This window comes from Phacochoerus africanus, chromosome 8 (assembly GCF_016906955.1).
Source record: "Phacochoerus africanus isolate WHEZ1 chromosome 8, ROS_Pafr_v1, whole genome shotgun sequence".
NCBI lineage: Eukaryota > Metazoa > Chordata > Mammalia > Artiodactyla > Suidae > Phacochoerus > Phacochoerus africanus.
In genome coordinates this window covers 12,533,380-12,677,558 of record NC_062551.1, presented here as the reverse complement: position 1 = coordinate 12,677,558, position 144,179 = coordinate 12,533,380, and the positions used below count along the sequence as shown (strand labels likewise).

The following is a 144,179-nucleotide window of genomic DNA, read 5'->3' as shown; positions in this document are numbered from 1 at the left end:
GCCCACAGCGAGTCAGCACCTTGAATCTCCTGCTAATCTCTGGAGAGTGCAATTCAGACACCACCTCCTCCAGGAAGGCCTCCCTGATGCCCTGGACACAGCTCTCCTTCCCCTGTACTCCTGTGGTACGAGGCACATTCCTTTCTTCATGGCCTGGTTCAGAGCAGATATTCAATACATTGGTTAAATGTAAACCTAATAAAATACGTTTTACAGAAAACAATGTAAGCCATAAATGCAAGCCACCAATGGAAACTTACATTCTCTGGTAGCCACGCTTAAAAAGATAAAAAGAAATAGCTCCTGAAGTTAATTTCTTTCTTCTTCTTTTTTTTTTATTTTCCCACTGTACAGTAAGGGGGTCAGGTTATCCTTACATGTATACGTTACAATTACATTTTTCCCCCAGCCTTTCTTCTGTTGCAACATGAGTATCTAGACAAAGTTCTCAATGCTATTCAGCAGGATCTCCTTGTACATCTATTCTAAATTGTGTCTGATAAGCCCAAGCTCCCGATCCCTCCCACTCCCTCCCCCTCCCATCAGGCAGCCACAAGTCTCTTCTCCAAGTCCATGATTTTCTTTTCTAAGGAGATGTTCATTTGTGCTGGATATTAGATTCCAGTTATGAGTGATATCATATGGTATTTGTCTTTGTCTTTCTGGCTCATTTCACTCAGTATGAGAGTCTCTAGCTCCATCCATGTTGCTGCAAATGGCATGATGTCATTCTTTTTTATGGCTGAGTAGTATTCCATTGTGTATATATACCACTTCTTCCGAATCCAATCATCTGTCGATGGACATTTGGGTTGTTTCCATGTCTTGGCTATTGTGACTAGTGCTGAAATGAACATGCGGGTGCACGTGTCTCTTTTAAGTAGAGTTTTGTCCGGATAGATGCCCAAGAGTGGGATTGTGGGGTCATATGGAAGTTCTATGTATAGATTTCTAAGGTATCTCCAAACTGTTCTCCATAGTGGCTGTACCAGTTTACATTCCCACCAACAGTGCAGGAGGGTTCCCTTTTCTCCACAGACCATCCAGCACTTGTTATTTGTGGATTTATTAATGATGGCCATTCTGACTGGTGTGAGGTGATATCTCATGGTAGTTTTGATTTGCATTTCTCTTATAACCAGTGATGTTGAGCATTTTTTCATGTGTTTGTTGGCCATCTGTATATCTTCTTTGGAGAAATGTCTATTCAGGTCTTTTGCCCATTTTTCCATTGATTGATTGGCTTTTTTGCTGTTGGGTTGTATAAGTTGTTTATATATTCTAGAGATTAAGCCCTTGTCGGTTGCATCATTTGAAACTGTTTTCTCCCATTCTGTAAGTTGTCTTTTTGTTTTCTTTTTGGTTTCCTTTGCTGTGCAAAAGCTTTTCAGTTTGATGAGGTCCCATGGGTTTATTTTTGCTCTAATTTCTATTGTTTTGGGAGACTGACCTGAGAAAATATTCATGATGTTGATGTCAGAGAGTGTTTTGCCTATGTTTTCTTCTAGGAGTTTGATGGTGTCCTGTCGTATATTTAAGTCTTTCAGCCATTTGGAGTTTATTTTTGTGCATGGTGTGAGGGTGTGTTCCAGTCCCATTGCTTTGCATGCAGCTGTCCAGGTTTCCCAGCAATGCTTGCTGAATAGACTTTCTTTTTCCCATTTTATGTTCTTGCCTCCCTTGTCAAAGACTAATTGACCATAGGTGTCAGGGTTTATTTCCGGATTCTCCACTCTGTTCCATTGGTCTGTCTGTCTGTTTTGATACCAGTACCACACTGTTTTGATGACTGTGGCTTTGTAGTATTTCTTGAAGTCTGGGAGAGTTATGCCTCCTGCTTGGCTTTTGTTTCTCAGGATTGCTTTGGCGATTCTGGGTCTTTTGTTGTTCCATATACATGTTTGGATTGTTTGTTCTACTTCCTGAAGTTAATTTTAATAATGTATTTTATTTAACTCAATAAACCCCAAATATTTTCAAGGAAACATGCCATCACTACAGAAAACTTTAATATTTCATTCTTTTAAAAAAATGTATTAGAAGTTCCCATTGTGGTACAGTAGAAACGAATCCGACTAGTGTCCATGAGTGCTTGGGTTCAATCCCTGGCCTTGCTCAGTGGGTTAAGGATCTGGCGTTGCTGCAAGCTGTGGTGTAAGTTGCAGATGTGGCCTGGATCTGACATTGTTGTGGCTGTGGTATAGGCCAGCACCTATAGCTCTGATTCGACCCCTAGCCTGGGAACTTCTATATGCCATGGGTGTGGCCTTAAAAAGCAAAAAATAGGAATTCCCATCGTGGCTTAGTGGTTAACGAATCCGACTAGGAACCATGAGGTTGCAGGTTTGATCCCTGGCCTTGCTCAGTGGGTTGGGGATCCGGCGTTGCCGTGAGCTGTGGTGTAGGTTGCAGACGCGGTTCGGATCCCTTGTCGCTGTGGCTCTGGCGTAGGCCAGTGGCTGTGGCTCCGATTCGACCCCTGGCCTGGGAACCTCCATATGCCGCAGGAGCAGCCCAAGAAATGGCAAAAAAAAAAAAAAGCAAAATAAAATGAAATAAAAAATTTAAATTAAAAATAATAAAAATTATTAAACTTTACATTAAAGTTTAATTAAACATGTATTAAACAAGTTCCCTAGTGGCTCAGTGTGTTAAGGATCTGGCGGTGTCACTGCTATGGCTCCAGTTGCTGCCGTGGTATGGGTTTGAGCTCTGAACTAGGAACTTCTGCGGGCTGCAGGCATGGCCAAAAAAAAAAAAAAAATGCATTAAGTCTCTGAAATCCAGCACATCTCACGACAGACTAGCCGAATATCTTTTTTTTATTATTATTATTTTCTTTTTATAGCCACACTTGCAGCATATGGAAGTTCCTGGGCTAGGGCTATAGCTGCCGGCCTACGCCACAGCCACGGCAATGCCAGATCTGAGCCACATCTGCGGCTACACTGAGGCTTGCGGCCATGCCAGGTCCCTAACCCACTTGAGCAAGGCTGGGGATTGAACCCACATCCTCACAGACACCATGTCCAGTTCTTAACCCACTGAGCCACAACAAGAACTCCCAGATCAGCTGAACTGTAATGCTCAGGAGACACATGTGGCTAGGAGCTACCGTACTGGGTGGCACAGACTAGGGGCATCTGCAAACAGCAGCCTCCACGCTGAGCACTTTATCCCACAACAGTTATAATCAGCCTGGGCTGTGTGCCTCAGACTAACCCCACGCCAGGCAGTCTTTCTGCTCAGGGCTTCACTTGGATTATTGCATTCATCTTCGCAGCATGCCTGTGAATATACACCATCAGGAGGCTCCCTCATCCATGGGAGGGAAGTGAGGATTAGACACGTTAATAAACTAACCCAAAGCTGCGCAGCTACTGTGCGAAAAAGCCTGGCCAAGAAGCCTTAGCAGGAGCTGCCCTCGTGAATAGCTCCCGCCTGGTCTCCCCAGATCCCCACATCCACCTTGCAAAGCAGGTTCTTGTGTTTTTTTGAAAAATAAGTCTACCCGAACATTCTTTCAGGCTGAGTTGGTAAAGATTGAGCTCTAGCTATGCGTTCATTTCAGCCCAATGGAATCCTCCTCATCATGACCCCATTCACCGCTTCATACATTATTCAGAGACAAGGTGTGACTTTCATTGCATCCATCTGTCTGCCTGTAGTTCAGAAGTAAAAGACTGTAAATTATTTCCCTATTGATTTGACTGATGATTTTCAGTTATGCAGGTTGTTAATTTTCACACAGAGATCAGAAGAGGAAACGGCTCTTTTTGCTTCTCTCCATGTTTGGCAATGGGATTGAAGTGGTTCTTACAAAGGCTAAGATTCTTCGAAACATGTCGTCAACGTTCTCCAGCTGCACACAGGCCACTGCAAAAATAGCTCCTTTAAGGAAAGCAAGGACATGAAGCTCTTGCGGCAATTTCTCTACCATTTGGACGTGGGATTCCCTTAGATCGGGGGGTTTGCCCTACTCCTAATCCCCACGGTAGCCTTGAACACAAGGGCCTGAAAGGAGGTCTGGCAGCCAGCAGAGGGGGTGGGTTGGAGCTCCTTAGAAGCTTCCTTCCTGGAGAATCATGGTTCCACCTGTCTGCTGGCTCCCGAGAAAACCGCTTGCAAGGCTCTCTTCATCTCACCTGACTTGAAGCAAACCCAGGGAAAAGTCTTTTCCCCGGGTTGTTTGTCAAAAAAGAGTTTACAAGGACAACCTGGGTTATGAGATCTTCCTAGAGCTCTGACACACTCTGATACAATCTTGGAACTCGTGAGAGCCACAGGAGAGAAGGGTTGTGCGCGTGCACAACAACGACGCGTGCAAAAAAAGCCCTGAGTTCTCCCCTCTGGCTGACCTTGAGGCTCTGCCCACGCAGGAAGTGAAGGAGAAGGTGGAATTATCAACTGCCAACTGAGTGTTAAAAGCCAGCCCCAACATGCACACACAGCCCCTCGGCAAAGACATTGGTTCCAAGGGCTTAAGGAAATCTCTCCAATCACGAGCCGACACTAAGCAAACCAAGCAGAGATGCCAGTGGTCAACATGACCAAGGTTACAGACTTGACGGAATTTTTTCCAAAAGGTTACTAAACAAGAAGGCAGTAGCAACAAACAGGAGAAACCACAGACACTGGCGGGAGAGTGTAAAAGGATCTGATTTCCAGATTTACCAGATTATAGTTCTTAAGACAGCCAGCTTTCAATCAAAAAATTGTGAGACATATATGGGAGTTCCTGGTGTGGCTCCGTGGTAATGAACCGGACTAGTATCCATGAGAATGCAGGTTTGATCCCTGGCCTCCATCAGTGGGGTAAGGATCCGGCATTGCCGTGAACTGTGGTGAAGGTTGCAGATGTGGCTCAGATACTATGCTGTTGTGGCTGTGGTGGCAGCTGCAGTTCTGATTCAACCCCTAGCCTAGGAACTTCCGCAGGTGCAGCCCTAAAAACAAAGCAAAAAGAAAAAACAAAAAAGAAGGAAAAAAAATTATGAGACATATAAAGAAACAAGAAAGTACAGAAACTACAGAGGAAAAAAGCAATCAATAGAAACTGTTTTTGAAGAAGCCCAGACACTGGACTTCCCAGACAAGGATTTGATTATATTATTATTTTTTTGGCCGCGTCCATGCCATGCAAAAGTTCCTAGGCCAGGGATGGAACCTGCCCCACAGTAATGACTCAAGCCACAGCTGTGACAATGCCAGATCCTTCAACTGCTGGCTACCAGGAAACTCCCAGACAAAGATTTTAAATCAGCAATTTTCTATATGTCCAAAGAACTAAATGAAACATTTATATAAAGAACCCAACAAAAGGCTTTAGAATGATATTTCACCAAACAGAAAATACCAAGAGATAAGTTTTTGTTTTGGTTTTTTCTTTGGCTGCACCCATGGCATATGGAAGTTTCTGGGCCAAGGATTGAATCTGAGCTGCAACTTTGACCTAAACCATAGCTGAGGCAATACAGGATCCTTAACCCACTGCACCAAGCCAGGGATCAAACCTGCACCACTCAGAGACGACACCGGATCCTAACCCAGTGCTTCACAGTGCGAATTCCATGAAGACAGGTTCTTTATAAAAGAGAATCACATACATACACATTCTAGAGTCGAAAAACACAACAGCTGAAATTAAAAATTCACTGAGGTTGGAGTTCCCATCATGGCTCAGTGGTTAACAAACCCGACAAGTATCCATGAGATTGCGGGTTTGATCCCTGGCTTCGCTCAGTGGGTTAAAGATCTGGTGTTGCTGTGAGCTGTGGTGTAGGTCACAGACACAGCTTGGATCTGGCGTTGCTGTGGCTCTGGTGTAGGACAGCAGCTACAGCTCCAATGGGACCCCTAGCCTGGGAACCTCCATATGCCGTGGGTGCAGCCCTAAAATGACTAAAAAGACAAAAAGAATTCACTGAGGGGATCAACAACATATGTGAAGAGGCCGAAGACAAAAATCAGAGCACTTGAAGGTAGGTCAACTAAGATTACCCAGTTTGAGGAAGAAAAAGAAAACTGAATGGACAAAAATGAACAGAGTGTCAGAGACCTTCAGGACACTATTAAGTATACCAGTGCACAGAGGGAGTCCCAGAAGGAGTAAAATGAGCAAAAAGAATACTTGAAGAATAATGATTGACCATTCCTCAAATCTGATTTAAAAAATTAGGAGTTCCTACTGTGGCTCAGCGGGTTAAGAATGCAACTGCAGGAGTTCCCGTCATGGCACAGTGGTTAACGAATCCGACTAGGAACTATGAGGTGGCGGGTTCGATCCCTGGCCTTGCTCAGTGGGTTAAGGATCCATCGCTGCCATGATCTGTGGTGTAGGTCGAAGATGTGGCTCAGGTCCAGCTCCAATTAGACCCCTGGGTCTGGGAATCTTCATATGCCACGGGAGCGGCCCTAGAAAAGGCAAAAAAAAAAAAAAAAACAAAAACAAAAACAAACAAGGAATGCAACTGCAGTCGGTCAGGTTGCTGTGGAGGTGTGAGTATGATCTCTTGCCTGGCACAGTGGGTCAAAAGATCCAGCAACATAGGTCACAGCTGTGGCTTGGATTCAATTCCTGGCCTGGAAACCTGGAAACATCCATATGCCTTGGGTGCGACTGTTAAAAAAAAAAAAAAATCAACCTGCACTTCCAAGAAGCACAACAAACTCCAAGGAAAGAGAAGGATACCCGCAACAAGACATACTGTGATCAAACTTTTGAAAGACAAAAAGAGAATTTCAAAAGCAACAAGAGAGAAGCACTTCATCATGTTCAAGGAAGCCCCAATAAAAGTAATAGTTGATACTCATGAGAAACCACGGAGGCCAGAAGGCAACAGGATGACACATTCAAAGTGCTCAGAGAAAAAGACTGTCAATCAAGAATTTTTTTGGCAAAGGCCATATATGACAAACCCACAGCAATATCATTCTCAATGGTGAAAAGCTGAAAGCATTTCTGCCAAGATCAGGAACAAAACAAGGATGTCCACTCTCACCACTTCCACTTCACATAGTTTTGGAAGTCCCAGCCACGACCATCAGGGAATAGAAAGAAATATAAGGAATCCAAGGAGTTCCTCCTGTGAAGTAACAGGGTGGGTGGTGCCTCGGGACCACCAGGACGCACGTTCGATCCCTGGTGCACAGTGGGTTAAGGATCCAGAGTCGCTGCAGCTGTGGCTTAGGTCACAACTGCAGCTCGGATCTCATCCCTGGCCTGGGAATTCCATATACCACAGGGTGACCAAAAATAAAGCGGGGGTGGGGGGGCCAAATTGGAAAAGAAGAGGTAAAAAGGTCACTGTTTGCAGATGCTATGACACTATACACAGAAATCCCTTTATTTCTATACAGTAACATCGAAAGATCAGAAACAGAAATTAAGGGGAAAAAAAAGAGTTCCCATCATGGTACAGCGGAAATGAACTCAACTAGGAACGATGAGGTCACAGGTTCAATTCCTTGCCTCCCTCAGTGGGTTAAGGATCCAGCATTGCTGTTAGCTGTGGTATAGATCCCAGACAGGGATCCTGCATTGCTGTGGCTGTGGAGTAGGCCAGCAGCTGGAGCTCTGATTTGATCCCTGACCTGGGAACCTCCATATGCTGCAGGTGTGGCCCTAAAAAGCAAAAAAAAAAAAAAAAAAAAAAAAAAAAAATAGAAATTAAGGAAACAATCCCATTTACCACCACATAAAAAGTAATAAAATACCTAGGGATAAACCTACCTAAAGAGGCAAAAGATCTGTACTTCAAAAGCTATAAGACACTGTATGAAAGAAATAAAAGGTGACACAAACAGATGGAAAGATATACCATGCTCTTGGACTGGAAAAATCAATATTGTTAAAATGACTACAATACCCAAGGCAATCTACAGATTCAATGCAATCCCTACCAAACTACCAAGGAAATTCTTCACAGAACCAAAACAAAAAAATTTATTTTATTTAATTTATTTTTTTGTTTCTTTAGGGCTGCACCTGCAGCATATGGAGGTTCCTAGCCTAGGGGTCAAATGAGAGCTATAGCTGCCGGCCTATGCCACAGCCACAGAAGTGCCAGATCCAAGTGGCATCTGGGACCTATACCACAGGTCAGAGCAATGCCAGATCATTAACCCACTGAGTGAGGCCAGGGATCGAACCTGTGTCCTCATGGAAGCATGTGTCCTCAGTGGAATTCATTTCCACTGAGCCATGATGGGAACACCCCCCAAATTTTAAATTTATAGTCAAAGCACTCCTGAAGAACAAAAATGGAACTGGAGGAATCAGGCTCCCAGACTTCAGACTATACCACAAAGCTACAGTCATCAAAACAGTACGTTACTGGCACAAAAATATAGATGAGTAGAAGAGGATAGAAAGCCCAGAGATAAACCCACACACCTATAGTCAACTAATCTATGACAAAGGAGGCAAAACTATACAATGGAGAAAAAACAGTCTCTTAAGTAAGTGGTGCTAGGAAAACTGGACAGCTGCATGTAAAATGATAAAATTAGAACATTCTCTAACACCATACACAAAAATAAACTGAAAAATTGGAATTCCTGTTATGGCTCAGCAGGTTAAGAACCTGACTAGTATCCATGAGGATGCAGGTTTGATCCCTGGCCTTGCTCATTGGGTTAAGGATCCAGTGTTGCAGCAAGCTTCGGTCCAGGTCACAGATGCAGCTTATATCCAGCATTGCTGTGGCACAGGGTGGCAGCTGTAGTTCCAATTCGACCCCTAACCTGGGAACTTCCATATACTGCAGGTACAGCCCTAAAAAATAAAGAAAAAAAAAAGAATTAAAAACCTAAACTTAAGGCTGGATAAAAACCTAAACTTAAGGCCGGATACTATAAAACTCCTAGAGGAGCTTCCATCGTGGCTCGGGGTAATGAAAACAACTACGAACCATGAGGACGAGGTTTTGATCCCTACCCTTGCTCAGTGATTTAAGGATTCCTCGTTGTCGTGAACTGTGGTATAGGTCACAGGCACAGCTCAGACCCTGCGTTGCTGTGGCTGTGGTGTAGGCTGGCAGCTACAGCTCTGATTCATCCCCTGGCCTGGGGACTTCCATATGCCATAGGTGCGGCCCTAAAAAGACCGAAAAAAACCAAACCAAAACAAAAAACTCCTAGAGGAAAACATAGGCAGGACACCCTCTGACATAAATCACAGCAATATCTTTTTGAATCCACCTCCTAGAGTAGTAAAAATAAAAGCAAAAATAAACAAATGAAACCTAATTAAACTTAAAAGCTTTTGAATGGCAAAGGAAACCATTAAAAAAAAGAAAAGACAACCCACAGAATAAGAGAAAATCTTTGCAAAGTGAGACTGACAAGGGATTAATCTCCAGAACATACAACTTCTGCAGCTTTATATCAAAAAAATGAACAACCCAGTCAAAAAATGGTCAGAAGATCTAAATAGACATTTCTACAAAGAAGACAGACAGATGCCCAAAAAGTACATGAAAAGATGCTCAACATCACTAATTATGAGAGAAAGGCAAATCAAAACTACCCTGAGGTGTATCACCTCACACCAGTCAGAATATCCATCATCAGAAAGTCTACAAATGGGAGTTTCCATGGTGGCCCAGAGGAAATGAATCTGACTAGTATCCGTGAGGAAACAGGCTCGATCCCTGGCCTTGCTCATTGGGTTAAGGATTCAGCATTGCCATGAGCTGTGGTATAGGTCGAACATGCAGCTCAGATCCCACATTGCTGTGGCTGTGGTGTAGGTCAGCGGCTATAGCTCCAATTCGACCCCTAGCCTGGGAACCTCCACTTGCCGCAAATGTGGCCCTAAAAAAAAAAAAAAATCTGCAAACAATGAATGCTAGAGAGGGTGTGTGGAGAAAAGAAAACCCTTCTACAATGTTTGTGGGAATGTAAATTGGTGCAGTTCCGACGTTGAATAGTATGGAGATTCCTTTAAAAACTAGGAGTCTCGTCGTAGCGCAGTGGTTAACAAATCCAACTAGGAACCAGGAAGGTTGCAGGTTCAATCCCTGGCCTTGCTCAGTGGGTTAAGGATCCGGTGTTGCTGTGAGCTGTGGTGTAGATGGCAGACGCAGCTCGGATCCTGTGCTGTGGCTCTAGTGTAGGCTGGCAGCTACAGCTCCGACTAGACCCCTAGCTCAGCCTGAAATGGCAAAAAAAAAAAAAAGACAAAAAAAAAGAACAAAACACACACACACACAAACTAAAAAACTACCATATGATCCAGCAATCCCACTCCTGGGCATTTATCCAGATAACACCAAAATTTGAAAAGATACATACATGCACGCCACTGTTCATTATAGCACTGTTTACAATAGCCAAGGCATGGACACAACCTAAATGTCCATTGACAGAGGAATGGATAAATAAGATGTGGTACATACATACAATGGAATACTACTCAGTCATAAAAAAGAACAAAATAATGCCATTTGCAGCAACATGGATGGGTCTAGAGATTATCATACTAAGTGAAATAAGTCAAAGATATACATCATATGATATCACTTACATATGGGCTCTAATAAAAAATGATACAAAAATTATTTTGGCAAAATCATCCTACAAAAATGAGGAAAAAATTAAAATATTCTCAGATAAATAAAAAACTGATAGAATTCATTACTAGCAAAACTGCCATGCAAGATATGCTAAAGCAAGTCCATCAAGCTGAAATGAGACAGTAATATGAATTGACAGGAAGAAATCAAGAAAGTAAAGGTAACTACCTAGGTAGATTTACAGACATTATTTATGTAGTTTTGTTTGTAAATCTCTTTTTTCTGCTGATTTAAAAGACCACTGCTTAAATCGATTAGTATCAATCCGTGCTGATGTGCACATAATCTATAAAGATGTCACTCGTATGATAATAACAGTATAGGAGTTCCCGCTGTGGCGCAGTGGTTAATAAATCCGACTAGGAACCAAGAGGTTGCGGGTTTGATCCCTGGCCTTGCTTAGTGGGTTAAGGATCCGGCGTCGCTGTGAGCTGTGGTGAAGTTTGCAGATGCGGTTCGGATCCCTCATTGCTGTGGCTCTGGCGTAGGCCAGTAGCTACAGCTCTGATTCGACTCCTAGCCTCCAATTCGACCCCTAGCCTGGGAACCTCCATATGCCGTGGGAGTGGCCCAAGAAAAGGCAAAAAATAAATAAATAAATAAATAAATAAATAAATAAATAACAGTACAAAGGAGGGGGAGAGAATGAAGCCATGGAGGAATAAAGATTGTGTGTGTTACTGAAATTAAGTTATATCCGTCAGAACTAGATTCTTTCAGGGTCAGATGTTAATTGTAATTCCCAGGGAAACTACTAAAAAAAAAAAACCCACAAAACCTCAAAAGTATAGTAAAAGGAATGACAAAGGAATTAAAATGGCACCCTAGCAAAGAACGATTTAACACAAACAAAGGCAGTAACAGAGGCGTGTTTGAGGAAGAGTTCGAAGAGCAGGATGAGAAGGTAGAAATCAGGGATACGGGCAGGACCCTAGGGTCATGCAAAGCCTGATAAGCCGAGTTCGGAGTTTATTCAAAGGGTAGGAGTACAGTGGGTTCTGATGTCTCTCCGTCTGTCTGTCTGTCTCTAATAGAAAGAAAGAGCAGGCAGAATCTTGAGTGTACCTCCTGTCTCTTGGGTACCCCCTGACCCACACAAGGGTAAACAGTGTGTATCACAGAGACAGACCTGTGGTTGATGGGGGGTGTGTGTGGGTGGAGTGGGATGGACGGGGAGTTTGGGGTTCGTGGGTGCAAACTGTTACATTTAGAATGGGTAAGCAGTGAGGTCCTGCTGTACAGCACAGGGAACTGTATCCAGTCTCTTGGGATGGATCATAATGGAAGGTGAGATGGAAAGGCAAGTGTATATATGTACAGATGACTGGATCACATTGCTGTGCAGCAGAAATTGGCAGAACAATTTAAAGCAACTACACTTTAATAAAAAACAAACAGTGCGTAGAACCAAACTAAGAAAGTCCAGCTAGGAGGAGTTCCTGTCCTGGCGCAGCAGAAACAAATCCCACTAGGAACCATGAGGTTTTGGGTTTGATCCCTGGCCTCTCTCAGTGGGTTAAGGATCTGGCGTTGCTAGGAGCTGTGGTGTAGGTCGCAGACACGGCTTGGACCCTGCATTGCTGTGGCTGTGGCAGCTGTAGCTCCAATTAGACCCCTAGCCTGGAACACTCCATATGCCACAGGTGCAGCCTAAAAAGCAAAAAAAAAAAAAAAGGAACTAGGTCCATGTAGGTATAGGCCATCAAATAATTATTCAAGGGAAGAGCAACTTCTTTGAACACTTAAGAGTGTACCTAAGATGTATACTTAACTGCTTTGATGTACTGCTCTAGAGTGAACATTTTCCTATACAAAGTTTTAACAAGTTTCCTGCATTCTAGCTCATTTATTCAATTGCATTTTATGCAAAGTCGTATGTCTCTTTGGATGCCCTCTGGAGTATCATAGCGCTGATTAGTGAGGCTTAATTGTATAAAGTATTTTCTTGATGAATGTCTGAACCATATCCATTCTAACTCTTTCCTAATGTCCTGGTGTGACTGGCGCAAGGTGAAGTCACACTAATCCTTGCTCTCTATCAAAGCTGCAGGAAACAGAACAGGACAATTTCCTACAAGCACGTTACCATGTGAGCTGAGAAACTGGAGACCTAGAGGGGCTCAGGGTTACTGCTGTTAAAGAGACAGACTCATAGCGGAATTTATAGGAAGTTACAGAGGAAGCTGAAGGCCCGAACCTCAGATTTAAGCAGAGGGATTTTATTCTCTAATTGTACTTTTAATAATTAAAAAAAAATTTTTTTAATTAGGAGTTCCCTTCGTGGCTCAGTGGTTAACAGTTCAGTGGTTACCTGTCTAGGATCCATGAGGTTGCAGGTTCGATCACTGGCCTCAGCGGGTTGAGGATGCGGTGTTGCCATCTGCTGTGGTGTAGGTCACAGATGCAGCTCGGATCTGGTGTTGCTGTGGCTGTGGCGGAGGCCAGCGGCTGTAGCTCTGATTCAACCCTTCGCCTGGGAACTTCCAATGCCATGGGTGCAGCCAAATAAAATACAGAGTTTAAAAAATATTTTAAATTAAAAAATTTTAAAACTGGGAGATACCATTGTGGCTCAGTGGTAACAAACCCGACTAGTATCCATGAGGATGCAGGTTTGATCCCTGACCTCACTCAGTGGGTTAAAGATCTGGCATTGCCGTGAGCTATGGTATAGATCACAGACACGGCTTGGATCCTGTGTTGCTGTGGCTGTGGTGTAGGCCAGCAGCTGTAGCTCCAATTCGACCCCTAGCCTGGGAACTTCCATGTGCTGTGGGCACGACCCTAAAAAAGAAAAAAAAAAATTTATCTTTTAAATTAAAAAATTGGGGGAATGACAATTTTAAAAATTTTTTAATTAAAATTTTTTTTAATTTTTAGAATGACACTTGTCTCATGCCTTGTCTTTGTTAGCTTCCACATTTAGCAAGGACATCTGGCAAGTTAAAAGGAGAATGTAAATGGAAAACTATTCCTCCCCACCTCACTTTCTGCAATTCTTTCTTTTTTTTTCTTTTTTTTTTGTCTTTTTGTCTTTTTAGGGCTGCACCTAAAGGCTAGAGGTGCTAGAGGTCTAATTAGGCTAGAGGTCTAATTGGAGCTGTTGCTGCTGGCCTACACTACAGCCACAGCAACGCCAGATCTGAGCTGTGCCTGCAATCCACACCACAGCTCACAGCAACGCTGGATCCTTAACCCACTGAGCGAGGCCAAGGATTGAACCCGAGTTCTCATGGATACTAGTCGGATTCATTTCCGCCGAGCCACGAGGGGCACTCCAATTTCTGCAATTCTTATAACATGCTCATTCTTAGCCTCCTCCCCTCTTCCAGCCCATCCTTCTATAAGGTCTGTTGACAGCTTATGCGATTTCATTGATTCATTCAACAAACACCATCTAAAACGCTACCCCCATCCTTTGGTTGTGGGAAGATGGCCGTGTTAGTCATGATTCTTGGTTGCTAGAAGCAGAAACCAACTCTACATGTACACACAGAATATTCTAGAAGAAATAGATGGGACAGAGGAAAACCGGGCTTGGAAAATGGACAGGAAGTAAGGCAGCTGTGGAAGGCCAGCAAGCAGGGAGACAAGAACCATTTTCTAGCAGACACCACTTGGTTGGGATGCTACCACCACAGGCCACAGCAGGACGCCGTCACTGAACAAGACCTATCCCTCTCACTGTCTGAGATTCTGTGTCCCAGGCAGGAGCAGGGACTGGCCACACCAGGACCTCGGTCCAGGCCCTAATGGCTGGAGACACGGAAAGAGAGTTTCTTATCCTTTTACGCTTTCCCGCGGGAAGTAAACTATACAGTTTCACCCAAACCGAGGAAAGGCTGTGGCGGGAAAAGCACCTACACATTCAGTAAGGAAAGCACCGGCCTGGGCCTTAAGGGGCTCCAAGTCTGAAAGGAGAGACACCCAATGAACAGATGAAACTCCACCCAATAATAAACACAGTAGCAGAGACGTGCTCAAGCCAAAGGGGCTTAACCTCTCACTGCCTCCTCACCCGCAAAGAAAAGCTATGCTTAGTAATCGCTTCGGAGGATACGGATTATATAAAGAAGGCAAAGCAACGATCACAGTGCCTGGTACCCAGTTACCCCTCAACGAATGTCAGCAGGGATTATTACGAGAAAGGGCCAGGGAGCTCTGCCAGAGGCGGGGAGCAGCTCATTGCTCACTCCCACGAGACTCTCATCTCCGGGCTCTACCTATGCACATCTTTCCAGAAAACAGATTCATTCTAACTTTTGTCTTGGGAAGTGGGTCAGTGACTCTCCCTAAAGCAGGGACATAAATTATGATCCTATCTTACAATCTTTTCTCCAGTCCTTCATTTAATTCATAGAAAAATGGGCTGGGTGGGGTGGAGACAGGTCATGACACTTGCATCGGATTCTTAGGTTTAGCAACCTCAGAAACAAAGTCGGGAGTCCCGGCATGAGAAGGAGGCTCTGCAGAAGGAGTTTTTTATTGTTGTTGTTGTTGTTGTTGTTGTTTTTGTCTTTTTGCAATTTCTTGGGCCGCTCCCGCAGGGGTCTAATCGGAGCTGTAGCCACCGGCCTATGCCAGAGCCACAGCAACGCAGGATCTGAGCCACGTCTGCAACCTACACCACAGCTCATGGCAACGCCAGATCTTAACCCAATGAGCGAGGCCAGGGATCGAACCTGCAACCTCATGGTTCCTAGTCGGATTCGTTAACCACTGAGCCACCACAGGAACTCCAGAAGGAGCTTTTAAGAATTGTCATGTTGGGGAAGGAACTGGAATTGCAGGCACAGACCCAAAGCTGGATGTCCCAAGAGGCTAGCGGACGTTTGAAGGACATTAACCCCCTTCCCTGGCCTTCCATCAATCATCCTGCCATGAGCTGATACTCTCGGAAGGCTTCAGAGCGTGTCTCTTGATGGTTCCACAGCCTTGTCCTTTCATCTCTGTCGAGCAGAGAATTTTTGCCTATCTTGGTTTCACCCTCCAAAGCAGTGCTGTCCACTAGAACTTTCTGTGATGACAGAAATGTTCTCCATCTGCACCGTCCAACCTGCGGCCCCTGGCGAGTGAGCATCTGAACATGGCTAGTGTGACCGCGACACTGAATTTTTCATTTCACTTGATTTAAATTTCCATAGACCCATGTAGCTGATGGTTACCAGGTGGGACGGTCCATTCCCTGTGTCAACCGGACTGGGCTAAGGGAGGCCCAGAGGGCTGGTAAAACATGATTTCTGAGTGTGTCTGGAAGAGTGTTGCTGGAAGAGATGAGCTTCTGAATCGGCGCCCTGAGGAAAGGAGATGGCCCTTAGCAACGTGCGAGACGAGCAAGCGAAACAGACAGACGGGAGGCGGGCAAAGCACAGCACCGCCTGCAGGGCTTTAGAGCAAGACCCTGCCATCGCCCACAGGTAACTCCTGCCCCTCTGAGAAACCGCTCTTGGCTGCTACTGGACCTTCGTAGAAACTGACCACTTGACTAGGGGCCGCCAAGTTCCCCTGTGACCTGAGCGGCTCATCATGAACTGGGTTCTCTGACCACAGTGTTGAGATACACAGCAACACTCCATCGTCGCCCAGCGGAGGTGGTATGTATATATTCGGGCCCAAGCAGGCTCTCAAGGCACGAGTAAGTTCCATGATGAAGTGGCCCAAACGCCTGCGGTCCCAGCCCTGCTACACTGTCTTGCTTTTCCCAGGCTGGATTTATGGCTTCATGGGGACTTCCCTATGGCCAACTGATAGAGGAGAAGTAAAGACTCAGACCAGGGAGTTCCCATCGTGGCTCAGCAGAAATGAATCTGTGAGGACGCGGGTTCGATCCCTGGCCTCGTTCAGTGGGTTAAGGATCCGACATCGCCGTAAGCCATGGTGTAGGTCAAAGATGCAGCTTGGATCTGGCCCTCCTGTGGCTACAGCTCCAATTCAACCCCTAGCCTGAGAACCTCCATATGCCGCAGGTGTGGCCCTAAAAAAAAAAAAAAAAAATTTAAAGACAATAAATAAATAAATAAAAGACTAAAAGACTCAGCCCAGACTGAGAGTTGGCTCCGTAGATACGTAGGTGCCACCTGAGAGTGGATGGCTGCAGCCCTAGAGCCCCTCTCTGGGACACACCTGACAGGGCACATTTTTATCAGTAGGAAATTTGTTCTGAACTGCAATTTTCCTTTTACTTATTTATCTTTCTTTTCAGCCACACCTGTGGCATATGGAAGTTCCCAGGCCAGGGATCAAATCTGAGCCTCAGCTGTGACCTACACCACCGCTGTGGTAATGCCAGATCCTTAACCCACTGTGCCACAGTGGGAACACCTCATTTATTTTAAGGGGTAAATATTTGGTTGCTTTATACTCACTCCATAACTTTACCACCAAATTTTGTAAGTGATGCTGTTTTGTTTAATGGAAGATTAAATATTAATGATCTATTTTCTTCTTTTCAAATTCTAAAATTGAGATATAATTGACATATAATGTTCCATTGGTTTGGGGTGTACGAATAATGACTTGATAGACGTTTAAGTTATGAAATGATAACTGCAATAAGTTTAACATCCATCACCTCACATAGCTACAATTTTTTTTCTTGTGATGAGAAGTTTAAAAAAAGGGGGGGAAATTTTTGTTTTGTTTCTCCCATTTTAAAAAATTTTATTGAAGTATATAGTTGATTTACAAGTTGTGATTATTTCTGCTGTACAACAAAGTGATTCAGTTACACATATATACACATCCATCCTTTTCCAGATTCTTTTCCCATATGGATGATCACAGAATATTGATTGCGTAGAGTTCCCTGTGCTGTACAGCAGGTCCCCACCAGCCAGGCATTCAATATACAGTGGGCATGTGCCAATCTCCAATCCCCAGTTCCCCCCTCCCCCCACCCCACCTGTCTCCTTTGGTAACCATAAGTTTGTTTAAAGTCTGTGAGTCTGTTTCTGTTCTGCAAGAAGTTCATTTGTATCTCTTTTTTTTTAGATTCCACATATAAGTGATATCATGTGATGTTTTCACTGTCTAACTTCACTTAGTATCTCTAGGTCCCATCCATGTTGCTGCAAATGGTATTACTTCATTCCTTTTTATGGCTGAGTAATATTCCATTGTGTGTGTGTGTGTGTGTGTGTGTGTGTGTGTGTGTGTGTGTATACACACACACCACATCTTCTTTATACAGCATATATATGGGTCTTGTTTTTGCATCCATTCAGCGAGTCTATGTCTTTCGGTTGGAGCATTTAGTTCATTTACATTTAAGGTAATTATTGATATGTATGTTCTTATTGCCCTTTTGTTAACTGTTTTGGATTGGTTTTTGTTGATTTTCTCTGGCCCTTTTGGAGCTCCCTGGTGGCCTAGTGGTTAAGGATTCGGCGTTGTCAGTGCTGGGTCACTGCTGTGGCACTGGTTCAGTCCTTGGTATGGGGAATTTTAAAAACAAAACAAATCAGCAACAACAACAACAAAATAATAAATAAATAAATAAAATCCTCCTCTGCTGAGCTCACTCTTTAGCAAGCATGCGCATGAGCCACAGATAGCTTCACATTTTTTGTCCATTCAGAAAGGCCTATCCATATACCTCTTTCCTCACCTTTCTTTGTCCCAAATTTTCTAATCATGTCTCTTCCAAGTCCCTGGCCATCTAGCCAAACCTTTGGCTACAGCCCAGGAATTGGTACAGAATCGCAACCAGGTCCGCTGCCTAAAGATCTGACCCCTGGAGGTCAGAAGTCAAAACATGCGAGTTTGCCTGGGGGCTCAGCGAGTTAAGGATCTGGCACTGTCACTGCTTTGGCTCTGGTTCGATCTCTGGCCCAGGACCTTCCACATGCCATCGGTGCAGCCAAAGGGAAAAAGAGAAAGGAAAAAAAAAAAAAATAGGGGCAAGAGTTATGGAAACTGTTGAGGAAGACACATCCTCTGGGAAATGCAAATGACATAATGATTCACCTGGCAGCTAATGAATTTGTTTTGGGCCAAAATCAAACTTCTGGAGTTCCCGTCGTGGCGCAGTGGTTAACGAATCCGACTAGGAACCATGAGGTTGTGGGTTCGGTCCCTGCCCTTGCTCAGTGGGTTAACGATCCGGCGTTGCCGTGAGCTGTGGTGTAGGTCGCAGACGCGGCTCGGATCCCGCGTTGCTGTTGCTCTGGTGTAGGCCGGTGGCTACAGCTCCGATTAGACCCCTAGCCTGGGAACCTCCATATGCCGCGGGAGCGGCCCAAGAAATAGCAAAAAGACCAAAAAAAAAAAAAATCAAACTTCTACAACAGCAATAGAAATCCTTGTTGACGACACGTTTCATTTTCATTATCCAGTCCAAAAATGGGTCTCTGGGGCTAAACTCAATGTTTGCCAAAGCTCTGTTTCCTCCAGAGAGCCTAGGGAAGAATCTGCTTCCTTGACTTTTTCACTTTCTTGGCTTGTGGCCCCCTCCTCTGTCTGCAAAGCACATCACTCCCACATCTGACTCCATCTTCAGGTCTCCTCTCTGCTCTGACTCTCCTGCCTCCCTAAGGACGCCTGTGATTACACTGGGCCCACCTGGTTCATCCAGGCTACTCTCTCCACCTAAAGGTCCTTAATTTGGAGACATCTCCAAAGTCTCTTTCACCATGTGCTATAGATTGAATGTGTCTCCCGGCTCCCGCAAAATTCACGTGTTGAAACCTAATCCTCATGGAGTTCCCGTCGTGGCGCAGCAGAAACAAATCCAACTAGGAACCATGAGGCTGTGGGTTCCAGCCCTGGCCTCGCTCAGGATCCAGCATTGTGGTGAGCTGTGGTGTAGGATCCCGAGTGGCTGTGGCTGTGGCCGGCAGCTGCAGCCCTGAATGGACCCCTGGCCTGGGACTCTCCATATGCTGCGGGTGCGCCCCCCACCACCACCAAAAAAGGGAAAAGAAACCTAATCGCCAATGGGACGCTATGAGGAGATGGGTGTTTGGAAGGTGACTAGGTGATTTAGGGTGGTGTCCTCAGGCTGAGGACGGGATTATGAAAGACACTCCAAAGCCCCCCCGCCCCGACCCCTTCAGCCCTGTGAGGACACAGCAAAAAGCCTGTCATCTATGCATCAGAAAATGAGTTCCGAGCAGACACTGAATCTGCCAGTGCGAAATAAATGTCTACTGTTTACAGGCGCCTCAAGTCTATGGCATTGTGTTACAGCAGCCCAAACAGACTGAGATACCACCTGAGAGAAATTCACAGGTTCCTGGGATCAGGATGTGTCACTTTGAGGGGAGGGTCTAGCCTTCAGGCTAACAAAGGAAGATTTTAAACTATATGCTGCCTGCAACAATAATGTTTTGACAAATGAATAGAAAATGGAATTTTAGTTCTGGCCTTTTTTTTAGGGCCGCACCTGCGGCACATGGAAGTTCCCAGGCTAGGGGCTGAATCCTAAGGTCGATTTGTTAACAGGCACAGCAACTCAGGATCTGAGCCTCATAGCTGACCTACACCACAGTTCATGGCAACGCCAGATCCTCCAACCTGCTGAGCGAGGCCAGGGATCAAACCTATGTCCTCATGGATACTAGTTGGGTTCGTCACTGCTGAGACACAACAGGAACTCCTGGTTCCAGTCTTGATTGTATCAGTTTAGCTCTTGTTGCCCAACTTAGAAGTAGCCAGAGCTAATGAGCCATGGGAACCTCTGAGAGTTTTCAAAATCCCTTCAAGGTTGAGGTGTGGAACTATCACCTGATAAGGCTGGAGGTGTTGGGTGCTTGCGACCCCTCTCTCTAGGAGCTAACCAAGCCATGGCTGGGTCACTCCTTTGGGATATTTCCATCCACCCTCTCAAGGTCACACAATGCTAATAACGACTGTCTTTACAAAAAAAAAAAAAAAAAATCAGAGCCCTAGATAAACTCCGCCTTTCATTCTGCTTTTAAAGAAGTACACTGAATTTTTGGAGCTCCCGTTGTGGCGCAGAGGAAACAAAACCAACTAGGAACCATGAGGTTTGGGGTTCGATCCCTGGCCTTGCTCAGGGGGTTAGGATCCGGTGTTGCTGTGAGCTATGGTGTAGGTCGCAGACACAGTTCAGGTCTGATGTGGCTGTGGCTGTGGTGTAGGCCAGCGGCTACACCTCCTAGTCCACCCCTAGCCTGGGAAACTCCATATGCCTCAGGTGCAGCCCTAAAAAGCAAAAACAAACAAAAAGAAGTACATGGAATTTTTTAAGCTAATACAAAATTAGGCAAGTATATAAGATTTTTTTTTTAACACTTAGGAGTTTCCAGAATAGATTTTTATTCTAAGTGCAATAGAACTGCAAATGTTTCTATACAACAAGGACAAACCAACAACAGAAAAGGGACAGGTGAGCTGAGCAATAGCAACCTCCATCTTTAGATTGGAAATTTGTTATTTAAGAGTTAAAAAAAAAAAGGAGTTCCTGTCGTGGCGCAGAGAAAATGAATCCGACTAGGAACCATGAGGTTGCCGGTTCCATATCTGGCCTCTCCCACTGGGTTAAGGATCCGGCGTTGCCGTGGGCTGTGGTGTAGGTCACAGATGCGGCTCGGATCCCACGCTGCTGTGGCTGTGGCGTAGGCTGGCAGCAACAGCTCAGATTTGACCCCTAGCCTGGCAACCTCATGGGCAGGTGCGGCCCTCAAAAGACACACACACACACACATACACAAAAAGTAAAAAAAAAGTAATGCAGGTTACTTTAAATGATACCTTTACCTGAAAGCCTCAAAGCCCATTCCAACACGTTCATGGACATCAGCACTTTGTATACCGAAGCGGACAATAACTATAAAGATAATTTTGCGTTCAAGGTATGCGGATGTCACAGTCAATCTGCTGCACCCGTGTACCTTTGTAAAGCAGTTTATGTGTCGTCAGTGCTCTCGCCCCCACAGATGTGAAGAAACGGCAGAATGGAGGGTGCGAAGCTGAAGGGCAGACAGGGCCTCTGCCATGAGGCAATGGGATGAACACGCAACAAGAGCATCCAGGGCACAGACCGCCTTCTCCTCACCTAGGGATGTGGCAACATTCTCCTCAATTACATCCTGGCTTCTCAACTGAAAACCCGTATGAGAGACACCTGCTTAATTTCTCAGCGGCTATCTCTTGACCTAAAAACTATCAACGAAAATGAGAAACTTGACGAGGAGACACTTTCCACATGTTATCTGGAGTCCTAAGGTCGATTTGTTAACACTGTGCAATGGGGGCTGATGGGTGAATATGGAAGCATAACAGAGAGAGAGAGAGAGAGAGAGAGAGCGCAGAATCCAATGAGCTCTTTTTCTGTTTGTTTTGTTTTTTGCTTTTTAGGGCTGCACTTGCGACCCAGACTAGGGGTCTAATTGGAGCTGTAGCCGCTGGCCTACACCACAGCCACAGCAATGCCAGATCCAAGCCACATCTGTGACCTACATCACAGCTCACGGCAACGCCGGATCGTCAACCCACTGAGCAAGGCCAGGGACCGAACCCGCAACCTCATGGTTCCTAGTCGGATTCGTTAACCACTGAGACACGACGGGAACTGCTTCATTGTAATACTTAGGATGATTTAATGACTTAAGTGTGCTGTCAACATTTAAGTGCTGAACAGTTCTGATTTTCTAAATGTATAAGTTTGATTTTTAACATACAGAGATGTTTAAAAATGTTTACCTTTCTGAATGTATATTTTGATTTATCGGATTTATAAGAATCATCTAAATCCCAAGCAAGATGTTACTGTTAGGTTCGTAAGGCTCTCTCTTAGATGCTTGCAAGATTCGGACTTAAGGAAAGAGCTTAACTTTTCTGCATAACCTGTACAGAAGAGTAAGTTCTTTATGGAAGAACACCAGCTAATAAACGCAGGAGGAATGACAGGCTTAGCAGAATGTTATCCTGCAAAAGCTAATAAGGTTCTGGGCAAAGACCATCTACGGCCAAAGTCATCAGCTGAAAAGCTGAGGGGCTGAATTGATGATGGATGCAGCCAGCTGACAAAATACGACCCCCCTGGATCACTGTTCACTCCACAAAAAAGAGAAACGACCAGACCTTAGGTGTCTCCTGACAGAAGTACACAACACCAAACTGAATGTATTCTTGCCAAAAACCCAAGCCTGAATATGAGCAACTCTCTAGAATTATGGTTGTCAAACTTAACAAAAATACAAGATGACCAAATACTGCACTACTGAGCACTCTTACACTAAAAAATATTCGTTGTTAAGTTGAAATTCAAATTTAATTGGGTGTCCTGTAGTCATCAAAAATCCTACTCTTGGAGTTCCCATTGTGGCACAGCAGAAACAAATTCAACTAGGAGGAGTTCCCGTCGTGGCGCAGTGGTTAACGAATCCGACTAGGAACCATGAGGTTGCGGGTTCGGTCCCTGGCCTTACTCAGTGGGTTAACGATCCGGCGTTGCCGTGAGCTGTGGTGTAGGTTGCAGATGCGGCTCGGATCCCGCGTTGCTGTGGCTCTGGCGTAGGCCGGTGGCTACAGCTCGGATTCAACCCCTAGCCTGGGAACCTCCATATGCCGCGGGAGCGGCCCAAGAAATAGCAAAAAGACCAAAACAAAAAACAAAAAAAAACAAATCCAACTAGGAACCATGAGATTTCGGGTTCGATCCCTGGCCTCAATCGGTGGGTTAAGGATCCAGCGTTGCTGTGAGCTGTGGTGTAGGTCCTAGATGTGGCTTGGATCTGGTGTTGCTGTGGCTCTGGCATAGGCTGGTGGCTACAGCTCCGATTTGACCCCTAGCCTGGGAACCTCTGTATGCCGAGGGTGCAGCCCTAAAAAGCAAAAAAAAAAAAAAAAAATCCTACTTTACATCTAACTTCCATTTCATAGGAAATGGAATGAAATCAGCAAAATCTAGAATGTAGAAAACTCTCTGGGACGTGTGTCCTTTGCAAGTAACTTGGGAAGAAACAATAGCTTATTTGCTAATTGGAAGAAAAAACAAGTTTGTCCTTTGCAGATGAATTGCAAGGATGAAAAGAGAGGAAATCTATAGATCCTTTAGATTAAAAGAGATCCAAGAGGCACGATAATAAACTGAATGTTTAGATTAAAAGACATCCGAGAGGCATGATAATAAACTGAATGTGTGGACTTTGGCTCCTGATTTGAATAAACATTCGTGACAGTAACATAGGAAATGTGAAAACTAACTGAATAAGTGGGGATTAGTGTTAAAAGTTTTAAGGATCATGGCTGTGTTTCACAAGACAAGTTTTGTTTTGTTTTTTTGTCTTTTTGCTTTTTCTAGGGCCACTCCCGAGGCATATGAAGGTTCCCAGGCTAGGGGTCCAATTGGAGCTGTAGCCACCGGCCTACACCACAGCCACAGCAACTCCGGATCTGAGCCGCATCTTCGACCTACACCACAGCTCACGGCAACGCTGGATCCTTAACCCACCAATTGAGGCCAGGGATCGAACCCGAAACCTCATGGTTCCTAGTCGGATTCGTTAACCACTGTGCCACGACGGGAATTCCGTCAAGTTTTATCTTTTAAGTATGCATACTGAAGGTACTGATGTAATGATATGATGTCTGAGATTGGCTTCAAAACCATCCCCTGATGGAGTTCCTGTCATGGCTCAGCAGAAACGAATCAGACTACGAGCCATGAGGTTGCAGGTTCAATCCCTGGGTGCGGCCCTAAAAAGCTAACCCCCCCCCCAAAAAAATAATCCCCTGGCTAGATGGGAGGGGAAGGGTGTCAGGAAGAGACAAAAGTGAAATGAGCAGGTGTTAACATTTGTTGACACTGATGAGCAGAATGTGAGGGTTCATTTTAGTCTCCCACCTTTGTAAAACTCTAAAAAGGTTTTTAAAAGGGGGATGTTTAAGAAAAACTTGAGGTGTAAATGTGTAAACAGGATATGAATTAAGACCCAATCAAATATACATTTTCATGCCTTCAAAATAGCTGAAAAGAACGATAAATTTATGGAGTTCCTGTTGTGGCTAATTTAAATTATAGTTCAGTAAATATAAATACGCTATTTTTCCTCTTGGGGAGGAATGGGACTGAGAAGCTCATGGGAAGGGCCAGTTGAAAGACGGGAGACTAAGACACATGGAAACAGAAAAATTTATGCCCCACTGTCCTCAGTTTCACAATGGCTAGAAAACATGCCTGAAGTAAGAAGCCTCGAGATCCAATTAGCACTTTGTGAGAAAACATGAAAATAATAAGGGCATTATCGGTGCACCACCATGCCTGGCTAAAGACCAATTTGGCAAATATTTGCAAACCATTCCTCACACTATGGAAGTTATATAACACCGTAACTTAGGTATATCCAGCAGGATGGATACAAGTTATTATCCTTTTTGTCCAAACCCAGAGAATGTACAACAGGCAGAGTGAACCCTGGACTGGAGGTGATGATGATGTGTCCGTCTAGGTTCATGGTAATAAAATGAGTCCCTCTGGGGAGGGAATGTTGGTAAGGAGGTGAGCTGTGTTTGTGTAAAGGGAGAGGGGTAGATGGAACTTTCGGTATCTCTCACTCAACTCTGCTGCGAGCCAGCAAATAAAAAATGAAGCTTCAAAAAAAAAGCGACATTCTCTTTGATCATCGCTGCCAATAGCAGTCTCCCTGATGCTTCAAGGGAACTATAGTTATTGGTTAACCCGTGTCCTTCCAGAATGTTCTCTATGCATTTATAGATGTATATATATGGACCACAGAACCTGCATAGCATCATAGTGTTTTTTTCTGTTTGTTTGAGTTCCTGCCTCGCTGTCATCTGTTAAATAACCCTTGATTGAAGGTTAAAGGATCAAAATACTGATATCACTTTGCTCTGTGGCCTTTTTATATACCACTTTGTTTTTAAATGATGCTTGAGAAAAACAAATGCTACCAAGGTAGATTTAAAACTTGGTTTGTTATTTTGTTTGGTTTTTGACGCTTGCGCGTGGCTTAGGCAAGTTCCCAGGCCAGGGATCGAACCCAAGCCACAGTAGCAACCCAAGCTGCTGCAGTGAAAATGCCGGTCCTTAATCTGTGACACCGCAACAGAACGCCCAGGTTTGTTGCTTTGAAAGAGGCATTCATCTGACAAAATAGTAACCGTGGGTAAAACGGCGAAAAACAGTTCCTGACGGCCAAAGGTCTGGCTCCCTCGGCGAGGTCGTGCTGTTCTCCGGGTGAACACAGCAACTTCACATCCACGAGGGACAGAGCTACGCGGAGACCACGTGGGACAAAATGAAAGCACGACCACCCGGGAATCGCGTCTGAACAGATAAAACCTGAACACCGTGCTGTCCCCAAAATAGCAACCATCCCCTGTGCCAGCCAACATAAGCGATGCCTTATACGTGCTCCCTGGCTGAGTACCACGGTAGCCTCACTCGGTCGCCCCTTCCTCTCACCATGTGTTATTCATGTACCTGTTCCGCAGTCTCTCCAGCCCAGGCAGGTTCAACCGGGAGTCAGGCAACCGAAAGAGCCGAAGCGCTGTGGGCCCTTTCCTGGCCTCACTGGCCTTAAGAGGGCCGGCGGCGGCATGGACGCCCCATCCGCCGTTTCCACTGGCACTTTGTCCGCATGTTACATGAGCGGCGGTCGCGACCACGTTCTACGGCGCATGCACAAGCATGGACCTGATTACCCCGCAGTTGCTGCGTCATCCCGCACCGGAGCGACGTGGCGGCTGGGCGGCACGTGCCTGAGTTAGTCCATTTCCCCCGCAGTATCCGAGCACGGAACGTCCGGGCTCCCGACCGGAGCAGGCCGCCACGTCACCAGACTCACATAAGAATCACCCAGCACAAGTGCACATCCTGTAAGAAGGGCCCGAGAGCCCCGTCCCACCAAGACGGCCCAGGGCGAGTGGTCTCCCTCCCTGCGAGTGGCAATAAACCGGACTTGCTCACCTGTCGGTGTGGTCCTGGTGACCTTCCGCTGTACGTTGTATGTGAAAGTTAAGAGTAAATGCTGGAGTTCTCATCACAAGGGAAAATATTTTTTTCTATTTCCTTGATTTTGCAGCTATAGACGATGGATGATCCCTAAAATTATTGTGATGATCATTTCACAGTGTGAAGTCATTATGCTGGACTTCAACATGTATATCAATTATATCAATAAAACTAGAAGGAAAAAAAACCTTTGCAAACACTGGATCCTGCCTCCAAATACAGAGGCATAGGTCAAGCCTCCTTGATGACTGCTTCCCGCAGAGAGTGGATTTAGTGATCATCTTCCCAGCCGCCACGTCCCATTTCTCGCGATAACCACCGCTAATTTTTCTTTGCCGTAGCACCGCCCCCTCCCCGACGCTCAGCTTGGCCTGTCATTCCTTGGCTTCCCCAGGCCCTGGGGATTGAGGTCCTCTGTATGAGGCCAGTGTAGACCTCCTCCCATGGAGCCCAGGAAGCTTCCAGGCCCACCCAGCAGGGCCCCCCAGGCTCCCTGGCATGCACTCCCCCCGCACTGGGTGGGCCCAAGTCCCCACTACATCCAGCAGCCCACAGGCAGAAGGACTGGAGTTGGAAATGGGTGGGGGTGGAGTCGGGGGGTGGGGAATGGTGGTATTATTCCAAGATGTAAAATGGGTGGGTGTGTAGATTTTTGTTTTACGGAATTAGAACACTCATCTAAATGTAAGTTTTTTAGTCTCTTTTTGCTATTTAATATATTATTGTTATTTGTTCCAAATTGCTCCGAACTTCCTGAATTCAAATTCCTTGGAACGGAATTTAGCTAGCCTGTTTGAGATAAAATCTCTTTTCTTTTACACTTTATAATCACCTTTTGAGACTATTTTGGAAGAAGAGTTGCGTTTTCTCAGGTAGCGTTATTCTTCCAAGGATTGTAATATGCATAATGCCAAAACTCTTTAGGGAAGGACTTTTAAGATCTGGCTTTAATTGTAATTACCTAATATCTACACTATTAACCTTAAGTTAATTACTTCAGGCCAGTTACTTCAGATCAAACAGATGTAGCATCAGAAACATACAAACACCCATAAAATTTACCTAGTAATAAATCCATTCAATAAAACTTTCAATATAAGTGATAAACACATGTTATTTGGGTGTATGCTTTTTTTTTTTTTTTTGGCCATGCCCAGAGCATGTGGAAGTTCCCAGGCCAGGAATTGAACCCGTGCCACAGCATTGACCATGTCATATCCTTAACCTGTTATGCCACAAAGGAACTGGGGTTGTGTGCCTTTTGACCTAGGTAAACATTTTGCCCCAGGTACAGAAATACCCTGTTTAAAACAAAATTGAGAAATTAGAGTGGTTTGTTCCCAGCTGCCTCTAATACACAAAATTTTTCTCAGTCAAGCACTGAGAAGCCAAAAAAAACTTTTTATATTTAAAAAAAGTTGTTTGTTTTTGACCAGGAAGCCTTATGATATTTAACTTTTTTTTTACATTAAAATGTCAAAGTAACATTAAAAAAATAAAATGGTGTAGGAGTTCCCACTGTGGTTCAGTGCAGATCAAGTTGCTGCAGAGGCAGGATTTCGATCCCCCTCCTGGGAACTTCCATATGCCTTGGTTGCAGCCATTAAAAATATATATATATATATATCAAATAGTACAAAAAATTAAAGATGAAGTTATTTTCTACCCCAAACCCTTCCAGGCCTATTCTCCAGAGAATATTCCTTTTAATAGCATATCCTTCCAGAAATTTTCTGTGCATTTATAAATATGTATGTACATATCACTAAAAAAACAGAAATAGGACCACACGTGAGACATGGTTTGTCAGTATGTTCTTTCACGTAACAATGTATATCGCAGCACATAATCCGCATCCATGTTTTTCCAATGGTGGTGTAATATTCCAGTGTATGAACACATCACAATTTAATTATTCCCCTAATGGTGAGCATCATGTTGTCTCTCATTGTGTGTGTGTGTGTGTGTCTTTTTAGGGCTGCACTCACAGCATATGGAGGGTCCCAGGCTAGGGGTCCAATTGGAGCTGCAGCTGCCGGCCTACACCACAGCCAGAGCCACGCAGGGTCTTTAACCCACTGAGCGAGGCCAGGGATCAAACCTGAATCGTCATGGATGCTGGTTGGGTTGGGTAACCACTGAGCCACAACGGGAACACCTCATTTTTTTCTACTATAAAAAACAATGTGAAACTAAACATTCTCATATAAGCATTTTCACACGTGTAACTGCGTTTGTGAAATAAATTCCTAAAAATAACACTGAGTCTGAGGGTTGGGGCGTAAATAGAGAGCTACTGTCAAACTGTTTCTAAAAAGGCTGCAGCAATGACCACTCCCACCCGCAGTGGATAACACTGCGCACATCCCCACACACTAGCCAATACCGTGTTTTTTCAGCGTTTTTTTATCTTTACCAGTCTGATACGTGGAAAAATTATATTTCCTGGGTGTGTGCTTTTAGCCAGTCTACCGTGAGGGCAATGTTGCTGCCATTTCTGAATATGGTGACCCAACTAAATGAAATCAAGGTAATAACAGGGATGGCTGCTCTTTCAAAAGTTTATCCTGGAGTTCCCAACATGGCTGAGTGGAAATGAATCTGACTAGAATCCAAGAGGACGCAGGTTCGATCCCCGGCCTTGCTCAATGGATTAAGGATCCAATGGGTCTGTGATCTGTGGTGTAGTTTGCAAACACGGCTCAGATCTGATGTTGCTGTGGCTGTGGTTTAGGCCAGCAGCTATAGCTCTCATTCGACCCCTAGCCTGGGAATCTTGATATGCTGTGGGTGGGGCCCTAAAATTGAAAAAAAAAGACCAAAAAAAAGTTTATCCTTATTTCTAAGAGTGACTAATTGACTTTGCAGCCTAAATTGGAAAGTTTAACTGTGTATTGACTTGTGCTTTGGGGTCACCTACTATTTATTGCTTGATCTTAAAATGTCAAGCTAAGAATTGAGGGAATGATGCAGATTATATAGGGAATGATTGCAATTTTGATTCAATTCTTCAGAAATATCAGCACATGTCATTTGAAATTGTGATACCGTTGGCAATGCATATTGTATGTGTACGTGAAACACGAAGTCTTAAGAACAGGTAGGAAGAGAGTTCCCTTTGTGACTCAGCGGGTTACAAACCCAACTAGGAACCATGAGGGTGCGGGTTCATATCCCTGGCCTCACTCAGTGGGTTGAGGATCCGGCATTGCTGGGAGCTGCAGGATAGGTTGCAGGCACGGCTCAGATCTGGCATTGCTGTGGCTGTGGTGTAAGCCAGCAGCTGCAACTCCGAATCAACCTCTAGCCCAAGCACTTCCGTAGGCCGCAGGTGTGGGCCCTTTTAAAAAAAAAAAAAAGAAGAAAGAATGGGGTAATAGAAAAAGGTAATTCAGTACCTCTTTAAACGTTGCTTTTTCTCATATGAATGGTTTTGGAAGAAAGTTATTACTGCCGCTAGGAGAAATCTAAAATCCCTTACTGGAATACATCTAAGTAAGCTTTTTCGTTTTGAAGAGTTTGAGACGTACAGAAAAATTGCCAAGATACTACAGTACTCACATTCCCCCATCTAGTTTCTGCATTAACAGCATACATTAATATGCTCCATTTGTCACAATTAATCAACATTGTTAGTAACCGAAGTTCATATTTGACTCAGCTCTCCTTAGTTTTCCCTGACTTTTTTCTGTTCCAGGACCCCGTTCAGGATCACACAATGACTTTCAGTCATCACATCTCCTTTGGCTCCTCTTGGCTGTGAGGTTTTCAGTTTTTCCTTGTTTTTGATGATCTTGCCAGTTTTGGGGGAGCACTGGCCAGGTATCTTGTGGAAGGTCCCTCCGTTGGGACCTCTCTGGTATTTTTCTCATGATTTCGATTGAGATTATGGACTTGGGAGAGGATGACCAGAGAGGTAAAATGCCCTATTCATCACATCCTACAAACCATCACGCTGTGAATATGACGAATCCGTGGCCGCTGACCTTGAGCACCTGGCCGGGTGAAGTGCATTTATTAACTGCTGGCATAAGCAAGGGCACAGGACATGGCGAGCTGAGTCCTGAGGGTCTGCAAGGTAAGTTGTGGTGGTGAGGCTGACTATTAGGGGGTCTGGAGACCCATGATTCTCTAGGAGACCTGGCTGCAGGAGTGGGAAGAACTCTATCCCAGAGCGCAATGAACTTTGAAGCAATACTGGAAATTTAGAAATCCATTGTCTAAAATCACCCCATTGGGGCGAGAACTGTTACACGTTACAGAGGAGGAGACGGGCACAGTGCCAAGGATACAGGCAGGCTGAGATGCAACCCACGCTGTCTGGCCACAGGCTCTTAGCACTGTGCACACACTGCCTTACCAATGCTATCTTTTGTCATAACTTGCATTTCCCAGATTACTAGTGAGATTGGACATCTTTCCATTCATGCATTGGCTATTGGACTTTTTTTTTTTTTCCTTTAAAAAATGTTATTGTATTGAAATATAGTTGATTTACTGGACTTCTTTTCAAGACCTGGCTTTGAAAAGGTATTATTGGAGTTCCCATCGTGGCGCAGTGGTTAACGAATCCGACTAGGAACCATGAGGTTGCGGGTTCGATCCCTGCCCTTGCTCAGTGGGTTAACGATCCGGCGTTGCCGTGAGCTGTGGTGTAGGTTGCAGACGCGGCTCGGATCCCGCGTTGCTGTGGCTCTGGCGTAGGCCGGTGGCTACAGCTCTGATTCAACCCCTAGCCTGGGAACCTCCATATGCCGCGGGAGCGGCCCAAGAAATAGCAACAACAACAACAAAAAAAAAAAAAAAAAAAAAAAAGAAAGAAAAGAAAAGGTATTATTAAGGAGGAGCTGTGAGGAACAGATTCAGGATGAGACCCCAGAGTCAGAGCTGGCAGAGACCTGGAGGGGTAGCATCCCGCCCAGAGTGGGGGCCCTGCTGGTGCCCGCAGCCAGAATCATCTCAGCGTATAATTTAAGCAGCCCCTTGGCAAAGATCACCAGATTTAGCAAATAAAAGTACAAGATCCCCACTGAAATTTGAGCCTCAGATTAACAACACATATGGTCCAACTGAAATCCAGCTTTGCTGGGGCATCCCATATTTTAACACTCCCCTGCCTGCAGGGCCCACCTGATTTCCAGCCCGCCTAGATTTTGAGAGCTGCTTCTCCTTCACCAATCTCTTTCCTGCTTAGACTAGCTGTGCTGGAGTCTGCTGTGGCGACACCACAGCAATGGGACTCTGCCAACCCTGGAAGGTAAATGGAAGCTCTTGAAGGCTGCATGTTTCAAGACAAACTGGGAAAGAAGACGATTCTTGGTGTGAGAGATCAGTCCAGTGTGCTTCGTGTGCCAACTGTCCCTCTAGAGAATCCCACCTAAAGTGTCTTTATGAAACAAATCATGACATCTTTTGCTTCATGTATTTGCTACGTGCCTGATTCCCACAAGCTCTGGAATTTGCAACACCTGCAATGGTCATGCACCCTTACCTGATAGCTGGGTGACTAGAGATTTACTTACAGAAGCCCTGTGCCTGCTCTACAGTCACACAGCAAAGCTGGGGTGGGGACAAAGGTCTTCAGGTTCACAGCCACTGTCCCCACTACTCCAAATTCCTAACCCAGAAAGCCTTCATTAAAACAAGCATGGTGCATGCTAACATTTAAGGTCATGAAACAGCAAGAATTGCGTCTAATAAGCAAGTGTGTCTCTACAAAGGGCAGCATGGTGCTTGAAACCGAATAGATACTTGTTAAGTGGGTGGATGGAGTAGCAGAGTCAGGTCTTTATAAAAAAAAAATGTTATTTAAGCATTAATGTATTGGGGCGCATTCAATTTTTGCCAACCCAAAGTTGACCTCAGAATGAAAGGGCATAATGGGGCAGGTAGGGGTAAGACGGTGGGTTTCTTTCATCAGGATTCTTAGCGCTCAGGGGTGCAGCCTCCTAAACAGTGAAGGAAATCCCTCTAGAGCACCCTAGGGATTTCCTTCATTGGAATCCGTCCAGTGACGGGGAGCTCACTACCTCTTGTCGGACAATTTTAAGTTTCCCCTAGTGTGATCCGGGCACCTTTGATCCTATACCTTCAATATCTATGTTAAAGATATGAACATATCTGGGCCACCTCCCCCGACATTCTCACGGATTTCCCAGAAACCAGTATTGACCCGAGCGATCCAAGCCACAACCTGCTCACACCTCAGCGTCCACGTTCTTGGTCCTCTCTCACTGGTCACTTGATTCCATCCTGAACCTTACTCCTCTTCCGTCATCCCACCCCCACCCCCACCCCCACCCCCCCCCGCCAATCCCGGAGACACCAAGTCTCTGTGTGTGGCCGACTTTTACTGAAGGGCTAGTAGCAGTTGAGGGCCGCTGTGGCCCAGAACAGGAAATGATTTCAAGGTGAATGTCAAGCAGCCCTGCTCTGAGGAATCACTGGGCCATGCCCCACGTGAGCACCTGTACGTGTCCCTCCAGGGGGCTGGACCTCTGCACCCCCCGTTCACCTTCTCCCCATAGCTCCTGGGGAATGTGGAAACTCCTCTCACCTAATTTCATGGGAAACCTGAACTCTATTTTTTTTGTATCTTCTCCCCGACCACACCAGCAGCAGCTCACCTTTCAGACACAAAGAAGCTCCTCGAGATTATTTCCCTAAGAAGAAATACTCCAAGTTACGTTATACCCACACCATGTGAAAACCATTAGAATCATTTTATTCCCCCCCCCCCTCCGCTACGCTATACTGAGCTGAACTCTACTTCCTTGAAACTTGTTTCCATTAATCCTGCTTTTTGACTGTCAGTTACAGAATAAATCTAATTTATTTTCAGCCACTGACATCTGTGGTCCATGTCTTGCCTTTGTTTTTTTTTTTTTTTTTCTTAAACGGCCACATCCATGGCATATGGAAGTTCCCAGGCCAGGGATTCAGAGACACACCTGCAACCTACGCAGCCACTGTGACAACTCTAAATCCTTTAGCCCACTGCACCGGGCCAGGGATTAAACCCATGCCTCTACAGCAACCCGAGGCACTGCATTTGGATTCTTAACCCACTATGCCACAGTGGGAACTCCCCCATGTCTTTCCTTTCTTTCTTCTTTTTTTTTCTTTTTTTCTTTTTAGGGCCACACCCACAGCATATGGAAGTTCCCAGGCTAGGGGTTGAATCAGAGCTGCAGCCGCCAGCCTACACCACAGCCACAGCCACCTGGTATCTGAGCCTCCTCTGCGACCTATACCACAGCTCATGGCAACACTGGATCCTTAACCCACTGAGCCACGCCAGGGATCGAACCCGCATCCTCACGGATACTCATCAGGATCATAACCTGCTGCGCCACAGTGGGAACTCCTTATTTCACACAGTTTCTAAAATTTTTCACCACTTTGTTTATTCTTTGCATATCATTCTGGAGTTCCCGTTGTGGCACAAAAGAAATGAATCCAACAAGGAACCATGAGGTTGCGGGTTCGATCCCTGGCCTTGCTCAGTGGGTTAAGGATCTGGCGTTGCCATGAGCTGTGGTGTGGGTCACAGACGAGGCTCAGATCTGTCATTGTTGTGGCTCTGAAATAGGCCAGCAGCTATAGCTCTGATTCGACCCCCTAGCCTGGGAACCTCCATATGCCTCAGGTGCAGCCCTAAAAAGCAAAATAAATAAATAAATAAATAACAATATACGTACGGTTCTTTAAAAAATGCCCCTGAGGAGTTCCAACTTGATCCCTAGCAGGGGAACGTCCATATGCTGCAAATGTGGCCTAGAAAAGCAAAAAAAAACAAAACAAGCAAACAAAATTCCCTGAATTAAACAGAATGATCCCCACGTGGACTGATAAAGTGGCACAAACAGGGCTGTCACTTCTCTGCATTCTAACAATGACGTGTGAGATGTCGCCGACTTTGGGGCCATAAATGCACATTGTTGGCCCGCTCAGGAGTACACAGGGAGCTAAACTCTCTAGGTCTTTTTCGTGTGAACTCTCTCATCCTACACACCTACAGTTAATTGTTTCAAAACAACTGAAGACGTTTTAGTCACCCTGCATAAAACGTATCTTTTTAGTTTTCCTCTGTGACCATAATTTGTTTTTTAATCTCGATTTGATGCAGTTATCCAACACGTAAATTGTACATCTCAGCTCTGTTTCACTGACCAATGTTGTATGAATACGCTTTCCCGCGAGCCATCCACTAGGGATCGCCACAGTTCCCCCAGGTAAAGCAACAAGATAGAAGGAAGGAAGTCAGGCTGAAGTAGAGGAAACCTTGGCTTTGAGCCCAGCTTTGTCCTTTCTGTGACCACAATGTCTCTGAGTCTCAGTCTCACTGATTATAAAACATACTATGTCCCTGATCAAGTCGGTGTGAAGGTCAATGGTGAAAGTACGTAAAAAGATGCACACCTGCCTTCAGGTTAACGTTTTAAATTATTTCACTTTCTCCCTGCTTCAGCTTCTGCCTTTTTTATTTGCTTCTAGATTCGCTGTTGGTAAACTCTTCTGAACCACCCGAGACCAGGCTCCTTGATTTGGTTTGAACACATCGATCTCTATTTATAACCGTTTTTAAACATGCATTTTAAATGTGCATTTTAAAATGCACTTCAGGAGTTCCCGTCGTGGCGCAGTGGTTAACGAATCCGACTAGGAACCATGAGGTTGCGGGTTCGGTCCCTGCCCTTGCTCAGTGGGTTAACGATCCGGCGTTGCCGTGAGCTGTGGTGTAGGTCGCAGACGCGGCTCGGATCCTGCGTTGCTGTGGCTCTGGCATAGGCCGGTGGCTACAGCTCTGATTCAACCCCTAGCCTGGGAACCTCCATATGCCGCGGGATCGGCCCAAGAAATAGCAACAACAACAACAAAAAAGAGAAAAATAAATAAATAAATAAAATAGAATGCACTTCAAAATTATTAAGGAGTTCCCGTTTGGGCTCAGTAGTTAACAAACCGTCCAAGCATCCATGAGGACTCAGGTTCGATTCCTGGCCTCGCTCAGTGAGTTAAAGATCTGGTGTTGCCATGAGCTCTGGTGTAGGTTGCAGACACAGCTCAGATCCCACGTTGCTGTGGCTGTGGTGTAGTCTGGTGGCTACAGCTCCAACTGGACCCCTGGACTTCCATATGCCTCAGGTGTGGCCCTAAAAAGACCAAAAAAATACGTATATATTATTGTTAAAAGCTTAGGTGTTAGGAGTTCCTGTTGTGGCTCAGTGGGTTATGAACCTGACTAGTATCCATGAGAATGCAGGTTCGATCCCTGGCCTCTGGAGCTGTGGTGTAGGTTGCAGACATGGCTCAGATCTGGCTGTGGTGTAGGCAAGCAGCTGCAGCTCCGATTTGACCCCTAGCCTGGGAACTTCCATACACCATATGCGTGGCCCTAAAAAACAAAACGAAACAAACAAAAGGCTCAGGTTTATCAGCAGTAAGTAAAAAATATTCATAACAAGGTGACGAGCAGGATTTCAAATGACTTTTCTCTTTTGATGTTATATGTCCGTTCAATCATTAGATCGACAGATCTAGATGAATTGTACAGGTGAGCAGATATTTCATTTCACAACTGGAGAAACAGGTATAGACTAGACTGGATTAACCTTTATCCTCAACCCCATTCATGTTTCAGGGCGCTATCAGACTCATCAACTCTAGATCTCTGCTGCCACCTAATGTTCATAAATTCCTCAGCTTTAAAAAGGTAAAAATTCAGGAAGCTCTGTGCTCTGAAAAAATAACACCTGGAGCTCCTTCAACCATTTCTAGTTCAGTATTTCCAACTCCAAAAAACCCTTTTGTGGGGAAAACAAGAAAGAATGTATCCTTTATTGGTACTGCACAAATATTTAAACCCCATCATACAAAATATTTCCAAAACCCTTACAAAAGGAAAAAAAAATTTAAGATACAGATTGGCTCAGGCTGTTGAAAGCCAGCAAGATTTTTCTGGGAAAACTGAAACATTTTCCTAATGGGAAAGAAAATACTCTTTTTTTTTGGGGGGGGGGTGGCCACACCCATGGTATGCAGAAATTCCCAGCACCACAGAAGTGATAATGCCAGATCCCTAAGCCACTGAGACACATGGGAACCCCCCAAAATCCACCTATTTTGGGTACCAATGTTGATTTTTTTTTTCTCTCTTTCTTCCATTTCTGGTCTCTATTAGGTAAAGAAGAAAAAACACAGAGACAGTTGGGAGTGTTCTCAGTCAATGATTCTAAATGAAGAGAGTGGCAGAAGAAGGTCATATCTGGTCTGGCCCCAGGCCTTTAAACCAGAGTTACTCCCAGTTTAGACACAAAGGCATCTAGCAGTGTGGGCCAGTGTGTGGCAGCCAAACTTTTAATCTTCTGAAAGCACTGGGGGTGAGGGAGAAAGCTTTCCTGCATGGCAATCCAGAGCTGTGACAGCAGAGCTGAGCGCAGAGAGAAAGAAGATGCCATCTCCATCCAATCTCCTTATTCTTGATTGTATCTCAGCTTAATTTAGTAAGATAAAGGTAGTAACAAGAAAGAAAAGAGGAGTTCCCACCATGGCTCAGTGGATAACAAACCCAACTGGTATCCATGATGACAAGTTCAATCTCTGGTCTCCCTCGGTGGGTGAACAATCTGGCCTTGCCCTGAGCTGTGGCGTAGGCTGGCAGCTGCAGCTCCGATTCAACCCCACGCCTGGAAACCTCCATATGACTCGGGTGCGGCCCTAAAAGACAAAAGATACAAAAAAAGGAAAAAGAGGAGTTCCCGTTGTGGCGCAGTGGTTAACGAATCCGACTAGGAACCATGAGGTTGCGGGTTCAGCCCCTGGCCTTGCTCAGTAGGTTAAGGATCCGGCATTGCCGTGAGCTGTGGTGTAGGTCGCAGACGCGGCTTGGATCTCGAGTTGCAGTGGCTTTGGTGTAGGCCGGCGGCTGCAGCTCTGATTCGACCCTTAGCCTGGGAACCTCCATATACCACAGGAGCGGCCCTAGAAAAGGCAAAAGGACAAAAAAAAAAAAAAAAGGAAAAAGAAAGGAGTTTCTATTGTGATGCAGCGGAAATCTGACTAGTATTCATGAGGAGAGAATGGAGGTTCAATCCCTGGCTCGCTAGGTGGGTTAAGGATGTGGCATTGCTGTGGTATAGGTCGCAGATGTGGTTCAGATCCCAGCATTGTTGTGGCTGTGGTGTAGCTCTGATTCGACCCCTAGCCTGGGAATTTCATATACCTCGGTGCGGCCCTAAAAACAAAGGAGGGAGGGAAGGAAGGAAGGGAGGGAGGGAAAAAGAAAAGACAGTCTCTTCAAAAGTGGTGCTGGGAAAACTGGAATGCTACATGTAAAAGAATGAAATCAGAACACTCTCTTATACACACAAAAATAAACTCAAAATATATTAAAGATCTAAACATGAAGCCAGATACTATAAAACTCCTAGAGGAAAACATAGGCAGAATACTCTCTGACATAACCTGCAACAGTATCTTTTTAATCCACCTCCTACAGTAATGAAAATAAAAACAAAAATAAACAAATGAGGAGTTCCCGTCGTGGCTCAGTGGTTAACGAATCTGACTAGGAACCACGAGGTTGGGGGTTCGATCCCTGGCCTCACTCAGTGGGTTAAGGATCTGGCGTTGCTGTGGCTCTGGTGTAGGCCGGTGGCAGTAGCTCCAATTTGACCCCTAGCCTGGGAACCTCCATATGCCACAGGAGCAGCCCTAGAAAAGGCAAAAAGACAAAAAAAAAATAAACAAATAACACCTAACTAAAAGCTTCTGAACAACAAAGGAAAGCATAAAAAAATCAAAAGACAACCCATGGAATGAGAAAATATTTGCAAGTGAAGTGACTGACAAGGGATTAATCTCCAAAATACATAAACAGTATTGCTTTTTAGGGCTGCACCCGCAGCATGTGGAGCTTCCCAGGCTAGGAGTCGAATTAGAGCTACAGCTGCTGGCCTATGTCACAGCCACAGCAATGCAGCATCGGAGCCGCCTCTGCGAACTACACCACAGCTCACACCAACGCCAGATCCCTGACCTACTGCGCAAGGCCAGGGATTGACCCCGCATCCTCATGGATACTAGTCACAGTCATATTCATTTCTGCTACGCCACCAAAGGAAGTCCTAAAATTCTATTTTAAAAGGCGGTAATAAGAGATTGTTAGGAGAGTTATGTTACTGTTAAGAACCATATTTTTATGAAAGAAGGGAGAGCGGGATACTTGTCTCTGTGTTTTTCTTACCTTCCTTCTGCTAGTCCTGTCTGGAAGGTTTATCCACGGCCCTTCCCAAACACGAACAGGCGTCCTCCCCGGAGGCAGCACTGGGGATTTCTGACAGCTGGTTCGGGAGGTAATTACCAGACTCCCAGGTTTAGTTGTGTATTTTCTTATTTTTTTAATTAACCAATGAATTTTATTACTTTTATAGCTGTACAACAATCATCACAACCAAATTTTATAGCATTTCCATCCCAAACCCTCAGCGCATCCCCCTACTCCAGTGGTGTATTTTCAAAGTGATGGCCAACTTCACATCTGTCATCTATTCCTGAAAGTTTTTCAACCCAAGAATTACTGGAACAGAAGGACAACCACCAGAAGGGAGCAGAGTCAAAGGACTAAAATTGGAGCGACTAGAAAGGCTTATTAATATGTGCCGCTCCCTCGAATGGGGGCAAACCCAGGCTGACCTCAGACATGCCGAGTGCCAGACCCTCCCACCCTCTCCAAAAAGTTCCCACCACTTATGAAAGCACGATGGGTGCTCCTGAGGCAGGCAGCCTGGCCTCACATCTGATCCTGCACATTTACGGAAAGCCTCGGGCAAGTCCCTTTAACGGCTCCAAGCCTCAACTCTAAACATATCCCACCACCATTAAAGGAAAGACAAAATTCACACACCCGTGGGTGGCATACCAGGGGCTGACAAGGCTAATGAAGGATTTAATCTTGCTCCTTTGTGAAGGAAACTGGAAAATGTCCCTCCAAAATATCCCTCTTTGACATAAGAATCATTTTGAGCTAAAGGCAATGAAGCAGCAAAGGTAGGAAGCGCTCTCTGCCCTCCCTCCGTTTGCTTAAAAAGCAAGACATAAATTTACAAAGGTGTCCCTCCCCCCATCTCTACCAAGAAGGATAAAATTAATTACCATTTGTCTCCCTTTAGACCCTTGTGGAGGCATCTACATAACAAACTTTACTAACCAGCCTCTACTACCTTTAGTTTCCCATATATTTGCCTCCCAAAATTTGCTGCCTCGAGGTTCTTCTCCTGTGACTTGCCGCATCTCTAAAAATGGACTGTGCTTTGTGCAGATGCCCCATAAGCCTGAATGCTAAGCCACCTCTTTGAGTTACTCGTCTCTGGGTGCTTGCATGTGTCACATGTGCAGTGATACACAGAAGAAACTTCTGTTTCTCCTGTTCATCTTGTCAGCCTGATTTACAGTCTGCTTACTCCAGTTGGAGAACCTAATTTGTTCCCTCCCCTCCACCGGGTAGGATAGAAAAAGTCCATAAGCCCTTGTGCGAATGGTTGAAACAAGTCCTATGAGCATGAGTCAAGAAAGACTTCAGTTAGGTCCAGGGTGGGACTAGCATGCCCAGGTTGGTGCCCAAAGGTCATAGCCATTTATCAGAACCAATTGTGGTGAATCACGGAATCCGGACTTTTTTTTTTTAATAAACTTTTTTTGGAAATTATTATAGATTCACATACATTTTAAGAAATAAAATGGAGAATGTGAATGAAACAACGGCATTTGCAGCAACATGGACAGACCTAGAGATGATCACATTAACTGAAGTTCGACAGTGAGACGGGCGTCAGGTGAAGCCACTTACATGGAGAGTTGGAAAAAAGGATATCAAAGTACTTATTTGCAGAACAGACAACAGACTCAGACTTTGAAAAACTTATGGTTACCAAAGGGGACATGGGAAGAGAGGGGTGGACTGGGGGTTTGGGATGAAAATGTTCTAAAATTAAGTTGTAATGATGGTTGCACAACTATAAATAAAAAATTTTTTAAAAGAAATAATATGTAGAAAAATAAATTCAAGCTAATTAAAATAAATTCGGAGGAGTTCCCACAGAGATGGTGGCATCTCTGGAGCATCGGGACGCAGGTGTAATGCCCAACCTGGCATAGTGGGCTAGGGGCCTGGCATTGCTGCAGTTGTGACTGAGGCTTGGATCCCTGACCTGGAAACTCCATATGCCGAGGGTGGTGGGGCGTGGGGGCAGCCAAAAAAGAAAAAAATAATAAAATTTTCAGAAAAAAAAAGAGAGAAGTTCCCATCATGGCTCAGTGGTTAGCGAACCTGACTAGCATCCTTGAGGACTTGGGTTCGATCCCTGGCCTCCATCAGTGGGTTAAGGATCTGGTGTTGCCGTGAGCTGTGGTGTAGGTCACAGACGTGGCTCTGATCCAGCACTGCTGTGGCTGTGGCATAGGCCAGCGGCTACAGCTCCCATAGGACCCCAAGCCTGGGAACCTCCATAGGCCACAGCTGCGGCCCTCAAAGACAAAAAGACCAAAAAAAAAAAAAAAAGAAAAAGAAAGAAAGAAAAAGAAAAATAGAGATACTTTGTGTACCTTTTATCCAGTTTCCGCCAATGGTAACATCTTTTAGTTTCAGAAGTTAATTATGACGTGTCTTGGAGTTCCCGTTGTGGCACAGTGGAAACGAATCTGACTAGTATCCATGAGCATGAGGGTTCGATCCCTGGCCTGGCTTAGTGGGTTGAAGACCAAGCATTGCTGTGAGCTGTGGTGTAGGTCACACACATGGCTTGGATCCCACGTTGCCATGAACTGTGATGCAGGTTGCAGACATGGCTTGGATCTGGTGTGGCTGTGGCTATGGCGTAGGCCGGCAGCTTCAGCTCCAATTCGACCCCGAGTCTGGGAACCTTCTATGCTGTGGGTGTGGCCCTAAAAAGCAAAAAAAGAAAAAGAAGTTAATTATGATGTGTCTTGATGGGGATTTCTTTGGAAATCCTATTTGGATAATTAATAAATTTAAGAATTTAAAACAAATCTCAGCTCTCAACTAATTAAATCAGTAAGTTTGTGCTTTTCAATAAATATTTGGCAAGTGTGGCCCCTAGTTCTTGGAATGCTATTTTCAGCCCCTATCTTTTTGTGTTTCCTTCTGGAACTAGGATGGTAGAAACCTATCTTTTGTTACTGTCCCTGAGGCTCCGACCTTTTTTTTTTCAGTGAAAGTTTTCTGTTCAGCTTGGGGAAGTACATTCTATCCTCAAGTTCATCCATTCTATCCTCTGTCATGTCCACTCTACTTTTGACTCAGTTTTATAATTTCCATTCCGTTATTTTTTTATAACGTTCTTTGCTGAGATTTTCTACACCTCTGTTTCAATAGTTTGTAATCGGTTGTAGAAGCTGTGACGGCTGCTTTAAAATCCTCGTCAACTAACTTTAACATCTGCTCATCTCAGTGTTGATCCGATCGCTATCTTTTCTCATTCAAGTGCAATCGTCCTGGTTCAGAGTATGACAGGCCATTTTCGGCTGTATCCTGGACATTTTTGCAGTTGTGAGGAGGCGCTCTATTGGAATCTTGTATTTTTAGCAGACAATCACCCTGCTTAGGTTTAACTTTCGTAAGTGGGACTGGCCTACTTTTGTGGGCCGTGGTTCCAACGACAATTTAATTCTCAGCGCCTCTGTCGTATTATTTTGGTATGCTTAATTTATCTGGTGCCACTGGGCCTCCCCTGGTCCCTGCTGGTGCTGCCTGTAGGGCTGAAGAAGTTTTCCAGGTGGTAGCCTGCTGCCTGCAGGCAAGTGGGGACAGAGAGGACAAGAGAAAAAGGCTAAGTGCAGGGTAAACCGTGTCACATAACATTTTTTTTTTCTGTATTTGTTTGCATTTTTGTGTGAGAGAAAAGTGTGTGAGCATAGGCCTAAAGCTGTTAACACTGGCTGCTGGGGAAGACGGAGGAAGAGCATTTCTTTCCGTGTGTCGTTTCGCCGACTGCAAGGAAAACATTTATTATTATTATTTTTGCTTTTTAGGGCCAGACCTGCAGCAGATGGAGGTCCCCAGGCTAGGGGTCCAATTGGAGCTACGGCTGCTGGCCTGTGTCACAGCCACGGCAACACCAGATCTGAGCCGCGTCGCGACCTACACCACAGCTCACGGCAACACCGGACCCTTAACCCACTAAGTGAGGCCAGGGGTTGAACCCATGTCCTCATGGATCCTAGTCAGGTTTGCTAACCACTGAGGCATGACAGGAACTCCTAGAAACTGTTTTTTTAATGCTGAGGGTGAAGTATCGGAGGTCACAGAGGGGCTGTGTTGTAAGTGGCTCGACGGACAAGTATTCGGGTCTCCCCCAAACCTGTGATTTTCTTTACTAGTTAAAGAAAGGAACAGATGACATTATTAGTGGGCGTATCTTTCAAAGCACAGCCAAAGGCTACAACAGGACAAAAAAGGGGACTGAGGACCCAGTTATGGCTGCAGCTTCTGAGAAATACACTCGTTTGCCCACTGGACAAAATGCTGAATGAAGTCTTTAGGGGAAACTCTCTCCATAATTTATCATCCATGTTTGATTCTAAAATATCAAGAATTTTATAACATCAAAATATCAAAAGTATCAAGAAACTATACACAGAGACACTAATTATTGTTTGACAGCCACCAAAAGCCTGTGTTCTCAATGACCTGTAATAATGAGTTTTGGATTTTCTTATTTAAGGGAGGAGGGAGAAAGAGTAAAAATTAAAAATTAAAATAGGAGTTCCCGTCGTGGTTCAGTGGTTAACAAACCCCATTAGTATCCATGAGGATGAGGGCTCAATGCTGGGCTTCACTCAATGGGTTAAGGATCCAGCGCTGCCAGGAAATGTGGTGTAGGTCACAGACGTGGCTCGGATCCCGCATTGCTGTGGCTGTGGTGTAGGCCAGCGGCTACAGCTCTGATTCGCTCCCTAGCCTGGGAACCTCCACATGCCACAAGTGAGGCCCTCAAAAGACAAAAGGGAAAAAAATAAGCAATAAAAAAACTAAAATTAAAATAGACCAGGTATGGAACCTCACCTACAGTTTATGTTATACGTCATTAAGCCAAATATAAGAAAACTGATGAAAGATAGGGGCCTTTGATGATATGATTCATTTAAACACTTCCGTTGGTAATTTTTTAAAAATTAAAACTGCTGCTCTATATTTGTGCCAAATATCTACAATGCAGTCAGTACATTAACAAAGACCAAGGACAGAGTTCCCACTGTGGTGCAGTGGGTTAAGAATCTGACTGTAGCGGCTCGGGTCGCTGCAGAGGGGCAGGTTTGGTCCCCAGCCTGGCTCAGTGGGTTAAAGATTGCTGGAGCTGTGGTGTAGGTCAGAGCAGTGGCTTGGATTCCGTTCCTGGCCTGGGAACTTCCATAAGCCACAGAAGAAGAAAGAAAGAGAGAGAGAAAAGAAGAAAGGAAGGAAAGAAGGAAGGAAGGGAGGGCAGGAGGGAGAGGAAGAGAGAGAAAGAAAGAAAGAGAAAGAGGGAGAATGGAAGAGAGAGAGAGAGGGAGGGAGGAAAGGGAGACGGGGGAGTGCTGGCTTACTTACCACTAAGCCCAGACCCCCTGGCAGAGCTCGGGACCCATGCGGCTCTGATTCCTGCCCTGGTCCCAAACTCCTTTCTCAGCCCAGGTCCACTTTCCACCTGCAAGAAACCATGTTCGGTGCCCCCAAGTGCGATGCCTGCCTCTCCATCTCCGGAGTAGCGCTTCCCTGCTCTTCACCACCCGAAGAACACTCCCGCATCCTTAAACTCGCCAAGGCCTCCTTCTCCGCAAGTCTCTGCCCTCAGCCGGGTGGCTCCTCTCCCCGCCCCGTGCCCACCCCACCTCAGGCCACCAGCTCTACGTGGTGTAATCATTTACATAAACACTTAAACTCCTACTAAACTCTGAGCTTCAGGAGGATGGAGACCACATTCCACACAGCTCATCTTTGTTCAAGTGCTCATCTGTGCTAAATACTTGGTGCATTAAATCAGACCTTCCTGGGTTGAAGAAAAAAATATCCAATGAGTGACGATGGGGGGAAATCCATGTGCCAGGATTACAGAGGCCAGTGTGATAGACTTAGGACAGCAGGTTCTAAGGAGAATGAGGAAACCAAGATGGGGGTTATCCTCTGGACTCTCCCGTGGAGTGTGTATGAGACCCTAACGCCAGCTCCAATGTGGAGGAAGCTATGAAACGCTGGAACCCCATTTTCTGAACTGTTTTTCCGCAACCAGCAAAAGCAATCCTCTAAGAAATTGTTCTGTTGCACAGAGACCACCAATGGTTCCTCCTTCCCTTCTGCACAAGGGTGGCTAGAGCATCAGTCTTCTGACAAAATGCACAACTCCTGGGAGTTCCTGTCGTGGCACAGTGGTTAACGAGTCCGACTAGGAACCATGAGGTTGCAGGTTTGATCTCTGGCCTCGTTCAGTGGGTTAAGGATCCAGCGTTGCCATGAGCTGTGGTGTAGGTCGCAGACGCGGCTCGAATCTGGCATTGTTGTGGCTGTGGTGTAGGCCGGCGGCTACAGCTCTGATTAGACCCCTAGCCTGGGAACCTCCATATGCCATGGGAGTGGCCCTAGAAAAGACAAAAAGACAAAAAAATAAAAATAAAAATGCACAACTCCTGCTATTTCCCCAATTTTCTGCTGCCTGAAGCCACCAAGAAGAAGCCAGCTCTCTCCTCAATCCTACCAGCCACCAGGGAAATCAGTGAATAAGTGAAGGGGCATGTGAACTCAGCATCTTCAGACTAAATGCATTTTTTTTTTTTTTTGGTGCTTTTCGGGGGCGCACTTGCAGCATATGGAGCTTCCCAGGCCAGGGGTCCAATTGGAGCTGTAGCCACCAGCCTACGTCAGAGCCACAGCGACGCCAGATCTCACCCATGTCTGCAACCTACACCACAGCTCATGGCCTCAGTGGATCCTTAACCCACTGAGCGAGGCCAGAGATTGAACCTGTAACCTCATGGTTCCTAGTTGGATTCGTTTCTGCTGTGCCATGACGGGAAGTCCTAAATGCGTTTTTATATTAGATGAACAATGTTTTAATAATGAGAGCAGGATTGATTCTATGTGGCGTGACGCCATCTGAGTTTGAAAGAACAGTGAGGACAGGGGCACAAAATCAAGCTGGTGGCCCAGAAGGTTCACCCTTTCCCTCATTCCTTCCAGCAGGCCCCTAAGAAATTTTCCGTTTCTGATGCACAAAGAAGGCTGCTAGCCCCTGCTTTCCTTGCCAGGCTCAAAGGTACTTTGGAACACAGCTTGTATTATTTTTAAAAACAACCAGAAAAGGATTTAAGTGTTTGTAACAATCTATTCGGAAGTCGAAAGAATATTGACCATGGCCAGCATCCAGACTAAAATATTTCTAAACATGAATATTTTTAAAATATTAGACTTTTGTTCCAGTAACTTGGAATTTTTTTTAAAAAGCACGTATTGGGAGTTCCCGTCGTGGCGCAGTGGTTAACGAATCCGACTAGGAACCATGAGGTTGCGGGTTCGATCCCTGCCCTTGCTCAGTGGGTTAACGATCCGGCGTTGCCGTGAGCTGTGGTGTAGGTTGCAGATGCGGCTCAGGTCCCGCGTTGCTGTGGCTCTGGCATAGGCCGGTGGCTACAGCTCCGATTCAACCCCTAGCCTGGGAACCTCCATATGCCGCGGGAGCGGCCCAAGAAATAGCTAAAAAAAAAAAAAAAAAAAGCACATATTGAATGAAGACAGTATGCAGTGTCTTAAGCATTCAATTTCTTAATGCCCATTATTAAGGGGCTTTAGAAGACAAAGTTCCTATAACACAAAACATCTACTTCTTGTTGGGGACAGACAAGGGCAGATTTTGACATCAGCTTGAGCAGTGGGGGAACAGGCAAAGATTGTTCTCTGCAAATGGTGTGATTGCACTGAGAGACACAACAGACCCTTCAGCTCAGGGTAAATTCGTCAAGCTCTTCTGTGGGGTCAACACAAACAAGGGAACAAGAGACAGTGAACAAACTGGGGTTTCCTTGGCCCCCTCCTTTATCAGCCTCCCATGTACATACCACACGGAGTTACTCAGCCCACTTGGCAGACAGGCTGGCACCTTACCTCGGATCACAGCCCAGGGTTCAACCTTTGCTCCACTGCACGGGATCCAGGCTTTTCTCACGTAATGGTGTTTTGCGCCCTATAACACAAGGATGATGTTCATATGAGCATCATTCGGAACAGGACTTTTTGGTTTTGCTTTTGTTTTTTTTACCACTTTTCATGTTCACATTAAACATATTGAGCATATTTCTGCCAAGCTACGCCGTCTTCCTAGTTAGCTTTTTGTCTTTTTTGGTAGATGCAAACTATTACATTTATTGTTTTTATAGCACTTTTTATTACTCAATTATATTTATAGTTGTACAACGATCATTATAACCCGATTTTATAGCATTTCCATCCCAAACCCATAGCACATCCCCCCAGCCCCCAACCTGTCTCATCTGTTCTGCAGAGAAGTTCACTGTGTCCTTCTTTTAGATTCCATGTGTAAGTGAAAGCATTTGATATTGGTGTCTCCTTGTCTGACTGACTTCACTTAGCATGCTAATTTCTACGTCCATCCATGTTGCTGCAAATGCCGTTATTTCTTTCCTTTTAGTGGCTGAGTAATATTCCATTGTGTATATGTACCAGAACAGGACTTCAAAAACGTTCTGACCACAACCTTCTGTAAGAAATCAATTTACCTTGTGATCCATTAGACATGTGCAGGTGTGTGCATGTACCCTTCAAACAAGTTACACAAAACAATGTTTATCCTTACCGGTAAGTTCTGATATTTTTTTTCTTCTCTATTTCATTTTCTTCTTCCTTTTTTTTTTTTTGGCAATGCCCATGACACATGGATGTTCCTGGGCTAGGTAACAAACCCATGCCTCAGCGGTGACTGAAGCCACAGCAGTGAAAATGCTGTAGATCCTTAACTTGCTGAGTCACCAAGGAACCTCCTCTATTACACCTCTTAAAAATTCTGTAGAAAATACAAAAAAATAAAAATAAAATAAAATGGAGTCCCCGTTGTGGCTCAGTGGTTAACGAATCTGACTAGGAACCATGAGGTTGCGGGTTCGATCCCTGGCCTTGCTCAGTGGGTTAAGGATCCGGCGTTGCCGTGAGCTGTGGTGTAGGTTGCAGACGCAGCTCAGATCCCGTGTTGCTGTGGCTCTGGCCTAGGCCAGCGGCTACAGCTCTGATTCGACCCCTAGCCTGGGAACCTCCATATGCCGTGGGAGCGGCCCTAGAAAAGACAAAAAAAAGAAAAAAGAAAAAAGAAAATTCTGGGCTTTATCCACTAGGTTGATTTCACCATCTACTAATGGGTCCAGCCCTGTAGTTTAAACACAGTTGATGTACACTTTCGTATTTTGAGAAATGGAGTTCTATTTCTTAAGCTAATCATTTTGGAAGTATAAAATTCTAAGAAAGAAATATAATTTCAGTCGAAATAACAAAAAGAAGACTTCTCTTTCCTGGCACATACAAAGTGGGAAGCTTTGAGAATCACTCTGAAGAACTCGTGAACAGATAAATACGGGTCGAACCCCCAAGGAAGGAGCCCAAGGAAGAATGAAGACGTGTCCCGGAGCCCAGCCAAGCTAAGCAGCAGCAACGGGGCCCTCTCACAGCAGTGCTGCCGTGTAATCTCATTTCCCGTTTGCTAAAATAAATTATCTTTAAAAACTCTCAGGGTTGGGAAGAACCTTAAATGTTCAATTCTATTTTCCCCTGTCAGATGACAAAAGCAAAGCACCATTTCCTTTGCGGGGAAAAAAATCTGAACACTGACTTGGGTCCCATCCCAAAGAGTTAATTTCAATTAGAAGTAGAATTAAAAAAAAAAAAAAAAAAGAAGAAGATTCTTTAAAATGTCGTTCAACTTCCTCATTCCTTGTTTTTTCAAATGATTATTAGAATTTTATTCTCCAAGGGGGAGCAGCTAGAAGTAACAAACAAACAAACAAAAATACATCTTAAGGATCCTTAAGTACATATTTATAATTTGTTTCATATTTTAAAAGGCCACATTCCATCCGTTTATTAAATGCACCAACTTATGTCATAGGCCCATTTGTCAACTCAATTAGTCCACTGTCCTTTGGTTCAGGAGACTGTCCTTTGCAGCCGACCTTGGTCTCTGTGATGACAACAGAAAGGATGCTGTTTCGTGGTTTAAAGTTAATATCATAAAGGTAAACACAGCTCTGGAGGCAGGTGCTTTTCTCCAAGGAAACTTCCAGCTGTCTGCGCAGTGCTGCACATCTGCCTGTGTCCTCCTCCACCGCCACCCACCCCACCGCCACCCACAGAGGAGAAGGCAAAGGCTCATGAGCAGCTGGCGCCGTGTCACCAGAGGGGGACATGTCCTGGTCTAGCTGGAGGTGGCTTCTGGAGCCTCTCTCCTGGCAGAGCTGTCACGGCAGTGACGGGGTCCTCTGGGATTTCCAACAACTCCCCAGGGCCAGAAGCTCAGAAAGTGCTTTCAAGCAGGCAGTGGCACCCACACCCGGTGGGACACACCTCCTGGGTCCGAAACCATTCCATCATATGGCTGGTGTGTCCCCCATGCCCGCAGGTCAGGCAGAAATTGGACGAGCCCCGCACGGCCACGTGGCAGATGGCACACTGGAAGGTGAAGCCTTTGCAGATGGCACACTGCGTGCCCCGGACCTCACTCCGGCAGTGGCTGCAGTAGACGCCGAACTCTGGAGGGGGGGAAATGGCCAAAAAGAGAGACACGATGAGTTTCCTTCTGCAAAAGAGAACTGCACTTTGTAAGCTAAGAAAAATGCACTCACTTTGGGATTCTGGAGGATCCTACCAGACCGTTTTGTTTCAATGGCAGAACCCCTTCTACAGTCTCACTCAGTCTTATTTATACAGAGGAGCTTCTGCACCGCAGGGGCAGGGAGCAGGCAGAGGGTGTGGCAGGCGCCTGGCCCTCTGAGGCCCTGGGTCGGAACCCCGGAGCTTGCAATCGTGGCGGCTGCATCTTGTTCTCTTCCCACCCCAACAGCTACGGGGCCTGGTGCAGCTAGGGGGCCGTTAACAAACGTCTGCTCAAAGTACTGATGGACTCAGTCCACACCCAGAGGGAGCTGGCCAGTCTTACAGTCTCTTCCCTACCTGCCTGCCAGTGACCCAGATGGACAGAGTCAGGACACGGCAGTGCAGGGGAAAGCGGTCAGGATCGCCCAGCTCCACTGGTCCCCAGCTTCCTCTGCATGTTCCAGTCTGCATCGGCCACAGCCCTGAGTCCAGGCAGCCCACGCTGACTGCCCAGTCCCGGGATCATCCCCTGCTGTCCTGGAGGCCCTCCCCTCCCTGCCCACCTTCCACGACGCCACCCTCCCACGTGCTTCCGAGATCTTCCGGGAACGGTGCCCTAACCAAACCCCACTGCCTCTCAGCCTCCAAAGGAAAGCCTGTTTCTGTCTTAAGTTCTAAGGATGGAGGAGCAGGAGCCGAATTACTGCATATTATGAAAGCCTTTGGTTTATGTTCCCATTAAAAACTGATTCGTTTATATTCCTTTTTTTTTGTCTTTTTTGTCTTTTTTGTTGTTGTTGTTGTTGTTGCTATTTCTTGGGCCGTTCCCTCGGCATATGGAGGTTCCCAGGCTAGGGGTTGAATCGGAGCTGTAGCCACCAGCCTACGCCAGAGCCATAGCAACACAGGATCCGAGCCGCGTCTGCAACCTACACCACAGCTCACGGCAACGCCAGATCCTTAACCCACTGAGCAAGGGCAGGGATCGAACCCGCAACCTCATGGTTCCTAGTCGGATTCGTTAACCACTGCGCCACGACGGGAACTCCTTGTTTATATTCCTTAAATTTCCTGTACTAGCTTTATTGGTTTGGTAAGATTCAACATTTAAAACTGTAGAAGTGTAAAAAGAGTGTGTTCAAGGAATTTGAATTATAGTAATGTGTCTTTTTAAAAGGGTTGTTCTTTGGCACTTGAGATAACTGTAAATGTAAACTTAATTATTCTTAATTTCTATGAGTAAAATGATTAAAATATCATCTCTCTGAAAAACTGAATCTATCATTAGTAATCGTGTTTGTTTTTAGTGTGTCACTTAAACATAATTTTAGTATCCTTATTAACTCTAAGACCTTGAACTAATATTTAATTTAACTAATGAATTATTTTTGGGGTTGTGGACAATTTCTAAATGGATATAAATTTACAAAGATACAAAATACAATAAAACACTAAGTCACTGTGCATGATCTTAATGTTTCTCTCTGGCCTCATACTGCTACACATAATGAAATGACCACTAGTTAATAGTTAGGAAGAATGTGTGATCACTCTGTGCCTTGCTGGGGAACACGCTAACTTTTCCCACTCTCAGAAGTACCAAGGGGTGCGAAATGTGTTCACAATCACTTAGATGTGTACAGTCTCCAGAGACTGAACCAAGAAGAAAGAGAAATATCAAAAAGGCCAATTACCAGTAATGAAATCAAAGTAGTAATTTTAAAACTCCCAACCAACCAAAGTGCAGGACTAGAGGGCTTCACAGATGAATTCTACCAAACATTCAGGGGAGAGGTAACACTTACCCTTTTCAAACGATTACCAAAAATTACAAAGGACTCAACACTCTGTAATTTACAATACCCTGGTACCAAAATCAGACAAAGATATCACAGAAACAGAAAATTACAGGTCAATATCACAGAGGAACGTAGATGCAAACATCTTCAACAAAATATTTGCAAACTAATCCAACAATACATTAAAAGGATCATACAACATGATCAAGTGGAATTTATCCCAGGGACTCAAGGATTTCCAAATATCCGGAAATCAATAACATGATACAACACATTATCACACAGAAGAATAAAAACCATATGACCAGAGTTCCCATTATGGCTCAGCGGAGACAGATCTGACTAGCACCCATGAGAACACAGGTTCGATCCCTGGCCTCGCTCAGTGGGTTAAGACTTCAGCATTGCCATAAGCTGTGGTGTAGGTCATAGACTCGGCTCAGATCTGGCTTTGCTGTGGCTCTGGTGTAGGCCGGCGGCTACAGCTCTAATTAGACCCCTAGTCTGGGAACCTCTATATGCTATGGGTGCGGCCCTAAAAAGACAAAAAAAAAAAAAAAGAAAGAAAAAGAAAACCATGTGACTATATCAACAGATGCAGATCAAGAGCAAGATAAGGATGCCCACTCCCGTGACTTTTGTTCAAAATAGTACTGTAAATCCTAGCCACAGCAATCAGACATGAAAAAGAAATAAAAGGAATCCAAACTGGGAAGGAAGAAGCAAAAATGTCACTATCTGCAGATGACATGGCACCATTCACAGAAAATCCTAAAGACACCATCCGAAAACGACTAGAGCTCATCAAAGAATTCAGTAAAGTTGCAGGATATAAAACTAAAATACAGAAATCTCTTGCACTGCTATATACTAATAACAAACTATCAGAAAAAGAAATTAAGGAAACAATTCCACTTACGTCACATCAAAAAGAATAAAATATCTAGGAATAGACCAACCTAAGGAGGTAAAAGATCAGTACTAAGAAAACTAAGGCATGGATGAAAATCACCAAGCTGTCAAGTGCCTTTCATAGGAACACTGACAAACTTGGGGATCTTGGGGAAGGAAGCAGACAACCACAGGCATAGCCTCTGAAGGCGAAATCTGGTAGAGGCAAAATGGATCATTCTTGGTTCCTAAAAGAAAAACTAATAAGGACAATAAAAATAGTGCTGGTACATGGAACAATCAAATTACGATTCCCAAGGCTTTAGGAAACCTCCAAGCAGAAGAGAACTCCAAAGGCTTAGCATCACATAGTCCTAGTTATGTTAACCATGTAGAAGAGCTGTGTGTGTCAACTAACATTATATGGACAGTGAGACACTAACATCACATGCTGTCACTTACATGTGGAATCTAAAAAAAGGATACAATGAACTTCTATGCAGAACAGATACTGACTCACAGACTTTGAAAAACTTATGGTTTCCAAGGAGACAGGTTGGAGGGTGGGGAGAAGGGCTGGGGGTCTGGGATGGAAATGCCATAAAATTGGGTTGTGATGACTGTTGTACAACTATAAATGTAATAAAATCCATTGAGTAAAAAAATAATAATAATAAACTAACATCACATCACATGCATGTAAATAAAACCAGCCAGGTAAAGAAGACATTAAATTAATAAACCCAAACAGAAAATGGCTGGGTAAAATTTTGGTGAGCAGTTCTGCACCCCTGGGGCAGGAACTGGGGGTGAGGCTGCAACATTCTCGGCCACCATTTTGACCTGGCAGATGACTGAATATCATTTAATTCTTCATATCTTATGTTTCATCTCTCTGACTGTATTATAGACTTGCCCATACTCCGTGGTAAAACATACCTCAGTGGTAAAAACAAAAACAAAAGTCACCTTTCATATGGAGATTTTCTGAAGAAAGGATATTCTGTTGAGCATTATCCCCTCAAAATAAATGACGTCTAGAGTCTTTCTATATCTATAAATATCTAATCCCCTAAATGAAAACAACGTTATTCCTCAAATCTTGCCGCCAATACGAGATGACCCTGGTGGATGTGCTACGTCCAAGAGGAAAATGCCGGTCTCCCATCACAACGGGACCGGCTTACATCCTCAGCATATTCAATACTCGCCGTGTCCTGTGTTTGGACAGTCTGGCTCTTCCAAAGGAAAAACTTTAAGGATGAAACACGTAATGTTTTTGTCCATGACTCCTTCACAATCCACCCCATTCCCACTTTTAAACATTTTGTGATATTCTTTGTAATGGTTCTAGGACATGCTGTTCATTCTTTTTGTTTGTTTGGCTTTGGGCCACACCCATGGCACACAGAAGTTCCCAGGCCAGGAACTGAGCCTGTGCCGAAGCAGTGACCAGAGTCACTGCAGTGACAACGCTGAATCCTTAACCCACTGCACCACCAGGGAACTCCTATTCTTTTTTTTTTTTTTGTCTTTTTTGCCTTTTTAGGGATGTGCCCATGGCATATGGAAGTTCCCAGGCTAGGACTTGAATCAGTGCTGCAGCTGCCGGCCACAGCCACAGCCAGCAATGTGGGATCCAAACCCCGTCTTCAATCTACACCACAACTCACGGCAACGCCAGATCCCCAACCCACTGAGGGAGGCCAGGGATCAAACCCACATCCCCATGGATTCTAGTCAGCCTCATCACTGTCTGTCAAGATTGGGAAGTCCCCAATCTTCTTGAAAATCATTTAAGTCTTCATAAACTTTGTTTCATCTCTCTGATTGGATTACAGACTTCCTGAACCACCCCCTTCCCAAACCACATCTTGCAGTTCTTTGTCCAGCCCACAGAACCCAGCAGACCTTGGTAATAGATTTCAATAAAAGTCTAGCCGGCTGATGGATTGTCACAGCAGTTACATATCTCTGTGATTCATTTATTTGCCTGAAAACTAATTTTAAAAGACAAATTGCTCCAGGCCATCATTAACTTCTCCCAGATACACTTTCATGCATGAAGATACTCTGAAAAATACATTACCCAAATGGGATTTTGTATCTGCATTTCTTCACGTGCACACACCATATCTGGTCCATGTTAAAATGATCCTTGTTATCCAGTATTTAAGTCTATGTATTACTTCGGTTTGTTTTTTTAAATTGAAACCACGGGTCAGACAACTTAAAAGAGTCAAATTATTCTATACATATTACCAAAACCAGCACTCCCTTCCACCCCAACTCCCATCACTCTCTGGAAGAAATTCTTCCAACCTACTTAACTGTTTCTTCTGTTTTTATCTTTTTACTTCTTCAACATGTTTATAAAGCTACTTCTTAGTGGTCACATTCAAGCACTACTGACTTAACGCGATGGAAATGCTTTCACTCCCCAACCGGTCTCACCTTCCACCTGTCTCTCATCTTCCCCACACGGTTCTATTACCATTTGGTTGGATCAGTATCATTCTACCCATTATTTCTCTAGGTAAAAATTACTCAAGCCAAGCCATGTACCACGATGAAGAGTTTTAAGTTTTCTAAAGAGTGACAGGAAAGACACATATAGAGTGGCCTGAAGACGCACTGATTTCTGATCTCCTCCAGACCCCACTGAAGTGTCTGTAGAGAGCTTTTCTTTCTTCTTCTTTTTTTTTTCCTAGGGCTGAACCCACAGCATACGGAAGTTCCCAGGCTAGGGGTGCAACTGGAGCTATAGCTGCCAGCCTACACCACAGCTGGCCGCGGCAACATCAGATCCAAGCCGTGTCTTCGACCTGTGGCAACGCCAGATCCTTAACCCCTTCTCTCACGGTTAAGGAACCGCCCGAGTCGTGGTTCCTAGCCAGATTCGTTTCCGCTGCACCACGACGGGAACTCCTGTACAGAGCTTTTCTGAAAAGGCGCAGTTGTGAAGGAGAAGTAATGTTGGCAATAAAATTGTGGACCTGGGCGTCAGCTAGGTTCGTGGCAGCTGATTTTAGAGTGAGAAAGCTGAATCCTGAGCTGGAGGCAGAAAAACAGTAAATGGACATGACAGAGTCCCCAGATGGCTCAGGAGTTAGTGTTACCCGGTCCGTCTTCATGTGGCACGGAGGTAAGATCTGAAACAGGAGTATTTTGTGATGGCTTTGCTGGGGTCCCCAGGTCCCCCCTCCTAGTCTGCAGAGCAGTTATTATTCTTCCTCTGCTCCAGCCAAGAGCTGGAAGTTCATCCTCCAGAAAAGAAGAGCACATTTCCCAATAAAGGGGCTGCAAGTCACTAGCAAACATATGAGGAAAGACCCACAGTTAAAGAGAAGATCCTAGAAGCTTCTAGAGGGAGAAAACAGGTCACACATAAAGAATAAGGAATGTGGAGTTCCCTTTGCGGCTCAGCAGTTAACGAACCCAACTAGGATCCATGAGGATGCGGGTTCGATCCCTGGCCTCGCTCAGTGGGTTAAGGAGACGGCTTTGCTGTGAGCCGTGGTGTAGGTCTCAGATGAGGCTCAGAGCCCACATTGCTGTGGCTGTGGTACAGGCGAGCAGCAACAGCTCTGATGAGACCCCAGCTAGCCTAGGAACCTCCGTATGCCGCAGGTGCATTTCTAAAAAGCAAAAGAATTGAAAAATTAAAAAAAATTAAAAGAATAAGGAATATGGATGGCCTCACGCTTCTCAGGAGCAGGGAACTAGACAATAAAGTGCAGCAGCACTTTACCCCTCAATGCTCCTCTTTCAATCTCCTAGGATCCTAACTGAGAATTTTGCACCCAGATGATCCGCAAAGTGTGAAAGTAAACCTTCAGCCTATCTGAGGAGGAGGAGTGGGTTCAGTCCGGGGAACCAGGGCTGCAGGATGGTAATGAGGGGAAAGGCACCTGACAGACCCAGAGATGGACCGGTCCAGGTTGGCGCTTCAGGGCATTGTCTCCAAGAAGAAAAGATCAAGAAATTATCTAGTGTATTTCAGTATTCAGTGTATTTATAGAAGATTCAGATGTTTGGAGATGAATTAGCATTCTGTATGTAGCTAAGAACAAACAAACCAAAAAACCCACGGCTAATTCTTTTAAAAACAAAATATGCAAGAAAGAAAGGAAGTCATTGAGTTACCTTCGTGGCTCAGCGGTTAACGAACCTGACTAGGATCGAGGAGGACGCGGGTTCCATCCCAGGCCTCGCTCAGTGGGTCAATGATCTGGCGTTGCCGTGAGCTGTGGGGTGGGTCACAGATGTGGCTCGGATCTGGTGTTGCTGTGGCTGTGGCTCCAACTCAACCCCTAGCCTGGGAACCTCCATATGCTGCAGGTGCAGCCCTAAAAAAGAAAAAAGAAAAGCTCTGTACAGACACTTCAGTGGGGTCTGGAGGAGAGCGGAAATCAATGCATCTTCAGGCCACTCTTTCTATATGTCTTCCATGTCACTCTTTAGAAACCTTAAAACTTTTTCTCTCAGCTTCTTTGATAACACACTCTTGCTTTTCCTCAAAACGCATTGCTATCTCTTTCCAAGTCTGTTTCCGGTTCTTCCTCCAAGACTGAAGCTCCAAGTCCTGGTTTCTCTCATGGCCCAGAGGGAGTGGGTCTCTCCACCTGCTCCCCCCATACTCTTCCGCCCCACCCCAGCTCCCAGGTAAAGGCATTCATTCTCACAGCGTGAACAGCACCATGTGCTGAAGATTCCCGAATTCCTAGTCTTAGCCCTAAACGCTCCTTTAATTAAGCTCCAGACTCACATCCAATTGCCTACAGGATTTCTACAGTCTCGACCTCGCCATCATTCCCAACTGTCCCAAACTGAGTTTTCAATTTTCTTCCAATCTTTTCTTTTTTGGCTTCTTAGGGCCACCCCCGGAGCATATGGAAGTTCCCAGGCTAGGCGTTGAACTGGAGCTGTAGCTGCCAGCCTACACCACAGCCACAGCAATGCGGGATCCAGGCTGCGTCTGAGACCTACACCGCAGCTCACAGCCATGCCGGATCCTTAACCCACTGAGCAAGGCCAGGGATGGAACTCACTTCATCACGGATATTCATCCTCATGGATGCTAGTCAGCTTTGGTTCTGCTCGGCCACAACGCGAACCCCTCAATCTTTTTTCCCTTACAATATGGCACCACCATCTCCCCAGCTGCTTAAGCTGGGAACTTAGGAATCAAGGGAGTTTCATCTCTTTTCCTCAAGCCCACAACCAACCTGAGAGTAAGTGATACTGAGCCACCGCTAAAACTCACCTGAACGCCATCCTTCTCTCTCCATCTCCACTGATGTCGCCTGAGACTAGGCGGCCCATCTCTCTCTGACTCTCTAACCGGCTTCAAACTGCCTTCCTACCTCTACACCCGCCCTCCGCTAACCCTTTCTTCCTCTAATGGCCAAAGTGATCCTCTTACAATGGAAACCAGAGCTTATCACTCTCTTCTTAATGTCCTTCGAAGCTTACCAATGGACTCAGAATACATAATCCAAATTCTTAACCGTGACTTTTGAGTCCCTGACTGTCCTACAGTCTAACTGATGCCTCTCTTGTCACTCGCTGTCTTCTGGCCACCACCGGTTTCCTTCACGTGTTCACATGAACAAGTCATTTCTCCCCCGGGGCCTGCTCCTTCTGCACCGGAGGCCCTTCCTGCTGCACAGATGGCTCCATCCCACCCTTCACACCTGAGCGCCCCAAAGAGGCCTTCCCAATTCACCTCAACGCTTCTTCCAAATGCTCCCCCCACCCCCACCCTGGTCCCCACCCCGACATCCTCTTTGCTGACTCATAGACACTGACTACAATTTGTAATTCTTTTTCTCCCCCACTGGTCTGTGAGTTCCATGACGGGAAGGAGTGTACCGGTGACTAAGGCGAGTGTGATAAATATTGATAACTGAGGAGTTCCCGTCGTGGCGCAGTGGTTAACGAATCCGACTAGGAACCATGAGGTTGCGGGTTTGATCCCTGCCCTTGCTCAGTGGGTTAACGATCCGGCGTTGCCGTGAGCTGTGGTGTAGGTTGCAGACGCGGCTCGGATCCCGCGTTGCTGTGGCTCTGGCGTAGGCTGGTGGCTACAGCTCCGATTCAACCCCTAGCCTGGGAACCTCCATATGCCGCAGGAGCGGCCCAAGAAATAGCAACAACAACAACAACAACAAAGACAAAAAAAAAATATTGATAACTGAATAAATATCCCTACTTCCAATCTATCTCCAAGTACTGTCTATAAAACCTCTTCCCTTACAATAGAAGCATAATCTTCTCAGGAAACACCAGGGTTTTCAGAAGCTTAAAACAGACTCAAGATGCTTGAGACGTGAGAAGCTGGGACGTCAGGCCAAGTATCACGTGACGAACACATCAACTTCCAGGACCTTCCGGAGAGGGACGGGAAAAGAAAGAAACTCATATTCACCGATCCCTTTGTGAGGATCAGGAGGGCAGGAGACAAACTTCAGCACTTCAGCTCGTTTCTCTCTCAGACCCCAGCGGTAGAGGATTTCTCCATAGCACTTCTTAAAGTCATCAAACTGCTGGGTGTTAGCCGGGTCCAGTAGCCTGAATCAAATTCAAGAGACTTCCTGTCAGTTCCTTTCAGAGAAAACACCTTCAATGCCCGGCGGCCCTTAATATACCTTTCTTAAAGCGGGCGCCCTGATTTCGGAGAATCTAAGCCTCACGCACCTGCAGCTCCCGCCTGGGAAGCGCGCTTGTTACCTTTTATTTTTATCGTGCTGGTCACGCTCGCGCTCCCGAGGATCGCTGTAGGTCAGACTCCCAAAGCGGATTTCTTCTGGTGAAGACTCTCCCCAAGGGGAAGACATGTGTTCTGTCTCTCTGCCCGCTGAAGAAAATCAAATGGGAAGGGAAGATGGAAATCAGAGACGGCATGGGAAGTACCTGAAAACTCGCATAACACAGTGTGTGTCCAATTTATTGTCGGGAAGAAAAATACGCCAAGTTACAGATCCTGAGAAATGTGAACTATAGCGAACACTTTCCCAGCCTTCCCTTTGCGTCTAGGTATTTACTAGTACGGTAACCTGATAATTAAGTACACACGGAACGATTAACCAAATTATAATAGAGTGACAAGATTAGGCAAGCATTACTTATTTTCTTCCCTTTTTAAAAAAAAATTATAAGAATGTGTATATATATGTGTGACTGAATCAATTTGCTGTACAGGAGAAAAGTGACAGAACACTGTAAATCAACTATAATGGAAAAAATAAAAATCATTGAACAATTATAGTTGATTTACAATGTGCCAATTCCTGCTGTATAGCAAAGTGTACAGCAATGTGTATGTGTGCGTGTGTGTGTTTGTTCTTATACTACCTTCCATCAGAGTCTATCCCAAGAAACTAGATATAGTTCCCTGTGCTATACACGAGGACCTCACTGATGGCAAGCATTACTTACAAAAACTCTTTACATGACATGAGAAAATGCTCACAATAAAAAATGGAATCGATCACAAATACACAATGATCCCGCACACACAAAGATGGGAAGAAAATGTTCTGGAATGTTAGCAGATGTTATTTTTAGGTAATCATCAACGGTTACTATTTTCTCCCCTAATACTTTTTGTTTGTTTTCCTTTACTGGGCATCTGGTACTTTTATAATCAAGAAAATTAAGATCCTTTTTAAAAAGAAATTTTAAAAATCCAGAAAACACAAATATGCCTATGTTAAACAGATCTCTGGGGCCAGCTGGAATCAGGCTCAGTTTATTCCGCGACCTTGAAGGAGGTGCACGGGACGAGGGAGGTAACAGACGTGGCAAGTGATCCCGCAGGGCCACAGGCAGGAGAAAGGATACGGATTAGGGTTTGGGCTGGACACCAGGAAGTCCCAGTGTCAGTTTCTCAAGGTCGGGCACAATGTCGTACCAGAAACCCATCTGTTCAAACACACGAGTCCAGGCCTTGCTGACTACAGCATTTCCGATGAACTCAGTTTAAAGGAAGATGAGAAACCAGGGGAAATCAGGAGACTTAAGGGGTTATCAACTACAGATAACCCCTTAAGTCACACACCGCATTCAGCATGCCCGGCAGCTCCGTACCAACCTATGTTCCAGCCACTGGTGTTGAACCCTGGGTCGGACATGCTTGAGCAGGAACCAGAGGAAGTAAAGCTGGGCTGCAGAGCAAACGGGAGCAGCATGAGAACCCACCCCTGGGACGGCTGACCTCCAGGCAAAGTCAGAGGCAGACCAGGAAACCCCAGCTTACGTATCGGCTGTGGGACACCACAAGGTTAGAGGAGCGGCTGGGAAAAGGCCCAAAGGGGTTTGGCACCCCCTGCGGCCGGGACTGGGCTTCAAACACGCTGCACAGCATGGCCAGTGTCTGCACGTCCCGGAGCCGGCAGTAATGAGCCAACCTGGAGAACGGGAGAGTCACGAGCGGGTGTCGCTATCGGGTAGGGAAGGGAGATTTCTCAATTCCGCCTCAAACACCCGCTCAGGACCCAGGGCCTCCCGCATATCCAGGGCTTGGCTGACTCTGAGTCTGGCTAAATCTGTCGTCAAATGACCTACAGAACCAACCTGACACTTCCTGGTGGGCTCAGACCTGAAGGGAGCTTCTCCAAGAACTAAGAAGACTCAACTCCCATCCGAGGGAGGCCACACGCACTCTCAGTCTCCCCGATGCGGGAGGCATCACGCTGCTTTCAGGGGTGGGGAGGGGGGGGTCCTACCCCCTCCGCTCACGAAACCGGAGGTCCCGTGCAGGTGCTCAGCGAGCACGGTGCCACCATGGGGCGGGGAGTGTGTCGCAGACTCGGAAGGTGGCAGCGTGAGCTACTGAATCAGAACAGCAGGGGAGAGGGCTGTCTTCTAGGTACTCGCACCCCTTTGTGCCTTTCGGGACCACTGGGCTAGACCACGAGGTGCGGCCTCCACGCTGGATGAACACGGATGCTTTCCCACTAAGCAGCATCTCATCTTTCAAAGCTGTTCTCACACCATCTTTGGAGCCCCCAAAGGAGGCAGGCAGAACAAGCACTATTAGACCTGCTTGTGCGGACGGGAAGCCTGATCACGTGCCCAGGTCTGGCCTCAACAGGCAAGGAGAGCGAACCTCCACCAGAAGGCCCGGAGCGTCTCCGTCTCCCTCTCAGGACCCGGGTCTCCCTGCCACGGAGGCGCATGTGGTTTTCCAGGTGGGAAACCATTCTGCACATGGTATTTCCAGTGTGCCATATGTCAGTGCAATAAATCAAACGCAAACTCCGTGTTTTTAGGAACTGCCCAGGAGGGTGGATGCATCGGGGCCTTCGGAAAGCACGAAGGCCGGCGTGCACGTCTCTAACCTGCTCTCAGGGGCGAGACACACAGCACCTGAGAAACCTCCCACCTCAAGAGCCCACCTCCTGCGCTGAGACGGACGTGCCTTCTGGGCTGAAGCACGACTCTCTCAAGGATAAGAGTCTCAAGTCCCTGTCATACAGGATAAGTACTGAATGATTCCTTCTGCTGCGAGAAGGGAGCTCTCCCGGCGAGCACTGAGGCACCAGAGGAGAGGCCTCACTTCCCCTGCTCAGGCCTCAGGCCTCTGCACCCTCCTCTCAGATGGTGTTGCTGAGAGTGCTTACAGACCTAAAAGGGACTTCACTCTTTCTCCTCACTTTTTGCTCTCAAAACCTACAGGGACTCCAGCAGCTGTCGCCCAAACGGATGTCGAGCCCAGGGTGTTTCCAAATCTGGGTCAGACTTCGGACCAAGGCAAAGATCCGTAGCTACTGTAGCCAGTGACCAAACCTGGACAGAAGAAAGAGAAACACCCACACTCAGACTGGGGAGCACAGAACCAGGATGGGAGCGAACCCCCCCTCCCCTCCACACGCAGCCCAAAGCCCTGCTCCTCTGGGGACGGCCAAAGCCAGCTTACTGAAAGGCAGAAACGGAGGCCCCGTGCCAGACCTGCTCAATCAGAATCTGCATTTTAGCCAGATTCTCAGGGGACCTGTATGCATATTTGAGAAACACTAGCCTTAAAAAGTTTTATGGGAGTCCCCACTGTGGCACAGTGGATTAAGAATCCAATTGCAGCGGCTTGGGTCGCTGCAGAGGCACAGGTTTGATCCCCAGCCTGGAGCAGTGCAGTAAAGGATCTGGTGTTGCTGCGGCTGCAGTGTAGGATGCAGTTGTGGTTGGAATCAATCCCGGCCCTGGAGCTTCCAATATACCACATGTGCAGCCATCAGAAAAAAAAAAAAAAAAAACTTTTATGAAACAAACTTCAGAGAAATGACACTGGCAATAATTTCACCAGGCTGTCTATTTAACCACTAACTCATGTGACTTTTTCCACTGCTTCATTAGTGAATTGTCAGGGAGAAAAAAAAAATACACATTTGGTATCACACTTAAGACCTGTCCTTTGCTTGTGGCTTCCATTATAAAAGTTTCAGGATACCTTCTGAAGCTAAAGAAAAATAGACTCAGCTTTCTTTTTGTTGACCTCAAGTCTGAGGAATATCTCCAAATCTGAAAGCTCAGAGTCATCAAGCAGAAACTAATATCCATGAAGTGTCTATTAAATTTAAGATTTAGCACACGCTAAATAGAAATACATCATGCCATCAACAGAGCCCCCTCGCCTCCAGACCTTTAAAAATGAAATACTATCTTGGGGAAATCTTTCTTAGCAATACATCACTGTATGCCCACTAAACTATACTCAGAGAAATTCGAGAGGAAGAAGATACAGACTCTTAATCAAGAAGTATAAAAAAAAGGAAAAAATGCAACAGAAGAAAGGCTAGGGGAAAAATGTAATTGTAATGTATATATGTAAGGATAACCTGACCCCCTTGCTGTACAGTAGGAAAATTAAAAAAAAAAAAAAAGGAAAAAAGAACAAGCAAATAAAAATATCAAAAAACAGAGTTCCTGTTGTGACTCAGCGGTAATGAACCCAACTAGTATCCATGAGGACACAAGTTCGATCCCTGGCCCCATTCAGTGGGTTAAGGACCCAGAGTTGCCATGAGCTGTGATGTAGGTCAGAGATGCAGCTCAGATCCTGCATTCCTCTGGCTGTGGTGCAGACCAGCAGCTGCAGTTCCAATTCGACCCCTAACCTGGGAACTTCCATATGCCTTGGGTGCCACTCTAAAAAGATTAAAAAAAAAGAAAAAGAAAAAAAAACCAGGTATGAAACATATCAGATATGCAAAAAAAAAAAAATCAATTAAATCATGTGGCACCAATATACTTAAATAATGCCTGAAAGTATGGGTTCAAATGAGAAATATTCATTTCTATGACCAATGGCCCACTGGGATGGTTGCTGAAAGCAGTTGACGGGTTTCTGGTTTAGGAAAGGATCTTCACTACCCTGGCTGACAACTGGGGTCCATTATTCCCTCCCTTACAATATGCATTTCCTACATGCCTTCAACAGAAATGGCTGACACTTAGGTTTATTTCTGTATCTCTTTGCGGAAGACATACAGGAGTCTATATGTGGCAGACACATTATTTTCAACATGTGCGTGAAGAATGAAAAAAAGCTCTCCCAGCATGTACACAGATGTCATTTCCATTCCTTTAAGCAATACCACACCACAGTAATGACTCCCTGCAGGAGCAGCAGCAGTAACTTAGCACATATTGGGTATTTACCATCTACCAGATAAAGACATGGCAATTTTTACATGTCTCATAAGTACCTGCGAGGTGCTGTTCTTACTCTACAGTTGAGGAAATTAAAGTTCAGAATGATGAGGTGGCTGCCTAGGATCACACAATACAAAAGGGACAGAGCCCAGATGTAAACCCAGGTGTGTCTGAACGCCAGGGAGGGGTATTTTCACTTCACTCGGACCAGCCTGACCTTCCAAATCAACTCTGCCAGAAAAGTATGGATAATGTGAAGGGAAAAAAAAAAAAAAAAAAAAAACTACTTTAGGCAGTAATTTTTCTCAGAGAATGTATTTTCAGAATGGGAACTAATCTCCTCCTCAAACACTACGAGGTAACTCCTTTTGCGTGTCTCATTCTACCTAGAGGCTCAGAGAGTCTGAAATACTCGGCCCAGGGTTATACTCCTTGGACCTGGGCCTCCTGTGAGAAACTCCCCACTAGTTCCCCTACTTCGTTTTGCTTTCTTAGGGTTCACAGAATTTGGGGTAGCTGGGTTCTCAGAGAAATAGCCCATGACTAAGTTTCACCTAAAGGATCTGGGGCATAGGACTTGACAGTGTTTACTAGGAGACCAAAGGAAATCCTGGGATTTTTCTTGTCTCTTTTTTTTGGAAGCTTGCCAAGGATGTGTAACGGGGTCTTGTAAATGTTTGCATTCTGAATGACCGCTAGTGTTTCTTAGTCTGGGCTCTTGATGGTAAAGAACTGAAAAGACTACCTGCATTGCAAGAGCTCACAAGTGTACAACGACAGCATTCTGGACGCGGTTAGAAGATGCTGCGAGTGGCCTCTCCAATATTCATCACTCTCCTTTTTACCCACAGAACCCTAATTTTGCTCAAGGCAGTATGATGCCCAATTAAAAGGGCTCACCTTCCCAGACTCCCTTGCAGTTAGGAGTGGCCACATGATTCAGTTTTGGCCAATGATATGTAAGTGGAAGCTTCCTTCAGGAAATCTTTAAAAAAATTTTTTTTGTATTAAAGTATAGTTAATTTACAATGTTGTGCCAATTTCTGCTGTATAGCAAAGTGACCAGGTTATTTATACATACATGCATGGAAATCATGGGATTTTTTTTTTCAGGGAGATAAAAATCAAGGGAAGGCCTTAACTTTGGAGGGTTATAAGGAAAAACACCAGAAACAACAATAGCTAGTGGTTTCTAATCCTCAATCCAACCCTCACACTAAAGAATAAAGGGTGCGATAGAGACAGATATAGATTAATAGCTGGAGAGGGCTGGGTCAGGCAAGAGAGGACTGAGCAGTGACAGCTAAGGCATGTGGGATGCCTTCAGTGAGTAATGGAAATGTCCCACGCTTGTGGTGATGATTGCAAAAGTCTGTGAATATACTAACAACCATTGAATGACACACCTTAAATGGGTGAACTGCATGGTCTATGAGCTACAATCTCATGAAGCTGTCTGAAAAACCAATATAGGAGCAACCTGCTTTAGTGCACTAATGTGTTCCCGCAAAGATGAGGGAAATTTAAATTTTTACAATATTACATCACATTTTAAAAGTGAACATGTCTCCATCTTAAGGGATGCCTTAGTAAAGCTTTTATGAAATGAAGCATTTTTCAAAGTAAAAATCATGCAGTTATCTGGTTGGCCTAGTGGTTAAGGATTTGGCACTGTCACTGTTGTGGCACTGGTTCAATCCCCGGCCCAAGAACGTCCACATGCCGCAGATGCAGCCAAAAACAAATTAACTAGGAGTTCCCGTCATGGCACAGTGGTTAACGAATCTGACTAGGAACCATGAGGTTGCGGGTTCGATCCCTGGCCTTGCTCAGTGGGTTAAGGATCCAACACTGCCGTGAGCTGTGGTGCAGGTTGCAGACACAGCTTGGATCCCACGTTGCTATGGCTCTGGCGCAGCTCCAATTCGACCCCTAGCCTGGGAACCTCCATATGCCATGGGAGCGGCCCAAGAAATTGCAAAAAGACCAAAAAAACCCCCAAAAAACCTAACTAAATAAAAGTTTTTAAAAAAACCAAATCGGCACAAATGGCAAGGATATAGATATCCAAATTTAGGTACATTGCAATCATCATGGCACTAGAATAGAAAAGGGATGTTATAAAAACTTAATATATGCTTAAGGATCTTCTCAACAAAGCGCTAATAAGAAAAATATCTGAAGGATTTAGAAAGCTGCTCTCGTCCTATAGTTTGGCAAAGAAAATGGGAAAGGAATTACAGAATAGGAGGCACACCCTGAAATTTTACTAAACCACAACTATAAAGCAAAAAGAACCTGCCCCAAAAGAAAAATCCAAACAGCCAACAAAAGGGATGGAAAATACCTGGACAAGATCCTTCCTTCCGACAAGCAAGGCAGAAGTGGCGTTCTTCTGACATGTTTCTTGAATATCATTCACATTCAATCTGAAATTTAAAAAGAATTTAATAGTTTCTTCCTAGTCTGCCTTTCTCCAGTAACTCCTTCTGGTTTAACTAAATAATTTAAACAATAATTTAAATAAATACATTTCAATATAAATTAAATAATAATAATTTTAACAGTAGTTTAGTTTAATAAACTAAAAACTGACTCTTTGGTTGTCACTCAAAATGTTTTATTTGGGGAGCTCCCGTCGTGGTGCAGTGATTGATGAATCCGACTAGGAACCATGAGGTTGCATGCAGGTTCAATCCCTGGCCTTGCTCAGTGGGTTAAGGATCTGGCGTTGCCGTGAGCTGTGGTGTAGGTCGCAGAGGAGGCTCAGATCCGGTGTTGCTGTGGCTCTGGTGTAGGCCAGCAGCTACAGCTCCGATTTGACCCTTAGCCTGGGAATCTCCGTATGCCATGGGAGCGGCCCTAGAAAAAGGCAAAAAGACAAAAAAAAACAAGTTTTATTTGGACTGGCCTTAAGCTCCCTTTCTATGTAATGTGGAGAAAAAGCTTACCTACAGCTGACCTTAAGCTGTGAGTTCAGACCTAAGGAAGGTTAAATTGCTCACTTCTTTGTAGTCAGGACAGGAGGCTAAACTCAAAGACCAATTTGCCAGTCAGCTTTTCTGGGGAGTTTCCCAGGCTTAAGGGCTGCATAAAAATGGATTTAGATGGCTGTAATACTGACAGTAGTTTCTAAAACAAAGGGTATACGCTATGTACATACAACAACAAAAAAATAACTACTTTTGTAACATATTCAAGTTCTGGAAGGAGAAACCACAGGCCAGCAGCCTCTGTATGCCTACCACTCACCTCCCAACTCCCTTCAACTAAAGTGGCTCTGCTTTTAACTGTTTTACATGTAGGAGGCAGACTTCTGAGACTGCGCTCAAGATTTCTGCCCCCTGCTGTGCATGCCTCGTATAAACCCTCCCTTGAACCTGAGAGACCAGTGAATACTGAGGCATTATCACTCCCATGACTGTCAAAAGGGAGATGCTCCTGGGTGGGCCTGCCCTAATCAGATGAGGTCTTAGCAAGAAGGTGAAGCATCAGTGACACTGGCTGGTCTCGGAGAAGATGAACTTTCCTGAGGTCTCGGGCTGCAAGGAACTGACTTATACTAACAACCTGAAGGCGCCTGCACAAGGACCCTGAGCATTGGCTAAGACCCCCCCGCCCCCACCTGGCTGACTTCATGATTTCAGCCTGGGGGGACCTGAGCAAGGACCCAGATAAGTCAAACCCAGACTCCTGACCCACGGAAACTGCAAGATAATACAGGTGTGTTTAAATGGCAAGGGCCGTGGTCATTTGCTTCGCAGCCGAAGACAGCAAAGGCACTGGGCTTCTCCTAAAACTGCTTTTGAAGAAAGGAGTCTGATACCTTAGAAAATCAACCAACCAACCAACCAACCTTGATACTCCGGCATGGTTGAAATGCTGAACTTACATGTACAGTTCTCCCAGGGACTTGTGAACAGGAAGAAGGCAGGCGATATCCTGAATGATCACTTTCCCAGCAGCCTTGATGGGTCGATTGCCAGCGTCCGAGCCCTCCCGCTTACTTTTCCATCTCCTCGATTTCTGAGGGAGAGGACAAGATATGACTGATGGGGACTTTGAGGAATGGGAACCTACAGCTGCAGAGCACATCCTAGTCGGGCCACTGGTAATTTGCAGGGACTGTGCATTACATCATGCCCACAATTACATGAATCAGCGTCTGTAGGAAATAAAAGGATGGCGAAGGGCATTGAGCTCATGGTCCAAAATCCTACCAGGAAAACAAGCACCGACTGCAGCACTAGCTGCACTCTGCAGGGGCTCAAAATAGATGCCTTGACACCAGAATTTTAAAAAAGAAAGAAAGAAAGAACAGGAGGTAAATAAGTTAGTAAAGACCACAAAAATGTGGGAGAAGAGCAACTTTTAAGGTTGGGTTCAGCTCCAGGGTCAAAGTTCTTGCTTGAAACGAATGAAAGTTTTTTTGGTTGTTGTTGTTTTCCCTGGACAGTTTTAATTGGATTTTGGAAATTTAATTCAGACACAGCAGTGTGGGATCTGCAAACCTTCATCTACGGGAGGCAGGCAGAAACTTAGCAACTCAAGGAGAACTACCCTGTTTTTCCTAACAGATTTGAATTATTTCTACAAGTGATCATTTAGAATGTCAGAAATACCTGAGCAGAGGGACCGGGGTAATAGATGTGGAAGATCATGAGCAATTATCCTTTTTCCCCAGAGGCATCCCTACAAACTGCTAAAGAGAAGCCTGATGTGGGAAATGGAAGACCTCCTGGAAAATGAGACTTATTAGAGTGCAGCCCCAACTGGTATCTTCAAAATGATGACCAGCCAAGGGAGCAATAGTCTACTTTATTTTCTTGCCAGAAGTTAAAAAGGGGGCCGCGAAAGTGACTCACCTCAGGAGGGAAGTGACATATTAACAAGGAGGCAAAAGGAACTGGTGAAAGACCCTGTAACATGGAGTCTGAAAACCAAGGTGTACTGTCATGTGACCCTGGGCCCCTGCCTTTTTGTCATGTCACTCGCTCTTTACTCACTGGTAACTTTTGGGCTCATGACAAGCTCTGTGGTTCCAATCTACAAGGTGAGTCAGGGGACAATTAAAAAGTTAGAGTACAAAGCGTGAACTGAAAAAGTGCAATTTAAAACTCTGTAACTCTTGTCAATGTACACAAACTCTCGGGCATAGAGACTAGGTCATTAATCAGATGACTCTTGCGAAATTCGCTTTCCTCTAGCGATTTTTATCCAATCACTCTTCTGTAAGCCAGTCCCGGTCTATGTTCAGGCATTTCTGACCACTGATGTCCCACCTGATCCCCAAAGCTGTCCCATGCATGGAGCCTCCTAAATCCAGCACACCTGGACTCAGGGCATGGCAGGTAAATGCAGGCATTTAACTGAAGCACCTGGATTGTTGATCATAATTTGTAAATACATATGCTACACTGTCAATTTGGAGCCTTAACCCATCTGGTCTTAGAAGTGGTAGGTGTCCATCCACAAGTCATTACTCTGCAAGCCAAGAGGAAGTCTCATCTATTGTCACGGGGTAGCCCTTCATTCCTCTGTGAGCCCTGGTTGTTTTCTAGAGAAGAATCGTGATGTGGGTGCAAGGAAGGGGAGCGTGAGCTAATGAGCAAATGGCTTGTAAGAATGGGCTGGAGCCAGGCAGCGTTCCCCGACACGAGACAGTGTGGCCGAATGTACACTAAACACTGTGATGTGTTTTAGGGACAGTAACCTGGCGGTGACAGGACAGCACAGTGTGGTTAACTATTATAGGGAGGGCACAAACTCTTCATTTGGGATCCTCATTCAGCTTTCTGGGGGTTTAAAAATTCCCAGAAACGACACACCCACAGGCCTCACGTAATTAGTCATCTCAAATGAGACTTAGGGTACTGGATTTTTTTCTTTCTTTCTTTCTTTCTTTTTTTTTAAGGCAGAAAGAAAAGATCTATATTAAAAAGATTCCACCTGGAATCCAACAGGATCCATCTAATGTACTCATCTAAAGTCTTCTAAAATGCTGTTCCAGGCACTGACTCTGGCTCCTTAATACAAAGAGGAAATGAGAAGCCCTTCGGCAATGGAGCTGTTACCACTCAATAGCGGAGACCAACAGAAGCCTTGGGACGAATGGGGGCTACAGCTTTCAGATGACACTGGCAACAGTCACAATTCCCTGACTTTTTAAGCAAACCTCATGAAAGCGTAAGGTTAAGGCCCACGTGCCCAAAGTGGTTCATTTGCAAATAGACTAGTTCATGTAAGAATGCTTTTCCCAGCAGACCTGAAATATTTCTAAAAAGGATCATTTTCAGTATGTCAAAAATACTTGAGCAGAGGGACCTGGGGAATGGTCATGGAAGAAGACCATGAGCAATTATCCCATCTCCCCAGAGCCTCCTCTACGACGGCCAGGGAGGAGCCTAAGTGTGGGAAATGAGAGGCGTCCTGGACTGTACCAGTGAGGAGGTGAGCTTACTCAATGCCACTCCTAAGAGCTGAGATTTGCACTCAGGCTGGCAGCCTGCTAAGCCCATACTTGTTCACCTGGTTTTAGGAGCAAGAGTTTAGATTTAAAAGCGGGGGGGGGGGGGGGGGGGGCGCAGGATTAAGTCCTGACTAAGCTATTGTAAATATGTAAGTAGTTTGGTCCACTTAAAAATGGATCCAGGAGTTCCCACTGGGGCACAGTAGGTTAAGGATCTGGCAATGCCACAACTGTGGCAAAGAGTGAAGCTGCCACTCAGATTTGATCCCTGGCCAAGGAATTTCCGTATGACGTGGGTGCAGCCAAGAAAATAAATAATAAAATTTTGAAAAATATATCCATTCTAGTGAGGCCTGTCCAACATGCCAGCATCTACAATTACTTTCTAAAAACAAATTTTTTGGCTGCACCAACATACGAAAGTTCCCGGGCCATGGATCAGACACGGGCCACAGCAGTGACCCAAGCTGTTGCAGTGACAATGTCAGATCCTTAACTGCTAGGCCCTCAGGGAATTCCTACAATAACTCCCTTCCAAAGTCACTTCTCTGCCAAGCCTGGGGGCTGCACTCAGAGTGGGCGGGAGACAGGCCGAGGCAAGCAGCTCCAGGCTGCACAGGGCTTCGCACACCAGGCTCGGGCCAAGGTGCCTTGTTTCAGGCGTGCACTTCACACTGTTTTAACTCCTCTCTGAATCTGTTAGGATTCGGCACCTTCAGAGAAAAGAAAACTCAGGGTCCAGAGAGAGGTCCCGGGGCTCTTCTCGCTTTGCAGTCTCGGGTGACAAGGGTCCGTGGAGGCGGCCCCGCGAGTCATCCGAGTACTTAATGAAAATGTAAACGGTGGTCTGAGGTAACTTTCCGCAACCATCCTTCGCTGGGCTCCGGAGAGCACAGCATTTCCTGGGACCACCTTGTCGACTTCCTGAGACGCCAGGCTTCTGGGTGCATCTGTCTGATCTGTACTAATGTACAGGGGATGGCTGCTTTCTGGACCTTGCTAAACTGCCTCTGAGCCTGCAAGAGGAGATGCCCTGCCCGGGATCGCCCTAAGGAAGCTGCCGCCAAGACTCAAACTGTAAAAGCCACTGAGAGACAGCTCTTTTTGTTCATTTAATCCAGCAAGAAAGAGCTGCAAAAAAAAAATGAAAAAAAATTCTTAAGGGGGTCATAAAATAGTTTCATTCTCGTTTTGGTTTTGTTTTTTAATTTGGTGCTTGATGATTTTTAAATATGAAATAGCTCCCCTTCAGGTTATGGAGTTCACTCAGTAATCCTGTCTCGTGGCCACTTATTCTGGGGATTCAAATCCAACACGGCTGCCTAAACCAAGATCCGGTAAATTCCCAATCAGGCAACAGGGCCTCAGGTCCCTGCTCATCCCTATCGAGCTCAAACAATGTTTCAGGGTGTTTCCTCCTGGACTCTGGCAACAAAACACAGTTCCTGTCGCATCCACACCTCCCCAAAACTTCTCTGCCCGAGTATTTCGCTGACGTTGTTAAGGACGGTCTCTCTCGTCTGAGCCACTGTCAGGCAACGACAGCGGTGACACAGGGGCTGAGGCGTGGCTGCCCTTTCTGGGTGAGGGAAGGGCACCATGGCCCCAAAGCCCCCTAAACCCCCTGCATTGCTCCAGTCCCACTCTGACGGGCTTAAATGTGGAAACTTTTCTGTGCAGTAAAATCAGTCCCTTTGGGAGGCCCAGGACTCTGCACTGCTCTTAGGTCTTTCTCAATGCCCCATCGATAGAAAACGCCCCTTCCCCACAGATTCCGTGAGCAGGGATCGAGGGAGGAGAGACAAAGTGAGACAGACAAGTTATCACACGATGAGACCAGGATGCTCCTCTGAACAGACCAAGAAGGTGTTCATGGAATTACAGGGAAAGAGGACGGGGGCGGGGGGGGGGGGGGAGCGGGGGGAGGGGGGGGGGAGGGAGGCACGGGTGCAGAGAGCGCTGAATGACAACTGAGAGCCAGCTTGCGACTGCACCACCAGTGTTACTGCTACAACCGGAGGCAACATCGATGCCAATAAATGGGTTAAATGTAAAAACAGCCCAAGAATAAGCCACCAACTGCTTCGCAGCAACCCCGTCGACAATGCATAATCAGTAGAGTGGGCAGTGAGTCAAAATCAGTTCCTATTTAAATAGCAGCGGGAGCAGGGACTTGTGGGAAAATCAGTGGAAACGCTGCAGTCAGGGTGATGGGACAGAGAGGAAAGGTGGCCACGGTGGCAGCTTCACCTCCAAGTTGTTAGGCAGCAGTGGCACTTGTTAATCAGGGCTCCTGATTTCAACTGTTTTTTATATGTAAGGGCTATAGGACTATCCCTCTAAATAGATACTTTTTTTTTTTTTTTAAACACCAAATGAAATTTACACAAACGCCTCAAGGCTGCCCTGCACAGCCTGAGCTCACCTTGGCGTGACTGAAACACGAAGGGGGTGGGAGAGGAAGACAGAAGAGGACAGAGTAAGCAAGAGAAAAGGAAGAGAGGGTGTCCATAGCAGAGGTTTTACTGTCAATGCAAAATACTGATGGTTAGGAAAAATTTGTTCCAGGAAATTCCCAAAGGATTACAAACTAGCTTCTGCGTCACGCCAATGAAGCAAGCAGGCATGGCCTTCTCTGAACTCGACCAAGACGATAAAAACAGAGACAAGATGGTAGAAGCCTCTTATATCTTCCTCTGCTGCCCTCAATGCCAAAGGTAGGCTCTTGGAAGCTCTATGAAGTTGTATAAATATTTCAAGTGAAATCAGGTGAGCTAAAGGCTTATTATTGGGGTTCCTTCCAAGAAACCCAGGATTTGCCTTCACTTTCATAGGAGTCCGTTCACAATCCTTACCGAGATCCGTATTCACCCATTTGAAACGGATGGAACCAGGAGGCAGTCCCTGGCACCTGACTCCCAAGAGTGAAAAATTGATCAGGCTGGTCCTGAAAACCAGTCAGCCTGTCATTTCAGGTTCCTCAAAGCCAGGCAGGTGGCATTTTATTCTTGGGCCTTTGGGCAGAGACAGGATTAGTTAAGGAGAGCATTTGCACAGCGCACAGTACCGGGAAGTCGTTAATTGCTTGTATGGACCAACGTCGCCGGGCAGAGCGAGGAGACATCTGTGCGTGAAAACGTTACACCCAGGAGAAGGGAAGAAAAACACCAAGAAAATTAAAAGGGAAAAATATAGAATAAAACGAAAGCTTCCCATACATCTGATGGATTCACAGGTACCATAATATACTGCAAAATCGGATGGGAATGACTGAAAAATCTGAACCTCAGCACAGCAGTATCTGGCTTCCCTCACCCCCCTCCCTCAATCCATCACAATCCATACACTGTCCTTCAGTCTGAAACACATCTCAAGGTAACAGGAGGCTGACAGAGGATACTGTGGAGATCCTTGGTTCTCTCACGAGGATGAAGATCATGAGCAACAGGTGGAGAGCCCTGCTGCCCTTTCAAGAGCACTCGTATGTGCGAGAGGACCCTCGCCCCTGAACAGGAAGGTTCCTCCGTAGACTGAACACCGGATGGTGTTTGGCCTGTGGCTGGGCAGTGCTGGAGAAACTGAAGTCTTGACCTTGGGAGGGCAGGACATTCTCAGAGTTGGTGCCACGACGGAGCGACAGCCCCTGAGGAATGCAGGGTGACCCGCCCCAGGGCTCACACCATCCACACGAGCATCAGTATGAAACTGGGGGCACAAAACATGGTTCAGGGAAATCAGAAATTATTCCATTAACTTCAAGAACTCCCTGCGTATTTACATTACAGCTATTTTAGTGACACAAATGCAAGCAAACGTGGGAAGCTGCAAACATTTGTTTTTTAACCTATTGCACTATCGGTTTTATTCTGTGTGTGTGTATTTGTTATTATTTTTTATTATTTTTTTAATTGTTATTTCCCCAATACAATTTACATTTTTCAATGTTTATAGGGCAATGCCTAAAGTTTGTCTTAAATTCTGGGCCTTCTGATTCAACCTAAGAATAAACAATATTTCATCAGCTATTAATAGTTTGTCTAGTTACCTAGTTGGAATCTCTCTGCACTTTCTAACTTCCTATGAAATTTAATCTTTTTTTTTTTACATCTCTCACATTAAAAAAATTTTTAAGAGTGAACACTGGAATTCCATTTGGGTGATACAACGATACGATCGAAGTAAGGCAGGTTAAAAACACAAAAAGATGAGAGAAATGAATATTAGGCCCTAGTGGCTCTGTGAAGATTTTTTCTTTTTTGCAATATCCAAAATATGCTATAATTCCTTCAGTGCTATGCTTTAATGCAGCTATACTCTCTTCCTTTATTCTTACTCATTTAAAGCTTTCAGGGGTAAGCGATCTAAACAAGAAAGAAAGTATGCAGGAGACAAAACTTCAGCTGAAAATGAAGACTTAAGCACGGAGAAATTTAGTAAACTGGAATTGTCTCTGGGACAAAAGTAATAAAAGTGGTATTATTTCACATTTGAAACTAGATACCCGAGAATCAGAAAATATTCCTCGAGAGCCAAAACCATATCGCCCTCCACGAGGAAAATAAGACGGTCTGTGTACATACAATACCATGGCCATATTTCATTCCTTTTAACTCTTCCCCTATGCCCCATGTAAATGGGGTGGACAAGAACAAGCTTCAAGGAGAACTTAAGAAATTCTTTCAGCTTCATCACAAAAAACTGATGTACCAGTTATTAGTAACTGATTTTAACTTATTAGGTTGAACCACATGAAACTTTTTTCAAGTCAAAAATGTTCAAATAGCAGCAATTTCATATGACTTGACCCAGTAATTACTATACCTCATCCATTAAAAAGTGCCTCCCACCCCAAGTCTTCTAGTGTTTGTAGAATATTCTATTTCTTGGCCTGTGTGACTGCTAATTCACTGAACTACAAAGCTATGATCTGTGAACTTTTCTCTGTATCTTATACATCAATACAAAGGTTTTCTATGAAATTACAGTGACGCTACCTCCCCTAACTTTATTTGCTCACTGTCTGAAATAAAATGCAGAGGCCACCGACTATATCACCCTAGAGGACCAGAGGAGCCCACTTTCTGTGGAGAAGCAGACACTGGGAATCCCCCCAGCTGAACTATCACGACCCTTCCCCACCCCCCGAGCAGATCCTGTCTGATAAGAGGTGATTATGGGATAAGCAATGAGGTCCTGCTGTAGAGCACAGGGAACCAAATCTAATCACTTGTGATGGAACATGATGGAGTATAATGTGAAAAAAGGACGTATATAAATGTATAACTGGGTCACTTTGCTGTGCAGCAGAATTTGATAGAACACTGTAAATCAACTATAACAACGAAAACATTTTTTTAATCCTATGATAAACCACAACGGAAAAGAATATATATATGTGTGTGTATATATGCATGTATATATATGAATGTATATATGTATGTATTATATATGAATATATAAACTGAATCACTTTGCCGTATAGCAGATATTAACATAACATTGTAAACCAACCATACTTCAATAAAAAATAATAATATTAAAAAACAGAGGTAATTATCTACCCGCCTTTAGTTCCTCTTCATGATTATGGTGTTTGTAGCAAAAGAGCCAAGACCCTCAACAACATAAATGCAGGCTTTACGAACGCTTCTCGATTAGGAGAGCTCCCTCCCTGGACCAGGAGCCATTTCGGTGAAACGTGGCCTTTACAGACCACCACGGGATCCAAAGTGCTAGTCCATCTACGCTGCCCCATCCGAACTCAAGCACGAGAAGCGTGTGGAATGATCCAAAGGGCAATTCAGAACTGCCCCTTTGACTGTAAGCACCCCTCAACCTGGCCCTGACCCTAAAGAAAATTCCCCCATTTCCCAGCCTTGAGTTTGTTTGGCTATTAAATCAAAAATAAAATGCCTTAGCTCCAATCAGTTTATCAAACCAATCTCACCATTTACCTGCTAGCTTACACTAAAAGCAAAAATATTGTCTTTTTTTTTTTTTTCTTTAATGTAAAGGACTTGAGAAAACGAAGGTGTTCCAAGAAGGTCTGCGGCAGTTCAGTGGGGAGGGCAGCCCTCCGTCAGAGACGTGAGGAAGCAGACTCTGGAAAGGTGGCCAGAAAGGCAACCAGCCAAAAAGCCCTTTGCCCTATTTGACTGAGGTTTTGCCGGAGACCAGTCTTGTCTCAAGCACCAATTCCTGTCACTCATTTGTCGCACACAGTCCTAAGACTGGACAAATCAGACGGCCACCTGTGGTGCGAACTGGGAAGGGGAGACCTTACACAGCAATGTCTAAAACTTGCTGGAAATCAGGGTTTTATTTTAAGTAATTCAATTTAAAAAAAAATAGATTTAATTATAGTCAATTCATGCTGTCTCAATTAGCAGGAGAAAGCAACAAAGAACTCCTAAGGACTGAGCTTATGAGAACCTAAGAGGTGACCTGCCTACGTCTGCCAGTTAAGAGCTGGTTTAAGCCAGACTCGACCTGACAGCAGAGAAAGAGTTCTCAGAACCATCCGATGTTCTCTACATTTCTGGTCACCAAAGGCCTCTGACAGCTCAATAGCTACTTCAGGGACAACAAGTCCCTTAAGAACCCAGGCACAGAAGGACGGTTTCAGGCGATTTTTGTATAAACGGGTCCATTCAAATGGGTCCTTCAGTGCAGACTTAGTAAAGGCATAAAAACGCAGAGGTCAACTTTAAAACGTCCCACAGCTATGAAGTTCCAAATAAATCGAAATTCCAAGGCTCCCAAAATATCCTTTAATTTGCTGACAAACATCAGAATTGCAAGGAAGACCTGAAGCTAAACGATTCTGAGAGGCCGGGAATCAGCTTCATTTGAATGAGCATCACAAGATCAGGGCTGAAGGGGAGGGAAGCGTCTGGATGACAAGAACCAACCAGCCCCTCTCCCCCCCAACAACTGACAGAAGGTAAAACCGACTGAAGAAGGAAGCAATGGTTTTTAACACACTAACTACCAACGGGACTGACCACAGGGGCTAGTGTAGCTGCCGTGCGTGCGGGGCAGGCAGGGAGGCAAAGAACCAGAGTCCAGGGAAGGGACAAGACAAAGGCGGGGCTCTGCCACTTACCCGCTCCTTGTAGTAGAAGGAGCTGACCGAGAGCTGCTCCTTCTCGCTGCGTGTGGGGCTCCCGCTGTACAAACGCAGGTTCCCAGGGGCCTCGGTGCGGATCTTCATGGGCGCAATCAAGCCAGTGTGATAGGCAGACAAGGCCGAGAGAGATCTGGGGTTGAGAAGGCACCATTATCCAAACTGGCGTCAGTCTTTGCATATTTCTAAGGAGGGCTCTTCTTAGCCCTTGATGAAATCAGGAGGAAAAGACAGATAACGTGGAGGAAAAATGGAAACTCCAAAAAAAGAACCAAGCAGCACTTTTAAGAACTGAAAAATGCTTTGTCTGCAGAAGCAGAGTGTGTCTATGACTGTATTCACAGAAGACTCAAAAGAATCGACAAACCACTTAATTCAGATACACGGTCAATCTACAGTCATCTACTGTATTTCTATGTATTAAAAACAAACACTCAGAAAATAAACATTTTTAAAATTGTATTTTCAGGAGTTCCTGTCGTGGCACAGTGGTTAACGAATTCGACTAGGAACCATGAGGTTGCGGGTTCGATCCCTGGCCTTCCTCAGTGGGTTAACGATCAGGCCTTGCCGTGAGCTGTGGTGTAGGTTGCAGATGTGGCTCGGATCCCGTGTTGCTGTGGCTCTGGTGTAGGCCGGAGGCTACAGCTCCGATTCGACCCCTCGCCTGGAAACCTCCATATGCCACGGGAGTGGCCCAAGAAACGGCAAAAAGACAAAAATAAATAAATAAATGAATAAAACAAAATAAAATAAAATTGTATTTCCAATAGCTTAACTCTTAACTAAAACACATTAAGAATTCCTGCTGTGGCTGAATGGGATCAGCAGTGTCTCTGGAGACACAGGTTCAATCCCCAGCCAGCACAGTGGGTTGAGAGAGTCCAGTGTTGCCACAGCTATGGCATAGGCTACAACTAAGGCTTAGAGCTGATCTCTGGCCCAGGAACTCCTTATGCCACAAGCCATCCAAAAACAAAAAACAAAAACCACATTAAATACCTAGGAACAAACTTAATGAAAAAAAAAAATTGTGTACTGAAGATATAAAATATTGCTGAAAGAAATTAAAGAGATGGAGTTCCCGTCATGGATCAGTGGAAATGAATCTGACTAGCATCCATGAGACATAGGTTCAATTCCAGCCTTGCTCAGTGGATTAAGGACCCGGTGTTGCTGTGAGCTGTGGTGTAGGTCGCAGACATGGCTTGGATCTGGTGTTGCTGTGGCTATGGTATAGGCCAGCGGCTACAGCTCTGATCTGACCCCTAGCCGGGGAACCTCCATATGCCACAGGCGTGGCCCTAAAAAAGATAAGAAAAAAAAGAAAAGAAATTAAAGAGGACTCAAAGCAACAGAGAAGTACACCATGTCAGTAGACTGGAAGATTCCATATTGTTACGGTGTCGATTTTCTCCAAATTTATCTACAAAATCAACACAATTCCAATCAAAATATGAGTAAAGGAGTTCACGTTGTGGCACCACGGGAACAAATCCGACTAGGAACCATGAGGTTGCGGGTTTGATCCCTGGCCTTGCTCAGTGGGCTAAGGATCCAGCGTTGCCGTGAGCTGTGGTGTAGGTTGCATATACGGCTCAGATCTGGCGTTTCTGTGGCTGTGGTGTAGGCCGGAAGCTGTAGCTCCAATTCAACCCCTAGCCTGTGACTCTCCTTATGCCAGGGGTGTGGCCCTAAAAAGGCAAAACAAAACAAAACAAAAAATACATATGTGTGTGTGTGTGTGTGTGTGTGTGTGTGTGTGTGTGTGTGTGTGTGTGTGTGTGTGTGTGTGTGTGTATATGAGTAGACTTTTTTGTAGAAACCAGGAAGCGGAGTTCTATTTTTATAGGAATGCAAAAAGTCTAGAATAGCTAACACAATCCTGAATGAGAAGACTAAAGTTGGAGGCCTTAAACTGCCGGATTTGGAGACTTACTGTATAAACCTACATTGAGAGTGTAATTTTGTCATAAGGAAAGACCAATAGATCAAAGGAAAAAATAGAATTCAGAAATAGTTCCAGGAGTTCCTGTTGTGGTGCAGGGGAAACAAATCCAACTAGGAACCATGAGGATACAGGTTCAATTCCTGGCCTTGCTCACTGGGTTAAGGATCTGGTATTGCCATGGGCTGTGGTGTAGGTTAGATATACAGCTCGGATCTGACATTGCTGTGGCTCTGGCACAGGCTAGCAGCTATAGCTCCAATCTGACCCCTAGCCTGGGAACTTCCATACGCCATGGGTGAGGCCCTAAAAAGCAAAAAAAGGAAAGAAAAAAAAAAGAAGTAGATCCAAGACATATGGTCAAATGATTTTCAACAGAGGTATCAATGTGAATTCAATAAGAGGAAAATCTTCTTCATAAATGATGCTATATATGTCACAACTATATATCTCTACTGGAAAAAAAAAAAGCTGACTCCCTACCTCATATCAAAACACAAAAATTAATTTGAGATTGATTACAGACCTTAAATAAGCCATTTATTTATTTATTTATTTTAAATTTATTTTTGCTTTTTGGGGCTGCAGGTGCAGCATATGTTCCTAGGCTAGGGGTTGAATCGGAGCTATAGCTGCTGGCCTACGCCACAGACAAAGCAACACAAGATCAGAGCTGTGTCTGTGACCTACACTATAGCTCACAGCAATGCTGGATCCTTAACCCACTGACTGAGGCCAGGAGGGATCAAACCCGAATCCTCATGGATCTAGTCGGGTTCGTTACTGCTGAGCCACGATGAGAACTCCACATAAGGAATTTAAAACTATAAACTTTAAAGAAAACACAAGAATATTTTCCTATTTTCTTGATAGGCAGTTTCTTTTTTTTCAGACAGCACATAGAAGGACTAACCCTAAATCTTAAACAAACTGAACTGCATCAAAATCACAAATTGCTGAGAGCCAAAAATCATTAAAGAGGGAGAAAGAAGATCCCGTCGTGGCGCAGTGGTTAATGAATCCAACTAGGAACCATGAGGTTGCAGGTTCAATCCCTGGCCTTGCTCAGTGGGTTAAAGATCCAGCGTTGCCGTGAGCTGTGGTGTAGGCTGCAGACGAGGCTTGGATCCCATGTTGCTGTGGCTCTGGCGTAGGCCAGTGGCTACAGCTCTGATGAGACCCCTAGCCTGGGAACCTCCATATGTCGAGGGAGCGGCTCAAGAAAAGGCAAAAAGACATAAAAAAAAAAAGAGGGAGAAAGACAAGCAACAGATTAGAAGAAAATTGATACACATATCCAGCCAAGGATATGTAACGAGCATTGATAAAGAACTACCACAATGGGGGTTCCTGTTGTGGCTCAGAGGGTTAGAAACCCAACTAGTATCCACGGTAGACGGAGGTTCAATCCCTAGCCTCTCTCAGTGGGTTAAGGATCTGGTGTTGCCGTGAGCTGTGGTGTAGGTCATGAAACAGTCTAAAAAAGTTGGACAAAACCCTAGACCAGGTACATCACAACAGAAGATACCAGGTGGTCAATTAGCACAAAAGCTCAGCATCACTAGTCATCACCATGGAAACACAAATCAAAGACCTGAGGAGCTAATACAACACACTACCACGACGGCTAAAATTGAAAAGATTGAAGACACCCAGTTTTGGAGAGGATGTGGAGTAACCAGAACTCTGAAATATTTACTGTAAGAGAGTAAAATGGCAAAGCACTGGGGACAGACTTTTTGGCAACTCTAATAAAACTAACACACACCTATCATATGACCCAGGGAGGCAACTCCTTGGGTAGCGAAATTAATACACATGTCCATAAAAAGACTTGTATGTGTAGGTCTATACATAACAAAATAAAAACTGGAAATAAACTAAATGTCCATCAACAGAAGTATGAACAAGCAGTATTATTTTCATATAGTGCAACCACTGCTACATGCAACAATGTGGATTAATCCCAAAAACATTCAGTTGAGCAAAATAAGCCAGAATAAAAGAGTACACGCTGCATCACTCTAGATGACGTTCAAGCACAGGCAAAAGTAAACTACAATGATGGAATCAGAAAAGCGCATCTCCTCTGGGTAAAGGGACTGGGGAACATTTTGGGATAAGGGCCACACTATGTATCTTGATCTGGGTGCTGGTCATCAAGGTAGACTTCACATTTGGGTACCCTAAATTATACAACAAAAACAGTACCAAAAAGTTCTAATAGGTACATTTCACCCCTGATCCAAAGTCTAGATACAGGTATTTGCTGTTTCCCTTTATGAGAAGGTAACTGTTTCCTTGTTCAACTTTTTTTTTTTTTTTTTTTTTTAGGGTCGTACCTGGGGCGTATGGAAGTTCCCAGGCTAGGGGTCAAATTGGAGCTGCAGCTGCCAGCCTACACCACAGCCACAGCAATGCCAGATCCAAGCCACGTCTGGGACCTGTACGACAGCTCGTGGCAACACCGGATCCTTAAGCCACTGCGCGAGGCCAGGGATCGAACCCATATCTTCACGGATCCTAGTCAGGTTCGTTACCACTGAGACACAACAGGAACTCCCTTTGTCCAACTTTCTGACTAAGGAACCTGGTATGCTGTAGGAGGCTCTCTGTCATTTAACTCCCAGTTCTTGTGGGGACAAGGTCTCACCTGCCAGGTTTACTACAGCAACTAGCAAACTATCAGGGCAGCAGTAGTGTCTGCTCGTGACCTTGGTGTAATGTCCTCTCTTTCTTATTAGCTTATCTGTTCATTATAGGTATGCTAATCATATCACATCCAACATAACTAGTGTTTGTAGCAGGAAGCTAAGTTATCTTGGTCACCACACTTTAGAACCAGAAGTCTACAATATAATATTTAAGTTTAAAAAGTCGGCAGTGTGGAGGAGGCCGTAAACATGTGGGAATAGGGGTATGTGAGAATGCTCTGTACTTTGCAATCCATTTTGCTATGAACCTAAAAGAGAAAATATATTAATAAAGAAAAAAAAAAATCTATAATCTGATCCGCCCATTCAACTCCTAGGTATATACCCAAGAAAAATGAAAACATATATATCCAAATACAAATTGGTACAGGATGTTCACAGCAGTATTATTCCTAACAGCCAAAAAGGGGAAACAACCCCAATGTCCACTGACTAATGAATGAACAAATCAAGTATGGAGAATACGAGTGAGGGAACATCACTTGGCAATAAAAAGAAATGAAGTTCAGATACAGCTACAACATCCATGCTCCCTGAAAATACACTAAGTGAAAGAAGGAACACACACAGATTCCATTTATGTGAACGGTCTAGAACAGGTGAATTTATAGATAGAAAGTAGATCAGTGTTTGCCCAGGCCTGGAGGAAAGGGGAACGTGGGGGCTGCTGTGACCCCTAAGCGACGCAAAGTTCCTTTCTGGGGTCATGAAAAGGTTCTAGAATTGCCTGCAGTGATGGCCACACACACACTACACACGGGAGGTAACGAGTCAGAGTGGCTAATTTGTGTTATGGGACTACACATGATCTCTTGCCATTTTTCTAATTTTATTTAATGTCCAGATAATACCTTAGAAATAGGGGAAAAGCACATTAAAAGAGAACCTGCCTTGTTTTGACAATAGCTTTTATCAAATAACTCCCTCTAGGAGTAACTTCACAGTAGAAATCTCAGCTGAGCTGCCAGTTTACGAACCCTGATCTTTCGGGAAGAAATCTCAGAATGAGTGTTTGCTGAAGAACTAGAACCAGTTGTCCAAAGACACGCTCCCAGATGTCTGCCCACTTCTGGTCCATGAACACGGCTTATGCCTGCACCTTCCAGACTCACCTTGGAGTGGGCTCTGTTGGAGACACTGCTCGATGCATCGTCATGGGCCTCGTGAAATACACCAGGTACCCTGTCAAAGGAGTTAGTACATGTGCACATCAGGGTCAATGAGCTGGACGTGGGAAACCCTAAGACAGCACTGGCCAGTCTTTTGTCTATCTCGGGATGCCTGAAGGATAAGACGTAGTAACCCAAGTTACACAACAGGCATGACACTTCACACAGACAAGGGTGAGAATCTCCGGGACCCGGGAGAGATGGGATGCATGCGGTCTGGACCAGTCTTCACAGGCACTTTCTATTCCTAAGAACGTTCTCGATATTCTGAGGCAAAACTCAAATTCACACTCAACAGAACGAAAAAACTTTAGACTGTAATTCTGGTGAAACACTCTCAGGATACGTCCCCAGCCGCCAATGCGGCATCAGACCACATGACACTATGACAGAAATCTTCTGAGTTCTCAGGAAAGAAAAACAAAGACAAATATTCTGACGGAAATTTTTAAATAGACATTCTTAGCTGCACGCTCTCAAAATCTATAATCAGAGAACCAAAAAGAGACCAACCTGCCCCACAGAACCTGGCCCCCGAGGTCCGGGGAAAAGGAATATTGGCATCCTGGTAGGACCCGTAAGCGGTGGTGACCCGGGCGAACGTTGGTAGGGGCGGCGTGACGGAGTTCGGGAGCGCAAAGGGGTTGCTGGAAGCGCTGTCTTCTTGGTTCTGAAATTTTAAAATCAACAGACTAAAACCCACACTCTGTCTTCAAGCTGAATTACAAAACGGGATACGTTATTACAAGATCAGGGAGCCCAGGGGTTTAGGGAGGAAGAAAGGAAATAAAACCCCAAAGCATAGGTTGCTAACAAGGATCCCACCACAAAAGACTCGAGGCAGGAGACGAGCTGGCGCAGGCAGGGCTCCAGACAGCTCTGGTTGCGTTTCACTTTTTGCAGGGAAGTGTCTTTCAGGATCTAGAAAAGGCGCAAAACACAGTCAAGAATAGCAACATTCTTTCTTCCGGTTCGCTTTTGTTATCTATGAGAAGCATCAGAAAGAGGAGCGATGCTGAGGATGCTGGGCGACTGCAGCGTGGCTGGGTCTGAGGCTGCCAACGCAGCACACCCCCCTGAGCCCTCAACCTCCAGGAAGCTCAGAGCAAGATTCTTTTGCATGTTCTCTTCAAGAAGCACTTTGAGAGGACATGTTTCTAGTACTGGAACAACTATGCTTCCTTTACAGCCGATTCTACGCCTGTGCTCTCACCCCACCTGACCCCATCCTCCTCCTCCAGGATTACATAGAAGTAATATCCTCCTGAAGTTTCCTGGTGGCTCAACGAGTTAAGGATCTGGTGTTGTCACCCTTTTGGCTCTGGTTACTGCTGTGGTTTGGGGTCAATCCCCGGCCCAGGAACTTCCGCATTCTGTAGGGGAAAAAAAAAGTAATATCCTCCAGTCTGGACTGAAAACTGTTCCAAGGGATACACAGATGCCAGGGGGAACCGATTTCACTTTGGTGAAAATGAAAATATACCTTTTTTTTTTTTGGTCCTTTAAAATATACAAAAGCCTATCATTTTAAAGCATGTGCTACAGAAATAAAGTGACACACTCACTGAAGACAGGCATGTCGACTGGCCCTGGGCTGTCCAGCATGGAAGTTACGGCTCACATGGGGCCACAGAGCCCAGGAAGCATGGCAAGTCTGGATTGAGATACATCGTAAGTATAAAACTCACGCCAAAAGTTGAAGACTTGGTAACAAAAAGGAAAAAAAAAGAAATGTACACTATCTCAATTTTTATATTGGTTACATGTTGATATGATAATACCTTGTTTGTTTTGTTTTGTTTTTCTTTCAACCAAGCCCAAAGCATGCAGATGTTCCTGGACCAAGAATGGAACCTACACCACAGCAATAACACCACTAGGTCCTTAACCTGCTAAGCCACCAGGGAATTCTCAATATGATAATACCTTGGATATACTGAATTAAATAAAAATACTATTGAAATTAATTTACTTGCTACTTTAAAGTTTTTTAGTGTGGCTACTAAGAAATTTAAAATTACATGTGGTCTGCGTTATATTCCTACTGGACAGAACTGAATTAGACCTTTAAAGACATTTCTTGGGGTTTTCTTGTGGCTCAGTGGGTTAAGGATCTGGCGTTACCACTGCAGCAGAGCAGGTTGTTGCTGTGGTCTTGGTTCGATCTCCAGCTCAGGAACTTTTGCATGCTATGGGTACAGCCAAAAAAGAAAAATAAATACTCTTCCTAATCTTATCATTTTTATGCCAAAAGAAAAATATATCTTTTCTGTATGTCCAAACGAGACAGTGAAATGTTTAGACTCCGAGGACAAAACATCAGGTACCACAAAATCTGAGAAATTAGCATTTCAGACACCTGAAAAAGACACCTGATAAAGTCTTGGGTTATGGATCATGCCACAAGAAGATGGAATAATCAAGTGTGTGCAATACCGAGGAGCCAAAAAAACGAACAGCTCTCAGGTCAACTTGGCTTCAGCAACACCCTGCCACTATTTCACATGTCATGCTGCTCAGACTGAAAAAAGGTGTATCAGCCCAGCTTGTGGGGCTTTTTGATGGGGATTCCACCTGATGAGTTCTGCCTGAAGTGGCAAATCAAATTTCTGAACTTGTAGAGGCAAAGACGAGATGCCAGGCTGGCCCCTTCCATTCAGGAGGAACAGCTATGCCGTCACACACCTGGCTGTCCAGCCAGCCAGCTTCAACCTGAGCCAACACATCTTCTGTTATGCAATGGATTTTTTGTAATGCCCTTACATTACATTACATTTTTTCTGATTAGAAAGTATCATTTAGGTTTAGAACATTCTTTGCCTATTGTTTTGCAGATAAATGATACTGTATTCTACTAACCTGGGATTCTTGCACAGCATTAATGAGATCTGTGAGTAGACTACATGCAATTATAGAATTTCCTATTTTTTATATGCAGTACTTCTGAAATTATATGCAACATGTGTGCAAATTTTTCTGTGGAAAGATCCATGGTTTTCACTGAACTTTCAAAGGGGGGGCCATGACCCTGATTAAGAACCAGCGCTCACTGGTTTCTACACAAAGGGAATACAATCGTTAGCAATGACTTCTGATCAGCACTGGCATTCAACTTTACCCCTCAACTCAAACACGGATGCACATGAGCAGTGCCTCCCTCTTAGGATATCAAGGAGAACCTGCCAACAGAGATGCCCACCTTCAGCAGCTTCGCTTTCATCGTGGACGTGATGGTGGTGGGGTTAATGAACTGGAAGGAAGGGGCCGCGTGGTTCGGGTACTGCGCCGGGAACTTCACCAGCATCTTGACGCGATGGTTGCTGCAGTGCACGGACACCGTGCAGCTCCTGTCTGCTGCATCCATCTGCAGGGGACAAATGCATAGCTGCTTTGGAGATGAACTAACTGCAAATAGTCTTCATTGGCAAATGGGTTTAAATAAGGTAAGTGAATGCTCTAGGTATCTAGTAACCAAGTGAAGGGAGAGGGTTTCCAAAGACAATACATGTGAAAGATGTGGGCAACCTCATTTTCGAAACAGATATTTAACTTCGGCACCGATATAATAAGGTCATGGTGTTTCAACTTAAAAAATCTTCATCCCAAAGCTGCAATAAAGGTTGAAACTTATGTTTACTTTGAGATGGGAAAATACAGCAGGAAGACGTTAAAGATCTGACTCAAATTAAAAGTCCATAGGGTGGGAGCTCCCATCGTCGTGGTGCAGAGGAAATGAATCCAACTAGGAACCACGAAGTTGCGAGTTCAGTCCCTGGCCTCACTCACTGGGTTAAAGATCCGGCGTTGCCATGAGCTGTGGTGTAGGTCGCAGATGCACCGTGGATCCCGCATTGCTGTGGCTGTGGTGTAGGCTGGCTGCTACAGCTCCGATTAGACCCCTAGCCTGGGAACCTCCATATGCCGTGGGTGCAGCCCTAAAAAGACAAAAATAAATAAATATGTAAAAGTTCACAGAGACAGAAAGACAGAGCCAAGGGGACGGGAAATGGGGAGAGGCTGCCTATGGATGTAGGGTTTCTTTAGGGATGATGCAAACTCTGGAAGTAGACAGCAGTGATGATTGCAGGGCTTTGTGAAAACTAAACTGTACACTCGAAAAGGGCAAATTTCTTGATATGTGAATTATATCTCGGTAATTTTTAAAAAGCAGCCCTGGAAGGAGTTCCTGTCGTGGTGCAGCCAAAATGAATCTGATTAGGAACCATGAGGTTGCAGGTTCGATCCCTGGCCTCATTCAGTGGGTTGAGGATCCAGCGTTGCCACGAGCTGTGGTGTAGGCTGCAGATACGGCTTGTATCTGGCATTGCTGTGGCTGTGGCTGTGGCGTGGGCCGGAGGCTACAGCTCCAATTAGACCCCTAGCCTGGGAACCTCCATATGCCATGGGTGTGGCCCAAAAAGCCCCCCCCCCCCAAAAAAAAAAGCAGTTCTGGGAAAGGAATCAAGATCTCCTTCTCAGACTTGATCAGTGAATAGCCACACTGTTCTCAACTCCGACAAAGGGAGTATAAACTGAGTTGATATAGATAACCAATTAACCAAAGAATCCTTTATCTCTTTCAATTTCTTATGCCACCATCTAGAGATGACAGCAAAAAGAGCCATACACATGGGAAACTCAGATATAGCTGCTGACCTCACCCAAGTCATTTCTTTCTTTTTTTTGTCTTTTTAAGGCCACACAGCATATGGAAGCTCCCAGGCTAGGAGTCCAATTAGAGCTACAGCTGCCGGCCTAATCCACAGCCAGATCCGAGCTGCGTCTGTGACCTACACCACAGCTCATGGCAAGCTGGATCCTTAACCCACTGATCAAGGCCAGGGATTGAACCCACATCCTCATGGATGCTAGTTGGGCTCGTTAACCACTGAGCCACAACTCGAACTTCCATTTCATTTGTTAGTGTCTCTGTTTCCTCCTCTGTAAAATGGGGATAAAACCACTTACTGCACAGTTGTTTTAAAGGCCAAATGAGATATTTATGTAGGTGCACATATCCAGGCCTACTGGGGTTTGTTTGTTTTGTTTTGTTTTTGGTGGCACTTGTGGTATGTGGCAATTCCTGGGCCAGGGATCAAATCTGCTTCACTGCAGTAACCAGAGCCACTGCAGTGACAATGCCAGATCCTTAACCCACTGAGCCACAAAGGAATTCCCAGGCCTACTGTTAAATGACGTTGAGCAAAAGAAAAACTAATTGAGTTTTGAAACCCCTTCACAGAGAGACTCAATTCTCTGAAGCAAAGAACTTCAATACCTGCCTATGTGTTAAATGAACAAAGAGGCTTGGTCACCTTCTCATTAGCAATCTAAATCCCCGAGGAAATGGCCAATAACAAGGCAAGATCATACAGCAAAGCACAAAGAGCCCTGCAGAGTTAGGAGAATGGCTTCCAAACTCTGCCCTGCCATTAACTCCACCAGTAACCTCTGCCAAAACGCGATAAACCTTCTGGGTCTGAGTATCTTCACATCTGGGAAAACGAGGTGCTGGAACATCTAAGGAGTGGGGGGGAGTCTGCCTTTGTAAAACATCTGTTTCTTTAGAAAACCAAGGAAACGAAAAAGCAAGCGCGGAGTGTCCCTGTTAGAGCACAGAGCTGTCTGCCAGCCCAAATCCTGGCCCACAGTCCCGCCCCACCGAGGGCCACCCGCCAGCCTGCGAGACGACGGCTGGGGAAGCGCGAGCACCTCCACGTTGACGTTGCGGATCTGCACGTTGATCAGGGAGAACTCCTGCTGCAGAGTCGGAGGCAGGCCCAGCGGGTCTGATTTCTTCTCTTCCAGGAGACTGCTCGGGGGGTCTTCCTTTAAGACTAGCAGGAGAGAGAGGTTCCACTGTTGGAAAACATTTCTGAAATGGATTCAGAGAGCAGTTCTGGGGTATCTGCCACGACTCGAAGACGCAGAGGGGGGCGCCTCACCTAAAACATCAGGGCGACCCATTACCTTCTTCTTCCCCGTGGCTTGAGTTGTGCTGGTGCTCCGCATCCTGAGTGTGAAGGGTCTTCTCCGGTTCTGGCAGCAGAGAAATGCCCTCAATGAACTCATCGACACCATCCAAGAGGTCGTGTGCGCACAGCTGCAACAGAGGGGGGGACATCCAGGTCTGGAGAAGTCTCAGGAAATGATCATTATGTTCAGCTGAATTCTGACTTAAAAATGGGAATCATGGAATTCCCTGGTGGCTCAGCGGGTTAAGGCTCTGGCATGGTCACTGTGTGGCTCTGGTTACTGCTGTGGCTTAGGTTCTCACCCTGGCCCACGAATTTCCACATACGACAGTGTGATTTAAAAAAAAAAAAGACAAAGTTCTCATCATGGCTCAGCAGAAACAAATCTGAGTAGTATCCATGAGGACACAGGTTCAATCCCTGGCCTTGCTCAGTGGATTAAAGATCCAGTGTTGCTGTGAGCTGTGGTGTAGGCCAGTGGCTACAGCTCCAATTTGACTGAGAACGTCCATGTGCCTTGAGTGTGACACTAAAAAGACCAAAAAAAGGAGGGTGGGGTGGTCCTGTTGTGGTTCAGTGGGTTGGGAACCCTACTAGTATCCATGAGGATGTGGGTTTGATCTCTGATCTCCATCAGTGGGTTAAAGGATCCAGCGTTGCCGTAAGCTGCAGTATAGGTCGTAGACGCGGCTTGGATCTGGAGTCACTGTGGCTATGAGAAGGCCAGAAGCTGCAGCTCCGATTCAAATCCTAGCCCAGGAACTTCCACATGCCATAGGTGCAGCCCTAAAAATTAAAAAAAAAAAAAAAAATTGGGAATCACAAAGGAGAAAGATGTCAGCTGCAAAACAACACAATCAAAGTAGGTTTTGCCCATCACCAACTCTCCCTGGTTAAACCCAAAGGATAACAGACTCTATTATTCTACCCTGTAAAATGTTTTATCCTGTTCACAGTTTACGCAAATCTAAGAAAACTTTTTTTTTTGTCTTTTCTAGGGCCACACCCATGGCATATGGAGATTCCCAGGCTAGGGGTCCAATCAGAGCTGCTGCTGCCAGCCTACACTAGAGCCACAGCAACTCAGGATCCAAGCCGCATCTGCAACCTACACCACAGCTCACGGCAATGCTGGATCCCTAACCCACTGAGCAAGGGCAGGGATTGAACCCGCAACCTCATGGTTCCCAGTCAGATTCGTTAACCACTGAGCCACGAGGGGAACTCCGTGACCCAGCATTTTCTATCTGCCCTGTGCAGAGCACTCTGTGTGATACGACATAGGTGAGAGATTGTTCCCGCCTTCAAGGAATTCAGCCACCAGGTGAGGAGTCAGAACTCCTGATGGGGCAGAACAAACCAAGGGCCACACAAGCAATTCACACCGGGTACCACTGTGCTTGATAGAAGAGACACAATTTAAGAGTTCCCATTGTGGCTCAGTGGTTAACGAATCTGACTGGGAACCATGCGGTTGCAGGTTCGATCCCTGGCCTTGCTCAGTGGGTTAGGGATCCAGCGTTGCTGTGAGCTGTGGTGTAGGTTGCAGATGCGGCTCGGATCCCACGTTGCTGTGGCTCTGGCGTAGGCCGGCGGCTACAGCTCCGATTGGACCCCTAGCCTGGGAACCTCCATATGCCGCAAGAGCAGCCCTCAAAAGGCAAAAAGACAAAAATAAACACAAAAAAAATAAAAGAAGAGATACATTTTAGGGGACAAAAACTGGAAAGGGCTTCAAGCGACAGTCCTTGTGATGAAGGGATCCGGGATCCGACCACTGCAGAGTGTGAGGGAGACTTTTCTGGCCTGTTTAGAAGGAATAGAAGTGAAGTCCCCAGGCCACTTGCTCAGTATGCTAACTCATGCTATCTTAGACCAGAACAAGAGAAAAAAGAGATAGTCAGAGGCTCTGCAGCCTTAAAGCAGTGACACTGAAGCTGGCTCTTAAAGACCTCAAAGCCTCCATGTAGGGTACCAGCCTCTTGGCCAACCAGCACCATGTATTCAATGCCCCTCCGGTATCCTCTAACTTCCGCCACTACCAAAGCTTCTATTTTAAGTTCCCGGTGTATGCAGTTACTTCCCTCCACCACAGACGTGAATACGTACCCTCTGCATCTGGGAATCCACCCTCCACATTCTCAAGGTCTGATCCCGAGACCACGTAACCAGCTGGTAGTCCTTGGACCCTAGAAATCACCAGATAAGAATCCAGGAGATTTTTCGGGATTCAACATCAAGTTTGTTACAGGTCACGATGGCATGAGATTCATTCATTTATCCACCAAACAAATATTTATGGCACACTGCCTGTAGGCCAGGCGCCGTTCTAGGCACTAGGACTATAACGTGAACATGAGAATCTCTCTCTTTACAGATCTCACACTTCAGGAGTGGAAACAGACACACATATAATAACATGTCCAGCAGTGACAGTGTTATTAAAAAAAAAAAACAAAAGATAGGAGTTCCCACCGGGGCACAACATGATCGGTGGTATCTCCGCAGCGCCAGGACACGGGGGTTGGAGCCCCATCCCAGCACAGTGGGTTACAAGAATACAGCATTTCTGCAGCTGTGGCACAGGCTGCAATTGTGGCTTGGATCTGATCCCTGGCCTGGGAACTCCATCTGCCAAAAGGCAGCCAAAATAAGGCAGAAAAAACAAAACAAAACAAAACAAAACATGATAAGAGGACAGAAACTGATGGGGGAAGTATTTTTAGACAGACTTCCCTGAGGAAGTCACATTTGAGCAGAAATTTAAATGAAGTGAAACAACAGCTGGCAAATTAGCATGTGAAGATCGATGCTGGGATTTAACGTCACACTGAACCTTCACCGCCACAAGTGATCTTCCGTTTATGTGCTCCAGAGGAGCTGGAGATGAATATGTTATTTGTAAAATGAACTGTTTTAAACGCATCCTGGGGAAGTTCCCATTGCGGCTCAGCAGTAAGGAACCCAACGAGTATCCATGAGGACACAGGTTCAATCCCTGGTCTCACTCAGTGTGTTAAGGATCCAGCCATGCCATGAGCTGTGGTGTAGGTCAAAGGCCCGGCTCAGATCCACTGCTGCAGTGGCTGTGGCGCAGGCTGGCAACTACAGCTTCAATTCAACCCCTAGCCTGGGAACTTCCATATGCCATGGGAGTGGCCCTAAAAAGACAAAACAATAAAATAGAATAAAATAAAAAATAAATAAATGCATTGTGGCATCTTATTGTTTAGAAGAACTTTTTGGTAAAGAGCTGAATCTTTGATTTCACTTTTAAAAAGTTTTATTGAAGTTTAGTTGATTTACAATGTTGTGGCAATTTCTGCTATATAACAAAGTGATTCATTATACATATATACACGTCTGTTCTCTTTCTCTTTGTCCCCAAAAAGACAAAAATAAAAAATAAAAAATCCTTTTTTTGAGGCTTTTGAAAAGGCTTGTGAGGGTCACAAACATGCTGGGATAAGATAACTATTCTAATCCCAGGTCCACCAAAGACCTCTCCCAGGCTCTGGCCAAGCCACGTCACTCCCCTGCCTGGATTTCCTTCTGTGATATGCAAGGACCACAAAACAGACTTCTGGTCTGGAAAACATTTAGAGACCAGACAGGAGGCTGCAACGAAATCTGCATGGTGAGTTGGTGGAGAAACTCAGGTCGAGGGCTTCCTGACTCCCAGGACACTTAGGCTGCATTGGTAAGGACTGGATAGATTAAGCTGCAGTAACAATCAGACCCAAGTCTCGGCGGCTTAAAGCAAAGATTTCCTGCTCTCTGCAGCTCCACCTCACCCTCACCCCACATGACGTGTTGCCAGAGCCACAGTGGAAGCAGAGAGCATGAATAATCACACACTGACTGTTTCCACTTCAACCCAGAAGAGATGGCATCACTTCCGTTCATGGTTCAAGATCAAAGCAGGTCATGTGGCCAAACCTACCTTCAAGGCGATGGGAAGTAAAAGACCACAGTGTGTTTTTGAACAGAACTGGGACTGTGTGGGAGTAGCAAGGGCCAAGGGCCAGGGATTTCTGGGCATGACCCCAGAGTTTCCCAGCTCTGGAAGTGACCCAACAGCAAGGCTACCAACCTGTTACAGATCCCTTCCATGCAGGAGAAAGAATGCACAGGACACGAGGGAAGAGGAGGGCAACTGGGGCAAGAACCACAGCCACACATCCTTTCACCCACCTGCGAGTGAAGGGGAAGGCGCCCTGACTCCCGCTCCTGAGCCAGCTCTGGCCCCGCACCCTCCCCTCCGATCGCTGGTGAACAGGGCCCGGGGGGGAAAGGGTCAGCGGTCTCTCTACCACCCACCTTCCTTCTGCTTCCTCCACTGGAACTCCAGCACCACGTCATCGTGGCCCACAAAGGTATGGACCGGAGTGTTCAGGTCAAAGACATTCCACAAGAGCAGGCTGTTCTCCCTCCGCAGCTGGGGGACCATCACCGTCACCAATCCATTGCTGAAAGGCTATGGCCAGAAAGAGAAAAGCAGCAACTATTCCAGGGAGAATCAGCCGAGGTCTCAGTTACCCAAGTTGGAATTCTAGCCTCACTAGGACAAATCAGGTGACAGAAGGCCTCGACCCACCTGGGGAATGTTTCCCCAATTCCCTAAGTTGACCATCACATCTACATTACGTTTGCCTTTCTTCCTTCCTTCCCGACAGAAGGGACGACAGCAAGGGAAACTAAAGCAAAGCCAAACACTCAGAGAAGAACTTTCTTTTAAAATCTAAAACAAGGAGTTCCTTCACAGCTCAGTGGGTTAAGATCCATGAGGATGAGGGTTCATTGGTCTTGCTGAGTGGGTCGGGGATCCGGCGTTGCTGCGAGCTGTGACGTAGGTCACAGATGTGGCTCAGATCTCAGCAGTTCTGTGCTGTGGGAAAGGGCTCAGTTACAGCTCCACTTCCACCCTTAGCCTAGGAACCGCCATATGCCACAGGTGCGGCCTTAATAAAAGATAAATAAATAAAATTTTTTTTAAAAATCAGCAAATGGGAGTTCCCATCATGGCTTAGTGGGAACAAATCTGACTAGTATCCATGAGGATGCAGGTTGGGTTCCTGGCCCTGCTCAGTGGGTTAAGGATCTGGTGCTGCCGTGAGCTGCAATATAGGTCGCAGACTCGGGCTTGGATCCTGTGTGGCTGTGACTGTGGCGTAGGCAGCAGCTACAGCTCTGATTCGACCCCTAGCCTCGGAACCTCCATATGCCATGAGTACAGCCCTAAGAAGCGGAGAAAAAAAAATATGGAGTTCCCGTCGTGGCGCAGTGGTTAACGAATCCGACTAGGAACCATGAGGTTGCGGGTTCGGTCCCTGCCCTTGCTCAGTGGGTTAACGATCCGGCGTTGCCGTGAGCTGTGGTGTAGGTTGCAGACGCGGCTCGGATCCTGCGTTGCTCTGGCTCTGGCGTAGGCCGGAGGCTACAGCTCCGATTCGACCCCTAGCATGGGAACCTCCATATGCCACGGGAGCGGCCCAAGAAATAGCAAAAAAAAAAAAAAAAAAAAAAAGACTAAATAAATAAATAAATAAAATAAAAATAAAAACCAGCCAATGGCTCTGACTGTTGCACATGAGAACAGCCCGTCTCACAATCCGGCGCCTCTCCATGAGCCCGCTCCGAGGGTCACCAAGGGCTCTCCCAAAATGAGCTCGCAAGGACCACGGGCAACCCCAGATAGCCAACTGCCCCTGCCATGTGCAGAGGCACCAGAAACGCACCTTCCTCATCACGTGTCCCTCCCCACTGCCCCCAAGACCACAGCTTTTCAAAGGAAAACCTTCTGACTTCAGAACAGGCACTTTCACTTATCAACACCCCATTTACAAGGCACCTAGGAGCCCATGTGGCTGATGTGCGGACTCTGTTCTTTAAGGAACAAACCACAACCGCCTAAGAGCACATTTCTCTTCGCCTCGCCTCTGGGCATCGCTCCTGAGCTTTTCTTTCTTTTTTAAAGCAAACCTATTAATCCAGAGAAGAATTTCAACTCATAAGAACCATGTCTGGCTTCTTCCCAAACGCTCCCAGATGTGAAGGCCAGGTAAGACCTCGAATACCTTCTACGCTCCACAAGGACAGCCTGATGGAGCTTTATGCACCCCGGGCTCCCTTTCAAGAAGACACTGAAGTGAATACAGTGGCTCTCATGAGCAGCTATCAGCGTGGCAGGGAAAAACCTGCGGGAAGGTTGTTAAGAGCTTACGCGCTACCTCTGTAGCATTTCAGGTTCACACCGCCTCTTCATACACAGCTTGCGTGGAAGGGGAAGCATACTGTACAGAGACTGAATGCCACTGAAATTGTACACAGTGAATTTCATTACAATTTTTTTAAAAAAAGAGCAAGGCATAGTAAACCTTAGTATTCATATTCGACAGGGGAAGAAACTATTGCTCAAAAACATCAGGTGGCTTGCCCCAGGCCACACAAATATTAAATGGGCCATTGCAGCATTCTTCACAATAGCCAAGACAGAGAAACAGCCTACATGTCCATCGGTGGATAAAGAAGATGTGATATATATAAATGGGATATTATTCAGGAAAAAGGAAGGAAATCCTGCCATTTGTCAGCACATGGGTGGACCTTGAATGTGTATCACGTTATATGACAATTACATCCCAATAAAGCTGGGGAGATTCTCTCTCTCTCTCTCTCCCTGGGACTGCCCCCCAAGCTCTCTCCCTCTCTCTCTACCTCTCAATCTTTCCTCCCTTCCTTTCTCCCCCTAGAGAGAGCCATGTGGTATAAATTTTAAATTTAGAAAACAATGCAGCATTTGATATTTTAATATTGATCATTCAAATTAGAAGCCTCCTGGGCTGATTGATATTTATATTACTAATGAGGCATTTCCAAAAAGGGTTTGCCTCTCAGTTTAGAAACTGCCACTGAGAAGGGGGGCCTAGGAGAACCCCCTCAGCCACCCTGACAACTGACATTTATTTCTCTAACTGCTGCCCTCAGGCAGGAAGCAGGCCATTCTGGCATCTCTACCTGACCTTTGTCACTTGTGGAAGGCGTCGCCCTCACCTCCATGCCCTGTCCCCCTGGGCCACAGCCGGGGGCCTCATCTTGAACCTGCAGCCCTGGGACCTCGCTGCTGTTAAGCTAAACTGGAGACCACAGGCCGGCAGCCTCCATGTGGGACGCTTATTTACAGTAACCACAGACTCTGTCTTCATGTACTGAACTCTTTCTGAGGAATCCACCTTTATTACTTATAAGGTTTCTTTAAAGGAAAAATGCGGAATTCCCCTGTGGCTCAGTGGTAATGAACCCAACTAGTATCCATGAGGACAAAGGTTTGATCCCTGGCCTCGCTCAGTGGGTTAAGGACCCCGCATTGCTGTGGCTGTGGCGTAGGCCGGCAGCTGCAGCTCCAATTTGACCCCTAGTCTGAGAACCTCCATATTCTACAGGTGCAGCCCTAAAAAGCAAGCAAGCAAGCAAGCAAGCAAAGAAAAAGCAAGCAAGCAAGAAAGCTGGGGGAAAAATTAAATGGCATTGCAGAGCCTAAAATCCAGACCTTCTGAATCTAAAGCCAGCGTTCTTTCCAGCACAATCCACTAACTTCCAGCCTTCTAACCTTTACTGATGGGAGGTAGTCAGCCTCCATTGTCACTGACCACTTCACACCACCCAGCTCCCCAGCCCAGCTCGCCCAGCGTTCTATCACAGATTCTCACTCAATATTCCAAGGGCAAATTTTTTTTTAATTTTATTTTTTATTTTTGCCTTTTTAGAGCCATATGCAGCATATGGAGGTTCCCAGGGTAGAGGTCGAATTGGAGCTGTAGCTGCTGGCCTACGCCACAGCCACAGCAATGCCAGGTTCGAGCCGTGTCTGCAACCTACATCACAGCCCATGGCAATGCTGGTTCCTTAACCAGCTGAGCAAGGGCAGGGATTGAACCTGCGTCCTCATGGATACCAGTCAGATTCATTTCCTCCGAGCCACGAAAGGAACTCCTCCTAGGGCAAATTTCTTAATAGATTAACAATTTTTTTTTTGTCTTTTTGTCTTTTTAGGGCTGTACCCGCAGCATATGGAGGTTCCCAGGCGAGGGGTCTAATTGAAGCTTTAGCTACTGGCCTATACCAGGACTACAGCAACACGGGATCAGAGCTGTGTTTGCAACCTACACCGCAGCTCATGGCAACACCAGATCCTTAACCCACTGAGTGAGGCCAGGGATTGAACCTGCATCCTCATGGATGCTAGTCAGGTTCATTAACTGCTAAGCCACGACGGGAACTCCATAAATAGATAACAATTTTTATGCCATCTTTACCACCTTTGTTCCATGCCTAAACCAAGACAGAAAGAAAAAACTGAAAAGAAGAGAAAATACGCCAGGCCCCTCATGTCCAGTACAGCCAGGGGAAGTTTCCAAGGAAAAGGTAGTACATCTCACTCACAGTGTATCTGGCCTTCCAGACAGGCACCTGGCAAGGGAGAATGCTGAGGTATTTCCGAGGCTGGCGGTAATCCCAGAACTGTAATAAAGAAAGCAGGATCATTTGTGAAATAAATGCCACTAAAAAAACCCCAATTCCCCTATTGAAATAAGCATTGCCCTCAAACTCTTTGTGTTCTGTCCTCTAAAGATAAAATCAACAATACATCTAAGGGAGTTCCTCGGTGGTCTAGTGGGTTAGGGATCTGGCATTGTCACTGCTGTGGCACAGGTGGGTGCTATGGCATGGGTTTAATCCACATGCTGTGGGTGCAGCCAAAAAAAAAAAAATTCAAAAGAGTGTATTTGAGTGAGCCCCCATGACCATGCTTCTGTGACAGAGACGCAAAGAAAACGTCCCTTTCAGGAGTTCCCATGTGGCTCAGCGGTTTAAGGACCTGACTAGTATGCATAAGGATGCAGGTTTGATCCCTAGCCTCACTCAGTGGGTTAAAGGATGTAGCATTGTCACAAGCAGCAGCATAGGTCTCAGATTCAACTCGAATCTGGCGTTTCTGTGGCTGCGGCATAGGCTGGTGTCTGCGGCTCCAATTTGACTCCTAGCCTGGGAACCTCCATACACCGTGGGTGCAGCCCTAAAAAGACATACATGCACAGATACATAAAAACATGTATGACTACTAAGCAAAAAAAAAAAAAAAAATATATATATATATATAAATTACTGACTCTTAAAACAACTTGGGGGAATCTTAAAGGCATTATGCTAAGTGAAAGAAGCCAACTTTGAAAAGTTACATTTTGCCTGATTCCATTTAAATGACATTCTCATAAAGACAAAACTACAGTGACGGAGTCTAGATCAGGGGTTGCCAGAATTAGGGGCTGGGGAGGGTGGGACTACAAAGGGATGGCACGAGGTAGTTCTTGTTTCTTCTGACAATCCTTTTGGCCAAATTCAAGTCCCATATTCAAAATAATAAAATGTTAAGATGTCATTTCCATCTAGACTGCTTTTAGGTTTTGAGATGGTCACAGGCTAAATGATAACTTGCTCCCTCAACTTATAAAAGAAGTAAAACTAGAAATAATTAGTTCTGCTTGGCATTCTCTATAGTTTTAATTAGGTCAACACTTTGTGAATGCTCTCCTGTGAATCAGGTCTACCATATGTGAAAAAAGAGCAAATGAAAGAGAAGTTCAGGAGTTCCCGTCATGGCGCAGTGGAAGGGAATCCAACTAGGAACCATGAGTTTGCAGGTTCAATCCGTGGCTTTGCTCAGTGGGTTAAGGATCCGGCGTTGCTGTGGCTGTGGCGTAGGCCAGCAGCTGTAGCTCCGATTAGACCCCTAGCCTGGGAATCTCCATATGACTTGGCTGAGGCCCTAAAAAGCAAAAATAAATACATAAAAAGAAAAAGGTTAAAAATTTTTAAAAGATTCTGGGAGTTTCCTGGCAGCCTAGCAGTTAAGGATTCAGCATTGTCACTGCTGTGGCTCAAGTCCAATTCCCGGCCTAGGAATTCCTGCATGCCACGGCTTACAGAACTTCGAGAGCCCAAAAATTTAATTATTTTGTTTCTAGGAGTTCCTGTCGTGGCTCAGTGGTTAACGAATCCGACTAGGAACCATGAGGTTGTGGGTTCGATCCCTGGACTCGATCAGTGGGTTAAGGATCTGACGTCGCCGTGAGCTGTGGTGCAGGTCGCAGACGTGGCTCTGATCCCATGTTGCTGTGGCTCTGGCACAGGCCTGTGGCTACAGCTCCGATTCAACCCCTAGCCTGGGAACCTCCATATGCCAAGGGTGTGGCCCTAGAAAAGGCAAAAAGATAAATATATATATATGTATTGTTTCTAGATTTAAATATGCTCATCGGTTGGTGACATATACAACATATAATTTATGGGATAAATTAGAGGACCCTGGAAAAAGTCCTCGCCCTTCATAATATGGACTTATTCTCAAGGCAATCACTGACGGAGTCTTATGGAATAACTGACTACCTGTTACTTGCGAATGGAGGGCTTTAGTCTGTTTCTGTCCAATCGAGTTGCTTGTCATAATAAGGTAACCAGAACCCTGCTGCCTCCCATCCACAGGTGACTTCTGCTTTCCCCTGACCACTGCCAAAGAGCCTCTGCTCCAAGCAATGGACCAGAAAGGACATTTCCTGAAGAAGTGTCAGAAGAGCCTTGGTCAAGAAGCAGGCTCCCAACTGTCGACATCACAGGGAACAATCTTGTGAGCAAAGGTTTCTCAGTAAGGCTGACCTTGAACCATGAACATGTCAGAATGGACCAAGGGACTAGGTCTGCACTTCCAGAACTCAGTCTAGAAGACAGAAACTTTGTAAAACAGACTGCTTAACCCAAGATCAGGGGGAAAAAAAGATAATCTAAAATGATATAACCTAATTTCATTATGGTTCATATTCTATTTTTAACAGCCATAGAAGAAAAATACTTTTCTTTCTTCTTCATCCAGCTCTGACCCTCAACTCAACAGTTTTTTGGGGCTTTGGGGTTTTTTCTTTTTGGTATTTTTAGGGCTGCACTCACAGCATATGGAAGCTCCCAGGCTAGGGGTTGAATTTGAGCTGTAGCTGCCAGCCTACACCACAGCCACAGCAATGCCAGACGTGAGCCGCATCTTCGACCTACACCACAGCTCACAGCAAAGCCAGACCCTTAATCCACTGAGCAAGGCCAGGGACTGAACCCATGTCCTCATGGATACTAGTCGGGTTCGTTAACCCCTGAGTCATTATGAGAACTCCTCAACTCAACACTTATTTTATAATCTACAAACTGAAATGAAACTCATTCAGTGGTATCTTGTTCCAATTGACCCCTTAGAATTCACAAAAGAAAAATGGAATTAAAAATTACTACTATACTCAACAGCAAAAAAACTAACAACCCAATGGAAAAATGGGTGTTTCTCCAAAGAAGATATACAGATGGCCAATAAGCACATGAAAAAATGCTCAACATCACTAATTACTAGAGAAATGCAAATCAAAACCACCAACCATGAGGTACCACCGCACACCTGTCGGAATGGCCATCAGGAACAAGTCAACAAATAACAAATGCTGGAGAGGGTGTAGAGAAAAGGGGACCCTCCTACACTGTTGGTGGGAATGTAAATTGGTACAACCCCTATGGAAAACATTACGGAGGCACCTCAGAAAACTAAATATAGAACCACCATATGACCCAGCAATCCCACTCTTGGGCATACATCCAGACAAAACTTTCCTTGAAAAAGACACATGCACCCGCATGTTCATTGCAGTACTATTCACAATAGCCAAGACATGGAAACAACTTAAATGTCCATCAACAGATGAATGGATTAAGAAAATGTGGTATATATACACACAACTGAATACCACTCAGCCATAAAAAAGAAGAAAATGCCATTTGCAACAACATGGATGGAACTAGAGACTCTCATACTAAGTGAAATAAGTCAGAAAGAGAAAGACAAAAACCACATAATAGCACTTATATCTGGGATCTAATATATGGAACAATGAATCTTTCCGCAGAAGAGAAACTCAAGGACTTGGAGAACAGACTTGTGGTTGCCAAGAGGGAGGGGGGGGGAATGGGATGGACTGGGAGTTTGGGATTGATAGATGCGAACTACTGCTTTTGGAGAGGATAAGCATGAGATCCTGCTATAGAGCACAGGGAACTATATCTAGTCACTTGTGATGGAGCATGATGGAGATTAATGTGAAAAAAGAATATACATATATGTGTGTAGGTATGACTGGTCATACATATGACCATGCACATACATATGTATGACTGGGTCACTTTGCTGTACAGTAGAAATTGACAGGATGCTATAAATCAATGGAAAAAATAAAAATCATATAAAAATTACTACTATAAATTTTAAGCTAATAAATTCACAGGTAACAGGACTCTTCGCCCTCTCCCAGCAACCCTGGGAGCTATTTGCTTTCCTTTAATAAAGACTCTGCTTTAAAAAAAATTAAAATTAAAAAAAATTCACAGGTAAAGTTAAGAAAATGACTATGTAGGAAAAATGGCATGCCTAGGTCCTTATTAACATGTTAGATTTCCTGCTGTAGTGCAGTGGGTTAAGAATCCAACTGCAGCGGCTCATGTCACTAAAGAGGCATGGGTTCCATCCCTGGCCTGGTGCAGTGGGTTAATGGATCCAGCGTTGTTGCAGCTGCAGTATAGGTCCCAGCTGTGGCTCGGATTCAGTCCCAGACCTGGGAACTGCCCTATGCTGTGAGCATGGCCATAAGAAACAAAACAAATGGATTTGAAAAAAACCCTAATTACTGGGAGTTCCCGTCATGGCACGGTGGAAACGGATCCAACTAGGAACCATGAGGTTTTGGGTTTGATCCCTGGCCTCGCTCAGCGGGTTAAGGATCCAGCGTTGCCACGAGCCATGGTATAGGTCTCAGACACGGCTCTGATCTGGTGTTGCTGTGGCTGTGGTGAAGGCCAGCAGCTGTAGCTCCGGATTGGACCCCTAGACTTCATATGCTGCAGGTGTGGCCCAAAAAAACACAAAAAGAAAAGGAAAAAAAACCCCTAATTACTAAAAACAATGATTGACAATTATGCAAGGCACCTCTGAATTGCTTCACTTTTTTAATGTCATTTATACATGTTCAATAAAAGTTACCTTCCTTCCTATCAGGATACAGTGGACTAAATCAAATATCATGTCAAAAATCTCATTTAATTCATAAACTAAGCCGACCAGTAAGATACAAGGACTGTATTTCACAGCTGGAAAGTGGCCTGTTACCTGCTTTATTTCTGTGGAATCCCAGCCTCCAGAGTAGCAAAGACGTCACTGAATACTGACAAACCAGGGAAATTCCAAGAAAGAGGAGAGGCTGAATTGGATGGTTTCTGGTTCTTGAACTCAGGGAAACAAGCTCATCAGAGTGTGGGGACAAAAACTTAAACCCCCAAACAAACAAACAAGCCACGTTTGGCACATAAAAGCAAGTTACAACCCTAGGGGATCAACAAACCTCAAGAGAGAAGTTAATTTTTAAGCCTTAGCTTTGCCAACCACACCGAAAAGATATATACGCCTGTTTTTAAACAGAGCATTTAAGTGCTGAAGCTGAATCCCGACATTGCTAAGCAAACTTCTGCAGTCGAACCTTCGTCCTTCCGGGCAGAGACCTGACCACAAGGAGGAACAAGGTGCATGTGACATCCCACAGTCAGAGCGGATAAACACATGCGCGACACTGCAGCCTGGAATCAACCAAAAGTAAGAGGGTCGCCACCACACGTGCATCCTTGAGCATCGTCCTCTGAGACTCTAACAAGTCTCAGCCCTGACCTGTGCAAGGCTGATGACAGACGACATCTTAACCTCTGCAGGTATGACAGTCATGTGAGGAAACGGCTGCTCTTCCACCCCAGACTCACGGTAAACTTGGTACCCTGAACAATGGCTCTTCTCCTTTAGAATTTTGTTTTTCCGGCCGCCCCACGGCATATGGAGTTCCCCCGGCCAAGCCAAAGCTCTGACCTGCTGAGTCGACGGCTACACCAGATCCTTAACCCACTGTTCCCAGCTGGTGGTGAACCTGCGTCCCAGCGCTCCAGAGACACCACCGAGACCCCTGTGCCACAGCGGGAACTCCGGCTTTCCTCCTTTACTTGTGTATCTGCTGTGCTTTTCCTCTGATGAGCCAGTCCTTCTAAAATGTGACTTCTTCCTGGCAACTTCTGAGCAAGTAAATTTCTTTTTCTTTCTCAATACTTTTGTCTCTACCTTCCTTTCATGAGGGGAAAGAAGAAAACCCTGGGAACAGACATCAGAAGCCCTATCAGGCACGTGCTACTCCATCACTCTTGCTGGTCCACAGAACCAGGTGTACGTGCCCAGGTCAAGAAGCACATGTGCCCCTGCAACACACCTATGCTGACCTACTGCAGCTTTCCTTCCAAAGAAAGTGCCCTGATGCCTCCCAAACACACTCCCCCAACCGCCCCAGGAGCGCCACCCACCTTGACCGAGTTGTCCTGACTGGAGGTGGCGAGAATGTGCTCGCTGTCCGGGTGCCAGTCCAGGCCATGGATTTTGGAGAGGTGGGCTGCGAGATATTCCACTGCCGTGCTGGGTTTCTGCAAGAGAATCAGCACTGGGTGTGTCCACTTAAAATAACTCAGAGTACAGCACAGGGAACTATGTCCAATCTTTTGGGGAAGAACACGATGGAGGATAGTATGAGAAACAAAATGTCTGTGTACTTCTGACTGGGTCACTACGCTGTAGAGCAGATATTGATGCAACACTGTCAATCAACTATACACTAAAAAAAAAAAAAATGAAGGAAAGAATTCAGAGTGTCTACTGGGTGCCAAGAGGAGATACAAAAATATCATCAGAGGAGTTCCCATTGTGGCTCCGCAGGTTAAGAACCTGACAAAGTATCCATGGATGCAGGTTCAATCCCTGGCCTCGCTCAGTGGGTTAAGGATCCAGTGTTGCCGTGAGCTGTGGTGTAGTCACAGACGCTGCTCGGATCTGGCATTGATTGACTGTGGTGTAGGCCTGCAGCTGTAGCTCCAATTCGACCCCTAGCTTGGGATGCCACAGGTGTGGCCATTAAAAAAAAAAAAAGAAAGAAAAAAATACCACCAGAGACCATCTCTATTCTTAAGAAAGTCCACTCTGTTTTGTTTAAAACAAATGAAACAAGGACCGAAACCTTAGCCAGCTCTCCATGCCTGCTCTGTATTGGGCGGATGAGCCTCATCTCTTTCTGCTCCAGCCCCAGACACGGTTTCAATCAAGGATGTAAGGTAATGGGTGTTCTTCCCCTTTGGAAGTGGGGGCTCTGTAGTTGCGGCATAACATGTAGAGCAGCTGACTTCTTTAAGATTCCCCGAACAAGTTTCAGGAAAACTAGCAGTAGGTCCTCCCACAAAGATAGGATCTCCAGCCTCAGGTTTCACAGAGCAGGAACCAGAACTTACACCCCAGATCCTACAGAAGTCAGCCATTCTATGCATTATGCATTATTCCCCAATCCTCTGGCAGGTAGATATGGGGGAGGCATCTCCCTGCGTCGTTATTCTCACTGATGCCAACATATCGAACTTCTGACAGACTTTCCGTCAGAGCAGCAGCCCAGGGCCCTGCACCCCTTTCGTGCCTATCAGTTACCTGGGCTTCTGCAGGGAGAATGTATGATCTGCGGGCTCCTTGGAGGCTGACAGCAAAGCGAGACGTCCAGGGGAAGATGTGAGCATGCTGAGGGCCCTCAGTGATTGAACTCTGGATGGCATACCTCCTAGAACAATGCCTTTCCACTGGCAACCTGGGCGGGGGGGATAAGAGGCCCTGCCGGCCATCCTAGAACAGTGGCTGGTCCCCCAGGCTTGCGCCCCCTCAGTGATACCCTCTCCCTCACTATTATTATCTTTATTCTGAAGATAAGGAAACAGGCTCGGAAAGCTCGTGGCTCGCCTCAAATCAGCAAATGGGACTCTAACTTAGGTCAGGCCAAGTTCATTTTCTTAACCAGTGACCATAATGCCTCTCTCCCCTGTGTTCCTTCAACACCCATCTGTTTGGGAAACGAACGTCATCTGGTACCAGGATCGGAACACGGCAATGAACCCCGCTGCACAGGGTACCCTGGCCTCTCAAGACAAGCCCTGCGCTCACAACATCCTCTTCGCACCCAGGGGAGGGCAACCGCGCTTACTCACCCGCTTGTCCCATATCCGAACGTCCCCGTCGTGACTGGTGGCAAGGCAATTAGCGTTTTTTTTATTCCATTTGACCTGTGAGGCACCCGCTGCAAAGAAAAATCAGGGGAAGAAAAGCTGTTGCCTTCAAGGCCTTCAGAACCAGAGTGGAGCTTATCCAGGGGAGCTGGATAATGCGCTTCAGAGGAATAAGAAGAGAGCTCTTCGAGTTTCGGGGACTGCATCGGCTCCACCATGGAAGAGAAAATGAAGCCACAAAAAGAAAGGAGTTAACACACGGGAACAGGATCAGAGCCGTCTAACTGAGGCAATAACCTCACTGAGGAAAAAAATCTTCAGGTTACCTCGGAGCAGAATCAGCCGGGGAAACGGAGCTTCTCACAGAGCAGCAGCCCCGCCCGGCTCTGCTGGCTGGGAGTGACTCTGGCCACACAGCCTGGCCCTCGTGATCCCCACTGCTCCCGGTCCAGGGCACCTCCGCTCAAGGCCTGCTCCTCCCCACGTGGGTTTTGTTTTGGGGGGCGGTTTTTGAGGGACCATCTTAGACAAACACAGCCTTAAACTGCAGCACAGCTAAAGAAGCCCCAGTGTGGCCCGATTCTGCCCTCTGAAAGTTCGTGCACCCCACGCCCTCCTCCCATCGCCCCGTCTGCGGTTAGGCCGGCCCTGCATGGAGCCCAGGCAAGGGAGCGCTCTTGGCATCGTGGGAACCCGGTCCTCTGCCAGGACACAGAGGTAACGACAATGACCAAGGAGCTATGTAAGAGAGGAGGCACACTGGCAGATGCCAGAAGGGCCTGAAGAAGCAGAAAACTAGGACACCTCGGCACTTTTAGCTGGCTCTTAAAATAATCACATTAATTAAGTTAAACCCGAACAACACGACTCTCCTTCCCACCTCTTCTTGTTCTTGCTCAGCCAACACATGACATTTCTGCTTTGACACCCTCTCCCTTTAGGTGGGTGTTTATTACTGGGGCCACCAGAGTAGATCCAGCGCTGTGGAAATCAATCTGATCCAAGAACTCGGGAGAGGGCGAGAGAGAAAGCAAGGACTTAGGACCTAACAGGCGATAGGGGAAGGCCCAGGCCTTATCCTGGCTTAGTTTGGGTGAAGATATTTGTTTGTTTGTTGTGTTTTTCCTTGAGACACAGGCACCTTAAATCACCTAAGAACGAAGAGTGGGGACCCCTAAAGTTGGAGGACGATAACTTAGAAGACCAAGCGTCTTTGCAAGAAAGAGTATCAGAAGAAAAAGCGTGTAAGAAAAGACCGTTCCGCCTCTGTGTGAGTTACCAAAGAGCTCAAGGACACAAGGGAAATAAACGTGTTTCTGTTTCGGAGTTCCCGCAGTGGCACAAGAGGATCGGCGATGTCTCTGGAGCGCTGAGAAGCAGGTTCAATGCCCAGCCTGGCACAGTAGGTTAAAGATCTGGCATTGCTGCAGCTGCAGCCTAGGTCACGCCTGCAGCTGGGATCTGGTCTCTGGACCAGGAACTCCATATACCTCAGGGCAGCCAAAAAAGCAAGAAATATTTTTCTTTGTAAGTTGCACCATGAGAATTCCCTGGCAGCCTAGCGGTTAAGGATTCTACATGGTCACTGCGGTGGCTCCGTTCTGACCCCTGGCCTAGGAACTTCCACACACTGTGAGCACAGCCAAAAATCAATCAATTAATGAACTCATTAATTAACAAATGAATGTTGTATCTATATGAGAAGACGGATGGTCACTAAATTCACAGCAAAAATCATTTCGTGATGTACATAAGTCAAATCATCATGTTGGGCACCTTACACTGAGACACTGCCTAATGTCCACTAGCTCTCAATAAAACTGAAAGAAAAAAAAAGAGGTAAAGAAAACAGAGAGTTCCAAGAAAATATATCTTTCCCAGTAGGTGGTCCATCAGAACATGAAACCTCCCCAGGAATTCTGGGAACCCCCTAATTCAATCTGCTTTACCAGCATCGTGACACCAGGGTCAAACCAACGTCCCAGGCCTTTGCTACTAGCTCTCAGACTCAGAGAATGCTCTGGAGCACAGGTAGACATGCTCTTACCGCTCCCCCGCCCCAAGGTATGAACAACATGCTCGCAGTGAGATGGGACCACACAGCAGCATCCAGGCTGCCACTTTCAGGGACTATTCCGTCAAGTAGCTTATAAAGGCCCACAAGCCTCTCAGCTGCCTCTTTTCTCCCAGGGCAGCTTGGCCACCCCTGAGAAACCGCACCGAGGTGCAAAAAGGGAAGCAGTCTCCTGCCTCTGTCTTCTCAGAAGGCCTTTGGAAAGAAAGCAGAGTAACTCAAACAGCCTGGTTTTTTTTTTTTTTTTTTGGTCTTTTAAGGGCCACACCGGCAGCATATGGAGGTTCCCAGGTCAGGGGTCCAATGGGAGCTGTAGCCTCCGGCCTACACCACAGCCACAACAACGCCAGATCCAAGCGGCATCTGCGACCTACAACACAGCTCACGGCAACGCTGGATCCTTAACCCACTGAGCGAGGCCAGGGATCGAACCTGCAACCTCATGGTTCCTAGTCGGATTCGTTAACCACTGAGCCACAACCGGAACTCCCAGCCTTTCTTTTCAGAGGTCCTCTAACAACCCATTTACCTCAGAAACCTGAACAAAGTCAGGGATGGGGAGTTTCCGTCGTGGCACAGTGGTTAACGAATCCGACTAGGAACCATGAGGTGGCGGGTTCGGTCCCTGCCCTTGCTCAGTGGGTTAACGATCTGGCGTTGCCATGAGCTGTGGTGTAGGTCACAGACGCGGCTCGAATCCTGCGTTGCTGTGGCCCTGGCGTAGGCTGGTGGCTACAGCTCCGATTAGACCCCTAGCCTGGGAAACTCCATATGCCACGGGAGCAGCCCAAGAAATAGCAAAAAGACAAAAAAACAAACAAACAAAAAAACCAAACAAACAAAAAAAACAAACAAAAAAAACAAAGTCAGGGATGGGTGACTGAGGTAATTCACAGACCATGCATATTTTCTTGCAGCTAGCTGGATGTCCCCTGTAACCGCGTCTGTGGGTCCTTACACGCCTCAGATGCTAAATGCCTATAGCAGGAGGCAGGGGTGGGCACCAGATCCACTGAACTGTGAAGCCCTCAGCACTGAGGCACAGGTGCTGGAGTCCTACATCCACAAAACAAAGACTCACGAAGCAGCTCCTCGGGTCAGGCATGCGGGCTGCCCCTGGCCTGCAGCAATGAACAAGGCAGATGTGGTCCCTAGCCTCACAGAACCAACAATCCCCCTGCTTAATACATTTAATGCTTTTAAATGATGAGGCAGGGAGGAGCAGGGGAGAAAAAGAAGAATCATGTAATTCTCTTGGAGGAAACGCCAAATGTGAGTTCAAATGACCCAAGAAGATACAAAAAAGCAGAGGTTAAGAGACAGATAATATGACCTTGTTTTTTTTCAAGGCTGCCAAAAGAGAACACTGACGACTGGGCTTCAGCATGGTGGGTAAGGTACACTGGGTCTCCGACCAAGTTCAACTCTTAGGAAGGGGTGAGAATGGGCTCAGCAACAGCCCAGGGCAGAACTGCCAAAAAGAGTCAATTCCAAATGAGGAATGAAAACAGGCAGATCAAAAAGTAATTTCAAAGTTTCAGCATGTCCACATTAAATGATACCACGGGGACACAAACAGCATAATCTAGATTGTGCAGAAACCACCGGACAATCTGATTCCTTCAGTAAATACACTGCAAGAAAGGAAAAACCAACCAACCACAAAAGAGGAGGAAGAGGAAACCCACCAACTGAAAGAGATGAGAAATGCATCAATCACTTATAAATATGGACTTTATGTAGATTACGATTCAAATCATTTGTTAAAAAAAACAAACAAACGACTACTGAGACTACTGGGAAATTTGAATACCGTTAATTTGATGATATTCAAGAAGTCCTGGTAATATTTTGAGGTATGCTAAATGGTACTATGGTTCGGGTTTTTTTTAAGGATTCTTTTCTTGTAAAGAAGATACTTACTGAAATATCTGTTGATGAAATGACATGACACCTGAGTTTTGCTGCAAAATAATCCTAAAGGGGGTGAGGCTGGGGGTGGGCTAGTGGGTACAAGATGAAAGCAGAGGGTCTGTCCAATGACAACTGTACAAGCTGGATGACGAACGCAGGGCAACTCATCCTCTTCCAGTTTTATACACTTTGGAAAGTTTCCACAATAAAACGTTTAAAAATAAACCCATGGGGCCCCTGCCCTGGAATTCTGAAGTAAGTTCCTGACCAAATTCCACAGCCCTGACGCCACCTCCTGAGAGCAGCGGGAGCCAGGCCCTTGCCACGTGCGGCTTACAGGTCCACGTGGACGGGGCCGGGGCCAGGGGCCAGGGGCCCCGGGCATGGAGAGGTCAGGGGAGAGGAGCAGTGGAGGCAAGGGAGCGGGGCCGCCGGGGGTCCACTCACCTACAGCAGAGAGCGCCACCGTGGGCTTCCTGGTGTCTCTGAAACACAAGAGTCAGAAATCAAATGCCCATTCCTGTGCCACCAGCTGCCTGGTGCCTTTCTCCCTCTGCTCACACCCCTCCTCTTTCCTTTCAGGAGGTACGCGAACTTCCTTGGGGACGTGAGGCCTTAAACAGATGTGTCAAGATGGTACAGCCACGATGGAAAACCATGTGGAGGTTCCTCGAAAAACCAAAACTAGAACTATCACATGATCCAGCAACCCCACTCCCAGGAACATATCTGGAAGAAATCGGGACGCACAAAGATTCATGCACCCCAATGTCCACTGCAACACTATTTACAACGGCCAAGACATGCAAGCGACCTGAATGGCCGTGGACAGAGGAGGGGGTCGAGAAGACGGGGTACAGATACACCGTGTGCAGATTCAGCCTACTGTTCAGAAACCCCGAGAAGGCAAGTCAGCGCAGGTCTTTCGATCTCGAAATGATGGAAACAACTGTTTCATGTCAGTGAGGGACCTTGCTGCAGAGCTCCCAGGGGGACATCTGTTTGTCACGAGCCCCCTGGGCTTGGCTGGCTCCTCCTCTCGCCTCTGGTGCTGCCTTTAGACTCATCACCTGGGACGCGCTGACCTGCGCGGGACGCAGGTGAAGGCAGCCGTGCAAGCCTTACTCCCTACGAATCCCCCTCAGGGGCCTGTCTGGTGTGCAGACCTCACCACCGGGCTTGTCCTCTGCCCACAGTTTACCTTTCAGTATAAAATACACACAGTCATGGCCATCCAGGAGCAGAGGGGAGAGGCCTGGTGACAGGGAGGGTGTCCTGTCCTGGGGTCTCTATAGGCCACCGCCTCCAGTCAGTCACCCTGATGGTTATGGCGAAGGGAATTTGCCGTACAGACAGGAAGGGGATGGACGTTTATGAAGAACCTGGGCTGCGCCAGGCCCTGGGCTCGGCACACCTCCACTCCTGGCTCCATCAAGAGTTACCCTAAGAGGTGGCTCTTGGCCGCCTTTCCAGAGGGGCAGCAAAGCGTCACCGGGAGCTAAGCAGTGGTCCTGGGGCATGGCCCCCTGTAGCCCATGTGGGTCTGTGCCCATCAAAACCCCCTCATTGCCACTTCAGGAAACTCCAGCCTGACCGCGAAATCCCAGTTCCTGTGTTTCTTTGCCAGTGGGATTTCCCTGGCTGCTGAAAGCCATTTCGCAAACCTTTGTGACAGGCCTGAGGTGCCAGGGAGTGAAGGCCCCTGGAGGCAGCCTTCAACCAATGACTGCCTCGGTCCTGGGCGTGGGACCCCTCTGAGGAGGGGGCTTTACCCCAGCACCCAGTGTCCCCAGTAAGACCACGCTCCACTGGTCGCGGGTGGATAATGAGCTCTTTTCCCAATCCTGTCTCTCCTCCCCACCCCCACCAGCAGTTCTGCCACCTCCTAAATACCGTATCTGCAAGGTCTCCTTGTCTCAGGGTCCTTGTCCAGAGGAAACCAACTACAACCCCTGATTTTTAAGACAAAGGTCCCAGATCATCCCACAGCCAAGCAGTTATGCTCTTCGTTGTTCTTACTTGATATCCCAAATGTAGATGTAGGTGTCCACAGAGCTGGTGACCAGGAGGTCTGGCTCAAACACCGCCCAGTCCAAGTCGCTGGAAACATAAGCAATAAACAGGACCACAATGAAGAGAAAAAATTCAGAGTCCAGGTCCAAAGCATTAGCAGATTTCCTTCCCAGTGGCTTTGGAAAGTCACCATTACGTGGCCACGCAGCTCTCAAGGGGGTGCCAAGCAGGCCTCTGGTCCCCGCCACCCACATCCTGACATCTTAAAAGGCACTTACGACACACGCGGTCAACACAGGCCAGGGATCTGGCCTTTCCCATCACCTCCAAGGTCAGCTTCGCCACTTCCTGCTGCTACTTCCCACAAGTTGTCCCCACCCAGAAACAGTGACCAAGGAAAGGACGGACTAGGAACACTCCAGAAGCCTGCTCCAAGGCCACGAGTGGGAAGCAACTGTGCATGTGGATAACGGGCGGTGATGCAGGAGCTCTGGGCAGTGCCCCACAGCGGCTGACGAGAGAGCAGAGGGCTCTGCCCTGAAGTCTCCGTGCTCCTAGGCACCACAGACCGTGAGCCGGAGGCTTCTGCAGGTGTAACTTCATCTACCTCCCACAGCAAACCAGCTCTAACCCTTTACTCTGGACCAGGCTATAACCATCTAAGTGTCTCCCGAGATGGGGGTTAACAGCCACACGGATGCCAGTTCCTAAATGTAGGCTGTTCCTTGCTGTGAAGTCCATCGCGTCAGGACGGCTAAGGACCCAGCAGTCACCCAGGGCCAACGCAACAGAGAGTCAACCCTGGAGAAGGATGGTGTCTTTGTTTCAGTTTCCAAAGAACCGTGACAAAGCGGGATAGGCCAGGGAGCTGCGGAGGGCAGCGCCTACCTGATGACGCGAGTGTGGCCTTGTAAGGTCGTGCCAACTTCCCCACTGCCGTCTTTCCACTTATAAAGGTCGACCCGTTGGTTGCTCTGAAAAGAAACAAGGGGAGACCCATCTTGAACAGTTAGTTACAGCCGAACTGAGGCTACAAGTGTAGTCCTGAGCACATGAGCTATGGGCTATGGAGCTGTCCCCTGCCCATTAGAGGAACCACCAGCCCACTCTGAAGGTCACCATCCATCTCTCCAGCTGCTGTCACTCAATGTTTTCAGCTCACCCTTCCCACTATCAAATGCCTGGAGGCCATCTACCACACATAAAAAACACGAGAAAAAAAAGAGAAGGCAAAATTAGACAAGACTCCTTGAAATATGAACTTGTTGGAGTTCCCGCTGTGGTGCAGTGGTTCATGGATCCAACTAGGAACCATGAGGTTGCAGGTTCAATCCCTGGCCTTGCTCAGTAGGTTGAGGACCCGGCGTTGCCGTGAGCTGTGGTATAGGTTGCAGGCGCAGCTCGGATCCCCTGTTGCTTTGGCTCTGGCGTAGGCCAGCAGCTACAGCCCTGATTAGACCCCTAACCTGGGAACCTCCATATGCCGCAGGAGTGGCCCTAGAAAAGACAAAAAAAAAAGAAAAAAAGAAGAAATAAGAACTTCTTTAAGGGTTAAGCAGAAAGATACAGGGCAATGGGCTGGAAGAAACTGTAACTACAATAAGGAAGGAAAAAAAAGCTTTGATCAAACTACATTTCTCTTAAAGGAAATAAGCCAGCAAACACTTCCTAAATATCATGCGTTCACGAAACACTGAAAGTGAATAAAGATTACTAATAGAAGCTATTTAATAATTTCTGAAACTTATACATAAATATATATGTGACTGATTTTCATTTTAGCTCAGAGACAGATAGTTGTATAAAGCTCTCTGAGATTTTTACCCAGAAACGTCAGTTTTCAATTCCAAATAGGAAAGCGTCCTGTCAAAAGGATAGCTTCCCACTGGGAACAATGTCTGGTCACTTGCGATGGCGCAGGATAATGTGAGAAAAAAGAATGTATACATGGATGTGTGACTGGGTCACCTGGCTGTGCAGCAGAAAACTGACAGAACATTGTAAATCTGCTACAATGAAAAAAATAAAAATCACTGTTAAAAAAAAAAAAAAGGTTAGCTTCCAATGGGAAGAGGAGAGAAAAGCCCCTTCATCTTATAATATTCCCTGCCATCCCCAAGGTTGGCCGTGCCCGCTGATGCAGGAACCTTAGGAACCCGGCCCTCTGTACCTTCCCAGCACACTGCACCCTAGGTGTCATCACTCACATCACAGATGAGGCAAGCGAGGCTCTGAAAGCTGGGTGGGTGCTGAGGATAAAACAGTGAGTGTGAAAACTGGGACCTGACCTCAGATCTGCCTAACTCCAAAGCTCTTTCTCTTGAAAATGCCTGCCTTACAACCAAGAGCAATGAAAGGAAAAAAAAAGTTAGTAAATTGAACTTCATCAAAAGTAAAACTCTTATGAGGCGTTCCCTGGTGGTCTAGCGGTTAGGACTGGTGCTTTCACAGTGCGGCCCAAGTTCAAACCCAGGTCCAGGAATTGATAGCCCACATCAAGCCACTGCACACCGTAGCCAAAAAAAAAAAAAAATTATAACTTTTTATGTATCAAAGGACATGATCAAGAAAGTGAAAAGACAAACGACAGAATTAGAGAAAATATTTACAAATCATATCATTGATAAGGGTCTAATAACAAGAGTATATAAAGATCTCTTACAACTCAACAGCAAAAAAACAATTCAATTCAAAAAAGGACAAAGGAGTTCCCTCGTGGCTCAGTGGGTTAAGGATCCGGCACTGTCACTGCTCTGACTCTGGTTATAGCTATGGGGCAGGTTCAATCCCTGGCCTGAGAACTTTCCCATGTTGCAGGTGTAGCCAAAAAAAAAAAAAAAAAAGAATAAAGGATTTGAATAGATCTGTCTCCAAAAAGTGATATACGAACGGCCAACTAGCACATGAAAAAAATATGTTCAACATGACTAGTCATCAGGGAAATGGAAATCAAATCCACAGTGAGACACCACTTTACACCTACTAAGATAGCTAGAATTTTTAAATTACAAAACCTAAAACAGGAAAAAACAAATTTTGGTGATGATGTGGAGAAATTAGAACCCTTCTGCGTCTCTGATGGGACTGCAAAACAGTCCAGCCATTGTAGAAAAGAGTTTGATGGCTCCTCAAAGAGTAAATACAGACTTACCACTTGGCCTCTAATCATTCCTAAGAATATACCCAAAAGAAGTGAAAATGAGTATTCAAAAAAGTACATGTACACACATGTTCTTATATCAGCATTACTCGCAATAGCCAGCCCAAGGAGTTCCTGTGCGGCTCAGCAGGTTAAAGATCCACTGATGTCACTGCAGTGGCTCAGGCTGCTACTGTGGCACAGGCTCAAGCCCTAGCCCAGGAACTTCCGCATGCCGTGGGCAGGGCCAAAAACAAACACACAAGCAAACAAATAGCCAGCCTAAATGTTCATCAGTGGATGAAAAGACAAAATATGGTGTATCCAAACCATGGAAGAGTATTCAGCCATAAAAAGGACTGAACTACTGATACATGCTTTAACACGAATAAAGAAGCCAGACACAAAGGGTCATGTACTGTATGACCGCATCTAGATGGAATATCCAGAATGGCTAAATCCATGGAGACGGCACCCAGACTGGAGGTGGCCAGGGGCTCTGGGTCCAGGGAAATGCTAAGGGGGCTGACTTCAGAGTGATGGACATGTTTGGGGACTAGAGAGAGGTGGCTGTTACATAACAGTCAATGGAGTAAATGACACTGAATTGTCCTTTAAATGACTGAAAAAAGCGAGTAAGTAAGGCTCATTCTTGCCACTCCCGAACACATGCTAGGTTGACCCAGTTGGGCAGAGTACTGAGGGGTCAGCTGACATCTGTGGTTCCCCATCAGGGGCCGTTTTGCTTCCCAGGGACACCTGACAATGGCTAGAGACAGTTTTGGTTGTCACAGTGGGGGTGGGGATGCTACCGGGATCTCGTGGGGAGCGGCCAGGGATGCTGCGAAGCTCCTACAAAGCACAGGACAGTCCCTGCCACGCAGAATGATCTGGCCTGACCTGTTGACAGTGCAAGACCAAGAAACCCTGGACCCGATGGTCAGGGCTGAGGGGCTGGGGGAGGCCACAGGCGAGAGGCGTAAGCCAAGAGAGGGCGTCCTCCCTCACTCACAGGAGAGGCTGCGAGCAGGACGCAGAGGACGGACGGCCTGCCCTTTCAGAACAGTCCCCAGAAGCAGTTGAGAGCCAGCTGTCGTCCTGGTTACAGTCAAACAGTCGGATTCTATTTTGGACACGATGGGGAAGAGCAGCTTTGTGTTCCTTCCAAAGCTGACGAGGTGCTCTCCTTTCCTCTGTCAGCCGCCTTCCTCTCACACACTGTCACTCCCGATAAGGACAGACCCAGCCGGCACTGGGCACAGTCACAGCCCCTGGCAGGAGAAGCTCCGTTAAGTACCGCCCTCCCCACCCAGCGCAAAAGGAGCCACAGGTTTAGATCTCCAACTGTTTCAGCAGAACAGAACTCTGATGGAGACTCTGGGGAGGGACACCAGAGATAATCTAGCCCAGATCTTTTCTCAGTCGTGAATCCACAGGAAAAACCCTAATAAAACGTACACAACTTTTCCCAGGAAAAATTCACATATAAACAGGCCCATCAAGTTTCATGGGGTTAACCAATCTAACGAATCCTGATGAGAAAAGACTCCCTTCCTTTGAGTGGAAGGGGGTATGGAATCAACTGAGCCCTCCGACAGCAATGACGGTGCCCCCACCCCCAGACCAGATCACCAGGTACCTCCTCTGACTCTTTCAGACTCGGTGCCTAGTTATAGTCCTGCAAATGAAAACGGGTTCTTAGCACAGAAAGACATGGAGGTGGCTACCGGTTTCCCTTTCTAAATCGGGATTCCATCCTTAGAAATACTGAAGGCACCCCAGTTCTTTTCATATATACGTGAATCTGTAATTTGCCTCCATCTTCCTTGTAGAACCATGCACACGCCTCCTTCTGGCTGAGAAATGAGATACATTCTCCTCTCCACATACAACACAGACCTGCCAGTCCAGACCTCATGTTTAAAGGTCTTTTCCAAAGTTCCTATTGTAGCTCTGCAGAAATAAACCCAACCAGTATGAGGATGCGGGTTGGATCCCTGGCCTCACTCAGTGGGTTAAGGATCCGGCATTGCCGTAAGCTGTGGTGTAGGTCAAAGACATGGCTCAGATCTGGCGTTGCTGGGGCTGTGGTGTAGGCTGGTAGCTGCAGCTCCAATTCAACCTCTAGCCTGAGAACTTCCATGTGCCAGGGTGCAGCCCTAAAAAGACAAAAAAAAAAAAGCCCTTTCTTGTACTCCTTGAACGAGCTCACCGAGGCTGCAAAATAGTGCGCGAAGCTGTCATGAGGATTCCACTGCACGGCTCCGATGTCCCACTTGCTCTGGCGCGAGATCTTTCGGTGACCTTCAAAAGGGGCATCCAGATTGACGATGTAAAGGAATCGGCGGCTAGGAAAACAGCATCAACATTATGACAACAGAACGGTGTTAGCATTAAGATAGAAAAGCCCATTGGGAATTACATACGGTTCACGAACAGTGCTCAAAAAATGCCCAGATGTGCATGACGTTTATCTACTCTGAAAGGCATACAAGTGACAAGAGTAACTCGAGGTGGCTGCTGGGCAAGCGGGAGCCGTACCCCTGTGAGGTCAGCCTCTAGAACTATTAGTCTGACCTCCTCTCCCCAGATTCAGCTCCAGCCCAGCCCTTCCCCAGGCATTTCCAATCGCCCAGCAAGGGCTGTAGCTGCTTCCCCAGGATGCCCACTTTGCAGCCTGCACTCTGATTACAGCACTTAGCTCCGAAGCCGAACTACTAATGTAGAGGCTCTCGCTCCAAGCCCACCGAGTGTCTGGGGTATGAAACAGGTCTCACATATTGTTCTACGTCCCTCGTCACTGGGCACAGTGCTCTGCATTCAATAACTGTGTGTAGGAGTTCCCGTCGTGGCGCAGTGGTTAACGAATCTAACTAGGAACCATGAGGTTGAGGGTTCGATCCCTGCCCTTGCTCAGTGGGTTAATGATCCGGCGTTGAAGTGAGCTGTGGTGTAGGTTGCAGACGTGGCTCGGATCCAGCGTTGCTGTGGCCCTGGTGTAGGCCAGCGGCTTCAACTCTGATTAGACCCCTAGCCTGGGAACTTCCATATGCCGAGGGAGCGGCCCAAGAAATGGCAAAAAGACAAATAAATAAATAAATAAATAAATAAAAATCAGTACGTGTGTGTAAAATTAAATACACCGCTTATCACTTAGCCAATAACTTCAAATTCCTGTGCAAGCTGACTACCTAGTGTCAGGAACCAAGTTAATGCTGTTAGAAGGGAAAACAGCAACCCGAAAATAATATTATTAAGTGACAATAATGTTCAAGGTGCCAATCAACATAAAGGATGTGAAAATGGGGATATCTTTTGTCCACCTATTTTCCTTCCGTTTTAAGAAAAAAAATCCTTGGTGTGTGAATCAACCTCTCAGCAGCCCTCCAAGGAGGACAGGTGGGCTCGATGATGAAGAAAAATATTAACTGTCCCTGCTCAGGAGAGACAGGAAGTGAAAAGTAGAAACGGCACACAGACCTCTAGCAGAAACCCTAGGAGGGACAGGTTAAGCGACAAAGAAAGAACAGGTAAGACCCAAATTCACAGAATTTCTGGGACTTTCAAGAAAGGTGGTGTAGAACAAAGACCTAGAACCTCTGACTTCCTCCTAAGGAAGGCCGGCATCTTCCCTTCGGAACAAAAACAGGGAAAGAGCCAAGCACTCTCTCTATAGCAGGTGTATCAACAGGGGAGCTCAGAGATATTACAGAGCAAATGCAGACCCACCAGAAGGCAGGCGCCTGAGGATCAACGCGCCTGACTAAACATACACATTTACCTTCACTCCCCACTGAAGACCCACTCACCTAAGAGTGAAAACACGGAAGACAGAAACCCACAAAGACAAAGAAGATGAGGGGGGGAAAAAAGGAGTTCCCGTCGTGGCTCAGTGGTTAACGAGTCCGACTAGGAACCACGAGGTTGCAGGTTCGATCTCTGGCCTTGCTCAGTGGGTTAAGGAGCTGGCATTGCTGTGGCTGTGGCGTAGGCCGGCGGCCACAGCTCCAATTAGACCCCTAGCCTGGGAACCTCCATATGCCGTGGGAGTGGCCCTAAATAGACCAAAAAAAAAAAAAGAAAGAAAATGAGAGACGAAATGGAAAGCAGGCAGGAAAATGGTAACTGATCTAGAGGAACGACAGCAAGCATCCAAGTGGCCACAGAGCGAGCTGACTCACTGCGCAATATCTAGGCCGGCACGAGCCGGAGGGGAAGAGAAACTGCTTCAGAGGAGGCCCAGGCCGGACAAGACGCACAGCAGAGGGCGAGCATGAGGAGAGGGTGGCACAGCAGAGGGCGAGCACGAGGAGAGGGTGGCACAGCAGAGGGCAAGCACGAGGAGAGGGTGAGACCCTCACTACTCCGCTGCTCAGCACACACAACACCCGCTTTTAGCCTCCAGACCGTGACGAGTGACAAGAGGATTCTTCTCAAGAAGAAACGATCAGACCAAGAAAGAACAAAAGCAAACAAACGAACAACAACGACAAAGCCCTGGATATAATGACACCTGGGCACCCTCCAACCAAAGGGCCTGGCTCCCACCTGATCCCCTACAGTGGACCCCACCATCGCACACGTAGCCAGAGACTCCAGTCACTCATCAATATTAACAGAGAACCTGTGAGCAGCGGTCATCCAGAGACACCTGAAAGACAGAGGCCAAGGCGACTGAAAGGAAAAAAAAGGAAATGGGCTGCACAGGAGAAAGAAGAAAGCCCAGAATTAATATTCTCAAAGACGTAAAGGAAGACAACGTAGAGAACAAGAACGAGCTCTTAGAAATTAAAATACTCATTGAAATTTTAAATATTCGATAGAGGGCTGGAAGTTAAAGATGAAAAAAACTTCCAGAATGGCAGACAAAAAGAACAGAAGAGAACCCATACATGACATCCAGCATGCTCCAAGAGGAGCTCCAGAAAGGAGGAGGACACTCATCAAAGACATAATGCAGGGAAATTTCTCCAAACTAAAAGAAACGGATTTCCAGACTGAAAGAGCCTTCCAGGGTGCTAAAAATTATTCTGTATCTTAATCTGAAGAGTGATCACATGGGTGTATATATTTGTAAAATCATCTGACTATTCATTTACTACACACATTTTAAAGTTTAACATAAGATAGTCAAATGATGGACTTCAAGACCATTTAAAAAACAGTATGAATGTACACATGTCTAAGAACACAGCAAAACAGGAAGACCAGCAGAATTTCCAGTTGCATAATCCCGTTCTCTCCTAGAATGCTACAAATGACAAGAACCACCTCGGCCAATACTGAGAAGTCTAACGCCTGAGACACCGTTATTCTAGAGCACCTGAAAGTATTTTATGGGCTGCTAATACAGCTGTATGATGCCAAGTCTATGCTGTTTTTTTGTTTAGATAAAACTGGTGATAATGTCAAAAAGGGGAGGAAGGTCTAAGAGCCCAGCATAATGAAGGAAAAAGACGTGCCTCAAAGTGGTCGCAGTAAAAAATTCACAGACGAGAGGTAACGTAACTTTTGGGACAAAGACAGGATTTCTGCAAAGCGTAAAAATAGGTCCCATACAGAGTCCAGAGTCAGAATGGCATAGGACCTCTCCACAGTAACCCCAAATTCTGATTCAACCCTGTATGACTGTATGACTGTACCGGAAGGAGGGAAAGTCAAGTACATACGTAAGGGGGACGCACAGAGCAAAGCAAAAGTGCTCCACCCTCGTTTTCTGTTGTAAGAAGTCAATCTGAATCTCTCTTCTGGATAAATCAAGAATAGCAGTTTCCGCAGTATACCACTTAGAAAAATGGAGGCAATTCAAGAAAATAGCCATTTTCAAGTGCCTGCCTCTGGTGAGTGGGATTAGGATGAAGAGATGAGGCAGGATTCTGCCGTCTGACAATATAAACACTACTTGAATTTTTTTTATTTATTTATTTATTTATTTTTTTTAGGGCCACATGTGTGGCATATGGAAGTTCCCAGACTAGGGGTCAAATCAGAGCTGCAGCTGCCAGCCTAACCACAGCCAAAGCAACCTGGAATCCAAGCCTCGTTCCTGACCTATACTAGAGCTCATGGCAACTCCAGATCCTTAAACCACTGAGCAAGGCCAGGGATTGAACCTGCATCTTTTTTTTTTTTTTTGTCTTTTTGCTACTTCTTGGGCCGCTCCCGCGGCATACGGAGGTTCCCAGGCTAGGGGTCCAATCGGAGCTGTAGCCGCTGGCCTACACCAGAGCCATAGCAACTCGGGATCCGAGCCGTGTCTGCAACCTACACCACAGCCCACGGCAACGCCGGATCGTTAACCCACTGAGCAAGGGCAGGGATCGAACCTGCTACCTCATGGTTGCTAGTCGGATTCGTTAACCACTGCGCCACGACGGGAACTCCTGAACCTGCATCTTCATGGACACTAGTCAGGTTTGTTACCGCTGAGCCACAAGGGGAACTCCCTTGATTTTTTAAACTATGTACAGGCATTTACATGATTTAAAAGAAAAAAAGGAGTTCCCATCATAGCGCAGCAGAAACGAATGTGACTAGGAGCCACAAGGTTGTGGGTTCCATCCCTAGCCTCGCTCAGTAGGTTAAGTTATCTGGCGTTGCCATGAGCTGCAGTATAGGTTGCAGATGCAGCTCAGATCTGGTGTTGCTGTGGCTGTGGTATAGGCTGGCGGCTGTAGCTCCGATGAGACCCCTAGCCTGGGAACCTCCATATGCCATGGGTGCAGCCCTAAAAAGCAAAATAAATAAATTATATAAATAAATAAGTACATAAATGAAAAAAAAGAAGAGGTTTAAAAACTGATTGGAAGATTAGTAATATATACCAAAAACCATTGGTATTGAACCATTTAAATGGGTGAATTGTATGGTATATAAATTATATCTTGATTAAAGTTGTTTTTGAAAAAAGTGAGTTTGGGGGTCAGAAAAGAGACATACCAATTTTCCTTGTCCATGTATCCAGTGTGACACAGAAAATGGTATCAATAATTGTCTCAGGGAGTGCGGTCGAGGGAGGAAGAAAACTTACTTTGCATTGTGTATCCTTTTGAATGATTTAAATGCTTGCTATGGTTTTTTTAAAAAGTAAATCAAAACATGATTTCAACGTAAAATAATGAAGTTACTAGAAAACACTTCATTTTATATATGGGTTCATCAACTAAGTCAATGAAAACACAGCTGAAGGTGAGGCGTATCTAGAGCAACGTGAAAGGGAAGGCACTCTGACCATCAGATGCCACCAGACCGCTTCAACATTATCCTGATTAGCAAACGCAGGCATGAACCTTAATTGCCATAACCTTTAAATTTTTAAGCCAGAAGACACTAGAGAAATCATGTAGTTTGATTTCTTCATGATGAACCCGAATTCCTTGATGAGAAAACATTAGTCCAGGGAGGCCAACTGAATAAGCCTCCAGGGGCTCATAATCAATGGCACTGTCAACCTGGAACCTGGGAGTTCCTGCTGTGGAACAGGGTCTCAGTGGGGTCTCTGGAGCCCTGGGATGCAGGTTCAATATCTGGCCCAGCACACTGGATTAAGGATCTGGTGTTTCAACAGGTGAGGTTGCAACTACGCCTCGAATCTGATCCCTGGCCTAGGAACTCAGTATGCTGCAGGGCAGCCAAAAAACAAAAACTGGAACCCAGATCCCCTCAATCCCAGTAGCTAACTACCTGTTAGACCATACCCTGCAGCATCCTTCTGAAGAATCCACGTGTGCAGAGTTCTTGGCGTGGCGCAGCAGAAACGAATCCAACTAGGAACCACGAGGTTGCAGGTTTGATCCCGGCCTCACTCAGTGAGTTAAGGATCCAGTGTTGCCCTGAGCTGTGGTGCAGGTTGAAGACGTGGCTCTGGCGTAGGCTGGCAGCTGTAGCTCCAATTAGACCCCTAGCCTGGGAACCTCCATATGCCACAGTACAGCCCTCAAAAGCAAAAAAAAAAAAAAAAAATCCACGTGTGAAGCAGCAAAGGGCAATTTCAAAAGGGCAATTTTAAGACCAAACTACCAGTCACTCAAATTTCAAAGGAATTTTATTACTTACCTATTGGGGCAGAGATAAAAATAAGCCGTAAATAATCCCAACAACTACCCTTGAGGTCACTAGGACAGCAGAACTCAACCCTATGACTATATTCCTTAAATAAAAAAGTATTTTCCAATTTCCCAAAAACCCCTTGATTTGCAATGTGTTCCCAGAGATCGCGGCAGACGAGCTCTGGGGGCTCACTTACCCGGAAAGCACCGCATGCTGCCCCAGACAGTCCACAGACATTGCAGTTGCCTGTGAGAGAGAACACGGGTTCAGTTCTGCCAGCAAGGCCAGCTCGGGTTGGCGAAGACAGGCGCCTAGGCACCTGCGGTCTCCACTGCCCACACCCGGTCGTCCCCAGCTGGCAGGGATCACGAGTTCTCCCCAGGGGACATTTTAACCCCTTCTAGTTGTCATCCAAATCTCACATCCACCTTCTACAACAGGGCAGTTGCTATCTGTTCCCCTGAAAACCAGGGATACACACAACCACGCACTGGCATATTCGAAATTGAGGACGAAATTGAGGAAATAAGTCCTGGAGATTGGAGAAGCTGATTAGCTTGGAGGCAACAGAGCTACTCACAGCCCCTTCCAAGCAAACTCTAACTTAGGGCACCTCTCCCTCTCCCTCTCCCTCTCTCTCCCTTAGCACATGGACGCTCCCAGGCCAGGGATCGAATTCAAGCTGCAGCTTCTATCTACACCGCAGCTGCAGCAACACTGAATCCTTTAACCCACTATGCTGGGCTGGTGATCAAACCCACATTTTCGCAGTGACCCAAGCTGCTGCAGTCGGAATCTTTTTTTTTTTTTTTTGTCTTTTTGCCATTTCTTTGGGCCACTCCCGCGGCAATCGGAGCTGTAGCCGCAGGCCTACGCCAGAGCCACAGCAACGCGGGATCCGAGCCGCGTCTGCAACCTACACCACAGCTCACAGCATGCAGTCGGAATCTTAGCCCATTGTACCACAGCAGGAACTCCTCGATTTGAGATTTCTAGCACATTTTTACTGGTTTCCATTTCCCAGGTCTTCCAATTTCTAGGAAGAATCATCTTTTCAGGGTCCAATATCCGATTTCCAAAAGAACACACCAAAAAAATGGATTTGCATTCAGGCTGAAACATGAGGCTAACTTTAATCATGGCAGTTACAGTCCTAAATTCTCTAATTTGGACAAGTTCAAGTCCTGCTGCATCCTCGGGGCATTATTGGAAACAGTTTGTGCCTCTGTTTGGTTATTAAATGCTCTGCGTTCCAAGAGACTATCAAGAGAGAAAGCATTTTGTACATTCTGCTATATTCACAAATCACAAATGGTGAACAGAAATTCTCTTCCTCCCTCTCGCTGGTCTTATTAATGGGTTTTTCACACTTGTACACCCTCAAGAAACATGTCGCAAGTAATATTAGGGACAAGAAGCCAGAGTGCTTTCAGTGGAGGCTGAAAAGGGATTATTATGCATCCTTCATTCCACTGGAGTTGTGAGCAGAGAAAAATCAGCTGGAATGGCAGGCAGTGAATAGAGATGCCACTCCCAGAACTCTTCTGTGCAATTTAGACATTAAGGACATGAAAAAGGCAAAATGGTACCTCCAACCAGGGGTAGTACAATCCTTCTAGAGGGTATGTGGTAGCAAGAATCCCAAGGTGGCCCCAAGATTCTTGGGGTATGTATACATTCTCCCCATTATTCAAACACTAAAATAGGTACTGCTGTGAAGGGATTCTGAGATGTAATTAAGGTCCCAAATCAGGTGACCATAGGAGACGTGAAACAACTCAATGCCCGCCAGCAGATGGACAAACAAAACGCGGTACATACACACAGCGGCATGCATACCAGAGCAAGAATGAACCCTGAACACATGACATGAAATATAAGTTAGACCAAAAAAAGGACAAGTACTGCATGATTCCACTTATATGAGGTACCTGGAATAGGTAAATTCAGAGAAACAGAGAGGAGAATAGAGGTCGCCAGGGGCTGCGGGAGTGGGAGTGGGGTGTTATTGTTTGAGTACAGAGTTTCCATACGCAATGATTCAAAAGTTCTTGGGGGCGTTCCCGTTGTGGTTCAGCAGGTTAAGAACCCAACTAGTATCCATGAAGATGTGGCATTGCCGTGAGCTGTGGTGGAGGTCACAGATGAAGCTAGGATTCCATCCATGTTGCTGTGGCTGTGGGGTAGGCCGGTGGCTACAGCTGCGATTTGACCCCTAGCCTGGGAACCTCCATATGCCGCAGGTGCAGCCCCCTAAAAAAATTCTTGGGCTGGAGGGGGTAGGAGGATAGAGAGACCTAATCACAGCAGCCCTTTAAAGCTAGGTCTAGAGATCAGAAACAGAGGAAGTCAGAGATTAGAAGGGTGAGGGATTTAACGTGAGGAAGAGTCTTTGTGGCTGGCTGTGAAGATGGAGGGCCACATGGCAAGGCCCTGAGAATGGCCTTCAGGAGCTGAGAGTGACCCCTACATAACAACCAGCAAGAAAACTGGGACCTCAGTCCTATGCCCCTCAAGAATTAAAATCTTCTGGAATTCCCATCGTGGCTCAGTGGTTAACGAATCCGACTAGGAGCCATGAGGTTGTGGGTTCCATCCCTGGCCTCGATCAGTGGGTTACAGATCTGGAGTTGCAGTGAGCTGTGGTATAGGTCACAGGTGCGGCTTGGATCTGGTGTTGCTGTGGCTCTGGTGTAGGCTGGCAGCTACAGCTCCGAATGGACCCCTAGCCTGGGAACCTCCATGTGACATGGGAGCGGCCCAAGAAATGGCAAAAAGGAAAAAAAAAAAAAAAAAAGAATCAAAATCTTCTAACAACCTCAATGAGCTTGTTGGCAGCCTGTTCCCTAGTCAACCACCCACCCACAAGCACACAACCAACTGACACCTGGATTCAGCCTTCACTGAAGAGAGAAAGCAACCATGCAGAGCCTGGACTTTTTTTTTTTTTTTTTCTTTTTAGGGCCACACCTGCAGCATATGGAAGTTCCCACACTGGGGGTCAAATGAGAGCTGCAGCTGCCAGCCTACACCACAGTCACAGCAACCTTGGGTCCTTAACCCATTGAGCAAGGCCAGGGATCAAACCCACATCCTCATGGATGCTAGTTAGGTTCATTACCACTGAGCCCCTAAGGGAACTCCCAGAGCCCAGACTTCTGACCTACAGAACTATGAGCTACTGAACAGGTGTTGTTTCAAGCTGCTAAGTTTGTGGTACAGTGACAATAAAGTGTGATCTGGTAACAGTACCCAAAAAAAACCCCAAACAAACACACCCTTTGACTCAGTAATTCCACCTCCAGAACCTATTCAAAACACAGCAAAACTTTCACACTCAGAGTTATTTAACTGATGTTATCTATAAGTAAATTATGCATATCCATACAATGGCATGTTCTAGAAGGATTAAAGAATGACAAAGAAGGAGAGTTCCCATTGTGGCACAGCGGAAACAAATCCAACCAGTATCCATGAGTACCGGGTGAATCTCTGGCATCGATCAGTAGGTTGGGGATTTGGCACTGCCGTGAGCTGCAGTGTAGGCCACAAATGTGGCTCAGATCCCGCATTGCTTCGCTGTGGTGCAGGCCAGCAGCTGAAACTCTGATTCGAACCCTAGCCGGGGAACCTCCATATGCTGCAGGTACGGCCCTAAAAAGCAAAAAAAAAGAATGACAAAGAAAGATAATGGAGCCAAGCCTGAAAATAGTACACAACTCACCATATTATCTTAATAGAGCAAGTTTTTTTTTTTTTAATGAAAACAAAACAAAAAACCCACACCTAACTGATGTTTCCCTACCCCAGAAAAAAAGAAGCCACCGTATGCTTGCAGGAGTGCATGAAGGAGGGTGTGCCAAAGCGGGAAATAGAGAGAGGGAAGAGCTCCAAGCAAAGGATGCGAAAATAAACTGACCAGAATAAGAGATGGTGCTCGCCAAGGGCAGGACAACCCCGCAAGGCCTGGCCATCCTCACCGCGCCTGATGGGCCACGGCTGAGAGATGCTAGGTCTGGACAGAGGGTGAAGAGTGAGGGTTTTGACACAATCCCATTGCAAGAGAGGGAGTCCCATAAAGGCAGAGAGAGAAGCCCCAACAGTCTGCAAGCAGGGCTTGCTGTGGATTAAAGACAACTTAGAGAAGTAAAGGAGAGTGGAATTTCATACCCTACGATGAACTAAAATTTAAATCAGCTACTTAGGGAGCTCTTGTTGTAGCTCCGTGGGTTAAGAATCCAACTAGTGTCCATGAGGATGTGGGTTCGATCCCTTGCCTTGCTAAATGGGTTGAGGATCCAGTGTTACCGCAAGCTGCAGCACGGGTAAGCAAATGAGGCTCAGATCCCACATGGCTGCGGCTGTGGTGTAGACCTGCCAGTGAAGCTCCAATGAGACCCTACCTGGGAACTTTCATATGTGGCAGGTGCGGCCCTTTAAAAAAAAAAACAAAAAAAAAAACCCACTTTCTGGAGTTCCTGTCGTGGTGCAGTGGTTAACAAATCTGACTAGGAACCATGGGTTGCGGGTTTGATCCCTGGCCTTGCTCAGTGGGTTAAGGATCTGGCATTGCCGTGAGCTATAGTGTAGGTCACAGACGCAGCTCGAATCCTGTGGTGCTGTGGCTCTGGCGTAGGCCGGTGACTACAGCTCCGATTCGACCCCTTGCCTGGGAACAACCTCCATATGCTGCGGGAGCGGCCCCAGAAAAGGCAAAAAGACTGGAGGAAAAAAAAAAAAAAAGACCTCTCTTCTGCTCACTTTTCCAGCCCATCTCATGGCTCTCCTTCCCAACCCCATTCCAACACTCCATGAATCCTTGCGCATGTGCGACTAACAGGAGCACAAAGTGAACTCTTTAAAATGAACTCCTTCCAGCCCCCCAAACTCAGGCACACACTCTTTCCCCTCTGCACTCTGACGCCAGCTGCCTCCTCTGCCTTCTCCCCATTCTTCGCCGGGCCAACTCCCTCTTGTCCTTTGGGATTCTGTTCAGGCTCTCTGAAGTTATCCTGAACCATGCCCTCTTGCACACATCTAGCACCTCCTCTGTGCTTCCACAGAACCCAAGGCTTATCTCTATACAGCACTTCTGCTACTTTATAATAGTCGTCTATTTACTCATAGGTCTCCACCATGAGACTGCAACTCCCTGAGAGAATCGAACGCTAGCACAACACCTGGTACATGACAAGTACATGTCCATAAAGAGGTGAATGGATCACAAATTGGGGTCTATCCAAACCCAGGAACACTGCTGGGCAACTAAAAGGAACAGATTCACTGGTATGTTCCACAACATGGACAAATCTCAAAAGCACTAGACCAAGTTAGAAAAGCCAGACTTGGAGGTCCCATTGTGGCTCACCAGGCTAGGAACTGGATTAGTACCCATGAGGATGTGGCTTCAATCCCTGGCCTCAATCAGTGGGTTGAGGATGTGGCATTGGAGTTCCTGTTATGGCACAGTGGTTAAAGAATCCAACTGGGAACCATGAGGTTGCGAGTTTGATCCCTGGCCTTGCTCAGTGGGTTAAGGATCCGGCATTGCCAGGATCCGGCGTTGCCATGAGCTGTGGTGTAGGTTGCAGACACGGCTCCGATCCAGCGTTGCTGTGGCTCTGGTGTAGGCCGGTGGCTACAGCTCCGATTAGACCCCTAGCCTGGGAATCTCCATATGCCAAGGGAGCTGCCCTAGTAAAGGCAAAAAGACCAAAAAAAAAGGATATGTGTTGCCCTGAGCTGTGGTGTAAGTTGCAGGTGAGGCTCAGTTCTGGCGTTGCTATGGCTGGAGTATAGGCCAGTGGCTGTAGCTCCAATCCAACCCCTGGCCCAGGAACTTCCACATGCCACAAATGTGGCCCTAAAAAGAAAAAAAAAAAGGAAAGAAAAGCAAGACTCAAAAGGCTATACACTGTACATTCCATTTGTTATGGAAAGCACATCAGCGCACTGCCACAGTCTGGGGGTGAGGGAAGGAGACGGGCTACAGAGGGCACAAGGGAATTTTTTGGAGTGATGCTATGGTTCTCTATCTTAATTGCAGTAGTGCTTACCGGACTACACACATTTTTCAAAACTCAACAAACTATACACTTAACAGTGTAAGAGGGGTTTTTTTGGGGGAGGCGGGGGGTCATGCCTGTGGCCTATGGAAGTTTCCATGCCGGGGATCAAATACACACCACAGCAGTGACGCTGGATCCTTAAACCAATGAGCGACAAGGGAACTTCAAAAGGGTGAATTTTGGAGTTCCCGTGGTGGCACAGTGGTTAACGACTCTGACTAGGAACCATGAGGTTGTGGGTTTGATCCCTGCCCTTGCTCAGTGGGTTAAGGATCCGGCGTTGCAGTGAGCTGTGGTGTAGGTTGTAGACACGGCTCGGATCCTGCGCTGCTGTGGCTCTGGCGTAGGCCAGCGGCTATAGCTGCGATCCCTCGCCTGGGAACCTCCATATGCCACGGGAGCAGCCCAAGAAATGGCAAAAAGACAAAAAAAAAAAAAGGGTGAATTTTTTGTAACTGAGTCACTTTGCTATAGAGTAGAAAATTGACAGAACACTGTAAACCAACTATAATGGGAAAAAGTAAAAATCACTAGAAAGAAAAAAGTAAATTATTATTGTACATTAATTATACCTCAATAAACCTCGATTTTTCTAAAAAAAAAAAAAAATCACTCTGTGTAGAGGACAGATTGGAAGGAAGCAAGAAGCTGGGATAGAGGGAGAGTGCTTCCAGAATATGTCCAGCTATTTTGGATACAGTGAGTTTCAGATATGTCACATATGCAAGTGAGTTTGCACAGTATGTCACATATACAGTGAGTTTCAGATATGTCACATATGCAAGTGTGACTTGCTAAAGTGGAGCTTCTTTGAGTCCACAGTTTCGTTTTGTTTTTTCACTTCTTTAAAGTTTTATTGAAGCATAGTCGATTTACAATGTTGTGATAATTTCTGCTATATAACAAAGTGATTCAGAAGTTCCCGTAATGGCTTAGTGGTTAACAGACCCTACTAGTATCCAAGAGAAGGTGGGTTCAATCCCTGGCCTTGCTCAGTAGGTTAAGGATCCAGCGTTGCTGTAGCTCTGGCATAGGCCATGGCTACAGCTCTGATTCGACCCTTAGCTCGGGAATCTCCATACACAGAGGGTGTGGCCCTAAAAAGACAAAAGACAAAACAAACAAACAAAAGCAAAGTGACTCAGTTATGCATGTACACCCATCCATTCTTTTTTTTTTGGCTTTTTAGGGCCGCATGCACAGCCACAGCAATGCTGAATCCAAGCCGCATCTTCAGCCTACACCACAGTCGCAGCAACACTGGATCCTTAACCCACTGAACAAAGCCAGGGATCAAACCTGCAACCTCATGGTTCCTAGTCAGATTCGTTTCCGCTGCGCCACAACGGGAACTCCAACACATCCATTCGCTTTCAGATTTCTTTCCCACATAGACCATCACCGAATACTGGGTAGAGTTCTCTGTGCTACACCGCAGGTCCCGGTAGCCAATCATTCCTTATACCCCGGTGTGCAGAGTTCTTATCTTCATCACAGCAGTCTCCATCTGGAGACTTCCTAACAGTCCACCACTTTAACTCTGAGTAGAAACTCCTCTCCACTCCCCTGAACTGTACCTTCCAATACCACAGCCACCAGCCACAAGTGGCTGTTCAAGTGATTAATGAAATTTAATTCACTTTAAAAATACAGCAGCTTGGAGTTCCCGTCATGGCACAGCAGAAAAGAATCCGACTAGGAACCATGAGGTTGCAGGTTCGATCCCTGGCCTTGCTCAGTGGGTTAAAGATGCGGTGTTGCCGTGAGCTGTGGTGTAGGTCACAGATGTGGCTTGGATCTGGCATTGCTGTGGCTGTGGTGTAGGCCGGCGGCTACAGCTCTGATTCAGCCCCTAGTCTGGAAACCTCCATATGCTACGGGCATGACCCTAGAAAAGACAAAAAGACAAAAAAAAAAAAAAAAGCAGCTTGGCTGCACTAGCCTCAATTCAAATGTCAAAGAGCCACATTTCCGTCATCTCAGAAAGTTCTACATCTGGATGCTGGTGCTCTAGTAGACTATCTTTAAGTTTTCTCTTTTTTTTTCTGGTTCCTTTTCTTGTCTTTCTTTTTTTTTGGCCACCCTGTGGCATATGGAGTTCCTAGGCCAGGGATTAGATCTGAGCCGCAGTTGTGTGACCTAAGCTGCAGCTGAACCTACTGTGTCAGGTCAGGGATCGAACCTGCGTCCCAGTGCCACAGTGATGTCACCGATCCATTGTGCCACAACATGAACTCCATTGTCTAAGCTTTCTTAGTGTTCGCACTCATTGATTCCAGGGACCACTTCAGAGGAGGTGCCAAGCAGCACAGGTTCCTCACAATTAATCGGTGACATAATTTCTGTTTTACAAAGTAAATGGAACATAGAAACTATAAAAAAGAGTTCTGCCCTTCAGGCTGGAGTTTTTCCTCTGAAAAACCTGAAAGCTTTGAAGGCTTTTTTTTTTTTTTGCTTTTGAGAGCCACATCTGTGGCACATGGAAGGTCCTAGGGTAGAGGTCAAATTAGAGCTGTAATAGCAGGGCACAGCCACAGCCATAGCCATAGCCATGCCAGAGCTGAATTTCATCTGCGACCTACACCACAGCTCATGGCAATGCCAGATTTTTTAACCCACTGAGCGAGGCTAGGGATCAAAACTCCATCCTCGTGGATAAAGGTAGGGTTTGTAATCCACTGAGCCACAACAGGAACTCCCTTTTAATGATTTTTAAAAGCAGTGGCGAAGTGCCCATCGTGGCTCAGTGGTTAACGAACCCCACAAGCAACCATGAGGATGCAGGTTTGATCCCTGGCCTCTCTCAGTGGGTTAAGGATCTGGTGTTGCTGTGAGCTGTGGTGTAGGTCATAGATGTGGCTCAGATCCTGCGTTGCTGTGGCCGTGGCATAGGCCAGGGGCCACAGCTCCAACTGGACCCTAGCCTGGGAACCTCCATATGCTGCTGGTGCAGCTCTAAGAGACGATAAATAAATAAATAAATAAAAGTGGTGGGGTGTTTGAAAGTTTATTGTTCTAGTCTTTTCAGAAAGGCAGTGTGAACTGTTTTAACTTTTTCCTTTCTGCATTAATGAGTTGTTAATAAAATGTGTCCCTAACCCCCCCAATTATCACCAAAATTAATCACAAAGCCAAGTTAATTCTCACTAAGACGTACCCTTCCAAATGAACAGAAAAATCAGAGAAACAGAAACTCCTGCAAGGCAGTTAAATTACCCAATTTACTTTGTTCTCTTACTATGACAACCGCTGTTTAGGTTTAATTATTTGATACAACTTCATAGCATCCTAATCTGTGTGACAGCGCTCTCTCTGCAGGTCTTTTCAATTACATCTCTGTAGAGAAGTAGGGGTGAGACTACCTGGGCTTCTGTGAAAATTAAAGGGTTTGCAGATTAGTAACTTCCAAATTAGCAGGCTCAGAGGTAGGACACGTGATTCTGTTCTGAGTCCCCGGTGAAAGCAATTAACAAGAAGGGTAACAAGAATGTGGTTCTTTTTCCCCAGGAGTCTGGCACCTCCCCCGGGAGAGCAGGCCTCCTGGAGACACAAGCTAACAGTGCAAAGAGCTTTAGGATTCTTTAATGCAAATGTGGCTGCTCACATTTTCCATGGGGGCTGTGTATCCAGAGCACCAAAAAGCAAAACCATGGGAGGATCTCCAATCGTTCATCTTTACGGCAAAAGAAGGGCTGGGTTTTAGAAAGGAAAAATCACATCACCCCCTTATCCTAAACCTAGATTCCCCTTCAGTATAAATCACCTGAGCACCAACACAGTGCCTGGCACATTATTCACCTGGCAAAAGCTCAATAAACCCCACTGCATAAATGAGTGAATGGAAGCCTGGCACCAAGAAGGCATTCAATAAATATGGTTGAATGAATGAAGATAGCCAACAAGGCACTGCCTGTCGCAGGGGAAAAAAGAGCATGATATATTTATTGTGGAACGACTGCATGACAGGCTCACAAAGGATGAAGCAGAGAATGTAATGAGTCCAATGAAGCCCTGGGGCCAGATGCTGCAATCAAATCCCAATGCAGCCCCATAATGGGAGGCCTTGGCCACGTCACTTGAGATCAGCCAAATGGGGATCAGTTTCCCCATTTGAAAAAATGGGGTGACACCTACTTATCTTGCATGGTTCTTTCATGAATTAGAAAAAGGAAATGTTAGGAGTTCCCGTCGTGGTGCAGTGGTTAACAAATCCGACTAGGAACCATGAGGTTGCGGGTTCGGTCCCTGCCCTTGCTCAGTGGGTTAACGATCCGGCGTTGCCGTGAGCTGTGGTGTAGGTCGCAGACGCGGCTCGGATCCTGCGTTGCTGTGGCTCTGGCGTAGGCCGGGGGCTACAGCTCCGATTCGACCCCTAGCCTGGGAACCTCCATATGCCGCGGAAGCGGCCCAAAGAAATAGCAAAAAGACAAAAAAAAAAGAAAGAAAAAGGAAATGTAGGAAGTTCCCATTGTGGCTCAAAGGTAACGAACCCGACTGGTATCCATGAGGATGCAGGTTCGATCCCTGGTCCCACTCAGTGGATTAAGGATCTGGCATTGAGTGAGCTATACATCACAGATGAGGCCCAGATCTGGATGCTGTGGTATAGGCCGGCACCTGTAGCTTGGATTTGACCCCTAGCCTGGGGAAGTTCCATATGCTGTGGGTGCAGCCCTAAAAAGGAAAAAAGAAAAAAAATGAAAAAAGAAAAAGGAAATGTATATATATCATTTAGCACAAGGCTGGGCATATGGAAAGCACAGAATACAAAAACGGTTTAAAAAATTATTGTTATTATTATTATTTTTGTCTTTCTGTCTTTTTAGGGCCACACCTGTGGCATATGGAGGTTCCCAAGCTAGGGGTCGGATTGGAGCTGTAGACGCCTACACCACAGCCACAGCTCAGCTCACTGCAACACCGGATCCTTAACGCACTGAGCGAGGCCACGGGTCGAACTTGCATCCTCTTGGATGCTTGTCGGGTTCATTAACCGCTGAGCCATGAGGGGAACTTCAAAAAAAAAAAAATTCTTGGAGTTCCCGTCGTGGCTCAGTGGTTAACGAATCCAACTAGGAACCATGATGTTGCGGGTTCGGTCCCTGCCCTTGCTCAGTGGGTTAAGGATCCGGCGTTGCCGTGAGCTGTGGTGTAGGTTGCAGATGCGGCTCGGATCCCGCGTTGCTGTGGCTGTTGTGTAGGCCGGCGGCTACAGCTCCGATTGGACCCCTAGCCTGGGAACCTCCATATGCCGCGGGAGCGGCCCAAGAAATGGCAAAAAGACAAAAAAAAAAGTACTAAGTTTCCTTTAGGCTCACCATGTGTCCAGCACTGTGCCACACATTTTAAATGTATGGCCTCATAAAAATTCTCACATCAATCCTTTAAGAGAGACACAATTGGCACCTCTTACAGGTGAGAAAAGACGCACAAAGGGTAAGGACAGGCTAAGATATGAGCTGGGATTCGAACCGAGCAACACACGAAGTGCATACGCCTCTTCACTGCGCGGTATCTTCCACTACCCTAGCATCAGAGACCACTTAAAGATTTAAGCGCTGAAACCGGCACCTCGCGTGCAGTTTTTTTTATCAACTCCATTCCATCAAAGTCCTGTGAAGCAGGGTTCAATACATCTACCCAAGGCTCAGAGAAGTTCTGCAACTTGCCCAAAGTCACTAGGTGCAGGGGTAGCAAACACCCCCTCGCTCTCCACTCTGGTGGTGGGAAGCCTTCCCTCAGCGGTCAGTAGAGCGCAACATCTGCACTTGGATATCCTCAGGCCGACACCACTCCAGTATCCACAAGGGAAACCCCGAAACCTCGCCCATGGCAGCCCCAACCACCCCCAAACGGTCCTCAAGGTAACCCTCATCCACTCAGCTCTGACACCTCCAGGTCACCCCCTTGACCATCTCCCCAGCCCGGGCTGGGGGTAGCCAGCCGCCCTGAGACAGACCCGGCAGGGTGGGGGAGGGGAACCGGGAAGGGCGCATGCTCACAAAGCTCCATTTGGTCCCCAGCTCACCTGGGAGTCGCGGAATTCCACCACCACGTTCTCGCTGCTCCATCGCGCCGCCATTTTCCGCGCCCAGTCGTCGCGACACGAGAACTACGCGTCCCAACCTCAGACACCCGCGTTCCTGGGCTCCGTGAGCCCCACACAGCCCGCAAGTCAGTGCTGCCACGCCCCGTCCTCGCTTCTGCCTGACCACAAACCATTGGCTGACCCAAACACTGGCTCCACCCCCTCTTCCCGGATCCTCCAATTGTGGCACGGCGCCTGCCCCCCCGAAAAAGGTACCACCCCTTCACTCCGTCACGGCGTGGGTCACATTCGCCCCTCGCGGCTGCGGATACTGACCCCCCCCCCGCTGCCGCGAGCTCTGCCGGGAGTTGTAGTCCAAAGTATGGACAACCCGGGAAGAGCTTGCAGGTTAGAGTTTGGCCGAGGGGAGGTGCGTGTTTTTCCTCTCCGTCTCCACGGTGGTGTCAATGGCAAGGCCCAGACTGTATAAAAACCAAAGCTGAGTATTAGTGCAAACCAATGATTATCTCTTACCTCGAAGCCTGGCGCAAAGGCATTGAAAAGGGCAAATGAGCGATTCAATACAGTTTTATACAGTACAGCAGCGCCAGCTAAAATGTCTAGGGACCTGGGGGGGGGGGTCTACGAAGGCAAAAAAATGTCACTGTTATACTAAGAAGTTATTTGCTTTTTTCTTTTTCTTTCACAAGTGCACAGTGTTTTTCACAGGTTAGTTAATACTTTTTTTTTTTTTTTTTGGTCTTTTTGCTAATTCTTGGGCCGCTCCCGCGGCATATGGAGGTTCCCAGGCTAGGGGTCTAATCGGAGCTGTAGCCACTGGCCTACGCCAGAGCCACAGCAACGCGGGATCCGAGCCGCGTCTGCAACCTACACCACAGCTCACGGCAACGCCGGATCCTTAACCCACTGAGCAAGGCCTGGGATTGAACCCGCAACCTCGTGGTTCCCAGTCGGATTCGTTAACCACTGCGCCACGACGGGAACTCCTTAATACATATTTGTAACAGATTGAATGTAGAAGCAGGTGTGAAAATCTAGGATTTTTCTCTTAAGCCAATCATTAAAGAAAGTTGCCACTGTTCCCACTAAAGCTGTTTTGTTTTGGAAAATAGTTACTTTTCATTTACAAAATGTATTATTAATGTTAACACTCATTGACGTGTAAATTAATTTTTTTTCTTTGTCTTTTGTCCTTATAGGGCCACACCCACAGCATATGGAGGTTCCCAGGCTAGGGATCTAATTGGACCTGTTAGCTACGCCACAGCCACAGCCACGCCACATCCGAGTCGCGTCTGCAACCTACCCCACAGCTCACGGCAACACCAGATCCTTAACCCACTGAGTGAGGCTAGGGATCGAACCTGCAACCTCATGGTTCCCAGTAGGATTCGTTTCCGCTGTGCCACGACAGGAATGCCAAAAATTTTTAATTATTAGTGTTAATATCTGATGAACTAGACATAGCCAACATAAAAGTTTGGGGGGATCATTAATAATTTTCAAGAGTGTAAAGGGGGAGTTCCCAGGTGGCACAGTGGGTTAAGAATCACTGCTGTGGCTCAGATTCCATCCCTGGCCCTTGGAACTTCCATGCCATGGGCCCAGCCAAAAACTAAAACAAAAAAAAAAGTGCAAAGGAGACCTGAGATCAAAAAGTTGGAAAACCGCTATGCTAATACAGGGAATGGCCACTAAGTTCTCTTCCTCAGCTCCAACCTCTGAAATCCTGGGCTTAACTGGTTTAGCCTCAGTTTCTCTACAGAAGGAGAAAGTTCATTTGGTTGTCCTAAGGAGTTAACCATTAACCACAAGGCCTGGAATATAACCAATCCTCAAGTGTAAACTGTCCCTATTGGGTTTTTTTGGTGGCCTACACCAGGCTCCAAGCTGCATCTGCGACCTACACCACAGCTCACGGCAATGCCAGATCCTTAACCCACTGAGCGAGACCAGGGGTTGAACCCACATCCTCATGGATACTAGTCGGGGTTCATAACCAGCTAAGCCACAACTTACTGTTGTGTTTATATTAATGCTGCTTTATATGCAAGCCATTGCATGAATAGAGATAAGAAGCCTTCCTTTCCCTCCTGGAGAGTTGGAAACAATGGGAAAACAGATTTGTCAACAGGTTAGGGTGACCAACCGTGGAAACTGCTCGGTATGGGCAAATGGGGACAGTCGGTCACTGTACAACAGGCATACACTCGGCAGAATTATGTTTTATAAAAGCAATGTAGGGAGTTCCTGTCGCGGCTCAGTGTCTAACGAATCCGACTAGGAACCATGAGGTTGCGGGTTCGGTCCCTGCCCTTGCTCAGTGGGTTAACGATCCGGCATTGCCGTGAGCTGTGGTGTAGGTTGTAGACGCAGCTCGGATCCCACGTTGCTGTGGCTGTGGTGTAGGCCGGCGGCTACAGCTCTGATTCGACCCCTAGCCTGGGAACCTCCATATGCCACGGGAGCAGGCCAAGAAAATGGCAGAAAGACAAAAAAAAAAAAAAAATTATTAAAAGCAATGTAGGAGTTCCCGTCATGGCACAGTGGTTAACGAATCTGACTAGGAACCATGAGGTTGCGGGTTCGGTCCCTGCCCTTGCTCAGTGGGTTAACGATTCGGCATTGCCATGAGCTGTGGTGTAGGTCAAAGACACAGCTCGGATCCCGAGTGGCTGTGGCTGTGGTGTAGGCTGGCAGCTGCAGCTCCAATTATACCCCTAGCCTGGGAACCTCCATATGCCGAGGGATCGGCCCAAGAAATGACAAAAAGACAAAAAAAAAAAAAAAGGCAATGTATCAGGAGAGAACAGCCTAAATGGGACACCTGACATGACATTCTGAAGACAGTGACATCTGGGCTTTTCAATATGACATTAGGATTTTTTTTTTTTTTTGTCTTTTAGGTCCACACCTGTGACATGTGGAGGTTCCCAGGCTCGGGGTCTAATCAGAGCTGTTGCCCTGATCAAGGCCAGGGATCGAACCTGCAACCTCGCGATTCCTAGTCATGTTCAATTCTGCTGCACCATGACGGGAACTCTAACATTTGGATTTTTGATACAGTACACTATCAAAAAAATGCTTCAGGAGTTCCCGTCGTGGCTCAGTGGTTAACAAATCCGACTAGGAACCATGAGGTTGCGGGTTCGATCCCTGGCCTTGCTCAGTGAGTTAAGGATCCGGCGTTGCCATAAGCTGTGGTGTAGGTCGAAGACGCAGCTCAGATTCCGCATTGCTGTGGCTCTGGTGTAGGCCAGTGGCTACAGCTCCAATTAGATCCCTAGCCTGGGAACCTCCATATGCCTCGGGAGTGACCCTAGAAAAAAATAGAAAAAAAGACAAGACAAAAAAAAAGAAAAAAAAAGTGCTTCAGCACTAAAAGCAGGATGCGTTCCAAAGGCATAAAGCAGTTCCCCAATTAGCACTCTTGACCCTGTGCCTCTTTCTCTCCTTCAAAATGCATATCACTCAATACTTGTTTATTTCATATTTTCATAAACACATTTATTTCATATTTTCAAGCTTCAGAAGGACAGGGACCAGGTCTGTTTTATTCAGCCCTGCATGGTGACGCACAGACAAGGTGTCTGTGAATATGAATATTTGTCCAAAAAGCACATGTCATGTCCCCACAGTGCTTTCTAGATCAAAAGGATGCTTTCTTTTTTTTTTTTTTTTTGGTCTTTTTGCCTTCTCTAGGGCCGCTCCTGCGGCAAATGGAGGTTCCCAGGCTAGGGGTCTAATCGGAGCTGTAGCCTCTAGCCTATGCAACCTCTTGGTTCCTAGTCAGATTCGTTAACCACTGAGCCACGATGGGAATTACAAGAGGATGCTTTCTGTGAAACCAAAAGCAATTTCTAAAACTATTCAAGGTCTTTACTTGTAATTCTTCACACCCAGAAAGAAACACAGAATCACCAAGTTCTCCCTAAAATCTGCTTGCTCTCTTTCTCATTCACCTGTCAGTTATTCTCACATGACCATAGCCCTTAAATATCTCCTCCAGGAGTTCCCGTCGTGGCGCAGTGGTTAACAAATCCGACTAGGAACCATGAGGTTGCGGGTTCGGTCACTGCCCTTGCTCAGTGGGTTAATGATCCGGCATTGCCGTGAGCTGTGGTGTAGGTTGCAGACGTGGCTCAGATCCCGCGTTGCTGTGGCTCTGGCGTAGGCTGGTGGCTACAGCTCCGATTCAACCCCTAGCCTGGGAACCTCCATATGTTGCGGGAGCGGCCCAAGAAGTGGCAACAACAACAACAACAACAACAAAAAATCTCCTCCAGTCCTGGAGTCCAGTTCCACACTCGTGAATTGGCCTTTCTTCCTTCCTTCCAGTTTCCTCCCAATTCTCCATCAAAAAGGTTAAAGACTGCTCTGAAGAGGAGGGCCCCAGCTCGGAGACCAGGAAGGGGAAACTCTTGGCAAGCCAGGTTTGAGGGCAGGGAGATAGAAAGATAAAGACTGCTTTCTAGAAATTCCCACTGTGGCACAGTGGAAATGAATCTAACTGGTAACCATGAGGTTGCAGGTTTGATCCCTGGCCTTGCTCAGTGAGTTAAGGATCTGGCATTGCCGTGAGCTGTGGTAGAGATCGCAGACGCGGCTTGGATCTGGTGCTGCTGTGGCTCTGGAGTAGGCCAGCAGCTGTAGCTCCGATTTGATCTCTAGCCTGAGAATCTCTATGTGCTGCGAGTTTGGGTCTGAAAAGAAAAAGCACAAAGAAAAAAAAAAAAAAAGGCTACTTTCTAGGCATGCTCATGCTGCTATGTAGGAATAAATGAATTAATTCGTCTAACACGTCATAATCTTACTTGTCTATTGATTAGGACACAGTAGGTGCTCAATAAATATGCACTGAATGAGTGATTAGCAGATAGTAAGTATAGCTGTCACTTAGGGTAGATGACGGGCTATAACGAAGCATAAATGAAAAAGCTGGAAAGGTCTAGTTTAGAAGGGCTCTGCTTGGGTGTTGAAGTTTCGGGATTTATTTAGCCATGCTCATGGCATGAGGAGGGTCCCAGGCTAGGGACTGAACCCGAGCCGCGGCTGCGACTGGAGCCACAGCAGTGACAATGCCACATCCTTAATCCACTGCACCCTAAGGTAACTCCTAGGCATTGAAGTTTTCTTTTGGGCATAGACAGAGACATATCCAAGCTCTCTGTCTGTCCCTGTGTAGCTAAGACCAGCAGGACTGCCTCTGCCTGAGCATTTCTGCAGCCCTCCCCCACTCCCACCTCTTTAGTTCCTTTTTGTCTATTTCTCAAACTCTGCTTGTCATGGTTATTAGGCACAGAAGGTACTTTGGGTTTCAAGTCCTCTCTGCTCTCTGTTCTCCCAATTTTCTTTCTTCTTTTTTTTGGTTTTGGTTTCTTATTTTTGTTTTTGTTTTGTGTATGTGTGCTTTTGGCCACACCCACAGCATGCAGAAGTTCCCAGGCCAGGGATCAAACCTGGGCCACAGCAGTTGCCCGAGCCATAGCAGTAACAATGCCAGGTTCTTAATCCACTAGGCCACCAGGGAACTCCCTAATGTTTTCTTTCTTGAATGCGAAAAAGGCCAAGTAGAATTTTTGAGAGAGGGAGTGTGTGCACCTTGCCGATTGCCTCCTCAGGCCTTTCCATCTCCCACCCAAGCTACCACCGTGAAAGAGGACGAAGCTGGAGAGTTCTCCTTGTGGCTCAGCAGTAATGAACCCAACCAGTATCCATGAGGACAAGGGTTTGATCCCTGGCCTCACCCAGTGCATTAAGGATCCAGGATTGCCATGAACTGTGGTGTAGGTCGAAGATGTAGTTCTGATCCGACCCCTAGCCTTGGAACTTCCATATGCCGCGGGTGCAGCCCTAAAAAAAAAAAGCAGAGGAGGGATCTGGAGCCAAGTCCAGAGTTTTCATCTTGCTCTTCACTGCTCTGCTCCCCTGAGATCCGCATAGGAATATCTTGTCTGAGTCAGAGACTGGGGCTTGCTCGGGGAGGGGGTCCCCTTGTCAAGCAGACCTCAACTTGCTGACAAGGCCACAGGGCCCTTATCACCAAACAATGCCTTCTCAGAAGGTCGCTTGCTAGCCAAGCCACAGGAAGGCAGGGTAAATGGCCAACCCAGAAATCCAGGGCTCTGGCTGGCTCTTATCAGCCACTAGCCTTGCAAGTTCGAGCACCATTCTTTATCTTTCTGGTGCTGTTCCCTCTTAGGCAGAACATGGTGTTCGGTGACCCCTCAGCCCCTCTGCATCCGAGAATCTTGGAATCCTGCCCTGGGCTCTGCCAGTAACTTCCTCTCCTCATCTATCAACAAATATTTGTGAATGTGGCCACATGCTCCTGTCCTTTGCTACAGGCATTTGGTTGATCATTACCCTGGCGTTCTTTTCTTTTTGTCTTTTTGCCTTTTCTAGAGCCTCTTCCCGCCGTATATGGAGGTTCCCAGGCTAGGGGTCAAATCGGAGCTACTGCTGCCGGCCTACACCACAGCCATAGCCACAGCAACATGGGATCCAAGCCAGTCTGTGACCTACACCACAGCTCACGGTAACGCCGGATCCTTAACCCACAGAGCAAGACCAGGGATTGAACCCGCAACCTTATGGTTCCTAGTTGGATTCGTTAACCACTGAGCCACAACGGGGAACTCCTACCTGGCTTTCTCTATTTAAGTTTCTCTTTTCAGGCGAAACGATGAAAACGTGAAGAGCTTTGAGAGGCTAAGGAAGAAGTTTTTCAGTTGGAGGTGCTTGTCTACCCAGAGAGGCTATGGGAAACCAGCTCCTCCCTCTGTTCATGGACACAGAGCAGAGGCCCCAGGTTTCTCCAGGCTGCCCAAGAATAGGCCCTAACAAGCCATTTCTCTCCATTTCTGAACCCTTCAAGCCACAGGCTTACTTTCTTCCAGATGGTGTTCAAAACTGGGTTTTTGCAGCATTGTTATGCACTCACATTGCAAATGCAAATGGCTTCAGCAATGCTGATGTTTTAGAAATGAGGTGTAGTTGATTTACAGTATTCTTATAAGTTTCAGGGAGTTCCTGTTGTGGCCCAGGAGGTTAGGAACCTGACTAATATCTATGAGGATGAGGGTTTGATTCCTGGCCTTGCTTAGCAGGTCACAGATCATCCTGTGTTGCTGTCAGCTGTGGTGTAGGTTGTAGACATGGTTTGGATCTGGCATTGCTGTGGCTGTGGTGTAGGCCAGCAGCTGCAACTCCAATTCAAGCCCCAGGCTGGGAATCTCCCCATGCTGCAGGTGTGGCCCTTATAACCAAAAAAAAAAAAAAAAGAAGTTTCAGGTAAACACCATAGTGAATCACATTCCCCCCCAGCCCCCCCACACCCACCCCTGGCTGCACCTGTGGGAAATTCCAGGACGGGGACTGAATCTGAGCCACAGTTGTGACCTATGCCACAGCTGCACCAATACTTGATTCTTAATCCACTGGGCCACAGCGGGAACTCCCTGAATCACAATTTTAAAGTTATATTTCTTCTAGAGTTATTATAAATATTGGCTATAGGCAATGCTGATTTTATCAGCTCTTTCTCCTGATTCTTTTGGTTGGTGGGTCACTGATTTATTGACCCTGTTTCACAGCTGAAGGAGAGCCAGGAAGCGGATTGAGGGTCTGTGAGAGCATGAAGATAAATAAAATAGAGATCCCAATTCTAGCTGGGGCCTTTCTTTCTTTCTTTTTCTCATTTATCTTTTTAGGGTGGCACCCACAGCTCATGGAGGTTCCCAGGCTAGGGGTCTAATCGGAGCTGTAGCTGCTGGCCTATGTCTGGGGCCATTCTTGAATCTGGTATCTTTTTGCACCAAGAGCCTCCAAAATTTCCACTCTCTCCAGACCCATTAACTTTAAACCAAGAACCCGTGGGAGAAAATTGGAGCAAAATACATGCTGGACTCTTGATGCAACGCACAACAAAACGAAACTAATCTGAGGCTTCTGGTCTCCGTGGATGTCTGTTGCTCAGCTGTGAGTCATTCTCTTTAAGATGTAAAGGATAGAATCAAGTTACTGAATGAAGAACTTTCCCTGTTCTGTGTTTTCATATTTTCATTTCAGGGGGAAAATTATCATTTGAATAAATATACAGGAAGATAACAAGGGCATTGCCTGAAGAGTGCCATTCTGTGTCCCACAGGCCACCTGAGCTTGCATTACAGAAAGCAAGGACCTCCCTGTCTCAGATCAGGTTCTCAGCTATTTAGCGGAGCCAGATGTGAGAGACTGGCTTATGATAACCAGTAGACTGGAATATAAAACTTAAGGGCAAATTATTAACTCATAAAAAGAAATTGAGCTGTTAAGCGGATCTCATCTTTTTCACTCCATAGGAAAGCATAGAGGGAAGAGGAAATTGCCATGCAAAGATTCTTTGATGAGCATGTTCACTGTAAAGCTTAGAAGTGCAATTTTGCTCCTTCCAGCTGTGTGACTTTTTAATGTACACGTATATACCTCTATATCTTTATCCATCTCTCTCTGTTTAAATTTACTTGGCTCAGGAGTTCCCACTGTGATGCCATGGGAGTGTCTCTGCAACATCAGGATGCAAGTTGGATTCCCAGCCCTGCAGTAGGGTTTGGTTGCAACTATTGCTCAGTTCTGCTCCCTGGCCCAGGAGCTCCATGTGCCGCAGGGCAGCCAAAAAAGAAAAAAAAAAAAAATGTACTTTTCTCAAAGAGGTGAAACATAAAAAGGCCTATAATGAAATGAAACATTTCTCATCCACCCTGTCACCAGCGGTCCAGTTCTTTGCCCACTCCCCAAGGAACTACCTTATATTGTTTCATATTTCCATCCCATATCTTTATGAATGTATAAACTGAGAAAAATATAAATCTCTGTTTGGGGAGAGGATAAGTCTCTTAATTTTTCAAGTGGGCATCTTAAGTCTCATTGATCATTGGCCTTATTAATCATATTTTTTTTTGGCCACATCCACAGCATGCAGAGTTTTCTGGGCCAGGGATTGAACCCTCTCCACAGCAGTGACCTGAGCCACAACAGTGACAATGCCGGATCCTTAACCCACGAGGCCACCAGGGAACTCCTAATTACTATTATTTTTGATGATAATGAATTGATCAAGCTTTCCACAGCTCCCCAGCCCCTCAGGATATGGTCATGCTTCCTTCAGTGGCTCCCAGGACCCCCTTCTCAGTTCCTGAGGACAAGCTTCCTCTTTGCCTCTCAGGTCTTCTCATTGTAGCTCCATTGCATCTTTCAGATCCTTTCCGATGCCATGTTCTCTAGGCCTTTGAATGTGCTGTTCCCTTTACATGGAACATTTTTCTCTGCCTAAAACACAGCTAATCCCTCTCCCAATGCCAAGGTCCCTGGCCGATCTACTCGCCTTTTAGGTCTTGCCTTGGAATCATTGTGTTTGTGCAAGTCTCCCTTCATCAGCCCCATGGTCTTGCACACTCATAGCCCTCAATCATTCATTCATTTCATGGACATTGTGTCACCTATGTGCCAGGCACTGTTCTAGGTTTATCTGCTACACTGAATTGTCACTGCCTGGTTCATACT

General features: G+C 46.1%; 1 protein-coding gene across 2 annotated transcripts; it reads right to left on the bottom strand.

Annotated features, from left to right (window-relative positions):
• Positions 1 to 48,503: 48,503 nt before the first annotated feature.
• Positions 48,504 to 134,750, bottom strand: WDR59 (WD repeat domain 59). 2 transcript variants are annotated; one of them, XM_047789834.1, is made up of 26 exons: positions 134,616 to 134,750; positions 122,716 to 122,765; positions 116,683 to 116,818; positions 112,220 to 112,305; positions 111,338 to 111,418; positions 109,766 to 109,803; positions 105,313 to 105,401; positions 103,603 to 103,719; positions 97,570 to 97,647; positions 93,448 to 93,604; positions 91,237 to 91,316; positions 89,123 to 89,255; positions 88,865 to 88,989; positions 86,352 to 86,516; positions 83,978 to 84,073; positions 83,666 to 83,822; positions 83,096 to 83,165; positions 77,301 to 77,454; positions 67,619 to 67,752; positions 66,074 to 66,155; positions 61,751 to 61,863; positions 60,332 to 60,482; positions 60,167 to 60,239; positions 58,804 to 58,930; positions 58,502 to 58,644; positions 48,504 to 49,317 (listed from the first exon to the last, which is right to left on the bottom strand). In XM_047789834.1, the coding sequence occupies exons 1-26, from the start codon at positions 134,667 to 134,669 to the stop codon at positions 49,082 to 49,084; spliced, it is 2,925 nt and encodes a 974-aa protein (XP_047645790.1). In that variant the 5' UTR covers positions 134,670 to 134,750; the 3' UTR covers positions 48,504 to 49,081. The 2 variants fall into 2 exon arrangements, with proteins under 2 accessions (XP_047645790.1, XP_047645791.1); XM_047789835.1 differs by lacking the exons at positions 48,504 to 49,317; positions 58,502 to 58,644; positions 58,804 to 58,930; ... (7 more) ...; positions 83,666 to 83,822; positions 83,978 to 84,073 and adding an exon at positions 84,080 to 84,806.
• Between the last annotated feature and the right edge of the window lie 9,429 nt (positions 134,751 to 144,179).

Excerpts from the sequence above, each read along its gene's own strand:
- WDR59 (XM_047789834.1), bottom strand. The coding sequence starts at position 134,669 with ATGGCGGCGCGATGGAGCAGCGAGAACGTGGTGGTGGAATTCCGCGAC. Across the intron at positions 84,074-86,351 it reads TGAAAGCGAAGCTGCTGAAG|ATCCTGAAAGACACTTCCCT; the intron begins GTGGGCATCTCT and ends CGCCTTTTCTAG. Across the intron at positions 67,753-77,300 it reads CCTTCTACTACAAGGAGCGG|AAATCGAGGAGATGGAAAAG; the intron begins GTAAGTGGCAGA and ends CCTCTCCCTCAG.